This window comes from Triticum aestivum, chromosome 3B (genome assembly GCF_018294505.1).
Source record: "Triticum aestivum cultivar Chinese Spring chromosome 3B, IWGSC CS RefSeq v2.1, whole genome shotgun sequence".
Taxonomy (NCBI): domain Eukaryota; kingdom Viridiplantae; phylum Streptophyta; class Magnoliopsida; order Poales; family Poaceae; genus Triticum; species Triticum aestivum.
Window position 1 is genome coordinate 483,867,015 of NC_057801.1, and position 143,121 is coordinate 484,010,135.

General features: G+C 48.1%; 6 protein-coding genes and 1 long non-coding RNA gene across 13 annotated transcripts; 3 read left to right on the forward strand and 4 right to left on the reverse strand.

The window, feature by feature from the left end:
- Window positions 1-68,033: 68,033 nt before the first annotated feature.
- On the forward strand, window positions 68,034-73,821 carry LOC123070495 (BCL-6 corepressor-like protein 1). 5 transcript variants are annotated; one of them, XM_044493735.1, is made up of 7 exons: window positions 68,034-68,923; window positions 71,100-71,393; window positions 71,462-71,615; window positions 72,584-72,664; window positions 72,797-72,849; window positions 72,940-73,006; window positions 73,104-73,821. In XM_044493735.1, exons 1-3 carry the CDS (start codon window positions 68,080-68,082, stop codon window positions 71,542-71,544), a joined length of 1,221 nt encoding a protein of 406 aa, XP_044349670.1. In that variant the 5' UTR covers window positions 68,034-68,079; the 3' UTR covers window positions 71,545-71,615; window positions 72,584-72,664; window positions 72,797-72,849; window positions 72,940-73,006; window positions 73,104-73,821. The 5 variants fall into 5 exon arrangements, with proteins under 5 accessions (XP_044349670.1, XP_044349671.1, XP_044349667.1 ...); XM_044493734.1 differs by having other exon boundaries at window positions 68,038-68,923; window positions 71,475-71,615; window positions 73,099-73,821; XM_044493733.1 differs by having other exon boundaries at window positions 68,039-68,923; window positions 71,475-71,615.
- A 1,117-nt stretch (window positions 73,822-74,938) lies between these two features.
- Window positions 74,939-77,422, forward strand: LOC123070499 (uncharacterized). Its single transcript, XM_044493739.1, has 3 exons — window positions 74,939-75,213; window positions 76,404-76,553; window positions 76,662-77,422. Exons 1-3 carry the CDS (start codon window positions 75,145-75,147, stop codon window positions 77,259-77,261), a joined length of 819 nt encoding a protein of 272 aa, XP_044349674.1. The 5' UTR covers window positions 74,939-75,144; the 3' UTR covers window positions 77,262-77,422.
- A 917-nt stretch (window positions 77,423-78,339) lies between these two features.
- Window positions 78,340-81,796, reverse strand: LOC123070498 (flocculation protein FLO11-like). 2 transcript variants are annotated; one of them, XM_044493738.1, is made up of 4 exons: window positions 81,490-81,796; window positions 79,370-79,581; window positions 79,000-79,172; window positions 78,340-78,909 (listed from the first exon to the last, which is right to left on the reverse strand). In XM_044493738.1, exons 3-4 carry the CDS (start codon window positions 79,018-79,020, stop codon window positions 78,406-78,408), a joined length of 525 nt encoding a protein of 174 aa, XP_044349673.1. In that variant the 5' UTR covers window positions 79,021-79,172; window positions 79,370-79,581; window positions 81,490-81,796; the 3' UTR covers window positions 78,340-78,405. The 2 variants fall into 2 exon arrangements, 1 of the variants encoding a protein (XP_044349673.1); XR_006433772.1 differs by lacking the exon at window positions 81,490-81,796 and having other exon boundaries at window positions 79,370-81,297.
- Window positions 81,797-82,046: 250 nt separating this feature from the next.
- Window positions 82,047-85,681, reverse strand: LOC123070496 (probable LRR receptor-like serine/threonine-protein kinase At3g47570). The gene is made up of 2 exons (XM_044493737.1): window positions 82,772-85,681; window positions 82,047-82,674 (listed from the first exon to the last, which is right to left on the reverse strand). Exons 1-2 carry the CDS (start codon window positions 84,942-84,944, stop codon window positions 82,280-82,282), a joined length of 2,568 nt encoding a protein of 855 aa, XP_044349672.1. The 5' UTR covers window positions 84,945-85,681; the 3' UTR covers window positions 82,047-82,279.
- A 1,226-nt stretch (window positions 85,682-86,907) lies between these two features.
- LOC123067552 (receptor kinase-like protein Xa21) lies at window positions 86,908-88,761 on the reverse strand. The gene is made up of 2 exons (XM_044490299.1): window positions 87,384-88,761; window positions 86,908-87,296 (listed from the first exon to the last, which is right to left on the reverse strand). Exons 1-2 carry the CDS (start codon window positions 88,759-88,761, stop codon window positions 86,908-86,910), a joined length of 1,767 nt encoding a protein of 588 aa, XP_044346234.1.
- Window positions 88,762-88,886: 125 nt separating this feature from the next.
- Window positions 88,887-98,581, reverse strand: LOC123070500 (uncharacterized). Of its 2 annotated transcripts, none has more exons than XR_006433773.1 (2): window positions 96,278-98,581; window positions 88,887-89,249 (listed from the first exon to the last, which is right to left on the reverse strand). XR_006433773.1 is itself a non-coding variant. In XM_044493740.1 (2 exons), exons 1-2 carry the CDS (start codon window positions 97,664-97,666, stop codon window positions 89,091-89,093), a joined length of 1,548 nt encoding a protein of 515 aa, XP_044349675.1. In that variant the 5' UTR covers window positions 97,667-97,704; the 3' UTR covers window positions 88,887-89,090. The 2 variants fall into 2 exon arrangements, 1 of the variants encoding a protein (XP_044349675.1); XM_044493740.1 differs by having other exon boundaries at window positions 96,278-97,704.
- A 13,958-nt stretch (window positions 98,582-112,539) lies between these two features.
- Window positions 112,540-115,060, forward strand: LOC123070501 (uncharacterized). Its single transcript, XR_006433774.1, has 3 exons — window positions 112,540-113,042; window positions 113,151-113,247; window positions 113,351-115,060. It is a non-coding gene; the product is annotated as an uncharacterized lncRNA (long non-coding RNA).
- Window positions 115,061-143,121: the final 28,061 nt, after the last annotated feature.

The window sequence follows — 143,121 nt, forward strand, 5'->3', positions numbered from 1 at the left end:
AGACCGGTTTGGCGTAGTATTGATACTCCATAACACAGATGGTAGCTATTCAACCCAACATCCTGGTGTTCTTTGCAATGGGACCATAAGCCGGGGTTTGATGCCTCGCAAGATTTCCTGATTAGCTCGTTCTGCCTGTCCATTGGACTGGGGGTGTGCCACTGACGACACATCAAGTCGGATGTGCTCACGTTCACAGAACTCCTTCATAGCGCCCTTGGATAAATTGGTACCATTGTCAGTAATGATACTGTGTGGAAAACCAAACCGGAAAATCACCTTTTTCATGAACTGCACCGCTGTTGCTGCATCACACTTGCTGACAGGCTCCGCTTCAACCCACTTGGTAAATTTATCAACTGCCACCAAAAGGTGGGTTTTCTTATCCTTGGATCTTTTAAAAGGTCCGACCATATCCAGCCCCCAAGTTGCAAACGGCCATGTTATTGGGATCATCCTCAATTCTTGAGCCGGCACATGAGCACGCCTTGAAAATTTCTGACATCCATCACACCGTTTAACCAAGTCCTCCGCGTCAGCATGCGCTGTCAACCAGTAGAACCCGTGACGAAACGCCTTTGCTACCAGAGACTTTGAACCGGCGTGATGTCCACAATCCCCTTCATGGATTTCTCTTAATATTTCACAGCCTTCCTTAGGAGAAACACAACGTTGAAACGCCCCTGATACACTGCAATGATGCAATTCACCATTAACAATCGTCATAGACTTGGATCGCCGGACTATCTGCCTGGCTAGAATCTCATCCTCTGGTAACTCCCCCCGGTTCATGTACGTAAGATAAGGAACCGTCCAATCTGGAACAGCATGCAGTGCTGCCACCAATTGAGCCTCTGGATCAGGAATAGCCAAATCCGCTTCACCTGAGAGCTGGACTGACGGGCTGTGCAACACGTCCAGAAAGACATTAGGCGGGACCGGTTTACGCTGAGAACCCAACCGGCTTAAAGCGTCCGCCGCTTCATTCTTCCGACGGTCCACATGATCCACTTGATAACCCTTGAAACAACCCGCAATATTATCCACCTCCCGACGATATGCAGCCATGAGCGGGTCCTTAGAATCCCAAGTGCCAGACACCTGTTGAGCCACGAGGTCCGAGTCACCGAAGCACTTAACCCGGCTTAAGTTCATCTCTTTAGCCATCCGGAGACCATGGAGCAAGGCTTCGTACTCAGCTGCATTATTAGTACAAGGGAACATTAAGCGGAGAACATAACAAAACTTATCACCTCGTGGGGAAGTTAATACGACTCTAGCCCCCGAGCCTTCCAGTTGCCTGGATCCATCAAAATGAATAGTCCAATATGTGTGATCCGGCTTCTCCTCTGGTGCTTGTAACTCCGTCCAATCATTGATGAAATCAACAAGTGCTTGAGACTTCACCGCCGTCCGAGGTACATACTTCAGTCCGTGTGGCCCAAGCTCTATAGCCCACTTGGCAATCCGGCCAGTCGCCTCCCGGTTCTGTATGATGTCACCCAAGGGAGCTGAACTGACCACTGTGATGGGATGCCCTTGAAAATACTGCTTCAACTTCCGACTGGCCATGAAAACACCATAGACCAGCTTCTGCCAATGCGGATACCTTTGCTTGGATTCAATAAGCACTTCGCTGATATAATAAACCGGCCGCTGAACCGGATACTCCTTGCCTGCCTCCTTGTGTTCCACCACAATAGCCACGCTAACTGCCCGAGCATTGGCTGCTACGTATAATAATAGTGGCTCCTTGTCAACCGGAGCTGCAAGGACAGGCGGATTGGCTAACTGCCGCTTCAAGTCCTCAAATGCTTCATCAGCAGTCGGACTCCAAATGAAATGGTATGTCTTCCTCAGCATTTGGTACAAAGGAATGGCCTTTTCTCCGAGGCGGCTGATAAACCGGCTTAGTGCGGCGATTTGGCCCGCCAAGCGCTGAACATCATTGATGCACTTCGGTTTAGCCAGGGAGGTGATAGCTGTAATCTTCTCCGGATTAGCCTCAATTCCTCTATTAGACACCAGGAAACCTAGTAACTTGCCTGCCGGAACACCAAAAATACACTTGGCCGGATTAAGCATCATCTTGTAAACCCGCAAGTTGTCAAAGGTTTCCTTCAAGTCATCCACCAGCGTCTCCTTCTACCTTGATTTTACTACAATATCATCCACATAGGCGTGCACATTGCGGCCGATCTGTTTATGCAGGCAATTCTGTACACACCGTTGATAGGTGGCTTGGGCACTCTTGAGTCCGAAGGGCATAGATACATAGCAAAAGGCTCCAAAGGGAGTAATAAACGTTGTTTTCTCCTAGTCCTTAACCGCCATTTCGATCTGATGATATCTAGAGTATGCATCCAAAAAACTCAAACGCTCACAACCCGCCGTGGCATCAATGATCTGGTCAATGTGGGGGAGGGCAAAAGGATCCGCTGGACAGGCCCTGTTAAGATCTGTGTAATCCACACACATACGCCAAGTGCCATTTTTCTTAAGAACCAGCACCAGATTAGCAAGCCACTCTGGATGGAACACCTCAATGATAAAGCCAGCTGCCAAAAGCCTGGCCACTTCCTCTCCAACGGCCTTTCGCCTTTCCTCGTTGAACCGGCGGAGGAATTGCCTCACCGGTTTATACCTAGGATCCACATTAAGAGTGTGCTCAGCAAGTTCCCTCGGTACACCTGGCATGTCGGATGGTTTCCATGCGAAGATGTCCCGATTCTCACGGATGAACTCGATGAGCGCGCTTTCCTATTTGGGATCCAAATTGGCACTGACAGTGAACTGCTTGGACGAATCGCCGGGCACGAAATCAACAAGCTTGGTCTCAGCTGCCGATTTGAACTTCAGATCTGAATCATGCTCTGTAGTTGGCTTCTTCAAAGGGGTCATATCCGCTGGATCAACATTGTCCTTATAGTACTTCAACTCCTCCGTGGCACAGACCGACTCTGCATAAGCCGCATCACCTTCCTCACATTCCAAAGCGACCCTACGGCTCTCATGAACCGTTATTGTCCCTTTGTAACCCGGCATCTTGAGCTGCAAGTAGATATAACAAGGCCGCGCCATGAACTTGGCGTAAGCCGGCCGGCCAAACAAGGCATGATATGGGCTCTGGATCTTCACCACCTCAAATGTTAGTTTTTCCGACCGGGAGTCGTGCTCGTCCCCAAAAACCACGTCCAGGGCTATCTTACCAACAGGATATGCAGATTTGCCAGGCACCACACCATGGAACACCGTATTAGATGGTCTGAGATCTTTGTCTGTTAAACCCATGCGACGGAATGTCTCATAGTATAGTATGTTAATACTGCTTCCTCCATCCATGAGTACCTTGGTGAATTTATAACCCCCCACCTGAGGGTCTACCACTAATGCTAGCTGGCCCGGATTATCAAACCGGGGCGGGTGATCCTCTCTGCTCCACACGATAGGCTGTTCCGACCAGCGCAAGTAATGTGGTAAGGCCGGTTCAGCAGAATTCACCGCTCGCTTGTGGAGTTTTCGGTCGCGTTTATCCAAGCTAGTTGTGAAAACATGATATTGCCCATTGTTCAACTGTTTTTGCTGGCTCTGATAACCCGACTACTGCTGCTGCTGCTGCTGCTGGCCGTTCTGATTATTCTGGTGATTGTGACTGCCCTGATTGCGACCTGAACCGGAAGCTCCATCGTGATCCGGCCCACGAAAAACGGATCCTGAACCGCCACCTGACCCGTGATCATACCGGAAGGCATTAGAGTTTTTAAATTCCTGCATGATATAACAATCCTTCCAAAGATGGTTAGCCGGCGCCTCCTTCGTCCCGTGCTTCGGGCAAGGCTGATTCATCAAATAACTCAAGCGGCTTGCGTTAGGATTGGGAGCCGCATTACAATTTGCCGCTTTACCTCTGCGCCACTGCCCCCTGTCCTGTGCATTAGTGTTGGCCACAAAGTCCATGCTGCCATCCGCCTTGCGCTTGCCTCCGTTTCCATGACCCGCCGGTTTATACTGCTGCTGTTTGGAGTTTCTATTCTTCCTTCCCTTACCTGCTTCATCATCATCAGTCTCGGGATCCTTGGTACTGTCTGAATCAGCATACTTCACTAGAGCGGCCATGAGGGTTCCCATGTCATTACAGAACCGCTTCATGCGTCCCAATTTCAATTTTAAAGGCTCAAACCGGCAGTTGCCTTCCAGGGTTAAGATCGCAGAGTCAGCATTAATTCTGTCGGACGAGTGCAAAATTTCCGAAACGCGGCGCACCCAATGGGTCGTTGATTCTCCTTCCCCCTGGACACAAGCCGCCAGGTCTACTATGGATTTGGGTGCTTACACGTATCCTTGAAATTCTGGATAAACCGGGCCCGCAACTGGGCCCATGAGCCGACAGAATTGGGCGGTAGGCTCTTCAACCAGGTACGCGCCGTGCCTTCAAGCATCATGGTGAAGTATTTTGCACATGCGGTCTCATCCACATCTAACATCTCCATGGCCATCTCATAACTCTCTATCCACGCTTCAGGGGATAAATCAGCGGTGTAATTCGGCACCTTGCGTGGACCCTTGAAATCTTTGGGCAGGCGCACATTGCGTAAAGCGGGGATTAAACAAGGCACTCCCAAAGCGGATGCAACTCCTGGTCCGGCGAAGGTGGTAGGGCGAACCGGTGTAAGTTGATCCGCATCATCCTGCGCTTCTAACTCGGCTTCCCTCCATGCCCGAGCCCGGTCCACCACATCCTGAGCATCGCGAACACCGCCTGCCAGGCTATTGCCATGGGCTGCTTCACGGCCTCGCGCATTGCTCGATATGGCCGGTTCATCCATGCGCCTGATATAGCTCCGGCTTGGACGGGGCGTAGAGTGAATCCGATCACGGCTGTACGAGTATGCTTCCTGCTGAATTAGCGCGGTCCGGAGAAGCTCCTTAACCCGGCGCGTCTCTATCGCTTGCGGAGAGTCCCCTTCGACTGGGATAGCCTCTAATCGCGCGGCGGCCGCAACAAGGTTGTCCATAGGATTAGAATAATGACCTGGGGGCGTCTGGACCAGCGGAAAAATCGCAATGTTCTGCGGAGGAGGTTCCATCAGGCGAGGTTGGACCGTCCCCCCTGGTCCTGGTGCCTCAATCCGGTTTGTCTCCAGGTGCCGCGGCGGATTACTGTGTCCAGCTCCTGGAGTGTGAAAGAGATTCCGGGGATCAAACCCTAACGGCAGGCGTGACCTGTGCTTCCGCTTTAAGACCTCATGTGACGCGTTCTGGTCAAGCATGAGCTTATAAGCCTGGGCGTCCAAAGCGGCCCGCTCTGCGGCCATCCTGTCTTTTTCTGCGGCCAGATCCGCTTTGGCTTGCACAATCTGCTCTCTCACCTTTGCAATTTCTGTATTATGGGCCTCCTGATCCGCCGGATTGTCCTCTGCCATGAGAGCGGCTAGTGTATCAAATAGATCAGATAGAACTTGAACCGGCGGGCGCACAAGGCCTCCTGCCCCTGCTGATCCGGAGAGCATTGCTGCGGCGGTCGAAGAGTGATTCGCCGCCTGTGTGCCGGCCATGAATATTCCAACCCGGTTGACCTGGCCTGGGGGGTCCGGAATACTGTCACCATCGGAACAACCCCTAACCTGGTCGTCTTGTAACTAGTATAGTGATTCGGTCTCTCCGGTCGAGGACTCGTCGCCGGAATAGACGACGGCCTCGCTACCGTGTTCTGACTCGTCCTTACGCCCTCCTCCGTGGATGACTCCAACGAAGGCACGCTTCACGGCTGGTTTAGCCTGGGTAGATCTCGCACGCTGAGCCGTCTCGACGAGGTCGATGCAGATGTCCGGCTCAAGACCCGGCTGACCGATCTTGCCGATGAAAACGTGTATGCCACCAAAGGGGACCCGGTACCTGTACTCAATCGAATCGGCCTCGGGACCCCATCCTGCGTCGTCGATGTAGATCTTGCCACGACGACTCTTGGTCATCTGGCCCACAGCATAGCCTTCGAGTCCTTTGAGCTTGCCCTCCAAGATCGTCAAACCATCGTGCGATAGCCCCACGGTGGGCGCCAATTGTCGTGGATTTGTCACGGCAGATGTCCTAGTGAAAGGACTTAGTCGTGGAGCCATCGCCACGGGTTTACTTGAAGGGGTTAAAGCGGACACAAAGACACGAGGGTTTTATACTAGTTCGGCCCCTTCGATGAAGGTAAAGCCTACGTCTAGTTGTGATGGAATTGATATGGTCTCGATGGCTAGGGAGCAAACAAGCTTCGCCCAGGCTCGAGTTGTCGTTGTCTGTCCTGAACCGCCGCCTGGTCGTCCCCTTATATACACGGGTGACGCCCGTCGGTCCATAGAGTCCCAACCGGTTCATATTCGTATCCCGGTTGGTATCTCTCTATTCCTAACTTACAATACAAGTTATACATCAGGTCGGTTTACGGCTACAGATTCTAAACCGACTATAGGCCTTGGGCCTTCACCTGCTTATACCACTAATGAAGTTAACCCGGCCCAAGTAGGCCGGTTTACGCCTAGTGGTAATATCCCCAACACCTGCAGTATTCAAGAAGGGTCTACCAAGGATAATCGACATGTTGTCATCCTCGGGCATCTCAAGTATAATAAAGTCAGTCAAAATAGTAATATTAGCAACAACAACAACGGGCACATCCTCACAAATACCGGTAGATATGGCAGTTGATTTGTTAGCCATTTGCAAAGATATTTCAGTAGGTGTGAGTTTATTCAAATCAAGTCTTTTATATAAAGAGAAAGGCATAACACTAACACCAGCTCCTAAATCACACAAAGCAGTTTTCACATAATTCTTTTTGATAGAGCAAGGTATAGTTGGTATTCCTGGATCTCCAAGTTTTTTAGGTATTCCATCCTTAAAAGTATAATTAGCAAGCATGGTGGAGATTTTAGCTTCCGGTATTTTTCTCTTATTGGTGATGATGTCATTCATATACTCTACATAAGGAAGCATTTTCAAGATATCAGTCAAGTGAGTACGCAAAAAGACTGGCTTCAGTATTTCAGCAAAGGGTTCAAATTCTTCATCATCTTTCTTTTTAGTTGACTTATGTGGAAAGGGCATAGGTTTTTGAACCCATGGTTCTCTTTCTTTACCGTGTTTTCTAGCAATGAATTCACTTTTATCCTACCTTTTATTCTTAGGTTGTGGGTTATCAAGATCAACTGGTGGTTCTATCTCAACATCATTATATGGTTCTTTCTCATTTGGTTGACTATGCTCATGAACATCAGCATTATCTTTTTCATTATCACTAGGTGAATGTTCATTACCAGACTGAGTTTCAGCATCAGAGATAGAAACATCATTATCATTATCAGGAGGTTTTTCTATTTCAGGTTCACTAGAAGCATGCAAAGTCCTATCATTTTTCTTTCTCTTTTTAGAATAACTAGGTGCAGTGGTGTTGTTCCCTTGTGGATCTTGTTCAATTCTTTTTGGGTGTCCCTCAGGATAAAGTGGTTCCTGAGTCATTTTACCTCCTCTAGTTGCAACTCTAACAGCAAAGTCATGTATATTATTATTCATTTCATCAAGCAACTCTCTTTGAGACTTAGCAACTTGTTATAAATGGGTTTGAACCATAGACGCATGTTTTCCAACACCTCTAACATCATTTGAGATTCTAAATAACAAGCCACTCAAGCGAGCAATCATATCAGAATTGTATTTCAATTGTTTCATAACATTTGCATTGAAGTGATCTTGTTTTCTAATGTAGTTTTCAAACTCATGAAAGCATTGGCTAGGGTGCATATTGTGAGGATTATCATTAGCATTGAATTTCATTATAGAATTTTCCTATACCACCTTGGGTGGTGGTGGTGTATTAAGCCCATGCATTTCTTCAATAGGAGGTAAATTTTTAACATCCTCAGCTTTAATACATTTTTCCTTCATATATTTCTTTGCCTCTTGCATATCTACAGGACTGAGATATAATATACCCCTCTTCTTCGGAGTGGGTTTAGGCGATGATTCAGGAAGTGTCCAATCATCATAATTTTTCAATATATTATTCAATAATTCTTCAGCTTGCCCGACAATTCGTTCCCTGAAAACACAACCAACACAACTATCTAGGAAATCCCTAGAAGCATCGGTTAGTCCATTATATAAGATATCAAGTATTTCATTTTTCTTAAGAGGATGATCAGGCAAAGCCTTAAGTAACTGGCAAAGCTTCCCCCAAGCTTGTGGGAGACCCTCTCCTTTAGTTTGAACAAAGTTAAATATTTCCTGTAAAGCAACCTGTTTCTTATGAGCAGGAAAAATATTTTTCAGAGAAGTAATAAATCATATCCTGGGGACTACGCACACAACCAGGAGCAAGAGTGTTGTACCAAGATTTAGCATCACCCTTTAATGAGAACAAAAATAATTTGAGAATAAAGTAATAGCGAGTCTTCTCATCATGAGTAAAAAGGGTGGCTATTTCATTCAACTTAGTAAGATGTGCCACAACAGTTTCAGTTTCATAACCATGGAAAGGATCATATTCAAACAAAGTGATTAACTCTGGGTCGATAGAGAATTCATAACCCTTATCATCAGTAAAGATAGGTGAAATAGCAAACTTAGGATCATATCTCATTCTAGCATTCAGAGATTTTTCTTTATAATTGCATAATAATTTCTCTAGATCATCTCTATCCTTACAAGCAAGAATGTCTCTAGTTGTCTCCTCATTCATAACATAACCTTCCGGTAACTTAGGCAATTCATATCTAGGAAGGCTAGTTCTAGCAAGTGTTTCAGGAGTTTCAGTTTCAAGCTCGTCATCAGATCCAACAACATCATGTTGTATTACTCTAGCAATTTGTTCATCAAGAAAGTCACCAAGTGGCACATCATTATCATCAAGCAAGGTACTAGCATCATCATAAGCATCATTCATAGTAGAAGTAGCATCATCAATAACTTGCGACATATCAGGATTAATAGCATGTGGTGGCATTGCAAGTTACTTATAAAAGAAGGTGAATCTAAAGCAGAACTGGATGGCAGTTCCTTACATCCCCTCGTTTTAGAGGGATAAATCTTAGTATTAGCATCCTTCAGATTCTTCATAGTGATAAATTGATAATAATACCAAGTGACTCAACAAATATAGCTATGCTCCCCGGCAACGGCGCCAGAAAAAGGTCTTGATAACCCACAAGTATAGGGGATCGCAACAGTTTTCGAGGGTAGAGTATTCAAACCAAATTTATAGATTCAACACAAGGGGAGCCAAAGAATATTTGAAGGTATTAGCAGCTGAGTTGACAATTCAACCACACCTGGAGATTAATTATCTACAACAACATGATCAGTAGCAAAGTAATATGATAGTTTTGATAATAATGGCAGCAGCAATAGTAATGGTAACAGTGATACCAGTAGTTTTGTAACAAGTGTAATAGTAATGATAGCAGTAGTAACTTAGCAAGAACAATATAGGATAAATTCGTAGGCATTGGATAGGTAATTTGTTGGATGATATTCATAATGTGACAGTCATAACCTAAGGCGATATGGCACTAGCTCCAGTTCATCAATATAATGTAGGCATGTATACCATAAATAGTCATACGTGCTTATGGAAAGAACTTGCATGACATCTTTTGTCCTACCCTCCCGTGGTAGCGGGGTCCAATTGGAAACTAAGGGATATTAAGGCCTCCTTTTAATAGAGAACCGGAACAAAACATTAACACACGATGTATACATGAACTCCTCAAACTATTGTCATCACTGGGAGTGGCCCCGACTATTGTCACTCCGGGGTTGCCGGATCATAACACGTAGTAGGTGACTATAACATGCAAGATCGGATCTAGAACATGGATATAATGGTGATAACATTAACATAAACGGTTCATATCTGAAATCATGGCACCCGGGCCCAAAGTGACAAGCATTAAGCATGGCAAAGTCATAGCAACATCAATCTTAGAACATAGTGGATACTAGGGATCAAGCCCTACCAAAACTAACTTGATTACATGATGAATCTCATCCAACTCCTCACCGACCAGCAAGCCTACGAAGGAATTACTTACTCCCGGTGGGGATCATCATGGAATTGGCAATGGAGAAGGGTTGGTGATGACGAAGAACGAAGATCCCCCTCTCCGGAGCCCCAAACGGACTCGAGATTTGGCCTCCCGATAAAAATCAGGAGGTGATGGCGGCTCCATCTCGTGGATCGCGATAATTCTTTCTCCCTGATTTTTTCTCCAAATATGTGATTTTATAGTATTAGGGTTGAGGTCTGCGGGGCCACCAGGTGGGGACAACCCACCTGGGCGCGCTAGGAGGGGGAGGGCGCGCCCTGGTGGGTTGTGCCCACCCAGGTGCCCCCCTCCGGTGGATCTTGGCTCCAGAAATTCTCTTTATTGGTATAAAAATTCCTCGCAAAGTTTCATTCCATTTCGAGAACTCTTATTTCTACACAAAAACAACACCATGGTAGTTTTGCTGAAAACAACGTCAGTCCGGGGTTAGTTTCATTCAAATCATGCAAATTAGAGTCCAAAACAAGGGGAAAAGCGTTAGGAAAAGTAGATACGTTGGAGACGTATCAAGGCGCGCGAGAGGGAGTTCCAAACTTCTAATGCCATCCTTGAGCAGCGAGCCCAGGAGCGCATGGCCGCGCTCGCCGCCCCGGCGGTCGGCCTGCCCGCTGGTGAGGCAAGGCCCCGCACGCTCAAAGATACACTAGCGTTGGAGGCGATGGAGCTAAGCCTGGAGCGCGGGCGGCTGGTAGTGATGGAGCACCAAGTGGCCATTGTCGAGGATGCCCTCGCTTCTCGGGAGGCGAGGATCCAGCGAGAGGTCGACGAGAAGGTGGCGGGGGTCCGTGAGGCCCATGCCGAGGAATATCGTCGAAAGCTGGAGCTCCAGCAGGCTCACTTCTGCACGCGGCGCGACGAGCTGCAGGGGAACGCCGATGCCCTCAAGGAGAAGCTAGCTGCGATGGAGCAACGCAAGAGAGCCACTGAAGCAGCTCGGGCTACTGTTGAGGCCGAGCTGTCCTTCCTCCATCAGCAGGTTGAAGATGTTTCGTCCCTTGTAGAGAAAGCCTCGGACGAAGCGGGCTGCCGCCGAGTACTGCAGCGCGAGCGCTCCTTGATGTTCGAGGACCTCAGGCTCAGGGCCAACCAGGCCCTGAGCAACATCTATGACGAGAACGTCTCCCGTCCGCACGAAGCTGGCAACACCGGCTACCTCGGCTACTTCACCCAGGTCATGGCTCGCCTCGAAGGCAGGGCCACGCGGGCACGCAAACTCGTCGAAGAGAAGAGCCGCAACCTTCTTGGGCGTGCGTTTTCAACCACCTTCTTCGCTCCGATCCTGACTTCGATTTTGATGCCGCTATAGTCCCCGTGCCTGGCATCTTGGCGAACTGGGTGGAAGACCATGTGGACGACCTGATCGCGGACCTCTCCCTTGCTGACGATGTGGTTGCACCTAATGACCCACAAGTATAGGGGATCAATCGTAGTCCTTTTGATAAGTAAGAGTGTCAAACCCAATGAGGAGTAGAAGGAAATGACAAGTGGTTTTCAGCAAAGTATTCTCTGCAAGCACTAAAATTATAAGTAACGGGTAGTTTGATAGCAAGATAATTTGTAACAAGCAAGTAACGGTAATAGTTACAAAAGTGCGGCAAGGTAGCCCAATCCTTTTGAGGCAAATGATAGGCCAAAACGTTCTCTTATGATAAGCAAAGCATTTTTGAGGGTACATGGGAATTTCATCTAGTCACTTTCATCATGTTGGTTTGATTTGTGCTCGCTACTTTGATAATTTGATCTCTGGGTGGACTGGTGCTTAGGTGTTGTTCTTACTGGAACAAACCTCCTACTTATGATTAACCCCCTCGCAAGCATCTGCAACCACGAGAGAAGTATTAAGATAAAATCTAATCATAGCATTAAAATTTTGGATCCAAATCAGTCCCTTACGAAGTAGCGCATAAAGTAGGGTTTAAGCTTCTGTCACTCTCACAAGCCATCATCTAAAAACTACTCCACAATGCATTCCCTTAGGCCCAAACATGGTGAAGTGTCATGTAGTCGACGTTCACATGACACCACTAAGGGAATCACAACATAAATACCATCAAAATATCAAACACATATCAAGTTCACATGATTACTTGCAACAAGGTTTCTCCCGTGACCTCAAGAACAAAAGTAACTACTCACAAATGATAATCATGCTCAAGATCAGAGGGGTATTAAATAGCATAATGGATCTGAACATATAATCTTCCACAAAATAAACCATATAGTAATCAACTAAAAGATGTAATCAACACTAGTAGTCACCCACAAGCACCAATCTAAGGTTCCAGCACAAAGATTGAACACAAGAGATGAACTAGGGTTTGAGAGGAGATGGTGCTGTTGAATATGTTGATGGAGATTGCCCTCCCCAATATGGGAGAGTTGTTGGTAATGATGATGACGATGATTTCCCCCTTCGGGAGGGAAGTTCCCCCAGCGGAATCGCTCCGCCGGAGGGCAATAGTGCTCCTGCCCAAGTTCCGCCTCGAGAAGACGATGCTTCATCCCGAAAGTCCTCTCCTTATTTTTTTTCTAGGTCAAAATGACTTATATACTAGAAGAGGGGCACCGAAGGTGGGCCGAGGAGGGCACAACCCATCAGGGCGCGCCTGGGATCCCTCGCGGGCCCAGGTGGGTTGTGCCCACCTGGTGGGGCCCCTCTAGTATTTATTTGCTCCAATAATTCTTATATATTCCATAAATGTTCCTCGTGAAAGTTTCATCGCATTCGGAGATGTGCAGAATAGGTGGCCTGATGTAGCTTTTTAGGTCTAGAATTCCAACTACCGGTATTCTCCCTCTTTGTGTGAACCTTGTATATTATGAGAGAAAGGGCATTAGAATTACTCCAAAAAGCATTATTATGCATAAAAACAATATAAATAATAGTAGGAAAACATGATGCAAAATGGACGTATCAACTCCCCCAAGCTTAGACCTCACTTGTCCTCAAGCGAAAACCGGAATCGAAAAACATGTCCACATGCTTAGAGAGAGAGATGCCGATGAAAACAAAATACGGACATAGAAGCATCATGTATATTATTATAACAGCAGCAAACTTCAACATAAAACTTTATCATGAAACTTCATCATATAACTTCTCATGGATAAGTAACAAATCATCACAACATCGAAGTATAAAGCATAAACTCTATTGAAAACCAACAAACTATGTTCTCAGTCAACTTTGCAACTACAATTCATCATCTTTTCAGGAAGGGTCGCGTATCGGATCCTTTAGGCAAGTCCACATACTCAACCATCATATAGTCTTCTATGATTGCTAACACTCACCGCATACACATGAGCAAAAAGTTCCAACCGGACACATAGAGAGATAGGGGCTTATAATTTCGCTTCCCAACGTATTCACCTCAAGGGTGATGCCAACAATAAGAACACATGCCACCCATATCCAGTTGGATATATGTGCCTAAATCTTTCCTCACCACATGGTGCTTGCCAAAAGAGAAAATAAAAAGGAATAGAGAGAAATACTTTGACTCTTGCATAAAAGTAAATACATAAAAGTAAAAGATAGGCCCTTCGCAGAGGGAAGCAGAGGTTGCCATGCGCTTATTTGTTTGTATGCTCAATCTCTTAGTGCAAAAGAACGTCATGTTATATTGCCCCTTATGATAGCAACCTTTATTATGCAGTCTATCGCTTCTATTCTTTGCCATCACAAGTCCGAACAATGCTCAATTTTCTCTTACACTAAATGATTCAACACTTTTAGAAGCAATTTTTATTGCCTTATTCCATCGATGACAACTTACTTGAAGGATCTTACTCAATCCATAGGTAGGTATGGTGGACTCTCAAAACAAGATTGGGGTTTAAGGGTTTCTGGATGCACAAGCAGTATCTCTACTTAGTGCAGAATTTTTGGCTAGCAAAGATGGGGGGCAAGCACCACATGTTAAAGGATCTATGACAATATAAGTTCTATGTGAATATGAACAAACATAAATCATTACTTTATCTTCCTTGTCCAACGTCAACAATTTTGGCATATAATATTTTGATGGGGGCTCACAATCACAAAATATGTCCAAGATAGTGTATTTGCATGTGAATCTTCTCTTCCCTTATTAATTCTTTCATGAATTACATCATTGACCAATGCTATGTTTGTAAATCTCCAACAAAATTTTCTACTTATACTCTTCCTTATGTGATGTCATTACTTACCATGAGATTAGCATATGATCTTTTTCATTTATTTCCTTCCTTTTATTGAACATGAAAGTGAAGAAAGCAAAACTCAAACCAAACTTTATTATATATCTTGCACACTATTACAAGGATAGATCACTAAGCAAACACTCGAAAAGAAAGGATCGAACTAAACTTTTATTCATCTAAAGCAAAAGATAACTATGGATCGAACTAAGATAAGTAAAGGCAAAAGGTAGTGGAGGTGATATGATACCAGGGCACCTCCCCCAAGCTTGGCACAAGCCAAGGGGTGTTCCCACACCCGATACTCATGTTTCCTTTGGTGATGAAGAAGGAGGTGGTGGTGATGAAGTAGTAGCAATCTTATCCTCAGGTTTCCATGGCAAAGGCACACCATCATAAGAGGAGGAGTTAGTCTCGCGGGTCCTGCAACTGGCAGCCAAACTCATACCTTTAAACCTTCCTCATATTCAAAGACTTGGTTTTGGAGATCGTAGATCTAGCTTTGGAGAAAGTTGATTTGCTCATTGAAGGCGAAGATGATATCCTTCATGGACTTGCCATCCACCTTGAGATCACGGGTGTAGTCCGTGATCATGAGGTGATTGGAATTGAGTCCATGTTCCACCATCCCCTTGCACTGGAAGACCTCCCACTACTAGGGAAAACCTTATACAAAGAGGTATAGTAGTAGCGCAAGTTAAAACAGGGCGCTACTATTACTAGGTAGTAGCACGTTTCCATAAACCGCGCTACAAATATAGTTATAGTAGTAGCGCGTCTGGTGGAAAAAGCGCAACCACTATAATTCCCATCCTGTTGGCGACAGGCTGGGAATAGTAGTAGTGATGCCACAGAAAGCGCGCTACCACTATCGGTGTTGTAGCAGTGTGTTTCCTGCAAAGAGCACTACTGCTAAAGAAGAAAATAAAATGGAAAAGAAATAGAAAATAATTAAAATGAGAGAAGTAGAAAAAAGAGAAATGAAAAAAAGAAAACGTAAAGATAAACAAAAGAAAAAGAAAAATAAAGGAGAAAGGCATAGCCGTAGCGCGTTTCATAAGCCCGCGCTATAGCTATGTTCCTTAGATAAAAGGAAAATAAGTAACTGCTTCCAATAGCAGTAGCGCGTTTTGGTAGAAACCGCTATAGCTAACTTAGCTATAGCGTGTTTTTCCTACCAGGGCTACTGCCACTTTGACTTAACCCCGCGCGGGCTCAAAATTTTGCTACGTCCTTCCCCCAATTCCCCATCAATCTCCTCCATCGCCGCCTCTCCCTCGCCACCCCTGCTTCGTCGCCGCCACCGGAGCCATGCGCCCTCGCCGCTGTCGCCGCCACCGGAGCCGTGCGCCCTCGCCGCCACTGCTTCCCTCGTCTGGTCCTCATCGCCACTGCCTCCGTCACCGCCAACGGAGCCGCGCGCCCCTGCCTCCGTCACCGAGCACCTCCCCGCCACTGTCTCTCCCCTCTCTGTAAGCCCCACACCCCTCCTCTATCTCTGCCTGTTCTTCCTGGCATGTTAATTAGTAGTAGTAGTAGTAGATGTTAATTAGTAGTAGAGTTCATAGATAATGTTTTTAGTAGTAGTAGTATATGTTAATTAGTAGTAATGGTGGTACTAGTTAACTAGGGCAGTAGGGTTAATAGTAGATGTTTTTTAGTTAGGGTAATAATAGATGTTAAGTAGTAGATAATGTAGACGTTAATTAGTTCAGTAGGGTTTAGTTTTTGAATTGAGTTTTTAACTAGATGTTAATTAGGGCAGTAGGGTTTAGTTTAGATCAAAATTTAGTTTAGTAGTTAACTAAATATAAATTTTAGGAAAAACTTTGTATATGCTTAACTAGGGCAGTAGGGTTAGGGATGTAGTGTTTAATTACAAATGTTAGGAAAGTAAGGTTTAACTAGATGTTAACTAGGGTAGTAGGATTTAGTTTAGAGAAAAAAATCAATATAAAAATATAAATTTCTATTAGTGTTGCAAGTCTAGTAGGTTCTTAATTTTTGGTGAATTTTTTTAGAACAAAACTTTATGACATAATTTGAGTTCTAGGGTTCATAATTTGGGCAAATTTGAAGTGGTCATGATATATGAAAATTCCTCAATTGTGTTTGCTCATGTTTATCTACTGTTGTAGTTGCTCATGTAGATGTTCTTAAGTGGTCCTGTTATATGCAACATTGAAGTGGTTCGATTGTGCCCAAGTGGCCTTTTGTTGTTTCCAGGGAATGAAGCCGAGTGGCCTATGTTTTGCCGGAATCTTGATTCATTTCTGTTCCGGCAAATTTTAGGTGCTCGATTTGTCCACTTTTTAGCAAAGGTCATGCCAAAAATTTCCATGAATTTTGGCATGACTTGTGCTACAAACTAGGACATATCGAGTGCCCGGGATTTGCCACACGGGGAAGGAATCAACGTTCCTGCAAAACATAGGCCTTTTTATGTCATTATTCATTTTATTAGGTCTAGAATTAATTGACTAGATTTAATCCTAGGAAACATGGCTAGCAACGATGAAGGATAGGGTCCTGGTGATTGCGATGATGTCTACCTGGCGGCAGACGAATTTTTGAACCTTGCCGACGATCAACGGTTGTTGTTGCTGGGCCCACCTGTCACATCCGAGACCGACATTGAGACCGGCGCCGAGAATGGCGTTGAGACCCAGACCGGCACCGAGACCGGCACCGAGACTGGCGAAGATGGTATAGAATCGAAACCGAAAAGGAGATGTCGGTGCCCAAACCAGCTCATCACTACTAGACTGGTGGTCACGGAGGTGGACGGCGGCAATTTTGAGCCAAAAGAGCCTGAGGAAGCGCGATCGTGCTACGGCAACCAAATAGGCTTCATCATACGGAAAACCGGCACCATCAACAATGAGAAACTAAAGAAGATAGAAAATATGAGGCCCTCCCTCCTAACGAAACTGCACCAGGTATTCTTATTCCCGGGTCGGGATGAAAAGAAATATACTGATCCAGATAAAGACCCGACAATGAAGAAGATAAACAAACGTGCCATGAGCAAGTTTAGCGACACGTAGGCCGCCTGGGAAGTAAGGGTGAAACATCAGATCATCAACAAAAAGGAACCCTACTCTGAGATTGTAAAGGATAATCCGACAATCATGGAAGAGCAGTTTGAAATATTCAAGGCGGCTTACGATGCCGAAGCTGCCAAAGAAAAGTCAAAGTACATTAGGGGCTTCAAGAGAGGAACATGGAGTGCCACCACCTCGGAAGCCGTGGTTACGCGGGGAAGAGGTCCATATGGGCCAAGGAGGACGCAACACGCGAAAGTCTGGGCATCCCAGACCCCTTGGCGGAGTTCACCGTCCCGCAGGAGCGTGACGCCCTTAGGGCCCGGTATCATTGGGACTCAGTGAAGAAGGTTTTCGAGACGGACGCGGTCACGACGGAGTTCATCAGACTGCTGGTAATTTTAGTTTCTGATCAATTTGACTGCATGTTTAGTCAAACTTGTAAATGATCCTTGTTCCTTTTGCAGAGAGAGCAGCACAGGATTGCGGCCGAAAGCGACTCGCCGTCTGAGGCATTGGTGAGGCCCAAGTGGGACACCCCATTCAACTGGGCCTTGAACATATTGAAACGACTCCCGGTGGACACTCGACCGTCATATGGACGTGTGCACGATGTCAGAGACGACGCCACGTAGAAGAAGTACTACCGTGAGACCACGGAGGAGAGAAAGGAAAGATGGAGGTTAACTGAAGAAAACATCAACAAGAAGGTTGAGATTGCGATTGAGAATAAATCAGGTGAGACAGTCAAAGCAGTGGTAGATGCCGCAAAACGGGAGATGGCAGCTATGTGTGTTGTCTTGGTTCTGGCTATCGTCAGTTGGAACAGGAAAAATCCAAATAAAGATGCAACAGACTTCTCCGGAGCATCTCGACTAGCGTTGCACCAGCACCTGCTCTTGCACTGGCTCCCGCACCTGCTCATAGCAGCCCGTCCTCCGTCTCGGACGTGCTCGGCGGTGCTTCATCTTTGGCTGAGATCGACGCCCTCACGGTACCTGTCACACCCGCCCTCTTCAATAAATGTGTAATCTCCCATTTCTGTTGCCTTTCAGATGTCTCACGTCGCAGACATGTCTTTGTAGGCCGACGAAACCCCATGCACCATAATGTACACTATCAGGGGCCAGAAGGTGGACGCGAGGAAGGCGACGGTAGTGAAGCCAAAGGAACCTTTGTTCCACAACCGGCTGATCCCCCTGACGTCTTCAAAATTTCCGTGGCCAGTGTCAAACCGGGCCACGAGAATTTGGTTCCTCCAGTACTAGTGGGAGATGACAAAGTGACCCCGCGGCGGCTTGGCGATTGCAAGACTTGGGTCCTGTTGTGGCCAGAGAGTCCACTTCGTCTGGAGGTGGTCGGGACACCCACCACGATCACGCAGCCTCAGCAAGGTATGAACATCAACACCCCACCTACCCAATTAGCGTTGCCTGCCGTGTCGGGTGATAGCGGACGGGGTGAGGAAGAGGCTCCATTAGTCGCTGATGACGTCGCCGCCATCAAAGAAGCAATGCATGATGCCATCGACGAGAATGATGATGACAGTCTACAGTATCTCAATACTAGCACCTATGATGATGGAGGATTGATGGCTCAGCAGTATGAGTACTCAGGGTTTGAGCGTCATGAGTCGGTGCCTGAATTGCCGGAGGATGAACGTATTATAGACGACCTTCCAGTAGCAAAGAAGCATAGGAAGAGATCGAGGAAAGGCAACAAAGATGCTTCTATGATCCAGCCGCCTCAGCAGCCTCGGGTTCAAGACCGTATACCTATCCCCGGTGTGGCAAAATGGCATATCCCCGGTGAACCAATCCTACCTAAGGCATCGGTAGAGGCCATATACGGTGATCTAGGGAGACTTCATGAAAATGTCCTGCAGAGAGAAAAGCCTCATCGCCTTGGAATATCCAGAATACCCACACTACGTGGTTAACGTGCCGTGGCAAAGGTCGTATGTCGACACATTCCCCGCGGAGAAGTTCTTCCTTCGATTCGATTACATCTTCGACATGTTTCACTTGAAGAATCTGGATTTTACGTTTGTCCGCCTTTATGCCTTGTACATGAACTACATCATCGGGATTGAGCAGATAACTTATATCTGTGTCACTGACCCGTACTTCATGCACGAGGGCTTCTTGGCAGTCTGCGCAGAGCACCATGAATACGCGAGGTACTACATCGTTGATTTCATGGTCGCCAATAAGGACAAGTGTCGGTGTCAAAACCGGCAGATCTTGGGTAGGGGGTCCCGAACTGTGCGTCTGAGGATCGAAGGTAACAGGAGACAGGGGACACAATGTTTACCCAGGTTCAAGCCCTCTTAATGGAGGTAATACCCTACTTCCTACTTGATTGACTTTGATGAGTATAGGGGTTACAAGAGTTGATCTACCTTGAGATCGTAATGGCTAAACCCTAGATGTCTAGCCTGTGTGATTGTGATCGCCTCTACGGACTAAACCCTCTGGTTTATATAGACACTAGAGGGGCCTAGGGTTGTATAGAGTCGGTTTACAGAGAAAGGAAACTTCATGTATGAACGTCAAGCTTGCCATCCATGCAAAGGAGAGTCCCATCCGGACACGGGGGAAGGCATTCCATCTTGTATCTTCACGACCCATCAGTCCCGCCCATGTCACATAGCCCGGACGCCCGGGAACCCCCTAATCCAGGACTCCCTCAGTAGCCCCTGAACCAGGCTTCAATGACGATGTGTCTGGCGTGCTGATTGTCTTCGGCATTGCAAGGCAGGTTCCTCCTCCGAATACTTTCAATGCTATTGAACAAGAGAACTATATCCGGCTCCGCATAACTGTTACAACCCTGAACCATAAGGGCGGAATACTTAAACAAAATAAGGCATGTCCACTGACAGCTTTTTCAGTGAGACATCACGTCTGGCCTTATTATTATCTTAAACCATTTTGTAGCCTCCTGCTGCATGTTTCGAGGCACGGCCTACATTAACACGTCTTGTCGAAGCAGAGATCGTGTCCCCTTATTGCGGGATTTTCATCAATACGGGTTTGAGTAATCCAACCATGCTGTCTGCATGACCCCTTGGGAATAGGCGAGTTTTAAGGCTTGTGAGGGCGCTTGATATTCACTGCCTTTATAAGGGGATAAGGACCCATCTTTTTACCCCACGCCTTCTTCTTCCTCAGCCCTTCCGTCCTTGAGCTCCAGCACCCAAGTTTCAATCTTTTCCGCCCCCACCAAACACTCCAGCCATGTCTGGATCTGGCGCGCAGGGCAAGTGGATGGCTTCCTCCGTTACGGAGAGGAACGTCAAGGAACTCCGGGAAGCGGGCTACTTGGCCGCGGACATCGCGCATCGGCTTCCAGCCAAAAGCAGATCATCACTACTCAGGATCCCAATGGGAGGGTAGTGTTCATCTCCCACTTTCTCCGTGAACTAGGGTTCCCCTCCACCCTTTCGCCCGCGGCCTCATGTTCTATTACGGGCTAGATTTCCATGATCTAGCCCTGAATTCCTTCCTCAACATTTCGGTGTTATCGTTGTGTGTGAAGCGTTCCTCCACATCCCCCCCCACTTCGGCCTATGGCTCAAGGTCTTCAATGTGAAGCCAAAAGTGGTCGATGGTCAACATGCAGAATGTGGCGGCGCCATGGTGAGCAAGCTCCCCAATGTCACCTGGCCCAAGGGGGCCTTTGTGGAGACCATGAAGGGATGCTAACAGGAGTGGTTCTACATCATGGAACCTCGTGATGCCACATGGGCCGCCACTCCTAAGTTTAAATCTGGGCCTTCAATGCAGCTTGCATCATGGATTAACAAAGGCCTGGATTGGACGTCATCCGACGAGGTGATGACGCTGCAGAAGCGCATCAAGATTATGATAGAGAAGGACACCAGCCTCGCTGATGTGATCCAGGTGATGCTTTTTTGCAGGATTCTCCCCTGCCAGCGCTGGACTCTCCATATGTGGGAGTTCAATCCGGCCGGCCCTCGGACTCTGCAGCAATTCTTCGGCACGACGCATGAAGAGATCTGGAAGCTACTTTTCAAGGCCCAGAAGTCATGGTCGGAGACGACCGAAGACATCGGCCTCGACCATGCTCATCTGGTCGCTCTAGTAAGTTTTATGATTTCCGAATATAACTTCGATTTGTAAACCCAAGGGGTATGCTGAGCTCTCTATTCCTCCCTCAGGACTGAACAAATAAGGCGGAGCAGATTCAATGTCCGGCTCCATTACCTGAAGACCCAGCCATTCCCCTGCTAACAAAGATGTTGGTCCCCGCGCCATACCAGGCGCCGGAGAAGAAGGCCAAGAAGAAGGTCAAGGAGGCCAAAAGTGGCCTTCACCATAAAGGTACTTCGGACGCGGTGCCCAGAGATACCAAAGCTCTCTCCTCCCATGAGGGAGATGAAGACGAAGAGGAGGATCTCTCCTCTCAAGGAGGAGAAGAAGAAGAGGGTGGACTCCGCCGATCCAGAGGCGGAGGCGTCCAAAAGGGGGAAGATATCCCTCTCGGATGGCTCGTACTCGCATGCTGAGGCCATCCCCCAGTGGCGCCCCAGGGCGAAGCCCCTAGCCGAGTCATAAGTATTCGAAGATACTGCACACATGTCCGGCCTTTCACAAATTGTAGGATAACATATCATTTGCGTATTTTAGTCCGGCCCGTGATCTTCCCCAACAATCATCGTCTTCGGGGAACTCTTTGGCGCCGGAGATGATGGAGAGTGAGACACCTCCGCGAACCTCTCTGCCACATGCCGCGCATGACACTGAAGTGTTGTCCCAAAGGACCTCTCTGGGCCAGGGAGAGGTGCGGAAGGTCGCTGCAACAGCACCAGATGGTAATGCCTCGGCTGTCGAGAACATGGGGGACACAACCCCCATGGAAACTGATGACGGGGGCCTGGACCAGTCCGGCCCCCAGCCGAATACGACTCCGGAAACCCACAAGGCTTCGGAATCGGGCGAGCAGCCCCCTTTAAAGGAGGGGAGACCTCCGACTCCATCGATGACCTCCATCAATCCAGAGGCGCCAGACATATTAAGGGAAGCACTTCAATGTGCTTCTGTCGTGGAGGAGCACCATGCCTTGATGGGTACGATAGCTGAGAAGGTTCAGTCCGCCAAAAGAGGACTGAACGACGCTTTCACTAGCCTGTTAACAGGTTTTGAGGTATGTGATACAATGTTCTTAGCCGCTTTTCGTATTGGAAAAATATGCCTGTATATAGATAGTAGCCCCTGAGACTCTGTTCGGCTCTTTTGGAAAAAGGGGCAAGACAAAGGATCAAATACTCATCGGAGATAACACGCTTATCTATTCTTGATAAACAGGCTTCACTGTTAGCGGCTGCAACCAAGGACGCTAAAGTTTCCGAACTCCAGCGGAAACTGAAGCTGGCTAATAATGAGATCGACCGCATTAACAAATAGTTCGATGAGGCACAAGGTATGCTTTTAAAAGACCCTTGCAAGCTTGAATTGTGATGCAAACTCGGAGTCTAAGCTCATGTCCTGCTATGTGTTATGACTGTAGGCAATGCTACCGAGGTTGAGGCCCTCAACAATGCCCTTGCCGAAGCCAAGGAGGAGGCGAGGGCGAACAAAGCGGCCACAGACAAAGCGGCTGCGGAATTAATGACCGAACATGTCGCCCACCGCCAATATGAGGAGAGGGTGATTGAAGAGGAGCAAGCGCTCCAGGATGCCGCCAACAAGTGTGAGTCCTTGGAGAAGAGTAATAAGGCCCAAGTGGCCGAACTCACCAAGGCTCATCAAGAGGCGAAGGAGGCGCGGACCGAGTCCCGGGCGGCTCGCGAGGAGATCAAGCAAGCCAAACAGATAGCGGCTGGTAAGCCTTTTCTTTTACAGAGTATATTTGGAGGTCGAAGATACGCTTTGCTAAATCGACTATGGAGTGCTCCATACGCCTTTGCGGATCTCCCGAGGAGTGCTGCCGATGCCGCCCAGTATTTCTGGGCCCAAGAAGGGAACACGACGGAGAAGCTCTTCTGGTCGCAGTACTTGGCGCTAGAGCGGCCAGCGCTGCTGAACAACCAGATGATGCAGCTGGCGGAGCTGCATAGGATGTCCAGTTTGGCCATGAAGGACATCATAGTCCGGCTATGGCCAGCCGGACCTATTCCAAGCAGCTACTTCGGCCTGGTCAAGCGGCTGGGCGACGCCTTGCCCCGAGTTGAGGCTGTGAAGCGCTCGGCGTGCATAGAAGGTGCGCGAATGGCCTTTGCCAATGTCAAGATGCACTGGGCGAAGATGAAGGCCGCTGTTGTGGCAGTTGAGGGTCCGCCCGGAGGCAAGGACCACCGCAAGCCGGAGCGCTATTTTCAAGACGTCCTGCAGGCTGCCCGTTTGATAGAGGGCCAGTGCTCAAAGGACATCATGTTCGAGTGAATGTATCCGAACTACCCAGACGTTGCCTAAACCAAGGCTTTGTAATATATTTATGCTTTTATCCGAACTATATACCTCCTGTGTGGCCGTATTTTATTATTCTTGAAAGTTTGCCAGTCGTCGGCTTCAGCCCCCACGTAGATACTATGGGGGTGTTCATAATAACATGTAATCACTGTTGACCCAACGTGTTGGTCCATAAAGGAGGTGACCTACGTAACGAACCAGGCAATCAGACTATGTGGCTTTAGCACTTTCACTTAGCCATAGGAGTTTGACTGTGGGGCTAAGAACTAGCCCCTGGTGCGCATGCGGCAGTCCGAACTAGGATGCCTTAGGCGTGTGACCGAACCGAAGCCAGTACTTCGTATAATACAGAAAAAATTGCAAGATATTTGTATTAAATTGCTGAATGGCTGACCAGCCCTCGCCATACCTTGACAGTTAGTTTTTGGCTTTCTCTTCTGAGGTGTTTGACTGGATGAACCAGAAACACAATCACATTAGTTCTCCCTTTACTACCTTAGCCGAACGAAGCGGAATGTAAGGTGGTAACCACAGGAGCCGGGCAACCCAACTATTGACCAAAGACATGGTTTGGAGCTGATGCATATAATGCCATATTCGGGATGCCAAATTATACTATAAAAGTGTTCAGACTTCTATTCTTTTGAAAAAACAATATATGTGGCTAACTAGAGCCCCTGGCGATTTTAAATCGTGCTGAAGTGTATATGCCGATCTGATGCAAAGAGGGAACACCGATTAGGAAATAAGCCAATACCGAACAGGGTTGGGCGAAACTATTTTCGTTATAGTCTGATTGATACGTCAAAACGCATTTTTACAGAGGATGCAATAAGCACCGAGGTTATTTTACATGCCAAACACAAGGGAAAGTTGTATACAGGTCCTAAAAAAAGATGATCTTGAAGATCCCTTGGACACTCTACTGCACGTCTGCGCTGCTTTTCGCCTTGTTGTATGATCCTTTTAGAGGATCCATGATCGGGTATACATAGGGAGCCTGGAAAAGGGGCCCTATGTATCATCAAAAAGTGATGTGGGTCATAAAGAACCTGAAAAAATAAGAAGAAAAAGAAAAGGATACGAGGGTCCGCATAGAGTTGAGCCGTATTGTGGACCTTGCTTTTGGTGTGCCTCCATCCTTGCCCGTGGTATTTTTAGTGCGTAGTTATGTATACGCGGTATGTATGCCACTATAAAGTTCGGGTTTTGATGGAGGCTGGATTGCTAATCTAGCTCTGGATGAGCCGGACTGTCATTCTGCAGGGTAGACCGGACTCATTTCATGGTGTCCGGGGGCTTGACTTCCGATGTAGTATTCAGCTTAATGAGGCCACCATGTACTTTGGCTGCGAGGGACGCGGTATGCTCCTCAGTATGGAGGGAGCGCTCCATGTTTCCATTGACTATTATGATGTCGCGTGGTCCGGGCATCTTGAGCTTTAGATAAGCATAGTGCGGGACCGCATTGAAGCGGGCGAACATGGTTCGTCCAAGCAGTGCATGATAGCCACTACAGAAAGGGACGATGTTGAAAATCAAGTCTTCACTTCAAAAGTTATCTGGTGAGCTGAAGACTACTTCTAGCGTTATGGACCCTGTGCAGCAGGCCTATACGCCGGGTTTCACTCCTTTAAAGGTGGTTTTAGTGGGCTTGATCCTTGACGGATCAATGCCCATTTTGCGGACAGTGTCCTGATAGAGAAGGTTAAGACTGCTACCGCTGTCCATAAGGACTCGCGTGAGATGGAATCCGTCGATAATTGGATCGAGGACCAATGCTGCTGAACCTCCATGATGGATACTGGTCGGATGGTCTCTGCGATCAAAGGTGATCGGGCAAGCCGACCATGGGTTGAATTTCGGGGTGACTGGCTCTATGGCGTAAATGTCCTTGAGTGCGCGCTTGCGCTCCCGCTTGGGGATATGAGTGACATAGATCATATTCATTGTTTTTACCTCAGGGGGGGATTTCTTTTGCCGCCCTGTGTTTGATTGTCGAGGCGCATCATCATCCTCGCAAGGTGGCCCGTTACCCTTATGTTCGGTGTTTATCTTATCAGCATGTTTAAAGACCCAACAATTTCTGTTGGTATGATTGGCAGGTTTGTCTGGGGGTGCCATGGACCTGGAAAGGCCGATCTAGTATTCTGTCCAAACTGGATGGACCATCTTTTTTTCCTTTGAATGGCTTCTTCCGCTGACCGGGTTTAGAGCCACTGGATTCGGCGTTGACCGCCATGTCTTTGGTATCTTCATTGTTGCTTCGACGCTTGTGTTTATTGCGTTGTGGCCTGCCATTGCCGTCTCTGGCCTCGGAGGTGCCAGGGTCGCTAGTACTGTAGCTTCTACGAGCTAGCCAGCTATCTTCTCCCGCGCAAAAGCAGGTCATGAGTGAGGTCAGAGCTGCCATGGTCTTCGGTTTTTCTTGGCCGAGGTATCGGGCAAGCCACTCGTCCCGGACGCTGTGTTTGAAGGCCGCGAGGGCTTCGGCGTCCGGATAGTCGACGATTTGGTTCTTTTTAATTAAGAACCTGGCCCAGAGCTTCCGGACCGACTCTCCGGGTTGATGGACTATGTGACTAAGGTCATCGGCATCTAGAGGCCGGACATAGGTACCTTGGAAGTTGTCTCTAAAGGCATCTTCCAAATCTTCCCAGCTACCAATAGAATTTTCTGGGAGGCTGTTTAACCAGTGTCATGATGGTCCCTTTAGTTTTAGGGGGAGGTACTTGATGGCGTGGAGATCGTCACCGCGAGCCATGTGGATGTGGAGAAGAAAATCCTCAGTCCATACTGCGGGATCTGTCGTTCCATCATATGATTCAATGTTCATGGGTTTAAACCCTTCTGGGAACTGGTGCTCCATTACCTCATCGGGAATCATAAGGGGGGTGCAGCGCCTCTGTAACGGGCGATGTCGCGACGCAGTTTGGATGACGTCCATATGCGGTTTTTGGTCCGGGTGAGGTTATGCCTATCGCGCGGGCCCTGATGGCCATCGTCTCGCATTGTCGCACGCCCCCTTGATCCATAGATTGATCTGACATGACCTGCTCTATTGTCCAGGTCATGTTGTAAGTCGTAGGTGTAACCTGGAGCCGCTGTCTCTTTGCCTTTATGCCGAGGTGGTGCATGTTGGTTTTCGGCATGAATAGCCGCTCTGTCCCGTCTGCGCGGTGGTCGGTCAGGCTCGTCAGCAGGTTTATACTTTGGCGGTATTGGCTCAAGGGCCTCATCATCAAATTGGGGTAGCAACTTGCGCTTCGGGTAGCTCTTTGTTTGGCGTTCGAGGCCATATTCTTCGGCTGCCAGGACTTTAGTCCATCTATCATTGAGTGTATCCTATTTGGCTTGTACCTGCTACTTTTTCTTTTTTAAGCTTCTAGTTGTTGCGCTTAGCTGGCGCTTAAAGCGCTCTTGCTCAAGGGGTTCCTCGGGCACAATGAAGTCTTCGCCACCGAGGCTCACATCATCCTCGGAGATTGGTAGGTAGTTACTATCCTCCGAGTCCATGTTTCCGACCGGATCGTCGGGGTTAACCTGCCCCTCCTCCCAATCATCTTGTTCGGATGTTGGCTCGACGGGGCCTTCGGGGTCTTCGGCGTTCTCCGGAGTATCATTGTCTCCAGTGCCGGCATTGCTGTCTTTTTCGCGATGTGATTTTGAGAGGCGCCGCTGACGTCGACGCTTTGGTGGTGCCTTAGCAGGTTTGTCCTCGACCGAATCTTTCCTGCCTTCGCTGTCGTCCACTTTGGGTGTATCCACCATGTACATGTCGTATGTGGAGGTTGCCGTCCAACGACTGGTAAACGGCGGGTCCTGGCCTTGTCCATCTCCGGCATCGTCGTCCATGTTGTCGATGTCTTCGGAGGTGTAATCCAACATGTCCATTAAGTCTTCAATAGTGGCTATGAAGTCAGTGGTTGGTGGGACGTAAAATTCCTTGCTCTCAGCCCCTAGTTAGGGCTGGGCATAATTCGGAGGCAATCCTTATGTAATGGCGAGGGACCGCATCAAGTCTAGAGCCTCGTCTAAGGGCGAGGGTTGGACGGGGAAACGAGAGTCTACAGGGTTGGCCAGGGCAAAGGCCTCTTGGCCACGCTTACAGAGTGCGGGCTTCGAGAGTCCGGGGGCGAGTTCGGCCTTTCCATGATGAGGGGATCCCGGTCTAACTCCGAGCCGACCGAAGACAAAATTGCCTCCGGATCCCTGGTTGTGAGTTTCGTAGTTGGGAGTACGGCGGGCTCCAAACTCCCATGTCCGGACCCTACAGTTTGCTCCAGATCTAAGGACGGAGCGGTGATCGGGGCCACGAACTCTTCGAAGATCAAGTCTCCTTGGATATCAATGACATAATTTAGATTCCTGAAACTGATTTGATGACCAGGGGCGTAGCTGTCGATCTGTTCAAGGTGGCCAATTGAATTCGTAGAATGAAACCGCCAAACACAAAAATCTGGCCAGGGAGGAAAGTTTCCCCACAAACAACATCATTGTTGATGATTAAACGAGCATTGATCCTTCTGTCGAAGGCACAGTGGAACTCTCAATGAAAGCACCAATGTCGGTGTCAAAACCGGCAGATCTCGGGTAGGGGGTCCCGAACTGTGTGTCTGAGGATCAAAGGTAATAGGAGAAAGGGGACACAATGTGTAACGCCCCGAGCCTGATGCGCCAGGTGTCTTCCAGTTATTCGTTGTCTTTGCCATGTCATTTGCTTGTGTGTTGCATTTTGCCATGTCATCATCTGCATCTCATTTGCATTCATGTTCGCCACTTGCATCCTGTCTCTTTCTCCGTTGTCCATTTCGGAATCCGACACTCTCTCTTGCACCTGTTGCACCTTTCAGTCCTTGTTTCATGAGCGGGAGAAAAACATTCTCGGAATGGACCGAGATTTGTCGAGTGGCCTTGGTATATCATCGGTAGACCGCCTGTCAAATTTCGTTCCATTTGGAGGCCGTTTGATGCCCCAACAGTTAATCGTGCAACCGCGAAACAGCCCACTAGCCCATCTAAACCCCCTCCATGCTCTCCATCATTGGATCACGATCATGTGGGCGAAAACCGCACCTTATTTGGACTCTCCTAGCTCCCTCTACCTATAAATAAGTCCCCTCCCCCGAAATTCACGGTACAACCCTAGCATCTTCCTCCTCCGCACGCTGGACAAATCCTCCCACCATCAGACATGTCCGCCACCTATGCCTCGTCCAATCGCGCGCCGCCACCCACCGCTGCGGCCCGCGAGGCCCAAAGCGGGCCCGTGTGAGCCCGCGCACCGCCGCCGCCTGCCTCCCGCGCACACCGCCCGCTCCTCCTCATGCCACCGCCTAGCGCCGCCACTGCCGCCCACCATTGCCGCCCCGCCGCCCGGTCGCCATCGCCGGCCACCGCACCGCAACGCTGTGCCCCACGCCGCCGCGCCTACCTCGCCGCCCTCCGTCGCCCATCGTCGTCCTCCGGCCAGATCTGGCGCCGGCCGGCTGGATCCGCGCCTCCTCAACCTCGCCGGCCCTCTCCTCCAACTCCGTCTGCCGTCTCCATCATCTCTGGCGAGCCCGGCCCTGCCTCGGTTCACGTGCATGAAGAACCCTAGATCTGAGGGCATGTTTTTTTCGTCCAAGTCCCTGGATTTCTACATCATGTGCACCACTTTGACATGCCATATCTCCATGCATATAGTTCTGATTTTTGCATATGATATATCAAAATGTTCATCTCTTAGTGCTCTTCGTGCTAGTGTCATTGGCATGCATGTTACTGTCCATCTTGATGCCATTATCCTTGTTAGAAGAGTGATATATGATGTTAACCTGCTGAGATTGTTATAACTTGTTGATTTATCATTTTCGTTGCATTTGTGTGTGCATCCTATGAGCATCATGTCTACATGTTTTAGGAGCATATCCATGCCATCTTTACAGTGGTGCAGGCCTTGCATTTTTTTGAGCTCTGTGGTGACTAGGACAAGCTTGCAAAGTGTGCTACTTGATGTTGCTGATTTCAGACACTTAGTATTTCTGCCAAGTCTTTTCCTGTTACATTATGTTGCTATCTTACTTGTTGCCACAAGTAGATCCATGCATATTTTGATGAGGTTCAGTAAGTGTGTTTTGAAGATATGGTGGTGCTCTCTCCGTTCATGCCTCTGGTTGTAATTATGGAGTAGTGTAGCTTGTCATTACCATGCTCTACTTTTGCTAAATATTGTTGCTGTCAGTTTGTCAACAGGAAGTTCAGTTTTGCCATGTGCTTTGCTAGTGATCTATGCACCCTATGAACTTGGTCTTGCCATTTTGAGCTTCATAAGTGTGTCTTCTTATTGTTGGTTACCTTGTGATGCCATGAAATGCTTTGTGGTGAGCGGCATGACATTACAAAGTTGCTATCATGAATCTGTTTCTGCCATGTCATGTTTTTTACCACTTAACTGTTCATATCATTTTCCATGTTTGCTTTGATGCTACCATTAATTCCATGCATAATCTGGAGATGTCCACTTGAGATGTTTTGATGTTCATGTTACGCTCTATCATGCCGGGCCTTTTGATGCCTCATATATGTCCTATAGCACATGTTTTCATTGCCATGAGCATGCCTAAATGATGTTCCAGTTTTTTGTTAACTTCATGATGCCATGATGCGAGCTTGCTATTGATTGATCTATGCATCTTTTGGAGTTTATCCAATTACATGAATTGAAGTATGCTATGATTACTTTGTCCACACGCCTAGTCTGATAATTTTGGACTTCATATGACCTCTGTTCCAAGCTTGCAAACATGCCGTGTTGATGTTACTGTTTTGCATTCCCAGATTTTCTCTAAGTCTGAGAATCATCTTATATCATGTTGCATCTTGTCTTGATGATTGCTATTGATCTAGGACTCATATGGAGATGCTTAGTAATGATGTTTTGCCATGTTTAACCTGTACTTTAATGCCATGCTTTTGCTTGTTATGTTCTTGCAATATATCATCATTGTTTCATGCCTCCAACATGTCAACATATTATTCCTTCTCACATGTATGCCCTGTTTTTCACAATCATAATCTGTTATTAAGTTGCCTTTTGCATTGATCATATTGGTTTAATCCTGATGCCTATGAACCTGAACCTTAATGATATTTGAAACATGTAATTTGTAGTTTGAGTTTATGTCATGTTTATGCTCATATGATTCTTGTAGCATGTTGTTTCCTTGATTGCTATGTGCTTAGTTGCTGTTTTGGGCAGATTGTGTTTGAATCTTGTATTGAGTGTATGTGTTGAACCGTTGCTCCATTTTGAGCATGCTCTATATGAAACTTGCTTAGTTTTGCATGTAGTTTCATGCTACCTTGTTGCATCCATGTTTTGGAGTGTTTGTGATGTTGTTTGAATGCATTTTGTGTCAATGTCATGTTTAACTTGTTTTGCTCATATCTTCTAGGCCGTAGCTCCGAATTAAATGAACTTTATATGTAAGTTGACTAGAAAACCGAGTAGATCATCTTGGTGCACTTTAACTTGATGTTTAACTACTTCAACATTGTGTTCTAATTAGATCTGGACCAATTTCGAAAATTGCATACGAGGACTTACCGGAATTGTTATATGTTGTTTCCGGCCTCATTTAAACGTGCTTTGATGTGTTGCTCTTGTATGCATCATCTCTTGTCATGAGTAGCCTCATGTAGTCTTGTCATGCATCATACTTGGTTGAGCATCATGTCATGTTTATGTGTTGTGTGTTTACCATGTTGTTTGCTTCTTTCTGGTTGTGCTCCTTCTCGATAGTTCCTGTTTCGTTGCGATTGTGAGGATTCTTTTGTCTACATGGCTTCGTCTTCTTCATGGACTCGTTCTTCTTCCTAGCAGGATTTTAGGCAAGATGACCGTCACCTTGGATCTCACTGTTATCTTTGCTATGCTAGTTGTCTTGATGCTATCGTCATGTCGTGCTACCTACCGCTTGTTTATCAAGCCTCCCAAATTGCCATGAAAACCTCTAACCTTTTTCACCCTTCCTAGCAAACCGTTGTTTGACTATGTTACTGCTTTGCTCAGCCCCTCTTATAGCATTGCTAGTTGCAGGTGCAGTTGCAGGTTGTTCCATGTTGGGACATGGGTAACATGGATATCATGGGATATCACAATACCTCTTATTTAATTAATGCACATATATACTTGGTTAAGGGTGGAAGGATCGACCTTATGCCTGGTGTTTTGTTCCACTCTTGCCACCCTAGTTTCCGTCATACCTATGTTATGTTCCTTGATTTTGCGTCCCTAACACGATGAGGGGTATGGGACCCTCTCGACATTTCACTTTGAATAAAACTCTTCCAACAAGGCCCAACATTTGTTTTAACATTTGCCATAATAATACTTGAACCTAATAATTAATTGGCGTATGGTGTTGGTCCTCTAGTTGTCGGGGCCATGCCTGTTTCCGGTGTCGTGAAAAACCTAATAATACTTGAACCTAATAATACGCGAACCCGAGGATTTTTCTACATATAGGGCGGGGCCATGCCGATGGTGTTGGTCCCAACTAGAGCACCGTGCGGGACCGCCCCTAGGAAACTTGGGGTGTCTAGATCCTGTACGCTTCGCTCATCCGGACGTGGCCTGAGACGAGATACGCGTGGCTACTATCAAGATGTCAGCATGCCGGGAGGTCTTGTTGGATTAGTTTTACCATTGTCGAAATGTCTTCTGCACCGGGATTTCGAGTCTGATCAGTGGTTCCCGTGATGGAGGATTGTCTCCATGGATCATGAGCTTGTCATGGGCTAAGTTGGGACACCCCTACAAGGTTTAAACTTTTGAAAGCCGTGTTCGCAGTTATGTGGCAGATGGGAATTTGTTAATATCCGGTTGTAGAGGACTTGAAGTAAACTTAATTAAAATATACCAACCACGTTGTGTAACCGTGATTGTCTCTTTTCGGGGAAGTTCGAGAGGAGAACACGGTTGGGTTATGTTTGAACGTAGGTAGTTCAGGATCACTTCTTGATCATTACTAGTTGGCGACCATTTGCGTAGATTCTCGTCTTACTCTTGTACTCGTAAGTTAGCCACCATACATTGCTTAGCCGATGCTGCAACCTCGCCACTTATCCTTTCCATACCCATTAAGCTTTGCTAGTCTTGATACCCATGGTAATGGGATTGTTGAGTCCTCGTGGCTCACAGATTACTACACCAACAGTTACAGGTACAGGTAATGCGATGTTCTTGACGCGAGAGCAATGTTTATTGTTTTGGAGTTCTTGTTCCGCTTCTTCTTCGTTCGAGGGATAGGTTCCTGGTCGGCAGCCTGGGCTAGCAGGGTGAATGTCGTTTGAGCTTTTGTTTGTGATTCATCCGTAGCCAGATGTTCTCATGTATGATGTTGATGTATTCTTGCGGCATTTGTATGCCTTGTATGTATTCCCAACTATTTATGTAATAGATCGATGTAATGATATCCACCTTGCAAAAGCGTGTCAATATGCGGTTCTATCCTTGGTGGGACCTTCGAGTCCCTTTAGGATAGTGTCGCATATTGGGCGTGACATAATGTTTACCCAGGTTTGGGCCCTCTTAATGGAGGTAATATCCTACTTCCTGCTTGATTGACTTTGATGAGTATAGGGGTTACAAGAGCTGATCTACCTCGAGATCATAATGGCTAAACCCTAGATGTCTAGCATATGTGATCGTGGTCGGCTCCACGGACTAAACCCTTCGGTTTATATAGACGCCAGAGGGGCCTATGGTTGTACAGAGTTGGTTTATAGAGAAAGGAAACTTCGTATTCGAACGTCAAGCTTGCCATCCACGCAAAGGAGAGTCCCATCTTGTCGGGGGTTGGGTGCGACATATGCCAAAGGATGGCTTATCATGGTGGGGGCGAGTAGAACATCGCCGGTGCCTGGAAACGGGATGAGGCGAAGGCATGCACGCCGGCGAATCTTACCCAGCTTCAGGGCTCTCCGTGGAGATAACACCCCTACTGCTGCTTTGCGGGGTCTCCGCATGATCACTATGGCAAAGTGAGTACAAGGTTGCTCCTTGAGTTGTTTCCTAGAGGTAGGAGAAGGCAAGGCTAGCTCCCTCCCTCCTATATGATTTGGTCTAGTGCTCAAGAAGCGACCCCCCTTGCTTGGGTGCCCTAGGGGGCTTATATAGGCCCGCCCCCTAGGGATACAATGGTAATCCGGCTGGGTGCGGGTCCCAGCCGTCTGTCTCTCAGGCCGCCGTCTTCTCCGCCGACTGCTGAGGCCCGCCGACTAGTGGGCCCCGCCGACAGGCTTGGTACTGTAGCCGTGCTTCTAATGACGCTGGCTTGGTCATGGGGTCGTGGCAATAGTGCCGCCGCCTGATGGATGATCACTATTGCCATTCCCCGTCTTGTCTGGTTAATGGCGCGTGGGGCCCCTGGGGAGGGGCTGGCCGACTTCCGGGGCCGATTCCCAACGGGTCCGTCTTGTGGCGCTATTTCCGTCTTCTGTGCCCCCGCTGACGGGCGGGACCCACCATCTCCGGGTCGTACGGGTAGGTCGTTGTGGGCACAGTGCACTACCCATAGGGGCTGAGGTCAGGGCAGGCATGGCAACAGTGTCGCGTCAGATGGAGATCTCCAGTGATACGGCGCACTATAGCCATGCCGGCCCTTCGTAAGCGGGGCGGGGACGGCCACGCAGTGACCATACCCCGTCCCGTCCATCATGGCGAAGGCAGGAGGTGGTTGGAGTCGCGGGCCGACTCCCCATAGTCAGCTTCCCTAGAAGTCGTCAGCTAAGAGTCGGCTTGTCTCGAAGTCGTCCCTGGGACTCGGCCGTGAGGGGCAGTTGCCGCCGACTCTCGGGAGGAGGCTCTTTATCGTGGGGTCTTGAGGGGCGCAGTCAGCCTCGATGTCTTGAAAGGTTCAGGGGCTCGGGTTTGCCTACCCGTGGCCCATTACTCCGACAGTAGTCCCCGAAGCTGGTGAGGCGCCGAGGGTGACGCGTCGAGGAGTCTCAATAGTTTCCTCCTTCTGGTGGTGGAATCTGGACCTTGCTCGCCGTCTTTCTCTAGGCCGACTGGCTGGAGCCGGACTCGCAGAAGGCCGTCTTGCCCCTCAAAGAGTTTTGAAGGTCGCAGCGGGATCCAGGCAGCGTGCCTGATAAGCTTCCAGGAAGCCGCCCGTTGCGGATCCGTCGCATGGCGCCACGTGGTAGGGTCAGTTTGCCCACCCACGCGCGCGACGGGACAGGACCTCGGGCGGGGCCCGCCACTACCGCGCCTCGGCACGCGAACGGATCCGTTGCGGTCGGGCGGACGGTTGGGATTCCCATGTCGTAACTGCGCGCAGTTACTTCATGCGATTAATCGTGGGGGCATGGGGTCCTATGCACAGTTAATCCCACGCCCGCCCCATCGGCTTCTCAGCCCACGAGCCTATAAGTAGGCGGGAGGAGGGGGCAGCGGAGCACGCGCGCCCATTTCCCCTACTCCCCTTGCTTTCCTCTTGCTTCTTCTTCCTCTTGTTACCGCCGCGCTGAACCAAGCCACGCCCGCAGCGATGAGCTCTTCCTCCGCTGCCGCACCTCCTGCCGTGTGCTCCGGCGTGTGGGACGGTTCCGAGGTGGACGACGACCATATCGAGTTCCTCCGCAAGACGCGTCGCCTCCCCGGCATGGACCTAGTGCGAGCCCGCGCCACGCCGGAGAGGGAAGTGTCGCCGGCGCCGGAGGAGGGCGAGCGGGTCGTATTCCGCTCGCAGCTCATGTGCGGCCTAGGGCTGCCGGCGAGTGGCTTCTTCCGCTCCTTCTTGGAGTTTCACGGGCTCCAGCCGCACCACCTTACCCCGAACACGGTGGTGCTGCTGGCTGCCTTCGCCACCTTGTGCGAAGGCTTCCTCAGCGTCCTCCCCACCATCGAGCTGTGGGGGGAATTCTTTCAGTCCAAGCTCGGCACGCACGTTGCCGGCGTGCCGGCCCAATACGGCGCTTTCATCGCGATGTGGAGATCGGTGGCCGACAACCCATTTCCCACCATTCCGCTGATCAAGTCGGTGAAGATGTGGCAGTGGTCATATTTTTATGTGAAGAACGTCGCCCTAGACGGCGACTGGGTCAATCTGCCGCCTTACGAAGCCGGTGCACCGGCTGGGAGGCTTCCCAGCTGGTCCCACCGGGTCAAGACGCTGACTCCTGCCGGCGCCCCCGCCGTTGCGCGACTCCGAGTGCTGACGCAGTCGGAGGGTCTGACCGGGGCCGACTTGCTGGCCGCCTTCGTGGCGCGCCGAGTCCTCCCGTTCCAAGGCCGACCTCATCTAATCTGCCAGATGAGCGGCCACCGGGACCCGAGTCGGATGTGCTCCAAGGACATGCCCCACGCGGAGGTGGCGGACACGGTGAACTACATAGCGAACTGCAGTCTCACGGCGGATTGGCGGTTCGGCAAGGAGCCGTACTCACACGCCAACCCCCCGCCTGCTGTAAGTCATCTTTCTTCTTCTTCTGTCTTCTTTGCAGCCGAGTCTGACTTTTGATCTTTTTGGTTTTCCTCGAGTGAGAACCCTCTCATCCAGCCTTCAGCCGGCACCGCGGGCCCGGCCTGTCAGTTCGTCTCCGACCGAGCGGAGAGCGACGTCGACAACCCTGTTGGGGGCCACGGTAATGGAGGCCGATGCCGAAGGAGGAGGAGGAGGAAGAGGAGGAGGCTTCAGGCCCTCGGCCACCTTTGCCGACTGGCCTGATGACAACACCGAGGGGGAAGTCGCCCCGCGCCACCAACCAAGAGCCGGCCAGCCGAGCGCGAGTTCCTCCGCCGGCTTGGATGGTCAAGGCGGCGTGAAGAGGCGCCGGGCTAGGCCGAGCTTGCTTGGCGGCCGGTCGAAGAAGTTCAAGGGGGCGGCCACCGCGACCAAGCGGGAGGAGGTGATCGCGAAGGCCAACCACTTCCGTAAGGAAGTGAAGAAGCCGCCGCTGGTCTCCGCGTAAGTGCTTCCGCCTTTGGTTTTGTTTTCTGCTGGTGAGTCTTGTCCAAATCTTTTATATGTCTTCCTCGCTTCAGGGCTCCCCTCACCTTTGAGAGAGTCGCCTCCGCCTCCGTCATGGGGTCGGCAGAGACGTCCGCCACTACTCGGCGGATTGACCCCGCCGCCGACCTCCGGGAGGGGACGGAGCGGAACGCGCGGGAGAAGCACAACGAGGACGAAGCCGCCCGTCTGGAGAAGGCGGAGGCCGAGAAGGGGGCAGCCTCCGCCCAAAGGAAGCTGGATGAGGCCGAAGCCGCCATTGCGGCAAGGCGGCGAGCAGAGGAGGCCGCGCACCGCCAATCGGCGCTGCTTGTTGTTCCGCTGAACTCCGCGCCGCCGCCCCCGGAGTTCACGGGGCAGACTGGGGAAGCCGGCGGTGAGAACCCCGTCATGGAGAGGGAAAGCGGCGAGGCCTCCATGTCGGACACGGCCGTGCCACCACCGCCGCCTCTGCCACCGTCCGGGAGTGTGCAAGGTAAACAGCCGGCAGGCCCGCCGGTGCCGCCGACCGAGGACGAGTCCGTGGCGAGAATGCTCCTTCAAGTCGCCTCGCCAGCGCGCCACCGCCTTGAGAAGGCGACTTCGGCGCCACGCCCCCTGGAGACCGGCGCCGCCAGCTCGGCCATCCCAGACGCCGAGGCGACGAGTGCCGCGCCCGTTGGGTGGGTGCGAGGAGGCGGCACGGGCCCGCTGAACCAGGCGCTTCTGGATGTTCAAGCGAAACTGCGAGCCGAGGGCGATGCCATCCAGACCTGCACCAAGGCGCATCTGGCGTTGCGAGCAGCCGTTCGGGTATGCTTCCATTTTTAACTTTGTTTTTCCTTGTTCTTCTCTGTGGGGGCGCGCCAGCGCACCCACTGGGTGTAGTCCCCGAGTTTCGGGCCAACTGCTGAGCAGGCGGCTCGGAACTCCTTATAGCGAGTTCCAATACTTATCTTCGTCTGGAAATTCTTATCACAGGAGTATCACAACCTCCGCATCACTGCCTTCAACCGCAATATCGAGGATCTGGGTAGGCGGACTGCCGACTTGTCGGAGAGTCGGAGTGAGTCCTTCTTCTTCACGGGGGCGCGCTGGCGCACCCGCGGGCTGTAGTCCCCGAGATTCGGGACGACTGCTGAGCAGTCGGGCCGGATCTTCCCGGCGACCTTCTTTGTTGACAACTTAACGTCTTTTCCTTTTTATTCTTTAGAGGCCAACGCCACTCTTCAGCAGCAGCTGGGCGAGGCCAACACCGCCTTGCGCGCCAAGGGGGAGGAGTGCAGCAAGCTCGCTGCGGAGGGCGACCTGCTGGCTGCGCAGCTGGCGGAGCAAAGGGAGCTGCTCAAGAAGGCGCAAGACGAGGCAGAGAAGAGAGACACTGCTCTCCTGGCCGAGTTCGAAAGCGAGCGCTCCTCCTGGACCGACAAGGAGGCATAGCTGACCTCTGGCTTCCATGAGATTGAGGACATCGTCGACGGTGAGTTTCTTTGTTTTCTTTGAGCCACCGACTGTGGGTCGGGCTGACTCCTGTTTTTGACTTGCTTCTTTTTTGTCTTGGCAGACTTCTTCCCTGGCCACTCGCAAGCGGCCACTCAAGCCATCGAGGCTGATTGCGAGGTGCGGAGGGCAGATGGTGCGGAGATTGCCGCCAATGCCCCCCGGACCCTCGATGAGCAGCTTCTGAGCATCGAGGCTCGTCTGCGGCCGACCCATCGGATGTTGCGCCGGCTTCAAGGTGTCGGCGCCCAAGCGATTGCCGCCCTGTGGCCAGACATGCCGGTTCTGCGTACTGCCAGTTGGACTGCCGGCTGGCTGGAGGTCGCAGCTGGTCGTCTTGAGGCTTGGAAGGGTTCCTCGGCCCGGGCTGGAGCACGCCGGGCCTTGGAATTCGTCAAGGCGTGGTATCTAGAGCTGGACCTGGACTGGCTGGCCGCGTTCCAGTCAGAGGCCCAGGCGGAGCTGGTAGCTGTGGAAGACGCCCTCGTCGCGTGTGCTGCGGCGATCGCCGACTACGCAGACACCAGCATCTTCGTCCCTGACCGGGCTAAAGACGGCAGGGAGGCGCCGCCGGAGTGGTTCGGGATGAACCCGGATTATGACGAGGACTCGGCGGAGGTGATCGGTTCCAGCGCCGAGGAGGAAGGCGAGGCGGAGGACGGAGGTGAGACGGAGGCACCAGAAGACGGAGTGGGTGACCAGCCTCAGCTCGACCGCGCCTCCAGCAACGAGCCGCGCCCGACCGAGCCGACTGCCGCCGAAGACGATCAAGCCGAGACCGTCCAGCTGGCCGCCCCGGTGCCTGACACCGCCGTCTCTTCCGACCCTCCGAACCCGCCTGCCGCCTCCTAGGCTGCCGTCTTGCCTTCATTTTATCTACTTTAGTAGTCTTTGAAGAACTTGTTAATTCGAACAATTCCGCCCGTGGGGTGTATTTTGAACTTCTGCTTGAAGATTCAGCCAAGGGCCTATGTTATGTAAATATTTATCCGAGTTCTATCTTTCCTTGCTCATTGCTCTTTTGGCTTTTTCCTTTGCCGCCTTCCCTTAGTCGCCACCTTGCCAGTCGGACGGCCGCTCTGCGGACCACCTCTGGATCAAATGCTTGGCTACTTTGGGAAGGCAAGTGCTTGGCCATTTTTTAGAGTCTTTTAACAAGTTGGATAGAAAGCGGCAAGCCGACTACTCAGGAGTCGGTTTTGCTAAGAGAGGCTGGAAGCCAGCTTAGGCTATGCTTATGCTTTGAGTCCTTAGCCATTTTTCATGTGGGTGCCCATTCTTCCTTACTCCTGCCTACCAAACAGTCGCTCTGCGAGCTGCGGCCTCTGACAGGAGACGGCTTAGGCACCACACACTACTTGTCCGACTGCGGGAAGCACTCCATAGCGCAAGGTGGCGAGTCCCCGGGCCGACTGGTCGAGCTCGGTGCCAAGCGACATAACAAAGAGTAGCATACTCGAAGGCATAATTATTATCATATAGATAACAAAAAGGGCAGTCCCCGAGCTCGTCTCGGGGGCCCCGAAGTCTTGGTACTTTAATACAAAGGGTAGCATGATACATACTGCATCAACTGTAAAATCTTCGGAGAAGATTTGCATTCCATGGGCACTCCATCTCTTTGCCAGAGTCGTCCCTCTTGCGTGCTCGGGGCTTCTGAGCGTCGATCAGGTAGTAGAAGTCGTTGCCCAACACTTTGCTGATAATGAAGGGGCCTTCCCAAGGTGCTGACAGCTTGTGCTGACCAGTTGTTCGCTGGATCAGCCGGAGCACAAGGTCGCCCTCTTGGAAAGATCTCGGCCTGACCTTCCTGTTGTAGTATCGGCGCAGACTCTGCTGGTAGATGCTGGACCGGCTGAGTGCCAACAGCCGGCCCTCTTCCAGTAGGTCAACACCGTCTTGTCGCGCTTCTTCTGCTTCCTCCTCGGTGTACATGGTGACTCGCGGGGAGTCTAACTCTATGTCCATCGGGATGACAGCTTCAGCACCATATACGAGGAAGAAAGGTGTGAAGCTGGTTGACTTGTTTGGAGTCGTGCGCAGGCTCCAGAGGACGGCTGGCAACTCATCAAGCCAACATCCGGCCGAACGCTCCAGTGGTTCGACCAGTCGAGGCTTGATGCCAGACAGGATGAGGCCATTTGCTCGCTCTACCTGGCCGTTTGATTGCGGATGGGCAACGGACGCTAAGTCCAGTCGAATGCCCTATGTCGCGCAGAAACGGGCCAGGGCACCTTTGGCAAAATTTGTGCCATTGTCGGTGATGATGATGTGCGGTATGCCGTACCGAGTCGTGATGTCGGCGATGAAAGTCGTTGTAGTCGGACCATTCAACTTCTTGATGGGCTTTACTTCTATCCACTTGGTGAACTTGTCCACCGCGACAAGTAAATGAGTTAGGCCGCCTCGTGCTGTTTTGAATGGTCCCACCATGTCCAGGCCCCAAACCGCAAAGGGCCAGGCGATGGGGATAGTCTTGAGTGCGGAAGCCGGCTGATGTGGCTTGGAGCGGAACATCTAGCACCCTTTGCATCTTTGGACTAATTCTTTGGCCTCTTCTAGGGCAGTTGGCCAGAAGAAACCGTGTCGAAAGGCTTTGGCGACGAGTGCTCTTGAAGCCGCATGGTGCCGCACTTGCCTTGATGGATGTCTCTGAGAATTGCTTGGCCTTGCTCTAGCTCGACGCAACGCTGGTAAACACCAGTGACGCTACGCCTCACCAACTCTCTGTTGACTATGGTGTAGGTTGCAGCTCGGCGTTGTACTTGCCGAGCCAAAATTTCATCGGTTGGCAGCTCTTTGCTCACTAGGAACTTGAGGATGGGCTGGGCCCATGAGGGTGCTGCTATTTCTTCAACTGCCAGTACTGCGACTTGGACGAGGGCGGCTGGGCTGGGAGGCGGCGGGCTGGAGTCCGCGGCCGCTTGCTGGATTGATGAAGTCCCTGGGCCGACTAGTGCAGTCCCCGGGCCGAGTTCTGGAGTCTTCGGTTTGGTTGCCGTAGTCCCCGGGCCGGGTTCTGAAGTCCCCGGGCCGGCTTCGACTGCGGCATTCTTGGAGTCATTTGCAAGAATTCTCGTGCCGCCTGTTGGGGCTTTTGAGTCGGATCCGACTTCTTCGAGGGGAGCCGGCACAAAGATGGAGTCTGATTCTGGTGAAGGCTTGACAGACGGCTTGAGGAGGTGCCGAAGGGCGATGCCAGATGGTATTGCTTGGCAGGTGGAGCCGATTCGTGCCAGGGCGTCTGCTTGGTCGTTGTCATTTCTTGGTACGTGAAGGAACTCGCACCCCTCAAAATATCCGCTGAGTTGCTGTACAAGGAAGCGGTAGCTCGCCATGTTTGCATCCTTGGCGTCCCAATAGCCAGACGACTGCTGGACCACCAAGTCGGAGTCGCCATAACACAGGATCCAGCGAATGCCAAGCTCTTTGGCAAGCCGGAGCCCGTGAATGAGCGCCTCGTATTCAGCGACGTTGTTGGAGGCGGCGAAATGGATCTGCAGCGCATACCTGAGCTTGTCGCCTTTGGGGGAAGTGAGGACAACGCCGGCTCCCAAGCCGGTGCGCATCTTGGAGCCATCAAAATGCATCCGCCAATGGGTGGAGTCTGGCGTTGGCGGCAGGTACTGGGTCTCGGCCCAGTCGACGAGGAAGTCGTCCAGTGCTTGCGACTTGATGGCGATGCGGGGCTGGTAGTAGATGGTGTAGGGAGCCAGCTCAATGGCCCATTTGGCCACTCGGCCAGAAGCATCTCGGCTTCCGATGATCTCGGCTAGTGGGGTTGTGCAAACCACAGTGATTGGATGCTCCTGAAAGTAAGGCTTCAACTTATTGGCGGCAAAGTTTCCCCTCTCCCCCCCTTGGCCGCACCCCAAGTTCTGGCGCAGCCCTCCCCCTCTCCCAAGTACTCCTCCTCTCCCGCGGTGCTTGGCGAAGCCCTGCAGGATTGCCACGCTCCTCCACCACCACCACGCTGTCGTGCTGCTGCTGGACGGAGTCTTCCCCAACCTCTCCCTCTCTCCTTGCTGGATCAAGGCATGGGAGACGTCACCGGGCTGCACGTGTATTGAACGCAGAGGTGCCGTCTGTTCGGCACTAGGAACTCTGGTGATTTGGATCACGACGAGTAGGACTCCTTCAACCCCGTTCTCTTGAACGCTTCCGCTTAGCGATCTACAAGGGTATGTAGATGCACTCTCCTTCCCCTCGTTGCTGGTTTCTCCATAGATAGATCTTGGTGATACGTAGGAAATTTTTGAATTTCTGCTACGTTCCCCAACAGTGGCATCATGAGCTAGGTCTATTGCGTAGATTCTTTGCATGAGTAGAACACAAAGTAGTTGTGGGCGTTGATTTTGTTCAATATGCTTACCGTTACTAGTCCAATCTTGATTCGGCGGCATTGTGGGATGAAGCGGCCCGGACCGACCTTACACGTACACTTACGTGAGACAGGTTCCACCGACTGACATGCACTTGTTGCATAAGGTGGCTAGCGGGTGCCAGTCTCTTCCACTTTAGTCGGATCGGATTCGATGAAAAGGGTCCTTATGAAGGGTAAATAGTAATTGGCATATCACGTTGTGGTTTTTGCGTAGGTAAGAAACGTTCTTGCTAGAAACCCATAGCAGCCACGTAAAACATGCAAACAACAATTAGAGGACGTCTAACTTGTTTTTGCAGGGTGTCGGGGATATACCCTGCGGTGTAACCCAGCCGGAAGTATAACCCGGACGGGCTTGGCGACTCACTAATGACCTACCCTGGCTGGACGACACACTAAGTGACCCGCCCGATCCTGGCGACTTATGGGTGACCTGGCAAGCGGATCAGAGGAGCGACAAGACCCAGGGGCCCAGGAGGCTCAAGGCCTAGAAGGCCGACTTACGTTATGGTAGGCCGACTTAAGAGGAAAGGCGTGAGGAATATCTTCCTTACAAGGAATCAAGACCCGGACTTGTATTCGGCTTGTAGTAGAAGATAGACTAGTCCTAGTCCTACTAGGACTCCACATGTAACCCGCCCCTCTAACTTATATAAGGAAGGGCAGGGCTCCCCAAAGAGGAAGAAGCAACAAGAAACAATATCTAGGGCTAGACACAAGGAGGAGAGCCGGCTTACGGCGAATCCCTGATGATGATAATGAGATCTAGCCTCAAACAGCATGTAGGGTTGTTACCGGATGATGTTTCCTGGGGCCCGAAGCTGTCTAAATCTTTGTGTTGTGTGTTGCGTCTCTCGTCCCGATCAACCCCTCTCAAGCTACCACATAGATGCGTTGGCCTCGCGACTAAGTCCTGACACTAAGGACATCTACCGTGACAATTCCACGATAGTTGGCGCCCACCGTGGGGCTCGCGCACGGTGGTGTTGAGTTCTTGAAGGGATCTTTTTTAGGGTTCGAGGGGCTCATAATTTTTCGGATGAAGACGAGCCGTTTTGGAAGGATCTGCATAGCGTTGAATTCGTCCGTCCAAATTTACAATCTGTGAGATCAAAAGGTTCAAGGAAATCAGGGTTGCGATCTGTTTGCTGCTGTAAGTCTCCAAGATTGATAGGATCGTATCCGTCGCAATCAAAGTCATTGAGGATTTTTCGCTACCAAAGTCAATAGCCAAGTCTGATTGCTACTATGTCAACATCAGCTGTCACTAAAGGGTCAAGAGCCGAAGCTGACGAACAAAACGTGTGATCCGTCCGTCCTGTAAAAAAGGGGGTTAAAACAACTATGACCACAACTCAGACTTGAGATTCGTCTTCAATTCTGCGCCTGAGCCGCCTTCGTCAAGTCGTCGGTCGCCTCCGGTCGTGCCACCGAGCCGCCCGGATCCGTGTTTTCCCTCCGATCCAAGCCGTCCACCCACGCCTGTATGAGCTACCCCTGCGCGACCTGCTTCTGCGGTTTCTTCTCGCCTCTGCTCCCGCACCGTCAACCACTTGCAACCACGGCTGAGATCCACGCGTGGATCATCCAAAATCAACATGACCCGGAGGAAGAGTCCGACCCGCCTGGCCTCACTCTGCCTTTGCCTTTGTGGTCTCGCTCCGCTGCAGTGGCTCTGTCTCCACCAACTCGTCGAGCGCCTGCTCCTCTACTCCCATGAAAACCGCAGTTGGCAGATCAAGTCCCGTGTAAGCTAGCGCGTTGCCTCAATCTCAAGTGCTAATTCTGTCCATCGACTCAGGTGCTAGTACGTACTCAAGTCAAATCCAAAAGTACTTCCAAAAGTACTCCAGTAGCACGTGATGAAGGCATTTTATTTGAGTACTACTCCGATAACTACTACAAACGCTGATTGACTATAGGTCAACCATCAGTCAACAATGGAAAAAGCAACAACCAGGAGGAAGACGTAGATGCGGACACGGATTTGCTTCCGCCACTGTTGCCTTCCACGAATAGCCTTTGTTCGCATACCTCAAAGCACTGTTTGAGCACCGCGTCAAGTTTGCCTGCGCCTCCAGGTCGCCGCGATGACTGGGCGACTTATAGCGGGCTTCGCCTCGACCGCAATCGACCACACCCAAACTCACCACACTCTGCCTCCATGTGAGACTTCTTGGTTTGTACAGCCGACACACAATGAGCCGCCGTCTGCCCCCGGATTGACTCATGTCTGTTTCAAGCTGTACAAGTCGACGCCTTCGCCGTCTCAAACACGTTGCCGCTGCAGTTCCTGAGCCGCCGCCATGGTGATGCCTCCGTTTCTCTGTTGTGTTGACCCGCCATGAGTTGCTGGTCTGCCTGAGCCATTTTTTGTTGCTTTGAATGGATCATCGGTCATCCGAACAAATCAGGTGACATCCATCTAAGTTTATTTTATTAGCGTATATTGTTCTTTGTCAAAGGATAATTACTTTGATATGTACCTTTTTTGTGTACAGGATAATTGTTCGCTACAAAAAGTGATTTATACGGCGGGTACGGAGTGTACGCTAGCAATATTCTGCACCGACGCTCGCCCGTATTATGCTGCTGAATGTATATGTGAGCAAATCGCCGCCCCCCGCTTCATCAACACACGGGACTGACTCGTCGTCTGTGCCCGCGGCCGGCTCACCCGTGTCCGAGACGTTTTTTCAACACCGCTGCCAACTCACCCGTCCGCACCGGCTTACAACGTGGATGATAACTTGCTCGTCCGCACCGGCTTACAAATGCCATGGCCGGTTTATCTGTTTGTTCCCGCGGCCGATTCACCCGTGAGGGATTTTGGTTTCACCTAGGGATCATCAATTTCATGGCGGATTATTTTTGTCCTAAACAAATCAGGTGATATCCATCCAAGTTTGTTTTGTTATCACATGTTGTTTTTGTCAAAGAACAAGTTTATCTTTGCCTTGGTCTGCAACATTGTTTATGCAGGGCAATTATTTATGACAAAAAGTGATATTATACCGCGGAGGTGGAGACACGCCAACATCTTTTGGCACAGGTGGTCGTCGTTACTCAACGGACTCCCGCACCGGCTTACAACGTTGTGGCCGTCTCTCGCGACCGCGCCGGCTTACAACACTATGGCCGTCTCTCGCGACCGCGCCGGCTTACAACGCAGTGGCCGTCTCTTATGACCACGCCGGCTTACAATAAGGAGGACAACTTACCCGCCCGCACCGGTTTACAGCACCACGGTTGATTCATCTATCTGAGCCGCCTTTGATGTTGTGGTCATTTTTACGGTCCATCTCTTGCGGCCTGGTCTACATCAACACACCGGGCCGCATTTTTCTGGATGAGCTGTTTATTGAGTATGAGCAAGTCACTACTTGGGAAGCCCGGTTTCTCTTCCAACAAATTGGAAGCAAATTATCATATATTATCAACCGCCGTCTGCACTGGATGGCTCAATGGATGCACAAGTCGCCGGCACTATGGTTTGGTTAACTTCAAACAACCAGTTGGAAGGAACCATTGGCCGAGTTGCTGACACGGCTCATACGGGATCATTTATAACCCGCCGCAGTCACCTCAACCTTCTGTGGATAATCACTAGCCTAGCATATCAGGTGAAATCCATCCAATATATTTTATATTACATATTATTTTCTTCAAAAGAGCAATTACTTTGGTTTGCAAGTTGTCCCATGCAGGATTCAAACCAGACTATATCACGGTTAATTATGGAGAATCTCAAGCCAACTCCTCAAGTCGTCTTGAGACTCGGGGGCTACAATGATATGACTCGGCAAAATTAGCCGGTTTCAATAAATTCAAGATCATTGAAGGGAAAATAACCTGGCCCCGAAGATTACTGCTAGATCGATGAAAATTTAAAAGCCGTCAAAAGATTTCTGGCTCAAAATAAGGACTCTGGTTTAAAATCCGGCTCAAGAGACATCTTTTTCCCACAAAGCACTGAAGCTCTCAAATCCGGTTCAAAATCCGGCTCAAGGTAAATTTGTCCCTCACAAATTTTTGAAGCTTTCAAATCCGGTTTAAAGTTCCGGTTCAAAAAGAATTAATCTCTCGCAAGGTTCGAGTTCTCAGACAAAGTAAAGGTTGCCAAAAAGAACTTGCTGCCATGATGCGCGGTTCAAACATGGGTATCCTGCTTTACGACTTATCTTATTATGATCACTTGGGGGCTTCCTGCTCATTGAGCATAGCTGTTAGTACCCTCCTGATCGGTGTGATGCCAAATTTATGGTCACTTGGAGGCTTCCTGTTCAAATATAGGTCGTATTCGAACCAAAGAGAACATAGCTGTCGATACCCTTTTGATTAGCAAACTGTTGAACCTACTTGGGGGCTTCTTGATCTTATCCAAATCATAGCTCAACCCCTTTGGGAATCGACGTGGATCATATTCGAATCAGCGTCGTTAAACAACTCTTATGGTCACTTGGGGGCTTCCTGTTCAAACATAGGTCGTATTCGAACCAAAGAAAACATAGCTGTCGATACCCACTTAATCGGCATCGCCAAGCCACTGGGGGCTATATGATCGTATTTGAATCTTAGCTTAACCCCTTTGGAACAGTTTACTGATCGTATCCGAATCAGAAGCCTCAAAAAGTTTTATTCTATCTCTGGTAAAGTTTATTGTAGCCACAATTACTTAACTCGAGACCTTTTGAGGATTATATCTCAAATGTATATAAGTGTTTTATGATTAACCGGCTTGACTTTTGACTATAAGTCGCCAGCTTATGACAACCATCATTTATATGGAAGCATTGGCTTCTAAGGATTGGGTTATCACTCTTATTACACAGGTCATATAACCCGGTAGTACAAATTCAATATTACAATGGTCATTTGGGGGTTTTCCTGTTCAAACATAGGTCATATTTGAACCAAAGAGAACATAGCTGTCGATACCCACTTTGATCGGCATAGCCAACACCACTGGGGGCTATATGATCGTATTCGAATCTTAGCTTAACCCCTTCGGGACGGTTTACTGATCGTATTCGAATCAGAAGCCTCAAAATTTTTATCTGTTTTTATACAATCGCAAGTTTTTGAGTTGTCACAAATATCATATGTGCCGGCTCTTACAGAGTCAACTTCACTGTCCGGGTCACATAAACCGGCGATATCATTCAAAGGATCATAGGGATCTTGTAATCTACTTGTGTGCAGGATAAGACTACATTTTGGGTGGTTACCTGCCTTGGCTCTTGATGTTAAGTCGCCAGGGCATATGTTGTTTAAACTCTATGCAGGATTTGCAGAATTATGACTTATATAAATGCTTCATCCCAAGCTCATCATTGAAATTGGTGTCTCAAAAGGGTTATCAATTATTGATTTTCTCAAGGGCTATAGGCCACCGGGTTACAAAAAATCCGGCTTACAATGAATGCACATTAAGTCGTCATCGGCCAAGAGCCGCCATGTATTTAAACTCCGGATTTACTTGTCAACCGATGAGGTATTTAAATCTTTAATAGCCAAAACTGGTTGGATTTTCATGATGATATTGAATGATTGAGGTTTTCATACCGGATTATATTGTTCAAGTCTTAAATAGCCAACATGGCTAGATTTCTATTGTGATTATCAATAACCAGTGTTATGATTGAGGTTTTCAAAGTCGCTTCAGCACAATGGCTATTATTTTATCAATGGATATAATTTATTCTACAATGAAAGGAATAGTCCCGAGTCGCTGCAGGCTTATGACCCGGCACTTGAGGGCTACATTATTCAAATTGAGATTACATCGAATATACAAGTCCCATGTCCCTGCCAGCATGCACCATGGCACTTGGGGACTAATGCAAAGTCAATTTTTGCTCAACTTATTGAAGACCCGACTCATCACATTTTAAATGAGCCAGCCCTTGGGGGCTACCAATTGCTCCTGTCAACAATTCAAGGTACACAAATTTTCATCTATTATTGAAGAGATCCACTGCTCAGTTGGTAAAGCACAAAGCTCTCAACCTTGTGGATGTGGGTTCACGCCCCATGATGGGGTTTACATTATATGATGTTCTTTTCAAAGAAGTATATATAAAGTACCAGCTCAATATTATCTTACTGAGCCGGCCCTTGGGGGCTACACGTTGCTGTTCAAATCTACATGATCATATTTATAAAGTCCCTGCTCATTATTGCATAATGACCCGGCCCTTGGAGGCTATACTGGTTGAAGTTTTTATGAGCATAAGGCAATTACAAGTCCCAGGTTGCTGCAAGCATGACAACCCGAAACTTGGGGCTACCTATGTGGAATATTCAGTTTATGACTAATGATTGAGATGAACAAACTGGATTTCTTCTTTGGTTGCAACACTTATATTGGAGCAAGTCTTAAGCTATCACTATGTTCTCCTCTTAAGACTTGGGGGCTACAGGTATTATGCATATTTAAAGAGGAACATCTTCAAATTATCAGTTTGGAGCAAATCAGGAAGATCAATTAAATGACCCGGTGTCCACAACAATTACGACTCGACATCATCAGTCTTTATAAACCCGGAGTTTTTGGGTAATGATAAACCGGCAAGTTTTATATCTTCAAGTCGGTTGAATATCAGATGAGTATTTGAAGACCAAAATTATTTAACCCGGCGCCTTGGAAGCCGACTCAAGTGGATTATTCTTCACAATATTTTTCTGTGAGAAACCAACATCATCAAATTGATTGTGAAGCTGGTCTATTGACCCGGATTTTCTAGAAGAAGGAAATGACAAGGACTTAAGGATGTTCAGGTGCCGATTTACAAGAATTCTTAACCCGGAGCACAACCTGTCAAATTGGTTCTTGTGTTTATTTTGCAGCATAAGTTTACCACGGATAAATCCAAGCTAAACTTGGGGGCTAATGTCGGGGATATACCTCGCGGTGTAACCCGGCCGGAAGTATAACCCGGCCGGACTTGGCGACTCACTAATGACCTGCCCTGGCTGGACGATACACTAAGTGACCCGCCCGATCCTGGCGACTTATGGGTGACCTGGCAAGCGGATCAGAGGAGCGACAAGACCCGGGGGCCCAGGAGGCTCAAGGCCCAGAAGGCCGGCTTACGTTATGGTAGGCCGGCTTAAGAGGAAAGGCGTGAGGAATATCTCCCTTACAAGGAATCAAGACCCGGACTTGTATCCGGCTTGTAGTAGAAGATAGGCTAGTCCTACTAGGACTCCACATGTAACCCGCCCCTCTAACTTATATAAGGAGGGGCAGGGCTCCCCAAAGAGGGACAAGCAACAAGAAACAATATCTAGGGCTAGATAGAAGGAGGAGAGCCGGCTTACGGCGACTCCCTCATGATCATAATGAGACCTAGCCACTAACAGCATGTAGGGTTATTACCGGATGATGTTTCCCGGGGCCCGAAGCTGTCTAAATCTTTGTCTTGCGTGTTGCGTCTCTCCTCCCGATCAACCCCTCTCAAGCTACCACATAGATGTGTTGGCCTTGCGACTAAGTCCTGACACTAAGTACATCTGCCGTGACAATTCCACGACACAGGGTATGCTATGTGATGTGATATGGCCAAGAAGAATGTGATGAATGATATGTGATGTATGAGATTGATCATGTTCTTGTAATAGGAATCACGACTTGCATGTTGATGAGTATGACAACCGGCAGGAGCCATAGGAGTTGTCTTAATTTATTGTATGACCTGCGTGTCATCAAACAACGCCATTTAATTACTTTACTTTATTGCTAATCGGTAGCCATAGTAGTAGAAGTAATAGTTGGCGAGACAACTTCATGAAGACACGATGATGGAGATCATGATGATGGAGATCATGGTGTCATGCCGGTGACGATGATGATCATGGAGCCCCGAAGATGGAGATCAAAAGGAGCAAAATGATATTGGCCATGTCATGTCATGTTTTGATTGCATGTGATGTTTATCATGTTTATGCATCTTATTTGCTTAGAACGATGGTAGTAAATAAGATGATCCCTCATTAAAATTTCAAGAAAGTGTTCCCCCTAACTGTGCACCATTGCGAAAGTTCATTGTTTCGAAGCACCACGTGATGATCGGGTGTGATAGATTCTAACATTCACATAGAACGGGTGTAAGCCAGATTTACACACGTGAAACACTTAGGTTGACTTGACGAGCCTAGCATGTACAGACATGGCCTCGGAACACAAGAGACCGAAAGGTCGAGCATGAGTCGTATGGTAGATACGATCAACATGAAGATGTTCACCGATGATGACTAGTCCGTCTCACGTGATGATCGGACACGGCCTAGTTGACTCGGATCATGTAATCACTTAGATGACTAGAGGGATGTCTATCTGAGTGGGAGTTCATAAGATGAACTTAATTATCTTGAACATAGTCAAAAGATTCTTGCAAATTATGTCGTAGCTCGCGCTTTAGTTCTACTGTTTTAGATATGTTCCTAGAGAAAATTTAGTTGAAAGTTGATAGTAGCAATTATGCGGACTGGGTCCGTAAACTGAGGATTGTCCTCGTTGCTTCGTAGAAGGCTTATGTCCTTAATGCACCGCTCGGTGTGCTGAACCTCGAACGTCGTCTGTGGATGTTGTGAACATTTGACATACACGTTTTGATAACTATGTGATAGTTCAGTTAAACGGTTTAGAGTTGAGGCATCAAAGACGATTTCGAAACGCCACGGAACATGTGAGATGTTTCGAGGGCTGAAATTGGGATTTCGGGCTCGTGCCCACGTCAAGAGGTATGAGACCTCCGACGATTTTCTTAGCCTGCAAACTAAGGGAGAAAAGCTCAATCGTTGAGCTTGTGCTCAGATTGTCTGAGTACAACAATCACTTGAATCGAGTGGGAGTTAATCTTCCAGATGAGATAGTGATGTTTCTCCAAAGTCATTGCCACCAAGCTACTAGAGCTTCGTGATGAACTATAACATATCAGGGATAAATATGATGATCCTTGAAGTATTCACGATGTTTGACACCGCGAAAGTAGAAGTCAAGTAGGAGCATCAATTGTTGATGGTTAGTAAAACCACTAGTTTCAAGAAGGGCAAGAGTAAGAAGGGATACTTCATGAAACGGAAAAACAGTTGCTGCTCTAGTGAAAACCCAAGGTTGAACCCAAACCCGAGACTAAGTGCTTCTATAATGAGAGGAACGGACACTAAAGCAGAACCACCCTAGATACTTGGTAGATAAGAAGGCAGGCAAGGTCGACGGAAGTATATTGGATATACATTATGTTAATGTGTACTTTACTAGTACTCCTAGTAGCACCAGGGTATTAGATACCGGTTCGGTTGCTAAGTGTTAGTAACTCGAAATAAAAGCTACGGAATAAATGGAGACTAGCTAAAGGTGAGCTGATGATATGTGTTGGAAGTGTTTCCAAGGTTGATATGATCAAGCATCGCACGCTCCCTCTACCGTCGAGATTGGTGTTAAACCAAAATAATTGTTATTTGGTGTTTGCGTTGAGCATAGACATGATTGGATTATGTCTATCGCAATACGGTTATTCATTTAAGGAGAATAATGGTTACTCTGTTTATTTGAATAATACCTTCAATGGTCTTGCGCCTAAAATGAATGGTTTATCGAATCTCGATCGTAGTGATACACACGTTCATGCCAAAAGATATAAGATAGTAATGATAGTACCACCTACTTGTGGCACTGCCATGTAAGTCATAAAACGCATGAAGAAGCTCCATGTTGATGGATCTTTGGACTCACTCATTTTTGAAAAGTTTGAGACATGCGAACCATGTCTATTGGTGTATATGCATGAAGAAACTCCATGCAAATGGACCGTTTGGACTCACTTGATTTTGAATCACTTGAGACATGCAAATCATACCACATGGGCAAGATGACTGAAAGCCTCGTTTTCAGTAAAATGGAACAAGAAAGCAACTTGTTGGAAGTAATACATTTTGATGTGTGCAGTCCAATGAGTGCTGAGGCACGCAGTGGATATCGTTGTGTTCTTACTTCACGGATGATTTGAGTAGATACTGAGTATATTTACTTGATGAAACACAAGTCTGAATTATTGAGTGGTTCAAGTAATTTCAGAGTGAAGTTGAAGGTCATCGTGACAAGAGGATAAAATGTCTATGATATGATCATACAGATGAGTATCTGAGTTACGAGCTTTGGCACGCAATTAAGACACTGTGGAAATTGTTTCACAATTAATACCACCTGGAACACCATAGTGTGATGGTGTGTCCGAACATCATAGTTGCACCCTATTGGATATGGTGCGTACCATGATGTCTCTTATCGAATTACCACTATAGTTCATGGGTTAGGCATTAGAAACAACCGCACTCACTTTAATAGGGCACCACGTAATTCTGTTGAGACGACACCGTTTGAACTATGGTTTGGAGAAACCTAAGTTGTCGTTTCTTGAAAGTTTGGGGTTGCGACGCTTATGTGAAAAAGTTTCATCGTGATAAGCTCGAACCCAAAATCGGATAAATACATCTTCATAGGATACCCAAAATGGTTGGGTATACCTCCTATCTCAGATCCGGAAGCAAGAGTAATTGTTTCTAGAAACGGGTCCTTTCTCGAGGAAAAGTTTCTCTCGAAAGAATTGAGTGGGAGGATGGTGGAGACTTGATGAGGTTATTGAACCATCACTTCAACTAGTGTGTAGCAGGGAACAGGAAGTTGTTCCTGTGGCACCTGCACCAATTGAAGTAGAAGCTTATGATAGTGATCATGAAACTTTGGATCAAGTCACTACCGAACCTCGTAGGTCGACAAGGACGCGTACTACTTCAGAGTGGTACGCAATCCTGTCTTAGAGGTCATGTTGCTAGACAACAATGAACCTACGAGCTATGGAGAAGCAATGGTGGGCCCGAATTCCGACGAATGGCTCGAGGCCATAAAATCCGAGAGAGGATCCATGACTTTGGAAGAAATACTTGATGGTCGTAAGGCCATTGGGTACAGATGGATTTTAAAAGGAAGACAAACAATGATGGTAAGTATCACCATTAAGAAAGCTCGACTTGTCGTTAAAACATTTTCCGACAAGTTCAAGGAGTTGACTACGATGAGACTTTCTCACTCGTAGCGATGCTAAGAGTCTGTTGGAATTGAATTAGCAATTACTGCATGATTTATGAAATCTTGCAGATAGAATGTCAAAACATTGTTTCCTCGATGATATCCTTGAGGAAAGGTTGTATGTGATACAACCAGAAGGTTTTGTCAATCCTGAAAGACGCTAATGAGTATGCAAAGCTCCAGAAATCCTTCTAAGGACTGGAGTAAGCATCTCGGAGTTGGAATGTACGCTTTGATGAGATGATCAAAGATTTTGGGTTTATACAAAGTTTATGAGAAACTTGTATTTCCAAAGAAGTGAGTGGGAGCGCTATAGAATTTCTGATGAGTATATGTTGTTGACATATTGTTGATCGGAAATGATGTAGAATTTCTGGAAAGCATATAGGGTTATTTGAAAAGTGGTTTTCAATGGAAAATCTGGATTAAGCTACTTGAACATTGAGCATCAAGATCTATGAGGATAGATAAAAAATGCTCAATGGTACTTTCAAATGAGCACATACCTTGACATGATCTTGAAGGTGTTCAAGATGGATCAGTCAAAGAAGGAGTTCTTGCCTGAGTTGTAAGGTATGAAGTTAAGAGTTAAAGCTCGACCACGGCAGAAGAGAGAGAAAGGACGAAGGTCGTCCCCTATGCTTCAGATGTAGGCTCTATAGTATGCTATGCTTTGTACCGCACCGGAAGTGTGCCTTGCCATGAGTCAGTCAAGGGGTACAAGAATGATCCAGGAATGGATCATTGGACAGCGGTCAAAAAATGTCCTTGGAGTAAATAAGGACATGTTTCTCGATTATGGAGGTGATAAAGAGTTCGGTGTAAAGGGTTATGTCGATGAAAGCTTTAACACCTATCCGAGTGACTCTGAGTAGCAAACCGGATACGTATAGTGGAGTAACCATTTGGAATAGCTCCAAGTGGAGCGTGGAAGCAGTATTTACAGTATGACCTAGAGATTTGCGAAGTACATACGGATCTGAATGTTGCAGACCTGTTGACTAAAACCTCTCTCACAAGCAAAACATGATTAAACCCCAGAACTCATTGAGACTTAATCACATGGTGATGTGAACTAGTTTAGACACTAGTAAACTCTTTGGATGTTGGTCACATGGCGATGTGACCTATCAGTGTTAATCACATGGCGATGTGAACTAGATTATTGACTCTAGTGCAAGTGGGAGACTGTTGGAAATATGCCCTAGAGGCAATAATAAATTGGTTATTATTATTATATTTCCTTGTTCATGATAATCATTTATTATCCATGCTATAATTGTATTGATAGGAAACTCAGATACATGTGTGGGTACATAGACAACACCATGTCCCTAGTAAGCCTCTAGTTGACTAGCTCATTGATCAACAGATGGTTACGTTTCCTGACCATGGACATTGGATGTCGTTGATAACGGGATCACATCATTAGGAGAATGATGTGATGGACAAGACCCAATTCTAAGCCTAGCACAAAGATCGTGTAGTTCGTATGCTAAAGCTTTTCTAATGTCAGGTATCGTTTCCTTAGACCATGAGATTGTAAAACTCCTGGATACTGTAGGAATGCTTTGGGTGTACCAAACGTCACAACGTAACTAGGTGGCTATAAAGGTGCACTACAGGTATCTCCGAAAGTGTCTGATGGGTTGGCACGAATCGAGACTGGGATTTGTCACTCCGATTGACGGAGAGGTATCTCTGGGCCCACTCGGTAGGACATCATCATAATGTGCACAATGTGACCAAGGGTTTTATCACGGGATGATGTGTACGGAACGAGTAAAGAGACTTGCCGGTAACGAGATTGAACAAGGTATCGGCATACCGACGATCAAATCTCGGGCAAGTACAATACCGCTGGACAAAGGGAATTGTATACGGGATTGATTGAGTCCTTGACATCGTGGTTCATCCGATGAGATCATCGTGGAACATGTGGGAGCCAACATGGGTATCCAGATCCCTCTGTTGGTTATTGACCGAAGAACGTCTCGGTCATGTCTGCATGGTTCCCGAACCCGTAGGGTCTATACACTTAAGGTTCGATGACGCTAGGGTTATAAAGGAAGTTTGTATGTGGTTACCGAATGTTGTTCGGAGTCCCGGATGAGATACCGGACGTCACGAGGAGTTCCGAAATGGTCCGGAGGTAAAGATTTATATATGGGAAGTCCTGTTTTGGTCACCGGAAAAGTTCCGGGTTTTATCGTTAACGTACCGGGACCACCGGGAGGGTCCCGAGGGTCCACCAAGTGGGGCCACTGGCCCCGGAGGGCTGCATGGGCCAAGTGTGGGAGGGGACCAGCCCCAGGTGGGCTGGTGCGCCCCCCCCCCCACAAGGGCCCAAGGCGCCTAGGGTTTGGGGGAGGGGCGCACCCACCTAACTTGGGGGGCAAGTTTCCCCTCTCCCCCCCCCCCCTTGGCCGCACCCCAAGTTCTGGCACAGCCCTCCCCCTCTCCCAAGTACTCCTCCTCTCCCGCGGTGCTTGGCGAAGCCCTGCAGGATTGCCACGCTCCTCCACCACCACCACGCCATCGTGCTGCTGCTGGACGGAGTCTTCCCCAACCTCTCCCTCTCTCCTTGCTGGATCAAGGCATGGGAGACGTCACCGGGCTGCACGTGTGTTGAACGCGGAGGTGCCGTCCGTTCGGCACTAGGAACTCCGGTGATTTGGATCACGACGAGTACGACTCCTTCAACCCCGTTCTCTTGAACGTCCGCTTAGCGATCTACAAGGGTATGTAGACGCACTCTCCTTCCCCTCGTTGCTGGTTTCTCCATAGATAGATCTTGGTGATACGTAGGAAACTTTTGAATTTCTGCTACGTTCCCCAACAAATATTGCTTTCAACATTAATGGGCGTACCTGAGATATAGTGTTTTATTCTTTGCCCATTAACAACCTTTGGGTTAGTACCTTCGATATTATTTATTTTGATGAAACGAGAGTTGTACAAAAGAACATTTTCTCCAACTTTGAACTCATGCTTTTGGATTATTTTGTCATGCCATCTTTTAACTTTTTCTTTAAATACAGATGAGGCTCCGACCAGCACCGCCGCCGGATGTAGATCTTGGACCCGGCTGCGCGGCAGCGGCCACGCCCCCTGGACCTGAGGAACCAGTAGAATCTCCGGCGGACCGCATCAGTGATCTCCCAGACGACATCCTTGGGGAGATCATCTCCCTTATCCCCACCAAGGATGGCTACCGCACACAAGTCCTCGCATCTCGGTGGCGCACTCAGTGGCGTGTCGCGCCTCTTAATCTTGATTGTCGTGAGCTATCTATCGATGATGATTCTGAACTCCCCGGAGCCATCATCTCCTCCCACCAGGGCTCCATTCAACGCATCTAGCATGCTACCTGCTGGACATACCCTGCATGGTATTTGCCTGGCTAACATCCCGTCAATTCGATAAACTCCAGCAGCTTGAGTTCTACCATGACTATGTATGTAACATACCACGAACCGGTGTATGTGTGCCCTCACCACCGATGTCCATCTCATGGTTTTCCTCCTCTCTCCACACCGCCACCTTCGCCCGGTGCCATCTAGCAGACAATCTGGTACAAATGCTTTGACTCCCACTGCTAAAAAAACTTGCGCTCGTGGTGGTTGATCTGTCGGAGGCCGCACCGCACAACATCATCCACTCCAGCTGCCCTGCCCTGGAGCGCTTGCTGTTTGTTTTTGGAATAGAAATTCATATCCATTGTCTCAAAATAAAGTCACTCCACCTTGTAAGCATGGGAATTTGTTTTTTTGGATATGATCTCATCATCAAAGATGCCCCTTCACTTCAAAGGTTGCTCCTTGATTCTATTATAGTACCTTCGCAAATAATTGTAGTTTGTGCGCTTAAACTGGAGACCTTGGGTGCAATTCGTGATCCTTTTAGATGGTTTAAGATGGTGTTTGGCTCCACACCTATTGAGGTACTGTATATTATTCACGTAAATTTTTGCAATCTGCTTTTTTCATTTGTGCGCATAAGTTAAGTATCATCTTGGAGTATACTTTTGGTACTAATATTAAGTTCTATGCTCAATGAAGAGCTTGTCCATCCTATCAGTGGTGGTGGATTCTGTCAACACCTTACATACTAGTATGTGGTGTTTTGATCTGAACACGATTATTGGCTTGCTGCAATGCTTTTCATGTCTGGAGAATTTGTATATAAAGGTGATGATTCACGCACATTGAAAGCCCATATATAATGTACTATAATTAATCGTTCAGCTATCACTCTTTCAACATAATCAATTTTAGACATTAAGTGTTTTCAATCTTCATCTCTATTTAGGCGCCAACACATGGAGAAAAAAGTATAACCAATCGATGGTTCAAGAAGCATCAGGATTTTTTCGGATCTCATGACATTCGTTTGAAGATAGTAACGCTGGAAGGATATGCATCCAACAATGCAAACACTAGCTTTGTCACGTTCTTCATGTTGAATGCGAGGGCACTATTGTCCGTGAGGATTAAGTTTTTCAACAAGAAATTTCTTATGGCTGCAAGTGTTGAACAACATAAAAAGAAGTTTCAGGTGGACCTAAGGGCTCCTGATCGTGCTCGGCTTCTATTTACAACAGATTGTCATCATGGACCAGTAGAATTTCTGGCCCGGGATCTTAATTTTATGGATTAGACCGATCCATTTGATTGTGATTGCCGAAAACTTTGGTTGAGTTAGATGTCCTTGTCCTGTTCAATCTGTATTTTGTCTAAATCTGATGAGCAATTAATCTTCGTGCTTTTGTACTATTTGTAAGCTGGGGTTAGATATTGTTGCCCTTTTCAACTCGGCTTTGACCCATATTTTCTTTCATACTAGGCCAATGGCTTGCCATTTCTTTAATTAAGACATAAATATTATAGGGTTTTTATCAGTTTTGCCATCGGCTGTATAACGCTACTCAGTTTTGCCACTAAACTTTTTGAGTACTCAAAAATGCCACTGTTATATTAGATCAAGCTCAAAAAGACCATTTTTCACCGTTACCGTTTGGTCAACACACGTTGACTGGAGGTGGATGACAGAAATACCCCTATCACCGTTTGTGAACACCCTCTCTCTCTGTTGACTTGTGGGACCATTTGTAAGGGGTGCATGAAAAGAGAATAAAAATGACGCCGTGGGGTTTCGAACCCAAGACCACAACCTCCAGTAAGGCGCTAGCTAACCAACTGAGCTAAGGAGATGTTTTGATGTAGAGGGAGATATAACCCTTATATGTTCATATGGAATAATATTCCATCACAACAACGTCTCGTATATTTTCTTGTTGCTAGCTAGTTGGACTTGGGTTTGAAAGTCAGTATCAACAACACATGTGCATGAGCGGCTGGCCGGCTGGAAGAATATGGCTGGTACTAGTAGACATAAACAAATGAGGCAGACCGTCACGCCCAATTTTTTTTGACGGTCACACACTAATTGACAGAAACAACACATATGACAGCAGGATCACATGGTATTCTAAATTTCTCTGAAAAAATCAGCATGGTGGCTGCCCATTTTTCTGAAAACGACACAAACACAAAGTGGTTCACGGACATAAATAAGGTTCAAAATATCAACTTGTTAGTTTTTCAGCACACACAAATCAGGTTCACAAACATAAATAAGGTTCAATAACATCCACTTGTTGGTCGAAATATAAAGGTCCAAATTCTCAAACATGCATAAGGTTGAAAAGAAGGATGTCCAGGTTCACAAGCATAAGGTCACGATCACACAAACTTCACATATGTAGATTCTTTTTGCTTCTTGTGTTTTTAGCAGGACTGTCTGGTGGTTCCGCATTTGCAACTCGAATATGCATGGGTGACGAAACAAATCCACCTGTATGTCCTTCGATTATGGTACAAACTTCATTTTACATACCCTTCCTTTTCCTAGTGTTCTTCTCTGTTTTCTTCACAGTTGTTTTCTTCACACTTTTCTTTGAGCTGTACAAAAGTTAGTCATGTTGCAAAAAAGAATGAAAATAGATGTTGAAAATACATATAGAAAAGCACATGTTCTTTTCGTGTTACCTAGCAGAACTTGCAACCATTGACAGTTCAAGGATTGCGACCATTGATAGTTTAGGGTCACCTTCTCCTGCCACAAAAGGGGCTTCCCTGGCTTGGAGGTCAGCCTCATCTTCTCCAAATGCTAGGTCAACTGGATTTGTGCACAATCTGGCAATGTGCCCGAAGCCTCCGCATCGCTTGCACTTCCTTTTCCTAGCGCCCATGCCAGCACCTTCAGCACTAGATCTAATTCTAGTCTTCCTTGGTCGGCCTTTTGGCCTCCTCAACACTGGAGCATGTAGTTTGAAGCCAGGGTCAACAATGTCCCATTGTTGCTTGCCTACCATTGCAGGTATGTTGTCCGCATAGGAAGCCTTAAATTTTGCAACGGAGTAGAACTCATGTACATATGGTTCAATTTCTGATACCAGACCTCGTAGTGAAGTAATAAAATTCAGGGCATGGATACATGGCAAACCCTTGACCTGCCATTGCCTGCAGCTACATGTTTTCTTTGCAATGTCAACAGGGTACCTCCATTCCCTATTCTCTTTGTCCACTGCAGTAATTTCTGCCTCAACATCACCGCGTCTAATTACCATCATCTTCAGCCCTGAGAATAACACAAAACATTAATCATTGAATTTAGTTGTTATGAAATTAATCAATTGAAAGAATACAAGATATTTACCTTTGGATTTGGCATGCAGTGTCTTTATCACACTTGGTATTATGAGATGGCTAAGCCATTTTTATAATGTTATCCTCATCCACATATCAAACTTCTCCATTATCATCTGCCTGATCTTGTCCAACATGTCAACAATAAGAAAAGCCTTAACTTTCCTGACTTTGCTATTAAATGACTCCGCGAGGTTGTTATTGATGTAGTCAAACTTGCAGATTTCATTGAACTTGCTTCTATACCATATCTTTGTGTGGTGTTCAGCCATATATTTTTGGACACTCTTCTTAGCAAGGATCTGTTTCATATGCCAATTGTGCTTTCTAGAGCTGAAAGTTAAGCTTGCAGCCCAAAGATTATCATCATAGATCTTGCCCTTGATTTTTTTTCAAAAATTTACAGCAAGATGCCTCATACACTCCCTATGCTCCACTCCAGGCCACACTTGTTCTACTGCTGTCTCCAAACCTTTGCAAGCATTGGTGTGTATGACTAGTCCTTCAGGATGCCCAATAATCCCACGCAGATTTTGAAGAAACCAAGCCCAACTTTCAGATGATTCTGTCTCTAGCACCCCATATGCAATCGGGTAAAGCCAATTACGGCCATCAATGGCACAAGCATATGCTAGTTGCCCTTTGAATCTCCCATTCAGTGCAGTTGAGTCTACGCCCAAGTATGGTCGACATCCATTTAAAAAGCCTTGCCAACATGCCTTGAATGAAACAAACACCCTCCTAAAGCATTCCTTCTCCCTCACTTTTCCTTTGATTGTGTACTGCACAGTCTCTTTGTCTATTTCCACTACACTACCAGGAGAACACTTCTCCACCTCAGCCTTGAAACTATAGAGACGGTGGAAGCTATCTTCCCATTTTCCACTAATCATATCCATTGCTTTGTCCTTACCACGAGATACACGCATGTATGGCACCGTGAAGTGGTACTTCTCATGGATCTTCTCTTGAAGAGCAGTAGGGCCAATATTCGGGTTCTTTCTCACCCAATCCAGCACAACATTAGCAACCCACCTACTCTTTGCCGGCTTGAACTTCTCACTTCTCAGCTTAGTTGGGCATGTATGAGAGAAAGGACACACCTTGATCTGTAGGAATCAACACAATCAGTTAGTATGTTGCTAGTATGTTAAACTTGCCACATTTGTATAGTTACTAGTTCCATAAAATAAAGGGTACAATAAACAAATCAATTAGATGTTAACAAGTTATACCTGAAATATTGTGCTATTCCTCATATAAGAGCCATGAATTCTCCACTTACACCTCTTATATGCACAACTTGCTCTCAGCCTCTTAGAATCACTCTTTTCGACCGTATAGTCAAATTCACGTTTAATTGCAAAAGAAGAAAGTGCATTCTTGCAGTCCAACAAAGAGGGGAATACCGAACCTTCTGCAAATAATGGATTCTCCTTGTCATATACTACAACAGGTCTGTCCTCCTCCTCCTCCTCTTCCTCTTCATCAACTAAACCCATGTCTCTATTCTCTTCTTCCTCTTCGGTGTCAGTGGATTCATGTGCTGGAGGATTATCTTCCTCTTCCATATATGTCGAATCATCTTCTTTGGTAGACTTCTTGACTAAGTCTGGATACTACCGCTCATCATCATTATCCGAGAGAACATCATCATCGGGTATAGCATCATCGATTATGTCTCTATTAGCATCATCAACACTAGTAGACTGCTTGACTCCCTGTATGTTGACTGTATCAACATCAACTGCCTAACTCCCTGTATGTTGACTCTCACTGTAACAAGTTTGGGATTTTTGAAGAACCTCAATTTGCATAGATATTTTCTTTGAATCTTGATGTTTTCCAAACATCAAAGCTGCATCATCATCACATACAACAGCAACCCATTTATTCCGCTCCCTCTCATAGTACTTCAACTCAACGTAATCACGCCACCCCCATGGATAGCTATCACACAGCTTGTGCAGCAATGTTTTGTGTGTGATACTAGGTTCTACGAATAGAGGAAAATCAAAGCCGCCAACATATCGCTTGACACCATTGTTACTCTCACGGCTTGTTTCCATCCTAACTGTCAGCATAAAAGCAGTATCTGCATCCATCCTGACCATCAGGAACACAAGTACCAAATTGCATGCGATTATCAGTAAGGCAAAGCCAGCTACTACAAATTCTACGTACAAATTTCGACCTCTTCAAGTTATATTCAACCACACACGCACACTGAGAATTAGTACACTCACAATTCAGGAATTTCAGAGCCTATGTCATGTTGGGGCATCCTGTGGCCGATGCAATCCTCCAATTTGGTCCTGCTATCCGTCGCCATTGTCGTGGAACAACTGCACTTCAAGACTAGGAGGAGCTGCAGAGTAAGGCGGGTGAAGCGCCGGAGCTGCCTGCCTCCGGTGGCAGTGCCCGGCGGGATGAAGAGCCGAAGCTGCGAGGGGTGGCGCCAGTCAGCGGGAGGCGCCGCAGTTGCGGCGAGTGGGGGCGCACCGGAGCTGGGCGGGCAGCCCGGCGACCGGCGGTGCCAGGTGAGGAGTTTGGCAGGCGGCGACGGTGGCTGGGGATGTTGGTTCCGGCTGGGAAAACTGCTACGAACAGATCGGGTAAAGGATTAGATAAGGGTTCTGTTTAGTTAGGTTTGGACAATGTATATAATACGTATATCTCCTTTCACAACAAAGCGTTTCCCTAGGTCAGTTGGTCAGCTCGCGCGGTGTATTGGCTTTGGTCTATGGTCTTGGGTTCGAACCCCCGCCGTCCCAACTTTTTATTCTCTTTTTCTCATACGTCCCTTACAAATGGGATAGGGGTAGTTTCGTCATCCACCTCCAGTCAACGTGTGTTGACCAAACGGTAACGGTGAAAAATGGTCTTTTTGAGCTTGATCTAATATAACAGTGGCATTTTTTAGTAGTCAAAAAGTTTAGTGGCAAAACTGAGCAGCGTTATACAACCGATGGCAAAATTGATAAAAAACCCAATATTATAAGCATTCACAACATAGGGAAAGAACATCATTCTCGCGGGATCCTTGAGATCTTTGTTCATTACAGAACCGCAAGTTCTTAGCACCTACCAGCACCCACAAACTTATTTTCAGCTAGCACTCCAAATGGGCTGTAATTCTTAATGAGAAAAGCTGCATGGTAGTGATAGTTTTGGATTTGTCATTTGGGACCCACGAGGAAAAAGCCTATCCACGGCGGTGCCGACTCAACAGTAAACATTGAGAAACCTGGTTTTAAAATTACTGTAAATCCAAAACTCGCCTCAAAATCATGAAACTTGGCATGGTGTTATGACATGGCACCAACATGCTGTGGTAAAAATTAGTCCAATTTGGAACAAGTTTTGGTACAAACTTCTTACAAACCGGAACTTCTCTCAAAAAGGCTCATGGTTCCAAGAGGAAACTTGTCACCTATCTATGTGAAACAACATACGTTGTCTCTTCCCGCCTTGATTTATTTAACAGAGGCAACATGCAACTATAGGAGCATCGTCCTAAAAATAAGAAATTATTCATGGTTTGTTTTGCCTTTTTATACATTATTTGAGTTTTCTAGGCATTTTGGAACATACTTTGGTGTGTGCAAAGGTCATGTGTGTACTAACCACCTATGTAATTGAATGTTCAGTCTGTTTATGGAATCAAGTCCTTATAAGTTATAAGTACATATGTTGTTGTTCTGTGTGCAATGACATCGCACACGGATCATACTAGGGAACCCGTCGGCGATGATTTCATCAATCGCTGACAATTGTATACCACCAAGCGTTTGCCCACAACACACACGGCTTATTAGTAGCAATCGCCTGTATTATTATCAGTCTTCGCACACAATTCTGATTACAGACATATTTGCCGCGTATCACACACATCTTGTTAAATTGAACCGTTTCTATTCTCTTGGCTCAAAGCAAACAGTTCATCCAAGTGAACCGTATGTCGTATATCGCACACACCTTGATATGGCTGACTGTTTCTTTTGTGTTGCCTAATCACAAACAGTTCATCCGAGTGAACTGTATGCTATATATCGCACACGCCTTCATTTGGCTGCCTGTTTCTGTTGTTCCGCCTCATTGCAAACAGTTCATTGAACTCAATCGTATGCCTAACATCGCACAAGCAACTAAAATCTGAATCATGTTTGATGTATCCGCCATTGCAAAAGTTTTGCACCTTTTTTGACGGTTTTTTACATTACCGTTTGTGATTAATGCATCGCACACAGTTTCATCAAAGGGTCTCTGATCGTAGTGTCCATTAGCAGCATCCTGCAGTAGTGAACAACCCTAGAGTTCGTACTAAAATAACACCATATGATATGCATCAACCAACTCTAATGTCTCCTAGATACTCCAATGTCACCACAAGTATCCGTGAGATGATTATACGATGCGCATCAAACAACTTCAGATTCATAATATTCAATCCAACACAAAGAACTTCAAAGAATGCCCCAAGATTTCTACCAGAGAAGGTAGGATGAAAAATGCATTAACCCCTATGCACAGATTACCCTAATGTCACCTCAGCAATCCGCGAGTTGAATGCCAAAACATACATACATTAAGTGAATCAATATAATACCCCAATGTCACCACGGGTATTCATATACAGGACATTCATCAAGTGTTCTCAAATCCATAAAAGTATTCAATCCGACAATAGTGAAACCTCAAAGGTAAAAACTCAATTCATCACAACAAGATAGAGAGGGGGAAAACACCATATGATCCAACAATATTAACAAAGCTCGCGGTACATCAAGATCGTGCCAAATCAAGAACACGAGAGAGAGAGAGAGAGAGAGACCAAACACATAACTACTTATACATACCCCTAGCCTCGAGGGTGAACTACTCCCTTCTCATCACGGCGACCGCTGGCATGACAAAGATGGCTTCCGGTGATGATTTCCCCCTCCGGCAGGGTGCGGGAACAGGGCTTCAGATGGTATTTTGAAGGTATAGAGGCGTTCTGCGATGGAGTCCAAGTTCTAGGGTTATTTCTGGTAGTTTCTCTATTTATATGATTTTTGGCGCCGGTTTCATGCGAAGATGGGCCACAGGGTGCACACTATCCACCAGCCCAAGGCCACCCCCTGGGCGCGCCGTGGTGGGTAGTGGAGCCCTTGTGCTCTTCTGTCCCTCCCACGAAACTTCAGGGGTCCCTTTTGTTTCAAAAAAAATCGTCAAAAAGTTTCAGCCCATTCTGAGAACTTTCATTTGTGCACAAAAAACACCACCACGGTAGTTCTGCTGAAAACAACGTCAATCCGGGCTAGTTCCATTCAAATCAGACCAAAACCATATATAATTATTGTGAACATGGCATGCATACTTCATAAATTATAGATACGTTGGAGACGTATCAGTGTCTCATCAGCTATACCTTCGGGATCCCGCATCTCGGATATCATCCGTACAAGTCCATCTCCACCTCGGTCAACACACTCGCCAAGCTCTCCACCAACACGGTACTGCTCTTCCACGACACGTCACTCTATCGCAGCTTGGCCGGCGCCCTTCAGTACCTTACATTGACATGCCCGACCTCTTCTACGCCGCGCAATGGTGTTGCATGTTCACGCACACGCTGCACGATTGTCAGTTTTAACTCGTGAAGCGAATCCTCGGGTACGTGCGCTGCATGATGCATCTCGGCCATCGGATTCATCACGCCACCACCACCGAGCTCGTCGCATACTCTAACACCGACTAGGTCGGCTGCCTCGACACATGTATGTCTAAAGAGACAAAACATCGTCTCCCCGGTCTAGTGTCGAGGCGTAGTACCAAGCGGTTGCCAATGCCACAGAGTCAACGTGGCCATGCCAGCTCCTCAGCTAACTCCATCAATCTCTAGCGCGCACCACAATAGTCTACTACGACAACATCATCTCTATGTACATGCCAAGCAACCTGATGCAACATCAACGCATGATGCATACTAGATCAATCTTCACTTTGTGCGAGAGCATGCCACGCTTGGTGAAATACGCGTTCTTCATGTGCCACGAGCTTGCAGTCCACTGCTATTTTGACCAAAGGCTTACTGACAGGCATCCTCAAATTCTGGTCCAGTCTCAATGTCAGCGAACCCAAAGTTTCGAACAACTCATGCACTATGTGCACATGTACAACTTGCATGATAGGCATTATCGACTAGTGTCGTTGTACTATCTCCCTATCCCCCTCTCTCGTGCAATTGTATATATAAGCACACAATGCCAGTTGATACAATCAGGAGAGAGTTTACACCACCTAACTCTCTTAGCCCTCTGTGAAGCTTTCCATGAAGCTTAGATAGGCCACTTGCACATTTTCAAAGTCTACTCTCCCGCATTTCCATTCTAACTTTTTTTTAGAAAATTTTCAATCTTAACTATGATAGTCAACTTAACCAACAATGGTGTTAAAAAAACTTAACCAACAACGTGCTTTTAAGATATCTCACCACTTATGTCGAACGGTAACCAACAACGTGTTGAAATGAACCCCGTTAAAAAACATGTTGAAGCAAACAACTATATAGAATCTTCCCCGCGAAAAGAAATAATAGAAATTCCTAAACATTAGAATCTAAAAAGAACTCAAAATCAAATGGGAAACATTACAAATCAACCGACAGATTACGTCGCTTGCGTTGACCGCTTCCCTTTGCTGCCACATGTCCCCTAGTACAATGCACCCCCCAGTTTCTAGAAATATCCGGGCGACCCCGTCCCCTTCCTCTGGTGTTTCACCATTCACCCTTGTTCTCTCAACCCACTTTTTTTGATCTGGATGAAGCCCAAATACTAAGATCTATGTCGGCTGCTGCAAGGTGCATGCATGAATGGTGTTTGGAAGGCGCTGATGATGCGGGCTAGGGCTCCGCTCGCCACCTTGTGCTTGGCAAATCCATGCCCGTTGTTGCAAGGTGCCGTTGATGCGGGCCAGGGCACCGCTCGCCACCACATGCTAGGCAGATCCATGCCCGTTGCTGCAAGGTGCCGTTGATGCGGGCCAACCCCTTTCTCCTTTCCTCCTCCTCTCTCCTTACCCCCCCCCCCTCTCCCCACAAACGAGCTCCCAACCCAGCTCTCATGTCCCTCTTTCCTTGGGTGCTTTTCTGCAACAAGACCCCGGTGTAAAAAAATTCTACAAAAAGATGTACAAAAATTTTATAAAAACATTCTGCAACAAGAGCTTATTTTTTTTGCAACAAGAGCAAATCCTGTATCAAAACTTTTCTGCAACTAGACCTATGCTGCAAAAAAAAAAAATGCAACAAGACTTGTTTTGCAATAGTGAAGGCATCCCTCATCCGTAGATCCGACGGCTCGCGATTTTGCCAATCCTTTAAAAAGTTCAGCCGGCTAGCACGCCTCAAATCAAAGAGACTTGGTTTTATATATTTGATCCAATGTATACATCGTGAGAAGGCACGGAAAGGAGATTAGATCTGATACGGGCTCCAAATTAAATTTGGCAGGACATTGCCTAAGCCATCGAGGAAGAAATTTAACCAGCCGGCACGGAACTCATCACACCCGATGTTCTACACGTACACACAGCAAGCCGGCCCCGACCGACCCCGACCCAGTTCGTTCCGCCCGGTCGCCGCACCACCCGCCCCCTCAAACACCGGCGGTGGTCATGCCGCCTCCGCCTCCTCCGCAACCCCCGCCCCCACCTCCTCCGCCGCCGCCGTCTTCGCCCCCTCCTCTCAGCGCCCACCGCCTCCCTCTCCCGCCCGCGCCGTCCTCTCCCACCTCGCTCCTCCTCGCGCCGGCCCCCTCCCCGTCCCGCGCCTTCGCGCTCCTCTTCCCGGACGCCTCCGCGCGCCTCTTCGCCTCCCTCCCCGCCCCCGCCCCCGCCTCCGCCGCGTCGCCCGCCCCAGCTCCCACCCCCGTGCCCTCCCCGCTCGCCGCCGCCGCCTGCTTCGCGCTCCTGCTCCCCTCCTCCCACCTCCTCTTCCTCTCGGCGCACCCGGCCCCCTCCTCCCCCGCGGTCCACCTCCGCGCCTACTCCCTCGCCTCTGCTCGCTTCGCCCCCGCCCCGCTCTCCTTCAAGCGCCACGTCTCGCCCTCCGGCCTGCCCCTCCACGGCCTTCCGTTCGGCCTCGGCGTCCGCCTCGCGGGTGGGGTCAACGCCGTGGCGCTTCTCTCCCTGGCCGCCGGCCAGATCTGGGTGCTTGCACCGAGGATGGCCGCGGACGGGAGGACGCTTGAGCTGCACAAGTGCGCGGTCATCCAGCTCGAGCCAACGCGGCCGGTGTATGCCATGGAGGTCGCCATGGGTAGGCTGCTGCTCGGCGAGGCTGGCGGCGTGCGCGTGTTCCCACTGAGGAGTTTGATGAAGGGTGGGACGGAGAAGGAGGGTGCCGCGGCATTAGCAAAGAAGGGCTTGCGCAAGAAGAACGGGATTCTGAATGGACTGATTGTGCCGGTTGGGCGTGGTAGTGGCGCCCGAGGTGGTCAAGGAGATGCTGCTTCCGACTGTGAGTATTTCCGGCTTCTGTGAAGCTTTGATTCCGTTTTATAACCAGACAATCAAAGAAGTAGCACTAAAAACTACAACTAGGCGTCATTTCATTTATGCTTGCAATGGTAAAGTAATTAGGTTATCAGCTAGGTCTCATGCTCAAAGGTGTGTCTTTGCTATGTATCTTTATACTGGAGTGTTCACCTCGGATATTCAAGATAATGTAATTGTGCCAGAGGAAATGATGAAACACGAAATGTCTGATCAATTCACATTGTATTTCTTTTTCATTCCAAACAAGGAATATTTGGTTACTTGCATTAGTTTAATTGCGTGGCCCTCTAGTTGTCCCACCCTCCACTTACTGTTTGCTGGGTCAGTAAATGGTCTTCTTATTTATATTATATATAACAGTAAAGGAGCAATAGCCGGAAGCGTTTCCCCCCCTCTTATAAGCAAACTATTTACATTTCTATGTTATGCCTGTTCTTATGTTATCTCGGACCCATTTTCTCCAAACTGGTGCCATTTTCTTATAAGAAACATATTTGAATTGACTAAGAGCATCTCCAACAGGTGCGCAACCACGCGGCGCGCTAAAACATTTTTACAGCGCGGAAATAGCGGTTTTTGCGCTCGGCAGGGCGCTGGCTCCAGCGGCCGCGGCAAAATATGGCGCGCGCGAGCAGCTCCAGCGGGCACGCTAACTTACAGCGCGCGCGAGCAGCTCCAGCGGGCACGCTAACTTACAGCGCGCGCGAGCAGCCGGCGCTTGCAAATAAGATTTTACATGTCCATTTTGACAGTATGATGATGTTTGAAACATTAAACAAATTTGCAAAATAAAGACATAACATAGTTCAATTGCACGGCACATCAGCAATCATGCCACATCATCATCCAACCAAGTTCAAAATCACCCAACCAAGTTCATCAAAGTGCTCCTTCATCTGGATCCAATATGCATCTCTACTTTGGCCCCCTCCAACGTTGGCATCCATAGACACTTGCAACCATGTATTGCATAGCAAGATGTCCTCCTCCATGGTGTAGTTGCCCGCTCTTCCTTTCGGTGCATCGACGATACCCTCACCATCCTCGTCCACCTCAAACTCATGGGCGATGCCAGCAGCCGAGGTCGTCCGTGGCGCCATGAAAAGGCCGCGCGCGAGACCGGTGCTTGGAGGAGGGCCGGTGGCGGCGAAGCCGAAGCTCAACCCCGCGCTAGGGTTTGCGGCGGCGGCGGCGGAGGGGTCGCAGGTGTAGGGAGGGGTTGGGGGGATGTCGGCGCGGCCTTCCATCGGCCGAATTTCACCGGCGGCGGCGCGGGGCGGTGCGAAGGCGGGGCGGCCGGAGAGGGTGGCGACAGTGGGTCGCGGGCGCTCGAGTGTCCAGCGCGCGGGAGCGGGCGCACGCTGCCGTTTTGCTCCGCGCGCTGAACCAACTATAGCGCACGCGTTTTTTGCGCGTCCGCTGGAGCGCCCGGAACAGCTGCGCGCGTGCAAAAAAGGCGATTTTTACAGCGCGGTGCTAAAATCGCGCGCCTGTTTGAGATGCTCTAATTTGTTCAAAATTCGATAGAGGTAAACAACATTTGGTACCTCATGATAATTAGTTACGTGGATGGGCACCAGACAAACTTTTATTGTGTTCATAGTCATAGGTATCAGCAGGTGCTCACATACATTGTGTGCCATATTTACTAGTACTGTGCTGATGTGAATGACAGATAAATAGATTATGAGTACTTGAGTAGCTTTCGTCGGGTCTTAGGGGCAGGTCCGTGCAGACATGATGATCAATCCTGACCTGTACTAGTACCAACATCTCCTGTATTAAATTGATTTATTTCTTGAGACAAATTTATAGGTAGGATTTCTAGTAGAAAAGATTAATACTAAAGTTCTCTCATACCACTAGCTTCTTGAAGGACCCCTTTTCTAGAGCATGTACTGTCTGGGAATGATCACTAGGACGTGTGTCAACTATATAGCATTCTTAGATAATTACACAGCAATTCATATCTGGTTTCTTTCAGACACGCAACTTACAAGCAATACTCGTAATTGGTACTGCTACTAGAGTTAGTTGTATTCATACAGTCTTAAACAAGGTCTATGACTCTCCGCTTGTACTGCTTGCAGCTGCATTTTCACAAAATCAGTTAATATGTTTCCAATTTATTCTTTCAGGTAAGCTTACAACCTTGCGGGTAAAACAGAGTTCAGGGAGCTATTCCTCTTTCTTTTTGGCATTTAATCAAGAGGATCATAACTCTCAAGGTGGTGTAAAATTGATAAAATCAGTTAAAGCTGTCTCGATCCAACCTTCTTCCAAGGACAAGTTTCTGGTACTTGATTCAGCTGGAGTGATACATGCCTTCAGTCTTCGAAATGCTGAATTGGAACTGGAAGCTGCGAAAACATGTTTTTTGGATTGTGCCATGAAAGTCCAATTGTTTGCTGTTTTCCCAAGTAGCTCTACGAGTGAGTTTTTGTACTGGCTTTGTTCTTTTTACATTGTGGTAGTTTACTTAATTAATAAATGTGTTCAGAGTATTTGTGCAGAGACGCAGATTCTTTGGGTTTCAGATGGTGGACATTCCATACAAATATTGTCAGCATTGCCGGCATTTGATGTTAAGTCTCCTAAAAGTGAAGGTGATGATAGTGATGGGGAAAGAGCGTTAGCAACCATTAAGCTCTCAGGTTTGTAGCATTGGCTTAGTTCTTTTGTTCTCGTTTTTTTTAATTCTTAATTTAGTCATCTTTTAGAAGTGCATAGTTATTCGGTGTGGATTTTTGGGACATGGGTCTATGCGCACTCGATTCAGCCAAAAAAAAAGATACAAAAAGTTGGAACTTCTTTGTGTCAAACACAGTCTAGCACTCTAGCATAATACTCACGTTTAAAGTTTCGGAACATAATGAGTTATGTCGTATTCTGAGCGAAAAAAACAAAATTGCAGCTACAAAAACCGCAAACAGTACTCCCTCCGTTCCATATTTGTTGTCGCTGATTTAGTACAACTTTTTACTAAATCAGCGACAACTAATATGGAATGGAGGGAGTAGCTTTTATATAGTATTGATTCTGTTGTATTTTGCTCAGAATACGTCACAACTCATTTGTCCCGAAGCTTTAAATGTGAGTATTATGCTAGACCATGTTTGTTGCCAAATTTTTTCAAAAATATTTGTCTAATTTTACTTTTTTTCCCAATCCGGATCCACACGCGCCCAGGATCACCGTTGTATTTTTGGCAGTTATTCTGTTATTGTCAATTTATGAGAATTTTGAAATCTATCGCCTACTGAAGTATGGAAGTAATATTATGAGGTTGCGCTGACTGTTTTTTTTAATTGTAATTGGTTTTGCTGTTGCTCAACATCATAAGGTCATGCCGGACCTTTGATTACTGAGCTAGCATCATGTATCAGTTGACACACTTGTTTACATCGTTGCGTGTTTAACCTCGGAAGTTTATTCATAGTACTTCAAAGACACAGTAATTGTTCAGAAGAGTAGCATTACCTATTATTCACTTTTTATATTGGCCAGTTTTCTTCCACAGACAAAGGAAGTGAGTTCATTTGGTTTAGGTGTTCTATGTAGTGCTTTCAGCAGATAGATCATAACCCTCTTTTCCAGGGGATTAACTTCTGTTGTCCTGCAGCTACTGAAGCCATCTTCACTAGTGAAAAGGTTCAAGACATTGTACCTATCTCAAAGGATTCCGTGCTTATCCTTGGCCAAGGTATGAGATAGTGATGTATCTTGAAGCTCAACATTCTGGATTGCGATAAATCTGTTAATATATCGGTTTTGTTTCAGTTCTTCCTTCTCTTATTTTCAATTTTTCTGAACGTCATAAATGTTGTTTTTTCAGGCAACATGTTTTTATATGGAACTGCTTGAATTTGGCTTGTTATCATATCCGTGGTAAACCTATCGAAAGAACTTTCTGTCTTCTCCATTTTTCACATTCATTGGTTTGGTCTACACCCACAATTTTTTTTCTTTTGATATCAGGTGGAGACACAGCTGTTGTTTAGATCATGAATGTGCAGCTTTGGATGGGTTTTTGACCAATGATAGGGTGGGTTGGGTTCGATGATTAATAGATGCCTCTATTTGTCACTTCGAAAGCCACTCGTGTGTTGCTCTCTAATGCTCCCCCCTTTTTTCTAGTGCAGTGTTTGCTGATCTTGAAGACGTACTTGTTCACCTGTTTTTGGAAGTCATGAGCACCATTAGTATTTTAATTTCAGTAAGCAGAGTAAAACTCATGACTTGGATGACAACCAGCAAGAGTTGAAAGGTGCAGGCCATTCTATGCTGTCTCGACTGTCTGAAAGCAACATTGCAAAACTCCGAGCCATCTTTCAGCACAGCTCGCTGATACTTCTGAGCAGGTGATGCCACATTATGCAATGCATGGATTACAACAACTTGGCTGTTGTCTATTCACATTTCTGCATGCCGGGACAAGGGCATTTCTGGTTGCTATGGCTGCAAGAAGGGGAGGCTGCATGCTGCAGCCCTGTGCCCAGGCTCCGCTGTGGTGGATCACCGCCAAGTGTGGTTGGTTATGAGACTGCTCCCTGGCGGTGGACTAGGAAGTTGATCCTACTGCAGCAGGGAGACTGGGCTGTGGAGCTGCGTGTGGTGTGTGCTTTCTTGTAGTAGTTGCCAGGCTGTGGGTGCCTCAGAAACCAATAATGCAGCACTATTTCTGTAAGGTCAGGCCTAAACTGGAACGATAGGTAAGGTCGTCCATTTAATTATGATGTGAGCTTTGCTACAGCCTGCTAGTTTGTGGTTGTTGATGAATAGTATCGAGAGCCAGTTATTTGTTTCCTTTCTTTTTTTTTTGTTCGTTCACAAATATAAGATGTTCTGGATGTTCCAGTATGGACTAAATATGTACTGAAATGAGTTAACAAAGACACTAGAACGTGTCTATATACATCTGGTGCGCAAAAAAGTTACTGTAAACATCTTATACTCCCTCTGTTCACTATTATAAGATGTTCACCATGCTGATGCTCCATTTCACTCGTGGGCGGCCGATATCTGGTTTAGTGGTCTGGTCATCGAGCTGCAGTGTTCTGTAAAATGGGGTCTAAATTTCTGGGGCATGAAATTGATCTTCATAGTATCATACCCCTTGCTCCATAGTGCGTATATTAAAACATTACAAACTTTGACAATGTTTATAGACAAAAATATATACATTTAAAATAACCAATGCATATCATTGGATACATCATCATTTATATTTCCATATTTTATATGTTTGAAATTGTATAGGTAAATGGTTTTCTCTTTAAACTTGGTCAAAGTTTGGTTAGTTTGACTTTAAGAAAAATCTATACACACTATGTTATTGAACGGATAGAGTATATGCAAGTGATTGCTTTATTTATGGACGCTCGTAACTGGCAAACGTTCGGCAGAGAGGGTAGCACACGCGAACGTTTTAGGTGACACTTTTAGTTTTGAGTGGGTGGTAGTTTCTTCTGACCGAAGCTGGGTAACATTACCGTTATTTATTTATTTCCTCCCTGTTACCGGACCAATTGGTGCTGTGATTTCAAATCGATATGGTAGGACATGTGTTGCTTTACCTATATCTATATCAATATAAAAAGACCCAAAGAAGTAGATTCAATTTATTTCGGCCATCAAACTAAGTCAATCCAACGACCTAGAATGCTTTAATGTCGAGCGTTCAACGTGTTTAACATGTAATTAATATCATATCAAATATTGCACTAATCACAGAATTAACACACAAATAATAACATACCTAATATCCGTGTGCAATTAATATATTGTCTAAATATTAATGTGCAACACGTGTAATTAATATATTACCTAAATATTAATGTGCGTTGCACGTGCGCATTTACTAGTACCCTTAAAAAGACAAGTGTTGCTTTATTTTTTCTTTCTCAACGTGTATTTTGTCTATTCTGGTGACAAGTGACTCCCGCCCCTTCCCCGTGCAGGACGATGCCTCCTTTTCCTTCCTCAAATGTTTCATCCAGCCGCCTACCAGCTCTCGACGCGACATTCTCCGGCCCCGCTTCAATCTCCCCCTCGCTTCTCATCCTGATATTTCATTCCCTTGTACCCCCCGGCTCATCTCATAGGGGGTACGTGGTTGCCGCCTTTGGGCTCCTCCAACAAAGATCATCCCCTGCTTGCTTGTGCACACGCTATCCGTGTCCCATGCACCCACACGCAAGGTGTTTGATGGAATGCTTAGGAGGACATGAACTATGGATTCTTAATGATCAGGTATGCTTTGAAATAATTTGGGCTGGTGCCTGGTGGGAGGGACATGATCAAGTTAAAATGCTTCTTTTTGCGAGGGAAAGTTAAAATGCTTTAGTTTCTTATTACTGCCTTGTTTGGCTTAGAGCAGGTGCATATTCATGAGCACCTCAAACATAGTCTTGGGAAAATTGCTGTCTGACGTGTAGTCTTTATATAGCATTCTGAAAGCATGTTTGAAGGAATATCTACTACTTGGTATAGCACTTAAAGCCCTCAGTTCTATGAAAGTAGTTGGATGCTCTTCACCTGCTTGCTACTGAGAAATTCTATGGAGTTCTCTATGTGACAAGAGAACTAGTCTAAGAAAATGGATCAGAGAGACCTGAAACACTTGAGAACGCCGGACAGACTAGAATACAAGCCGAGAATAAGTTGTTAGACTAGCCACAATTCCATCTCTATGACGAGTAAATAGCATAAAACTATTAGTTTACAGGCTTTGGTTTCAAAAAACTACCACTTTTTAATTTTTCTCAGAAAGCTACCAAACGCGCGGTCCGCTGTTTCAAAAAACTCAAACCCTCGGTGACTAGCGATTTAACCGTTTTTCTGACGGATCGGGCCCATCTGTCAGCCCACGTGGCCACGCGCGCTCATGGCGTGGCTGTTAATGGCCGTTAGCCGACCGGCCCGGTCGGAACTGGGGTAAATATACCCGCTCGGTCGGTCGGGCGCACCCGCAGCTCGCTCACTCTCTCGTGCTCGCTCACTCCCCTTCCCCTGCTCTTAGTCCCCTGCACCAGTACGAGGTCGCCGCCGCTCGCCGTCTTCGAGGCCGGTGGCCGTCGACCTCCTTGCCGCAATGCCTTCCTGGAATGACGAGGAAACCAGCTCGGAGGAGGAGTGCGAGGCTGTCAGCATGGACATGGGACTTATGGTAAGTTCTTTGCCACCTAGGGTTAGGGTTAGGTGCTAGTAGCCCTAGGCTACAACCATGGATGTTGCTGAGTGTAGTGTTGTTGTTGTGTGTGTGATACTGTCTCTGTATAGTGTAGGATTGAGGTAACCTAGGGTTCGTACTCTCTCTGTACAGTGTTAGGGTTCATGCTGATTTGGGGATTTTTTAGTGATTAGGTTTAATGAACAGTGCAAGTTGATTCTGGTATTGAGTGCAGATTGAAACCAGTGTTTGTTGGTTATTATGGTTGTAGGAGGAACCAGACACCACTGTGGAGCCCCTTTTCTGTGGCCAACTTGAGCTTGCTCATCCCAAGTGCATTCTGCACCAACTGAGGCCTATTAAGCGTGTTGCTTTTGAAGGGCCTGTAACAGGAAGGCGTTTCTATGGCTGCCCAGTCCAGGTTAGATACCAATCAAGTTTTTTGCTATGGATGTTCAGTTATGTTATTAATAGTTAGAAAATAAGGTACTAGTCCATTTGTAATAACTTATCACATTTACAAATGCAGGAAAATGGTGTGAATTGTGGTGTTGTAGAGTGGGTTGATGGGCCTTGGCCAACTGTTCTTCAGAGATGTTTGTGCAAGCTATGGGAGATGTTCCATGAGCAGAACATTGGAAGGGTACAGGACAAGGAGAAGTTTGAGAAGGAGTTGGCCAGGCTTAAGAGTGAACATGATAGGGAGTTGGCCAAGCTTAGGAATGAAAATGACAAGCTTTGCATTGAGTACACCAAGCTTGTTGATGATGTATCCAAGATGTTTGATTGGCAGGATGGTAGGGTGGACCAGAAACAAGTGCAGGAGGAAGAACTTGAGAAGAAGAAGAAGGAGCTAGAGGAGAAAGCTATGTTGGAGGTGCAGATGGAAAAGCTCAAACTTGCAAAAGAGAAAAGGTGCATTTTGCAGAGCCAAGCTGATATCATCAAGAACACCAGGAAGGCTATGAAGGATGTTCAAGTTGACAGAGATGTTCTTAAGAAGGAGAAGGACAAGCTTGAGCTTGTTGTTGCTGAGCTGCTGAAAGATGGCTATGGCAGCAAGGAGAAGTTAGAGCAAATCAAGGCCATCCTTGAGTCTCGAACTTGCTGTGATATGTTGGTGAAGTAAGTACATCCAAAGCCCTTTATATAAGGAAGTGGCTTGGCATGACTGCAAGTGATTATGGGTGTACATTTTGGGGGAATGTGAAGTTTAACCTAGTGTAAGAACCTTATTTCCTATGTTGTTAAGTTGTAATGGATCACCTATGGTATTAAGTGTTGTAATGGATCTCCTATGCTATTAAGTAGTGGAAATGGATCTCTTATGCTACTAAGTTGTGGAAATGGATCTTGTATGCTGTTAAGTGTTCAACTTGATCTTATATCTTTTATATGTTATTTGCTAGCCTACATATATTATTTCTGTGGGTAATTGGGCTTAGTGGCCCACTAGTCTCTGACCAAATGCAACCCTAGGCCTACTAAACCCAACCCCATCCATCTCTCAATATAAACCCCTCCCCACCCCCACCCTTTCCCAGTGACTCCACCAGCCGCCACCCAAAAGAAACCCTACAGATGGATCCTGACATGGGAGATGTCACAGAGGAAGAGGGGGAGGCTGTGGAGGTTAGGACAGCAGCAGCAACACATAGGAGGAGGAGGAGGCGCAGGCAGAGGGCACTAGAGGCGGCCCAGGATGAGCAGCAAGAGGAGTTCAACCGCCGACTCTCCAACAAGGTACTGGAGAAGTGCAATGAAGAAGAACTAGAGCTGGTTTTCACTGGCGGCAGGGGAAGGTCATTCATGGAGATCATTAGGTGGGCAAGGATGAGGGCAGTCATGGCTCCTCATCCAGCAACTAGGGCCAAGTGGGTCCGTTTCTTTGAGCGCTATGACTGATATGTCAATCTATCTATCTATCTTGCTATCTATCTTTCTATCTGTAAGTCAATTTCAGAGAGAGTTTTGGTAGTATTTGTGAGATTTGGATGTAATCTATGAGACTATCTTTCTATCTATGTAACATTTGGATGTTTCTGAATAAATGTACTTGGTCAGCACCATCAATTTATCAAGTGTTGAATCCACATATAGATAAAAGTTGCAGATGAATTGAAGTTGCAGACAAGTGCAGAATCCACATACAGTACCATATTACAAACCAAATCAAACAGTGCAGTATCAAGTACTTAGTGAGGCAATGTTATTACAAACCAAATCAAACAGTGCACTTGTAGCAGATTGTCTAGGAGTGCACTTGGCTTCAGCTAGTTACCACTTGCATAAAAGTAATCTTTCAGCCTCCCAGATGGCTTCCTGACCCTCTTTGACCCCTCCTGCACAGCACTTGTAGAAGATTGTCTAGGAGCAATGAAAGATCCATTGCCAGCTCTATTGGCAACAGCTGACCTGGTGTTCTTTGCTGGAGAAGACCTTGATGACCTGGTGTTCTTTGCTGGAGAAGACCTTGATGACCTGGTGTTCTTTGCTGGAGAAGACCTTGATCCATTGCCAGAAATAGTTGTGTTCTTCTTCTTGGGAGGTGGTACTAGTGTTGCAGAAGAGGTGTTGGTCCTGCTCTTCTTGAGAGGTGGTGGTGCTGATGTTGTAGCTAGTGTTGCCCTCTTCCTTGATCTACAAGCTGTCTGTGTTGACTCATTTGTTGTTGGAGGAGGATTTGGTGCAGGTGCAGAGGCAGCAGGTACCCTTGGTGGCCTTTGTGTAGTTGCAACCATTGAAGAACCAGCCTCAGAGTAGTTTGCTTTATTTTCCTACACAACAATATTAGTTAGAACTATTTTTTTACAAATGAAATGAATGTAACAATGCAATGAATGTAACAATGGAATGAATGGACATACCTGGTGCTTGTTCAGCCTCATCTGGAACTTAGGTTTCAAAGGGACACCACAATTGTTGATCCTGTGCCCTTGCTTCTAAACTTTCCTTTTTCAAATTCTCCATGCCTAAATCATGTCCATGTTTGGTAAAGGAATAGGCAGCCTGGTCTAAATGTTTCTTAAGTTCCTCTCCTCTGAAACCAGCAGATTGGAAATTGGCATAAATATGTCTAAGACAAAATCTTTGTGGAGAGTTAGGGAATACATCATCTATTGCATTCAACAATCCCCGTTCAATATAGTGTAATCTTAAGTGTTACTCATCTACTGAATAACATTTTACTCATGGTAAATGTAAAGGCAAATGTAAAGACTAGGTTCAGAACAATACCTTCTGCCTGTCAGACATAATTGTGTATTTGCCAAACTTATTGCCAGTTCCAATGACTGTTCTCAACTGTGTGAGAAACCATGCCCATCTGTCTGTCTCTTCCTTATCAACAACACCAAAAGCTATTGGGAAGATGTTATTGTTGCCATCCCTCCCTGTAGCTGCCAATATCTGCTGACCAGTGCTTAGCTTGATGAAGCAACCATCCAGACCTGCTAACATGATAACATGAGTGCCTAAGTACATCAATGTTTAAAAAAACATATAAATTTTTGAATACTTACCTATAAATGGCATGCATCCATTCAGAAAACCCTCCTTGCATGCAAACAAGTAGTAAAACATATAGTGAAACCTTGGGGTAGGAGCTGGGTTAAGTGGGTTCTCATGTGTTGTTACTATGCACCTACTGCCAGGGTTAGTATCTAGCACGCACTGCAGGTAGTCCCTTATTCTGTGATACTGGAGTTTGTGATCTCCTTGCACAACCTCAACTGCTTGCTTCCTTGCCCTATATGCCAAGCTTTTAGGCACATGCACACCAAACTTCTTCTTTGTGTATGAGATAATTATGTCAACACCAGCTCCAGGGTTGGATCTGACTGTATCCTCACAAACCTTAGCAACCCAACTGACTATCACCTTTGTTTTCTCCCCACTTGCTCCACAAGTGTGATCTAGGTTCATCTTCTTGATACTGAAAGTTGCCTCACGAGCTATCTTGGAGGCAACTATGTAAAACTCACAACCATGTTTTCTATCAGAGCACCAAGAAATAACCCTAGTTGGTTCATTTCTGTGATACTCAAAATTCCTAAGAGTCCTCACATGAAAATTTCTAAGTGCTTCTCTGAACTCAACTACATTTTCAAAGCACAAATGCATTGAAAACTGCTCATGTGCATCAGGCCTTTTTGGATCATACGATCTCCTCTCCTTCTTCTGCTTCTTCCTACTCTTCCTTCCAGATGGCAGCCTTGGTGCATCCTCTTCATCACTTATGCCTAAGTCACCTGGAAAACAGTACTCATCAGCTTCAGGGACATAATCTTCAAAGTTGATGTGCTCAGGCTCACTGTGAGACTTGCTAGTTGGGCCAGGTTTTCTAACCGGCTTAAGCTTTTTGGCTGCTTTTGTAGTTACAGCAGCATGATCCTCTACTTCTTCATCTTCAGAAACAATTGGTTCTTCCTCCCAAAACTCAGAAGGTTCTAAGTTAGCTGCACAAAAGTGCTCTGCAGTATCAGTGCCAGCCTCATCTTCACCCCTACACCAAGCTTTGTAAGAAATCTTCTCCCCTCTGTAATCACCCCTAAAGAACTCAAAATCTGAAGATGATTTGTCATCTTCAACTTCATCTTCTTCCTCTGGTACATCTTCTTCTTCTTCATCTGCTTCTTCTTCTGCATCTTCTTCTTCCATGACTGTTTTCCCCTTGTTCAAATTGTTGCTTTGCTGTGTGTTCATGTAGGGCTCATCAGGGGTTAAAGCTGGCAAACTAGCACTAGAGGCAGGGTACAAAACACCTTCTTGTGAAACTCTGTAAACAACAGGTTCACCAACATGATCAATGGGGATCTGTTCCTCATCTGCTGGGCTTGGATCAGTAGCTTTTCTGACACTGATGTTCAGTACCTTCTTATCAACAAATAAGTCAAGCATTGACTCTAATGCCTCCTCACTATCCAGGGCCTCCACACCCTCCAGCCCCTTTCCCTCTTTCTTTACATAAGTCAGAAATGCATCCATGCCATAGCCATCCAACTCAACCAATGATAATATGGTCAGATAACTGATATCTGAGGAAACTGAATACTTTTTCTCCATATTATCTATTCCTTGAAAATGTAGCCTCAAGTCCCAAATCTCTTCATCTAAGTTGTATGATTAAATTGACAAACAACAATTTTTTAAGTCACTGAACATTACTGAACTTTCTTCTAATTACAGTAAATGCACTAACCAAATGAACTAACGAAATACACTTTCTTATACACTGACTTAACCAATAAAATATAGTAGCATGCCAAGAACAAACAATTACTAACCCTAGTTCTAATTTGAACTAAAGCACCCAAAAATTTTAACTAAAGGACCCAGAAACATTGACCAGTGCTTACCTCACTCCACCAAAGGACGACGCCCAATGGTGGCCGCCTGTTGGATCAGCGTGGATGCGCTTCGCCACAGCCCTAGCCGCGCGGACTTCCGGATCTGAGCTCGCCGGATCCACATGAGCCGCGGGCGGTGATGGCTGCTGCGACCGCTGCGTCGGGAAGCTCGAGCTGCCTAGCCATTTGTCCACCTCTGAGTGTCCACCACCCTCCTGGCCGGTGCCGCCTTGGCTCAATACCTCGCCGCCGACGACATTTGGCTGCGCGGCCGCCATCGCCCACCTAGGTCACTGCGGGGGAGAGGAGGGGGAGAGGGGGGGAGTGAGAGAGTGTGTGGCCTGACCGACTACTTTGGTTCCGACCGGACCGAACGGGTTAACGGCCGTTAACGGCCGCGCCGTGAGCGCGCGTGGCCATGTGGGCTGACAGATGGGCCCGATCCGTCAGAAAAACGGTTAAATCGCTAGTCACCGAGGGTTTGGGTTTTTTGAAACAGCGGACCGCGCGTTTGGTAGCTTTCTGAGAAAAATTAAAAAGTGGTAGTTTTTTGGAACCAAAGCCTGTAAACTAGTAGTTTTATGCTATTTACTCTCTCTATGACACATGGTACATTATCTCCTTGTACTTAGCTCAAGAAGTATATTACTGACCATCTGTTACCAACACCAAGTTATATGCAACTCACGCATAATTACAGTTCTATTTCTACTACATATCTGGTATATTATCCTTATTGCCGTTAACTCAAGAAGTATATGATCTTCTGTTCTAGGAGATATGATAGCAGAAGGTGGTTTCATTCGCCCTCTAGCCGCAAGCAGTAATCTACCTTTACCTTGTTCAGCTTCACTACCACCTTGTCCATGGCGGTTCTTTCATCAGGCATCGTTGATGAGCACTGTAAACTCAACTCTATTACAGATGCAAGGCATGTGTTGAGAATGATAGACTGCTCTCTCGACGCGCTTTCATCGCCAGCATGGCAATCACTCTTGATTCCTTGTGATAGAACTTTGTTGTCGACAACATCTATAAGCCTGGTTGGAAATGCTTCAGTAACCCATTGCCGCAAGCTGAGCTCCTCACCGAACAGCGGGCCAGTGGGTCTTTTCCCCGTGAAGACCTCCAGCATCATGATCCCATAGCTGAACACATCGCTCATGCGTGATGCTTTACCAGTTGATCCATACGCTGTTCATTACGCACATGAAAACATAACGGAAAATAAAGAAAAAAATTCTTCATTTGTAAACGTTTGGTTTGTTGAAAAGATAGGTAAGTTCAATACCTGGTGCCATGTAGCCAATTGTTCCGGGCATGTTTGTCAACGCAATGGAGTTATCATCACCCAACAACAACTTGGCAATGCCAAAGTCAGCGATGTGCGCAGTCATGTCTGCGTCCAGCAATACATTGCTAGGCTTCAGATCACAATGAAGAACAACCTCGGTGTGCTGGTGGTGGAGGTACTCCATCGCCATCGCTACATCTAGCATAATTTCTAACCTCTTGAGGAACCCCAAACCCTGAGGGCTGTTGCTTGAGTGCAGCCAACTATCCAAACTCCCATTTGGCATGTACTGGAGCACCAGGGCCTTGAATTCAAAGTTGGAGCAAGTGCTAAGTATTTTCACTAGGTTCCGGTGACGGGCCATGCGCAGAGCACGACACTCTGCATCAAAACTCACAGAGGCTCCTTCATGTTGCATGCTGAGCACCTTTACTGCAACAATTGATTCGTCATCCAGTTGTCCCTTGAAGACTTTGCCAAAGTTCCCAGATCCAAGCAGATTGTCCTCACTGAAGTTTTCTGTAGCACGAACAAGCTCGTGGAATGATATTAACCGGTAGTTGATTATGTTGGACTCCGAGGGAACTGATGTCCTTTTGCACTTTTTGATCTTTGTTCTGATTAATATGCACAAGCAGGTAGCCAAAATTGCAACTCCCCCGGCTACAGGAAGTATAATTTTTATCAACGATTCCGGTGATTTATGATGGCTCTGGCAGGGTGAAATGCCTAGACGTGAGGGGCCCCAAAGAGCATCGTTTCCTCTCAAAGACTGGAGTGTGATGTTTGAGAAAATTCCTCTATCCGGTATCGGACCATCTGGTTTATTGAAAGAGAGGTTCAGGCTAGTGAGGAAGGTCAGATTGGCCAGTGACTTTGGTATGGTACCCCGAAGGGAATTGTATGATAGGTCCATGGTCTCTATGCTGACTAGCTCTCCAAATGAGCTTGGGATTTGTTCCTCGAATGAATTGTTTGACAGGTTCAGATAGGTGAGCATCTGGAGCCTGCCCAAGGAATCCGGTAAGCCACCGGTCATAAGATTGCTTGAAAGATCCATTTGAGCAATTTGTTTTACTTGGCTAACATCTCTCGGCAGTGGACCAGTCAGCATGTTGTATGCCAGATTAAGACTGATGAGCTTTGAGAGGCGCCAGAGACTGAAGGGTATGGTCGAAGACAGTGAGTTAAGAGAAGATGTCATGTACTGCAGCTCACTTAGATTACCCATAGTGCTCGGTATCGAGCCAGACAACTGGTTTTTATCAAGATACAATCGTACTAGGCGTGTTAATCTGGAAATTTCTTCTGGGATGGCGCCGGTCAAGGTGTTGTTGGCAAGGTTGAGTTCTTGGAGATTGTTCAGTGTAGTGATGGATACAGGGATGGTCCCGCTCAGTTGGTTTCCGTCGAGATCAATTGTGGTAAGGCTGCTAAGATTTGCAATTGTATCTGGAATGTTCCCCGTTAAGCTGTTAGAACTTGCTATGAAGTACTGGAGTTGTGAAGTAAGGTTTCCCAAATAGTCAGGTATGCTTCCTGCAAACGAATTGGACGATATGCCAAGGGTACTCAGGTTCTTGCAGTTGGAGAGTGCATGTAAAAAGTTTAGCTTCCGGCTAAGCTTGTTTCCATCCACATACAAGCCCGTAAGACTACGAACATTCCCAAACGTGGTTGGAACTGATCCAGTGAAGGCATTGAGTGTCAGATCAAGAGTTTTTATGCTTGATATATTGCCTATGGATTCAGGAATTTTACCTGTTAGGAGGTTTGTCGAAAAGCTCAAGTAATTGAGGTTTCTCAAATAGCCTATTTGAGGTGGAATTTCTCCTTCCAGCTGGTTGACACTAAGATCAAGCATGACAAGGTCTGTGTGGTTGCTTAGCTCAACCGGGATCTTACCGACGAGGTTATTTGCCGACAGTAGAATAGTAGAAAGCCGAGGCATTGTTGCCAACCACGCCGGTACAGGACCAGTGAAGTTATTAATGGAGATAGAAAGAAGCTCAAGTTTGTTGGATCTGGCCAGTGCCGGCTGGATTGGGCCAGTGAAATGATTCCAAGAAAGACCTAGTTTTTGTAGCATGGGGAGGTTAAAGCTCTTGTTGCCAGGGAGGGAGCCGAAAAGATTGTTGTTCCCCAAACCGAAGATTCGGAGCATGGACATGTTAAAGATGGCAGCAGGGACAGTGCCAGTAAGAAGGTTGAGTTCGAGGACAAGGATTTCAAGCTTCCTCAAATGCCCAATGGCCTCAGGTATGCTTCCAGCGAGCCTGTTCCTGCCAAACCATATGACGCTCAAATTGGGCGTGTTGTTGAAGAGGCCTAGAGGTGGTGCCACTCAGGTCGTTGCTGTTGAGGTTTATGTACCGGAGGTTGCGCAGCGCGCGCAACTGTGTGGGAATGGCCCCGGAGAGTGAATTGTAGCCGATGTGTAGGTACTGGAGCTCGGTGAGGTTGCCGAGCGCCGAGGGGATGGTACCTGACAGGCGGTTCTCGCCGAGGTCGAGGTGTCTGAGCCGCTTGAGCCGGCCAAGCTCGGCAGGGATCACGCCGGCCAGCCCTGTGCGGCTGAGGTTGAGGTGGGAGATGAAGGAGAGGTTGCCAAGCTCCGGCGGTGTGGCGCCGCCGAGTGGCACGCCGGGGAGCGACAGCGCGGCCACACGCCGACCGCGGGCGTCGCACGAGACGCCGAGCCAGGCACAGAAGGGCGTGCGTGCCGTCCAGCTGCGGCGCAGGACGCCGCGCGGGTCACGCACGCTGGTCCTGAAGGCTAGCAGCGCCGAGAGGTCGTCGTCGGTGGCGTTTGCTGGCTGATCGAGCGCGCCCGTGCCGGGTAGCAGCAGCGAGAAAGCCACCGTGGTCAGTACTAGGACAAGAAGAGCCATGGCGGTAGCGTGATGCGCGTGGTTCTGTCTTCCGTGTCTCCAGGCCAGGAATACATGCGTGCATTGAGAACTTGAAGAAGTGAGTGGTGTGCTGGGCATTTAGTGCAGTCGCCTTCTGAGTAGTTGATTATCGGTGCAGGGAACATGAACAACTCTACATACTGTGCTGGGGTGGAATGGCAGCCCATGCTCCGTTTACTTGGTCCAGAAATCAGATGCTACGGTTCACATCTCTGCAGGCGTTCTCAGCATTTCGGCATATGGTCCTCTACACTCCAGCCAGCCTGCGATGTGTCATGGCATGGCCATGGCCAGAGAAATGGAAATCCCGGCTTTGGCATCCTCTGATCTTCCAGCATCAGCGTGGTTAGCACAAGAGCCATGGTGGACTAGCGGCAGCGTGGAGCTTCTTGTGCTTGGTTCTGTCATCGAACGGGCAGTACTGCACTGCTATTTGAGATGCATGCATCTGAGGCTTTAGATAGAGACTTTTGAGCGCCGCTTGAAAGCCATTTTCCTTGTGATGAGTTGATTGTCCAAGCAGGGAACATCAGCTGTACCGTGCTGGAGTGGAATGGCAGCCCATGATCCCTGCTCGTTCATGAATCAGATGCACTTCACATCCTCAAACGTCCTCATCGTTTGACTTATACTCAACTCCAGCCTAGCCAACCAGCAGTGAACGGCATGACCGGAGAAATGGAATTCCCTCCTGGTTTGGCGTGCTCAGACCTTCCGTGCGCACGCGTCATGGAGAAATTCCAACTTAGCATGCACGACTGAATCTGATGTGGCCACACGGAAAAAAGTCTCTGGGTGCAGACCCGGTACGCGATGTTGCCGTTGACGGTGACAGAAGTACAACTTGCTGTCTTTGTGAACCCTCCATCAGTCGGTGCGGCGAGACTGCACGGCGCCTTAACACACTGGTTAGGACTCCTCGTGCCGCAGAGTTAGCTTCTGTAACTCTCACACTTGTATTGCCTGGCCTCGATGGGCTTATATACTGTGTTACAACAGAGGTACAGAGAGGGAGAGAGGGTACAGCGGCAATACAAGTGTGGAAGTTACAGAACCCAACTTGCAGCTGCTCCGATAGAAACACTGGGAAGAATTACAGAGAGCAACTATAGAATTACAGTCTTTACAAAGAGCTACCCGAGCCAGCTAATGCCAGGATTTGTGTTGTTGCTCCGTTTACTGGTGCTTTTTCTTCTGAGGAGTGAGGCAGGGTGCTCTGCTTTATTTCCTTACTTGAGAGCAGTAATTTGACTTGATCTTGTTCAATCTGACAACCACATCATCCATTGGCATTCTCTCATCAGGTGCAGTTCTTGAGCAAACTAAGCCCAACTCGATGATGGACACCAGGAAAGTATTCAAGATGGCAGAGGAGTCCTCGGAGGGATTGCTTATCTTATCAATACCGTGCTTTGGTTCATCTTGCAGCAGGCCACGGTCGGTGACACTTGAGAGTTCATATTGGAATGATTGGTTAACCCACTGCCTTAAGCTCAGCTCACCAGTAAACATTGGATCAGTTGGTTTTTTCCTCGTGAAGACTTCAAGGAGAACAATCCCAAAGCTGTAAACGTCACTCTTCCGTGATGCTTTCCCCGTTGATCCAAACTCTGTTCCATGCCAAAAGAAAACCAGTGAGCTTTTATAATAGATCAAAACAATCGGAAATATCTTATCAGACTTACAAGGGAAATTACCTGGTGCCATGTATCCTACAGTGCCGGGCATGCTCGTTAACACGATAGAGTTGTCGTCTCCAACCAGCAGCTTGGAAATCCCAAAATCGGCAACATGTGCAGTCATGTCCATGTCAAGCAAAATGTTGCTCGGCTTTAAATCGAAATGCAGGACAACTTTGAAGTGCCGGTGATGCAGATACTCCATTGCCATTGCAACATCCAGCATGATTCCAAGCCTCTGCAGGAAACTGATGTTCCTCCGTTCGCTTGAATGCAGCCAATCATCTAAGCTGCCATTAGGCATATATTCGAGAACCAATGCTTTGAAGTCAAGATTAGAGCAAGTGCTGATTATCCTGACCAGGTTCCGGTGCCGGGCCATTCGTAGTGCACGGCACTCCGTGTCCGTGTCAAAGCTCTTTGAAGCTACTTCGTCTTGCATATTGAGGACCTTTATCGCAATGACAGACTCATCATCTAGCTGGCCTTTGAAGACTTTACCAAAGCCTCCAGCCCCTAGGAGGTTATCAGCACTGAAGTTGCTTGTTGCACGGACAAGTTCATGGTATGAGATCAACTGGTAGTTCGTCAAGTCTGTGTTTGAGGGCAGTGACATCTTTCCTTGCTTATTCATCTTTCTTCTAACCAACATGTACATGCAAGCTGATAAAATAGATAATGTCACTACTGCAGGTACTATCACTTTCAGCAGTAGTTGTTTTGACCTTGAGTGTGTGTTGTTCTGGCATGGCGCTATTCCTTTCCTTGGAAGGCCGCAGAGTGCACTGTTTCCCATCAATGATTCGAGGGTGATGTTGGAGAACACACCTCCTCCTGGTATCTGACCATCTAGCCTGTTGAAAGAGAGGTTCAAGTTGGCAAGGTAAGTCAGATTGGCCAATGACGTCGGAATGACACCAGAAAGCGCATTGGAGGAAAAGTCCAACTCCTCAATACTTGGTAACTTTCCAATTGAGTCTGGTATTGATCCTTCTAATAAGTTCCTCGACAGATTCAGATTGATCATCATCTGCAGTGCGCCGAATGAAGTTGGGATATCACCTGATAGCTGGTTGCTCGACAGGTCCATCTCGGTAATTGCAGTCAGTTCCCCTACATCTTCCGGTAGGGAACCACTGAAAGAGTTCTGCGACAAATCAAGCTCAATTAGTTTCTGATGGCGCCATAGGCTTGTTGGTATGGTTGAAGACAATGAGTTGCGGGATAGTGTCATGATCTGTATCTGTCTTAGGTTACTGATGCTGCTTGGAATGGGACCAACGAGTCTATTGCTGTCAAGATGCAACTTAGCCAGGCTTGTTAATCCAGTGATTTCTGCTGGGATGGTGCCAGACAAGCTATTGTTGGCAAGGTTGAGTTCTTGGAGATTGCTCATTGCAGTGATTGGTGTTGGGATTGTCCCATTCAACTGGTTTCCACTGAGTGACAGAGTCATTAAGTTGGTAAGATTGGCAAATGTACCTGGGATGCTTCCTGTGATCCTGTTTTTTTTTTTCGAAAAGGGGGGATACCCCGGCCTCTGCATCAGCATGATGCATACGGCCCTCTTATTAAACAAAATAGAGTAGTATCAACAAGGTTCCAAAGGTCCTGAAAAATGAAAAAAGAAAGCAACACAAGCTCACACAGAGCCCGGATAAGCTAGATACATCAAGCTAGCCACATCAAAGAGCCACAACCGGCGGGGCAAACTAGATAGGAATACTAAATGCCTATCCTATTACATGACCGCCATCCAAACCGGTTGAAGATATCCCGAGCTACCATCTCCCAACGGACAGACCCAGTAACCAAATGCTCCCTGGCCTCCGTCTGGGTGAGTAGCGACCATGAACGAATCAGAGCCGTAGTCCGGAATAAAACCTGCAAAAAATGTATATATGATGTTCTGTTAAAGACCAAATCTTTCTGCAGTTCCAGATGGTCCACAGCAAAGCACAAACCCCCACCCGAATATGTCTCCCTAAGTTGGGCTCAATCCCATTAAGCCATGTCCCAAACAAAGTACTAACAGAATTCGGTGGTTTGATGTTAAAAGCAATGTGGACCGTCTGCCATAGAACCTTTGCAAGCGGGCAATCAAAAAAGAGGTGTTTAATAGACTCATCCCGATCACAGAAACTACACCTAGTAGATCCTGTCCAATTGCGCTTCTTCAAGTTATCCTTAGTTAAAATTACTTGTTTATGAACAAACCACATAAACACTTTTATTTTCAAAGGAACTTTGACATCCCAAACATGTTTGGACGTGGGAATGGAGCTGAAATTAATAACATCAATATACATTGATTTGACCGTGAAGCCTCCAGACTTAGTCAACTTCCAGCGCAATTCATCAGGTTGTTGAGACAGCTGGATATCCATCAGCCTTCTAACTAGATGGAGCCATTGTTCCCAACGATTGCCCGCTAGCACTCGTCTAAACTGAATATTAAGGGGGATAGATTGGAAAACCGAAGCAATGACCACCTCCTTTCGTTGAACAATACGATACAAGGAGGGATATTGGATGGCCAGTGGTGCGTCACCAAGCCAAGTATCCTCCCAGAAACGCGTGCTCGAGCCGTTTCCTACAACAAACTTTGTCCTATTAACGAAAGCCTGCTTGACCTTCATGAGCCCCTTCCAGAAAGGCGAGTCAGTCGGCCTTACAGATACTTGCGACAAAGTTTTTGACTGGAGGTACTTGCCGCGAAGGATCTGTGCCCACACAGCATCCGTCTCCGACGAGAGCTTCCACAGCCACTTGCTAAGAAGGCATTTATTCTTAATTTCTAGATTCTCAATACCTAGACCCCCTTGGTCCTTCGGTCTACAAATAATGTCCCACTTAGCCAAGTCTGTATTTTCTTTTCAGCTCATCACCCTGCCAGAAGAACCGCGATCTATAGAAATCTAGTCTCTTCCTGACTCCAACTGGTATCTCAAAGAACGAAAGAAGAAACATCGGCAAACTTGTGAGCACCGAATTAATAAGTATTAACCGGCCTCCATAAGATAAGAGCTTGCCCTTCCAGCAGCTCAGTTTCTTCTCAAATCGGTCTTCAATGCACTTCCATTCTCTGTTCGTTAGCCTACGATGGTGGATAGGAATCCCTAAGTATGAGAAAGGTAACTGTCCCAACTCACACCCAAACAATTGTTTGTAGGCCTCCTGCTCATCTTTGGCCCTACCAAAGCAGAACAACTCACTCTTATGAAAGTTGATCTTCAACCCGGTCAATTGTTCGAATAGGCATAACACCAGCTTCATATTCCTAGCCTTACTCACGTCATGCTCCATAAAGATGATCGTATCATCAGCGTATTGTAGGATAGAAATGCCTCCATCAACCAGATGAGGCACCAATCCACCTACTTGACCATTTTCCTTAGCCCGTCCTATCAGAATTGCCAACATATCTACCACAATGTTAAACAAGATAGGGGACATTGGGTCTCCTTGTCGTAGGCCTTTATGAGTCTGAAAGTAATGACCTATATCATCATTAACTTTAATTCCCACACTACCCTTTTGCGTAAATGATTGGACCTGCCTTCGCCAGGCTTCATCAAACCCTTTCATACGCAAAGATTGTTGGAGAAATGGCCACTTTATCTTATCATACGCTTTCTCGAAATCCACTTTAAAAATCACTCCATCCAATTTTTTGGAGTGGATTTCATGGAGCGTTTCATGCAAAACTACCACTCCTTCAAGAATGTTTCTGTCTGGCATGAACGCGGTTTGGGATTGATGCACCACAGAATGCGCGATCTGTGTGAGCCTGTTTGTCCCGACCTTGGTGAAAATTTTGAAACTAACATTGAGGAGACAGATCGGCCTGAATTGCTCAATTCGTACCGCATCCGTCTTCTTAGGTAGTAATGTGATAGTCCCAAAATTCAGGTGGAATAATTGAAGCTGTCCAGAGAATAGATCATGAAACATAGGTAGTAAATCCCCCTTAATAATGTGCCAGCACTTCTTATAAAACTCAGCCGGGAAACCATCCGGACCAGGAGCCTTATTATTTTTCATTTGAGAAATTGCCTCAAGAACCTCCTTCTCCGAGAACGGGGCAAGCAGAATGTCATTGTCAGCAGCCGAAAGCTGAGGTATATCCTCAGTCATGGACTCATCAAGTGACACCGTATTCTCCTTCGGTGGACCAAACAGCTGCTTATAATACTCAGTGATATAAGTTTTTAGGTTATCCTGACCTAAAATTGTACCATCGTCCTGCTCGAGCTGAAAGATTCGCTTCTTTCTGTGCTTGCCATTAGCAATTAAATGAAAGAACTGAGTATTTGCGTCCCCCTGGACCACTCTACGAACCTTAGCGCGTAAAGCCCACTTCAATTCTTCTTCACGTAGTAGTTCTTTCAATCGCTTTTCCGCCTCATTTTTAACCTGAAGCTCTGCGGGGACTAACACATTAGACTCGGCTTTTACGTCCAAGTCATGTATAAGAGAAAGGAGTCTATCCTTTTCAATCTTATACGCACCACTAAGATGCTTAGCCCAACCCCTCAAGAAGCTCCGTAAATTCCTAATCTTATTCTGCCAACGCTCAATGGGTGTTTTACCGCGAACCTCATTAGCCCATTCCCTAGCAATCAAGTCAAAGAACCCCTCACGTTCGAACCATGACGTCTCAAATGAGAAGGTGTTCTTATTTCCCACGTGGTTCGGCTCCCCTGAGTCCACGAACAATGGGGTATGATCAGATATGCCCCTCGAAAGGGCTTGCACCGTGACCAACGGGAATTTTTGTTCCCACTCCACGCTTGCAAGAACCCGATCAAGTTTTTCGTAAGTTGGGTTTGGCATAGCGTTGGCCCAAGTAAACTTTCGACCCGAGAGTTCTATCTCTCTCAGATCCAAACTTTCAATAATGGTGTTGAACATGAAGGACCATCTACCATCAAAGTTGTCATTGTTTTTCTCCTCCCGCCTCCGGATGATATTGAAATCTCCTCCGACTAAAATCGGTAGTTGTTCTGACCCACAAATTCGAACTAGGTCAGCTAGAAACTCCGCTTTAAACTCAGGCTGCGCGGCCCCATATACCGCCACCAAAGCCCAGTTAAAGCCATCAATCTTAGACCTAACTCGAAACTTTACGGCGAAGTCGCCCATCACAACACTACGGACTTCCAGTGAATCGCATCTCACACCTAGTAAGATGCCCCCCGATCTTCCTCGCGGAGGTAAGCAGTGCCAATCGAAATCTATACCACCAACTAGTGAGGAGAGAAACTGAGGTGCAAAGTTATCTCTACCCGTCTCCGATAGAGCAACAAAATCTAGCTTCTGCTCAATAGAAGTCTCAGCCAGGAATCTTCTTTTAGCCAAGTCCTTAAGACCTCTGCTGTTCCAAAAAATTCCTCTCATAGTTCATCATGGAATTTTTTGGTGGTTCGAATCCTAGCACTCCTACGGACTGCGGAATCGGGATAGATCTTCCGTTTCCACTTACGTTTAGGTTTATTAAGCTCAAGACCCCTTTCCTCATGACCGGGTTCTGGAATATTGCTAGCGTCATTCTGAAGGGGCACATCCTCTTCGTCAGCCTCCTGGTTAGTGGGTGCGAGATCCTCACACAGGCTATCAAGCACTCTAACTCCTAACGCATTTATCTCATCATCATTCATAGGTTTAACTGCCGCAAGATTACGAATAGTCTCTAAAGCCCGTTTCGCTTCCAGGTCTAAAATATCATTCACCGATTTAGTAATTTCACTATCTGTAGCACCTAGTGAAACTCCTAATTGGTTTGCCTTATTTATAATGTCCTCATTAGAAAAATGCAATAAAGAATTAGACAACTCAACGGACATACCCGATGAACAAGCAGCCTCCTGAAGCTTGGCCGCCCTCATAGCGCACTGCTGCTGCATGTCATCAACCTCCGGGACGTCGAGGATGCGAGCACTCATCCGTCTGCCCCCGGAAGTAGGGTACGGGATCCCGCCAAACGCGATCACCTCCTCCCTAGTATAACCTGGCACCGAAACTCCAGTTGGTGCCGAGGTCACTAGCGGAGGCATCTGCGGGCTCCCGATCCCGCCGGACGAGTGCCCTACCGCAGGCAATGGGGAGGAGAGAACGACCGGGGCCACCTGCCCGCCGTCTCCTCCCACCTCAACCTGCGGCGCGGACGAAGTATCCCTCGGAGGGGTGGTCCGCCTGACCACCCGGGCAGAGGGAGGAGACCAGGCCACCTGCCCTGGCGTCCCCCCTCCCACAGCAGCGACAGTGGTAGCCACCTCCGTCACGGAGGTCGTCAAGGCCGCCTGCCTCGAGGACCCTCCAGCCGCTGGAACTGTCCCCCTGGGAGTCAAGGCCCCCGGCGAAACCTGGAACGTCCGCGGGACGGGGGGAGAATGGACTATAAGTCCCGAACCCTCACCCCCACAACCCCTCGGCCCCGTGCTCGCTGACACCAAGGTCACTCCCGCAGCAGTCAGCAGTCCAGTAGGGCTATCACTGTGCCCGCAGTCTGCACCAACCTCCCTCTCAACCTCCAGTGAAGGAAGCGTGTGCTCAAGAGCATCGTCCGACTCCACCCTGTCACTCCAAAGCCTGGGAGGTGCCGAAGCTGGCTCGAAAGAACCGAACCGCAAAGTAGCCATGGGCACTGCCGGTGAGTCAGTGGGCTCAGCCTCCGGTCCAGTCCCGGCCGACTGAGGGTGCGATCCGTTGGATCCCTCTCGCATGGTCTCATCTGACGGGGCCCCCTTAGTCCCAGTACCTCCCTCACGATCGTGCATATCAACATCATTACCGTTAACTGCATCATCAAACAAGTCGGTGTCCTCAAACTCAATCTCTAGCGGGAAGACCTCACCCTTATATGTCCAGTTGACCTTATCGGGCACATACTCAATATCCAAAATGCTCACAAGAATCCGGGCAATCCCATTGGCACGAGTGAAAACCATGTCCACTTTTTCAGTTTTTCCAACGAGGATACCCAAACTAGCCACAACACGAGCGTCCTGCAGAGGCTTTGATGGAGCCCCCAAAAACCTCAGCCATACCTGTGTAAGCGGTTTTCCTTTAGGCTCAACCTGTTTCCACTCGTTAAACTCCAGAATACACGTAGTACCGGGAACTTTACACAAGCCAAAACTTAACAATTTCTGCAGGTCCTCGACAGACGGGAAGTCCACCTTAAAAACTCTGTCCTCAATGGGTACTAACTCCCAAACAAAATCACCGGGAGCTAACTCCTGCAACCTCCTCACAATCTGTGCCTCAGTCACCGCTCCCTGTGTCGCTCTGACAATCCCAGTAGTCGTAGTCTGGTTATCCTCCGGGACCTCTCTCGCCTCCGGGGACTCAAAAAACATGAGCTCAGCACAGTAGACTCCATAGATGTGTAGAGTCGGAGGCACGTCCGCAACATCGGGCACTCACCCGACTCATGGGCAAGTTTGCCACAAGACTCACACAATTGGGCCACACACTCAGCAATGAAGTGGCCCTTGTCCCCACATCGATAGCAAATCATCCTCTCCTTCTTACGGGCATACTTGGACGCCCTCTCTGCATCAGACCTGTCGGTGGCCTCATCCACCGTCCCAGCCTCAGAAACATCAACATTGGCCAACTCCTTCACCACCTCCATCGCCTGTGGAGGTAGCTCTGAGGAAAGCTGAGTCTCAACCGTAGCATCAGTATGAATAGTCCCCCGAGGTTGCTGGCGGCGAAATCTCCCGCGACCCCAGCCTCGACCACCTCGGTTTCCACGAAAACCTCCTCTCTGACGATTGTCCGGGCCGGAGGCTCCCTCAACAAATCCGCCAGCCGGCCCGAGAAAGGGTCTCTCGGCCGTCCCGTCACTCTGCCAAGCGTAACCACGCCCTCCTCCCGTTGACGAGGAGCCTCGGTGTTGTCCCTCGCCGTAAGCATCACAACCGTCGTCTCCCCACTGGCCTCGGGGAGGAGCATTAGGCTGAGTGGACCTGTTCTGCACCGCCCTGGCAACATAAAGCGGTGGTGGTTTTCCTATGGTGGCCGGCTCAGCTCGAACCTGCCGCTGACCATCGCCGCGGCCAGCAGCCCCAACACCAGCAGCACCCAGTACAGGAGGCCTCGGTCCCCCGCGGCCCGCAGCCTGGGCAAGGGGCGGCGTTTGTCTCCCGATCCCCCGGCCGGCCGTAGTCACCGCGGGCGCCGAGACCGGAGCCACCAGCCTCGTGCCATTCTTCCCAGGAACCGGCTGCTGTAGGGCTGGCCTCGGCGGCTGCGCGCTCCCAGTGGGCACACCTCGTCCCGCGGCACTGGCGGCGCCGCCTCCTCCCGCCGGCTGCCTTTGCCCGATCTGCGACTGACCCCCCCGTCCGGCGTTCGCTGCTGGTGGAGGAGGCACCCCACCCCGACCTGCAGCGCCAGGCAAGGGGCGTTTCGCCGGCGGAGGAGCTTCACCTCTTCCTGCCATGGCCGTCCCGGGCAAGATGCGCGTCGCACGTCTATCCCCGCAGGACGGGAAGCCCTTCGTGCCCTTTTTGCGAACCCTACCCGGCGGCAGGCGAACCAAAGACAGGAGGCGATCGACGTTCGTGCATGCATCATCAACGGGCCGAAACGACAGGACGGGATCCTCCTGGGCCGCATACCCATTGGAGGCGCCACTGTCAAGGCCGGTCGCTACACCCCCATGATGGGCCTCATGCCCATGCATGGTCTGAGGACCGGCCCACACCAAACCAGCCCCCTCAGAGCCGATCAGCGAATTCAAACGCAAGGATCTGGCCGCCCTGATCCCGTCCGCCGCCTATGGTCGCCGGCGGCGTCGGTGCTGGATCTGGCCGCCCTCCTTTCTTCTTTTTCTTCCGAGTAACCACGATCCAATCCTCTTGCGGAAAAAAATCGGACAAAGTTATAGGTTGAACGCGTACCTTAGGCAGAGGCCCTTTCCATGGTCGGATCGCCGTCGCCGCCGTTCTCCGGTGAACAATCCGGCGTACCACCTCGAGCCGGTCGGTGGAACGCAGGCCTAGCCGCGCCGGATCCTCTCCGGGCACGATCTCATCCACCAACGCAGCGACATCTTCCTCCGAGAATCCTGGTTTGAACGCCTCGCAGATCACGTCGGATGGTGTTGGCGAGTAGTCCGGCACCGGAACATCGTCGTCCTCATCATCTTCCGAGTCCGCTAGCGCCCAGAAACGCCCTCCTACGCGCGCCTCAATGGGATCCGGCGACTCCCGCCGGCGGCCGGCGACGGTCGCCACGGGAGGGTCGCGAGTCGCCCCGCTAGTCGCTCCCCTCATCGCCCGGCAGGAAAGAAGCGGCTTCGAGGGCTTTGGATCCTCCGTGAGATCGATCAAGTCAATGTGATCAAGAATCTCCGGTTCCTCCTGCACACGCGAATGAACGGTAACATCAAAAACATCAATGAGCAACCGCGTACCTTCGTTAATCTCCTCATCAGCTTTGAGGTACTCCCCTCCGAGGATGTCACTATCCAGATCGCGCACCACCGTCCACCTCGATGGGTAATACGAGTAGAGAACTCCCTCCGATCTACGGCCGCCATCCCGGACATCTTGGAAGAAAATTTTCCATTTGGCCGGATGGAGAAACCCCCCGATCTCCGCCGCAGTCTGCGGATCCGGCGATCTGCCGGCCTCTGGTGACCTCCCCGACAGCAGCGACTCCTCCCGAGCAGGCCGCGGCGGCGCCGATCGCCCCGCCGGCGGCGGATCAGGAGGGGGCGGTAGGCTCGCAGCCCCGTCGCCCATCAAAGAATGACACTGATCATACTCCATATTCTTGCTGCGCATGTGAGTTACTTGGAAGGTGATCCTGTTGTTATCTGCTATAAAAGTCTCGAGGACTGTGCTAAGGTTTCCAATGTAGGCTGGCAGACTCCCTGTGAATGTGTTGTTTGCCATGCTGATTGTATTCAGGCTCCTGCAATTTGAGAATGCAGACAGGAAGTCGAGGTTCCCACTGAGCTGGTTCCCATCAAGCCAGATGCGACGAAGGTTCAGCAAGTTCCCAAATGAAATTGGCACGGATCCAGTCAAACCATTTCCATAGAAATCTATGGTTGTGAGGTTAGAAAGATTGCCTATGGAATCAGGAATGGGACCTGTTATTCGGTTGTTGGCAAAGCTCATAAACCTGAGGTTTGTCAGCCGTCCAAATTCTGGTGGGATTCCCCCCTCAAGTTTGTTCTGGCTAAGGTCCAAACCGAGAAGCTCAGTGTGGTTGCTCAGTTCCACAGGGATCTTTCCAGTGAGGCCATTTGTCGACAAGTAAATTCTTGTGAGGTTTGGCATTGTCGCCAACCATGATGGCACAGGACCGGTGAAATTATTCACGGCGAGCGAGAGCGTGTCAAGGTTCCGACACGCCGAAAGACCTGGCGGGATAGGTCCCTCAAAGTCTCAAACTGGTTTTCATTGAGGGACAACACTTCCAACATGGGGAGGTAGAAGCTGTCGTTTCCAGGGATTGGGCCTGAGAGATTGTTCCTTGTGATGGCTATGACTTGCAGCCGGGACATGTTGAAGATAGCAGGAGGCATGGGGCCTGAGAGAAGATTGCCTTCCAGGACCAGCCACTCGAGCTTCGGCAACGAGCCGATGCTGTCAGGAATCGCTCCCGTCAGCCGGTTGCCAAGGGTGGAGGGGATGGCACCTGACAAATTGTTGTGCGAGAGGACGATATTTTGGAGCCGGGGCAGGCCGCCAAGCTCGCTGGGCACGGGGCCGGCGAGGCTAGCGTTGCTGAGGACGAGGCTGGAGAGGAAGGAGAGGTTGCCAAGCTGCGGGGCGATGCTGCCGTGGAGCGGCACGCCGTCGAACTCTAGGCCGGTGACGCGCTGCCCGCGGCGGTCGCATGAGACTCCGACCCAGGAGCAAGGGGACGCGGCGGCGGTCCAGTTGCCGGTGAGGATGCCGAGAGAGTCCTCGACCTGTGCTTTGAAGGCGAGCAGCGCGGCCAGGTCGGTGGCGTTGGATGACGCCGGCTGTGCCGCGCCACATGGCATCAGCGAGACGAGGAGCACCGCCATGCAGAGGGAGAGACGAGCGGCCATGGATGTGGAGACGTGAAGGTTGGTGAGGGAATATGGGGCGTGGTGCGCTGGTTTTGGACGTGCCATCGATCAGTGGGCTCAAGTGGCTGATAACTGAAACTGAAAAGGAGGAGGAGCCGTCCCTCCAACTTGCTCCCATTATTTGAGGAGTGGAACAGGGTAATGCTGCCGCAGTAGTCAGCATGTTCACATGCATCTGACTACACACGGCTGCTTCTTGGAAACAAGAACTTCCTTCCAAGAAACACACCTTAGGTTTTCAGAAAAAATCTAGAGCTCCTTCCTTCATCAGATACCTGAATCAGATTCGGACTTGGGTGGCACTGATGCAATTCAAAAATTGAGGTTGATCAGCTGATTAGCAGAATAGAAATGATTCTGGTTTTACTTAATCGTAGGTGGAGCCGATCCTGGTCGGCGGAGGCGCACCATCATGGCAGTTTCCTAATGGTCGTTAGGCTCTAGACTACACACATTGACACATTACTGACGCTGGTCGGATCCATTATACAAGTGCAAGTTGATGATAGTATACTTCTTCTGGCTTCCTGGACTCTCTCTCTCCCTCTCCCTCTCTCTGGTTGCCTTCAGAGTAAAATACTCCCAAGTGCGCGTCACTCGCATCTTTATCGTCGTAGCACCGTATCTGAGTGAGTGAGCTGTGCAACTTTCTTCTTCTGAATATGGCGAGAAGCTGTTATTGTAGTGCTTGTGTTGTGTTGGACCGACCTGGCATGAGACTATTCCATGGCCCGTGGGTACTTCAATAATTTGAATTTTGGGCTGTTCTTATATGAGATAATTGAAAAATAAACAACTGACGGAAGTGAGTGTTGGGAAGTTCGGTAAGATTTTGGGCTCGAGTATTACTGATAAGTGATAACTGGTAGCTGATGCATACAACTTTACTACTACTACTTTTTTTTCGCGAATACGCAAAAACTCTGCATATTATTGCATTGATAGGTAGAGTGAAATTACATTGGGTTGGGGTTGGCGGGGGGGGGGGGGGGGGGGGGGGTTGCCCAACAAACTAACGAGTACACAGAGATGGAGCAGGAGCATGGCCAGCCCTGCAACGCCAGCACGAGCCCACAATCATGCCTCGCCACGTATCATACACACAGCGTGACCTACATCCGGAGAGGCGCCATCAAATAGGCAACCGTTGCGGTGCCACCAAATGTGCGAGGCGGTAAGAATGGCGAGAGAGGCAAGGCCACGCCGCAAACAACTCGTAGTGCTGGATAAGGCTGAAGATAGCCGGCCGATGAACTCCTCGTCAGGGTTGGGGATGGATGCAGTGGACCGGCACCACGAGAGCACCTCATGCCAGATTTGGCGGGAGAGGGAACATCCAACCAGGAGATGTTGCATGGTCTCTGGTTCTTGATCATAGAGTTGGCAAAAAGGCTCGTGGGGGAGGTCATGTCTCGCTAGGCGATTGACGGTCCAGCAACAACCAAGCAGCGCTAGCCAGATGAAGAACTTGATGCGAAGCGGCGCCTAGGAGCGCCAGGTGAGGGAGTCCTGGATTTGGGGGTCCTCAAGTGTCCGGCCCAGGAGTATAGGCCGGGTTGGATGGGCCGTACAAGAGCAAGCTAAAGATTATTCTCCGTGTCCGGATGGGACTTCTCAATATGTAGGCGGCAAGATTAGAGTCCGGAAGCTTCCTTCCCTGATGAACCGACCTTGTACAAACCCTAGGCCCCTCCGGTGTGTATATAAACTGGAGGTGTTAGTCCATAGAGGGAACCTCTCTACCGTCATTGGAATACTCATAGGCTAGACATCTAGGATTTAGCCATTACGATCTCGAGGTAGATCAACTCTTGTAATCTTCATACTTGTCGAATATAATCAAGCAGGAGTAGGGTTTTACCTCCCTTAAGAGGGCCCGAACCTGGGTAAACACCGTGTCCCCTGGTCTCCTGTTACCATTGATCCTTAGACACACAACTTGGCCCCCCCTACCCGAGATATGCTGGTTTTGACACTGACATTGGTCCTTTCATTAAGAGCTCTGTCGCGCTGTCTGCAAAAAGCGATCTATGGCTCGCCTAGTCATCAACAACAATATCACTTCCCGAGGGTGCCTAGCTTCAGGGCAGACTCTCCGGTTCGGCGGCTTCACCATAAGGGCCCGCGCGGCCGTCAAGCCCGCAACTCCCCCCATGGCCGCCGGACACCGTCCCGCATTCACCATAAGGGCCCGCGCGGCCGTCAAGCCCGCAACTCCCCCCATGGCCGCCGGACACCGTCCCGCATAGGCTCTAAGTACTCCGAGAAGTTGGATCCGACGGATGTTTCATCTTTAAACGAACTGCTGGACCGCATTGCCGCCCTGGGGGTCTCAACGGACTATGATCGGATTGGGCTCAAGCCCGACCAGAGGGAAATTAATCACCCGTTGATCACCCACTTAGTAGCGGTCATTGAGGAACCGTCCAAAGACACTTCCGTCCCCATATTGAAAACCAAGTATGTTCGGGTCTCCGAACCCCCTGAGCCGAATACTTCCCCATCGGATGGGACCTTACGCCCTCCGGCCTCCGGTTCAAGCATAGGATTACCGGAGCCCTTGTACCTAACCGGACCAAACCGGTTGCCTCGGAAGCCATTCTAGCTCCGAAATAGATGCGGGACAGGATCCAAAATTTAATCCACCCACCGACCACAATCTATTCTCCAAGCAACTCAGGACCTCCAGATATGCGGCAGCATGCTCAGGAAACGGCCCACCACTTTTGGGCCAGATTCCTGCTTGTTAAAAACAGGATCGAAGACTGCTCGGACGACGATGTAGTTTCAGTTTTCTTTCGTAACTGCACCGACGAGGGAATTTTAAACGCCCTCGACTGTCGCCACATACAGAGTTTCACAGAATTGTCACAAGTAACACAAAAGTATTGTGCGATGGAAAGCACATGGAGGGCTCAGAAACTCAGCTGGAGTCCGCTGCCTCGAAGCAGTGTGCGGCCCGGGCCAAACGGATACATCCCGGCGGTCACCCGACCACCAATCTATGGGTAGGAAAAATAAACCCTTCACGGGACACATGTCCGTTCTTGACGAACTGCTGGACAAGCCCTGCCCAATTCATGCCACTCCGCGCACAGTCCCAACCCATAGCCTTCGAGCATGCTGGGTACTCCGACAAGTTGCAAAAAGTGGAAAGGCCATCCTTACCACAACTCTAGAGAAATACTCTCCGGAGAGGGACAACTTCAACGTCCTAACAGTCTTGGAGACCTTCTCTTCGAACAACCAGCGCAAACGGGCGCTACACAACCTCGCCGAAGTCCACCAAGTTACCGCACTGAGCCCATGGAACGACACGGCAATAACCTTTACGGCCGAAGACGAACCAAAGGCTCGGTCAGTCCGAGCACCCGCCGCCTTAGTACTAAACCCCATCGTTGATGGTTTTCGGCTCACTAAAGTGCTCATGGACGGCGGCAGTGGACTTAACCTCATCTATGAGGACACGCTCGACAAAATGCAGATGGATAGATCACGCATTGAGCAAAGCAATACCACATTTCGAGGTATTATCCCCAGTCGAGAAGCACACTGCTCGGGAAAAATTAAACTAGATGTGGTGTTCAGCACGCCTGAGAACTATAGATCCGAAGAGTTTCTCTTTCACGTGGTCCCCTTTAACAGTGGGTATCACGCCATCCTCGGCCGGGACGCTTTCTCATGCTTTCAAGCTATACCCCATTACGGGTATATGAAACTCAAAATGCCCAGACCGAATGGAATTATCACAATTTCGAGCGACTCGGACAAAGCCCTTCGTGCCGAAAACAAAATTGCGTCCTTGGCCCTCGAGGTACTATCCGAAGCCCTAGCGGCGGAGGAATTAACCACCCTACGGTCCACGGTGGATAGGGACGATGTGATCCTCGATAAGAGATCCAAATCCACCTCTTTCAAACCAGCCGAGGAAATAGTCAAATTCCAAGTGCATCCGACGGACCCTAACAAAACAACATATATCGGAGCACAACTGGATCCGGTAGTGGACGCCGCCCTCCGCACATTCCTGCGAGAGAATTGGGACATATTTGCCTGGCACCCTTCAGATATGCCCGACATCCCATGAAGACTGGCTGAACACAGTCTTAATATAATCAAGGGATTCAAACCCGGGAAGCAAACACTACGTCGATTCTCCGAACCCAAACGTCAAGCCATGGGAGAAGAGCTAGCCAAATTGTTAGAGGCGGGATTTATTAGGGAAATTAAACATCCGGATTGGTTAACAAACTTGGTTATGGTATCAAAGAAGGACAAATCCTGGCGCCTGTGTGTCAATTTCAAGGACCTCAACAAGGCTTGCCCTAAGGACCCCTTCCCATTGCCTCGCATCAACCAAATTATTGACGCAATAGTAGGGAACGACTCTCTGTGCTTCCTCGACGCCTATTCCAGATACCATCAGATTAAGATGAAGGAACCGGACCAGGCTGCAACCGCGTTCATTACCCCTTACGGTCCCTTCTGCTTTAACACTATGCCCTTTGGACTCAAAAACGCTGGGGCTAGCTACCAGCGTATGATTCAAACTTGCCTGAAAAAACAAATAGGCAAAACGGTCGAATCATATGTGGACGACGTGGTCATCAAGACAAAACACGTCGAGACACTAGTGGACTCCGCCTCACCTTCGACAACCTCTGAACATACGACTTAATCCGGAAAAATGTGTCTTTGGAGTTTCGTCCGGAAAATTGCTCGGGTTTATTGTTTCCCATAGAGGAATTGAAGCAAACCCAGCTAAAATCCGAGTGTTGTCACAATTGGCCATACCAACAGACCTAAGCAAGTCCAGAAACTAGCTGGGTGCGTCGCGGCCTTAAGTCGCTTTATCTCCAAATTGGGAGAGAAAGCGCTACCGCTCTACAAGCTCCTAAGGCACACAGACAACTTCAAATGGACGGACGCCGCCACAACCGGACTGGATGAGATCAAAACCCTTCTTGCAAGCAACCCAATCCTAGTGGCACCAGGTGTTGGAGAGCCCATGCTATTATATATTTTGGCAACTAACCAAGTGGTTAGTGTTGTGCTCCTCGTTGAACGAGGGGAAGAGGGACATAAATTTCCCACCCAAAAACCATTCTATTATGTATCAGAGGTCCTCACACCTTGCAAATCCCGATACCCCCACTACCAGAAGATAGCCTACACAGTCTTCATGGAATCCCGTAAACTACGACACTACTTTCAAGAGTGTTTGATCACAGTGGCATCTGAAGTACCACTCAATGACATTATCAATAACAGGGACGCCACCGGCCGCATAGCCAAATGGGCCATCGAGCTTTTACCGAATCATATACAAGCCGCACCGGGCTATTAAATCCCACGTATTGGCCGACTTTATTGTTGAATGGATAGAAGCCAAACTCCCTAAAGAGTATACTCATACTCCAATTGGACCATATATTTCAAAGGCTCTAAAATGCTGGCCGGACTGGGGGCTGGCATCATCCTAACATCCCCTACTGGGGACACAGTCCACTATGTATTACAAATTATGTATACGAACTCCAACAATGCAGTCGAATATGAAGCGCTTCTACATGGTCTTCGCATGGCTGTCTCCATGGGTATATTGTTGGGGAACGTAGCAGAAATTCAAAATTTTCTACGCATCACCAAGATCAATCTATGGAGATTCTAGCAACAAGAGAGAGGGGAGTGTATCTTCATACCCTTGAAGATTGCGACGCGGAAGCGTTACAAGAACGTGGTTGGAGGAGTCGTACACGCAGTGATTTAGATCGCAGTCGGTTCCAATCTAAGCACCGAACAACGGCGCCTCCGCATTCAACACACGTGTAGCCCGGTGATGTCTCCTGCGCCTTGATCCAGCAAGGAGGAGGGAGAGGTTGGGGAAGACAACTCCAGCAGCAGCACGACAGCATGGTGGTGGTGGTGCTGCGTGGTTTCCAGCAGGGCTCCGCCAAGCACCACGAAGGACGAGGATCTGGAGAGGTAGGGCTGCGCCGAGAGAGAGAGACTCGTGTCCTTGGCAGCCCAAAACCCCCACTATATATAGGAGGAGGGGAGGTGGCTGCGCCCCCATCTAGGGTTCCCACCCTAGGGGGTGCGGCAGCCCTAGATGGGACTGGAGGGGGCGGCCAGGAGGGGGAGAGAGGGGGGCGCGCCCTAGGGTGGGCCTTTAGGCCCATCTGCGCCTAGGGTTTCCCCTCTCCCCTCCTAGCTGCGCCTTGGGCCTTGGTGGGAGGCGCACCAGCCCACTCAGGGGCTGGTTCCTTCCCACTCTTGGCTCATGCAAGCCTCCGGGGCTGGTGGCCCCTCCCAGTGGACCCCCGGAACCCTTTCGATGGTCCCGGTACATTACCGGTGACGCCCGAAATACTTTCGGTGGCCAAAACCTCACTTCCTATATATTATTCTCTACCTCCGGACCATTCCGGAACTCCTCATGACGTCCAGGATCTTATCCGGGACTCCAAACAACATTCGGTAACCACATACAAACTTCCCTTAAGTGTGTAGACCCTACGGGTTCGGGAATCATGCAGACATGACCGAGACAGCTCTGCGGCCAATAACCAACAGCAGGATCTGGATACCCATGTTGACTCCCACATGTTCCACGATGATCTCATCGGATGAACCACCGATGTCGGGGATTCAAGCAATCCCGTATGTAATTCCCTTTGTCAATCGGTACGTTACTTGCCCGAGATTCGATCATCGGTATCCCAATACCTTGTTCAATCACATTACCAGCAAGTCACTTTACTCGTTCCGTAATGCATGATCCCGTGACTAACTACTTAGTCACATTGAGCTCATTATGATGATGCATCACCGAGTGGGCCCAGAGATACCTCTCCGTCATACGGAGTGACAAATCCCAGTCTCGATTCGTGCCAACCCAACAGACACTTTTGGAGATACCTGTAGTGCATCTTTATAGTCACCTAGTTACGTTGTGACGTTTGGTACATCCAAAGAATTCCTACGGTATCCGGGAGTTACACAATCTCATGGTCTAAGGAAATGATACTTGACATTAGAAAAGCTTTAGCAAACGAACTACACGATCTTGTGCTATGCTTAGGATTGGGTCTTGTCCATCACATCATTCTCCTAATGATGTGATTCCATTATCAATGACATCTAATGTCCATGGTCAGGAAACCATAACCATCTATTGATCATCGAGCTAGTCAACTAGAGCCTCACTAGGGACATGTTGTGGTGTATGTATTCACACATGTATTACGGTTTCCAGTTAATACAATTATAGCATGAACAATAGAAAATTATCATGAACAAGGAAATACAATAATAAACATTTTATTATTGCATCTAGGGCATATTTCCAACAGTCTCCCACTTGCACTAGAGTTAATAATCTAGTTCACATCAATATGTGATTGTAATGAATCCAACACCCATGGGGTTTGATCATATCTCGCTTGTGAGAGAGGTCATTAGTAAACGGGTCTGAACCTTTCAGATCCGTGTGTGCTTTACAAATCTCTATGTCATCTTGTAGATGCAGCTACCACACGCTATTTGGAGCTATTCCAACTAACTGTTCTACTATATGAATCCGGTTTACTACTCAGAGTCATCCAGATTAGTGTCAAAGTTTGCATCGACATAACCCTTTACGACAAACTCTTTTACCACCTCCATAATTGAGAAAAATTCCTTAGTCCACTAAGGAAATTTTTGACCATTGTCTAGTGATCCATTCCTGGATCACTCTTGTACCCCTTGACTGACTCATGGCAAGGCACACTTCAGGTGCGGTACACAACACAACATACTATAGAGCATAGGGGACGAGCTTTGTCCTTTCTCTCTCCTCTGTCGTGGTCAGGTCTTGAGTCTTACTCAATACTCACACCTTATAACACAGCCAAGAACTCCTTCTTCGCCAATCTATTTTGAACTCTTTCAAAATCTTGTCACGATACATATTCATTTGAAATTACTATTAAGCATTTTTATCTATCCTTATAGATCTTCATGCTCAATGTTCAAGTAGCTTAATCCAGGTTTTCCATTGAAAAACACTTTTCAAACAACCCTATATGCTTTCCAGAAATTCTACATCATTTCTGATCAACAATATGTTAACAACATATACTCATCAGAAATTCTATAGTGCTCCCACTCACTTCTTTGGAAATACAAGTTTCTCATAAACTTTGTATAAACCCAAAATCTTTGATCATCTCATCAAAGCATATAATCCAACTCCGAGATGCTTACTCCAGTCCTTAGAAGGATTGCTGGAGCTTTGCATACTTGTTATCATATTTTAGGATTGACAAAACCTTCTAGTTGTATCACATACAACCTTTCCTCAAGAAAATCGTCGAGCAACAATGTTTTGACATCCTATCTGCAAGATTTCATAAATAATGCAGTATCTGCTAGTATAATTCCAACAGACTCTTAGCATCGCTACGAGAAAGTCTCATCATAGTCAACTCCTTGAACTTGTCGGAAAACGCCTTAGCGACAAGTCGAGCTTTCTTAATGGTGACACATACCATCATTATCTGTTTTCCTTTTAAAATCCATCTGTACCCAACAGCCTTACGACCATCAAGTAGTTCTACCAAAGTCTATACTTTGGTTTCATAAATGGATCCTCTCTCGGATTTCATGGCCTCGAGCCATTCATCGGAATTCGGGCCCACCATCGCTTCTCCATAGCTCGTAGGTTCATTATTTTCTAGCAACATGACCTCCAAGACAGGATTATGTACCACTCTGAAGTAGTACGTGTCCTTGTCGACCTACGAGGTTTGGTAGTGACTTGATCCGAAGTTTCATGATCACTATCATAAGCTTCCACTTCAATTGGTGTAGGCGCCACAGGAACAACTTCATGTGCCCTGCTACACACTAGTTGAAGTGACGGTTCAATAACCTCATCAAGTCTCTACCATCCTCCCACTCAATTCTTTCGAGAGAAACTTTTTCTCGAGAAAGGACCCGTTTCTAGAAACAATCGCCTTTGCTTCCGGATCTGAAATAGGAGGCATACCCAACTATTTTGGGTGTCGTACGAAGATGCATTTATCCGCTTTGGGTTCGAGCTTATTAGGCCAAAACTTCTCCACATAAGCGACGCAACCCCAAACTTTTAAGAAATGGCAGCTTAGGTTTCTCTAAACCATAGTTCATACGGTGTCATCTCAACGGAATTACGTGGTGCCCTATTTAAAGTGAATGCGGTTGTCTCTAATGCCTAACCCATAAACGATAGTGGTAATTCGATAAGAGACATCATGGCATGCACCATATCTAATAGGGTGCAGCTATGATGTTCGGACACACCATCACACTATGGTGTTCTAGGCGGTATTAGTTGTGAAACAATTTCCACAATGTCTTAATTCTCGCAACTCAGATATTCATCTCTATGATCATATCATAAACATTTTATCCTCTTGTCACGACGATCTTCAACTTCACTCTGAAGTTAATTAAACTTTCAATAATTCAGACTTGTGTTTCATCAAGTAAATATACTTAGCATCTACTCAAATCATCTGTGAAGTAAGAACATAACGATATCCACTGCGTGCCTCAGCACTCATTGGACTGCACACATCAAAATGTATTACTTCCAACAAGTTGCTTTCTTGTTCCATCTTACTGAAAATGAGGCTTTTCAGTCATCTTGTCCGTGTGGTATGATTTGCATGTCTCAAGTGATTCAAAATCAAGTGAGTCCAAATGATCCATCTGCATGGAGTTTCTTCATGCGTGCATACCAATAGACATGGTTCGCATGGCTCAAACTTTTCAAAAAATGAGTGAGTCCAAAGATCCATCAACATGGAGCTTCTTCATGCGTTTTATACCAATATGACTCAAATGGTAATGCCACAAGTAGGTGGTACTATCATTACTATTACTATCTTATATCTTTTGGCATGAACATGTGTATCACTACAATCGAGATTCAATAAACCATTCATTTTAGGTGAAATACCATTGATGGTATTATTCAAATAAACAGAGTAACCATTATTCTCCTTAAATGAATAACTGTATTGCGATAAACATAATCCAATCATGTCTGTGCTCAACGCAAACACCAAATAACAATTATTTAGGTTTAATGCCAATCCCGATGGTAGAGGGAGCGTGCGATGTTTGATAACATCAACCTTGGAAATACTTCCAACACATATCGTCACGTCACCTTTGGCTAGTCTTCGTTTATTCCGTAGCCTTTTATTTCGAGTTACTAACACTTAGCAACCGAACCGGTATCTATTACCCTGGTGCTACTAGGAGTATTAGTAAAGTACACATTAATATAATGTATATCCAATATACTTCTGTCGACCTTGCCAGCCTTCTCATCTACCAAGTATCTAGGGTAGTTCTGCTTCAGTGACCGTTCCCCTCATTATAGAAGCACTTAGTCTCGGGGTTGGGTTCAACCTTGGGTTTCTTCACTAGAGCAGCAACTGATTTGCCGTTTCATGAAGTATCCCTTCTTGCCCTTGCCCTTCTTGAAACTAGTGGTTTCACTAACCATCAACAATTGATGCTCCTTCTTGATTTTTACTTTCGCGGTCTCAAACATCGCGAATAGCTCAAGGATCATCATATCTATCCTTGATATGTTATAGTTCATTACGAAGCTCTAGTAGCTTGGTGGCAGTGACTTTGGAGAAACATCACTATCTCATCTGGAAGATTAACTCCCGCTCGATTCAAGTGATTGTAGTACTCAGACAATCTGAGCACATGCTCAATGATTGAGCTTTTCTCCCTTAGTTTGCAGGCTAAGAAACTCGTCAGAGGTCTCATACCTCTTGACATGGGCACGAGCCTGAAATCCCAATTTTAGCCCTTGGAACATCTCATATGTTTAGCGGCGTTTCTAAAAACGTCTTCGACGCCCCAATTCTAAACCGTTTAACATTATTGAACTATCACGTAGGCATCAAAACGTGTATGCCAGATGTTTACAACATCCACAGACGACGTTCAAGGTTTAGCACACCAAGCGGTGCATTAAGGACATAATCCTTGTGCGTAGCAATGAGGACAATCTTCAGTTTACGGACCCAGTCCGCATAATTGCTACTATCGACTGTCAACTAAAATTTCTCTAGGAACATATCTTAAACAGTAGAACTAAAGCGCAAGCTACGACATAATTTGCAAAGACCTTTTGACTATGTTCATGATAATTTAGTTCATCTAATCAAATTATTTAATGAACTCCCACTTAGATAGACATCCCTCTAGTCATCTAAGTGATACATGATCCGAGTCAACTAGGCCGTGTCCAATCATCACGTGAGACATACTAGTCATCATCGGTGAACATCTCCATGTTGATCGTATCTACTATACGACTCATGTTCGACCTTTCGGTCTCTTGTGTTCCGAGGCCATGTCTGTACATACTAGGCTCGTCAAGACAACCTAAGTGTTGCGCGTGTGTAAATCTGGCTTACACCCGTTGTATGCCAACGTTAGAATCTATCACACCCGATCATCACGTGGTGCTTCGAAATAATGAACTTTCGCAACGGTGCACAGTTAGGGGGAACACTTTCTTGAAATTTTAATGAGGGATCTTCTTATTTATGCTACCGTCGTTCTAAGCAAATAAGATGTAAACATGACAAACATCACATGCAAATCATAAAGTGACATGATATGGCCATTATCATTTTGCGCCTTTGATCATCATCTTCGAGGCGCGGCATGATCACCTTCATCAACGACATGACACCATGATCTCCATCATCATGATCTCCATCATCGTGTCTTCATGAAGTTGTCTCGCCAACTATTACTTCTACTACTATGGCTAACGGTTAGCAATAAAGTAAAGTAATTACATGGTGTTATCGTTGACACGCATGTCATACAATAAATTAAGACAACTCCTATGGCTCCTGCCAGTTGTCATACTCATCGGCATGCAAGTCGTGATTCCTATTACAAGAACATGATCAGTCTCATACATCACATATATCATTCATCACATCCTTTTGGCCATATCACATCACACAACATATGCTGCAAAAAACAAGTTAGACGTCCTCTAATTGTTGTTGCAAGTTTTTATGTGGCTGCTATAGATTTCTAGCAAGAACGTTTCTTACCTACGCCAAAACCACAACGTGATATGCCAATTGCTATTTACCCTTCATAAGGACCCGTTTCATCGAATCCGATCCAACTAAAGTGGGGGAGACAGACACCCGCTAGCGACCTTATGCAACTAGTGCATGTCAGTCGATGGAACCTGTCTCACATAAGCATACGTGTAAGGTCGGTCCGGGCCGCTTCATCCCACGATGCCGCCGAATCAAGATAAGACTAGTAATGACAAGTAAATTGACAAAATCGATGCCCACAACAACTTTTGTTCTACTCATGCATAGAAACTACGCATAGACCTAGCTCATGATGCCACTGTTGGGGAACGGAGCAGAAATTCACAATTTTCTACGAATCACCAAGATCAATCTATGGAGATTCTAGCAACAAGAGAGAGGGGAGTGTATCTTCATACCCTTGAAGATCGCGATGTAGAAGCGTTACAAGAACGCGGTTGGAGGAGTTGTACCCGCAGCGATTCAGATCGCAGTCGATTCCGATCTAAGCACCGAACAACGACGCCTCCGCATTCAACACACGTGCAGCCCGGTGACGTCTCCTGCGCCTTGATCCAGCAAGGAGGAGGGAGAGGTTGGGGAAGAAAACTCCAACAGCAGCACGACGACGTGGTGGTGGTGGAGCTGCGTGGTTTCCAGCAGGGCTTCGCCAAGCACTACGAAGGACGAGGATGTGGAGAGGTAGGGCTGCGCCGAGAGAGAGAGAGAGACTCGTGTCCTTGGCAGCCCCCAAACCCCCACTATATATAGGAGGAGGGGAGGTGGCTGCGCCCCCATCTAGGGTTCCCACCCTAGGGGGTGCGGCAGCCCTGGATGGGACTGGAGGGGGCGGCCAGGAGGGGGAGAGAGGGGGGTGCGCCCTAGGGTGGGCCTTTAGGCCCATCTGCGCCTAGGGTTTCCCCTCTCCCCTCCTAGCTGCACCTTGGGCCTTGGTGGGAGGCGCACCAGCCCACTTAGGGGCCGGGTCCTTCCCACTCTTGGCCCATGCAAGCCTCCGGGGCTGGTTGCCCCTCCCGGTGGACCCCGGAACCCTTTCGGTGGTCCCGGTACATTACCGGTGACGCTCGAAATACTTCCGGTGGCCAAAACCTCACTTCCTATATATTATTCTTTACCTCCGGACCATTCCGTAACTCCTCGTGACGTCCGGGATCTTATCCGGGACTCCGAACAACATTCGGTAACCACATACAAACTTCCCTTATAACCCTAGTGTCATCGAACCTTAAGTGTGTAGACCCTACGGGTTCGGGAATCATGCATGACCGAGACAGCTCTCCGGCCAATAGCCAACACCGGGATCTGGATACCCATGTTGACTCCCACATGTTCCACGATGATCTCATTGGATGAACCACGATGTCGGGGATTCAAGCAATCCCGTACAATGCCCTTTGTCAATCGATACGTTACTTGCCCGAGATTTGATCGTCGGTATCCCAATACCTCGTTCAATCTCGTTACCGGCAAGTCACTTTACTCGTTGCGTAATGCATGATCCCGTGACTAACTACTTAGTCTTATTGAGCTCATTATGATGATGCATCACCGAGTGGGCCCAAAGATACCTCTTCGTCATATGGAGTGACAAATCCCAGTCTCGATTCGTGCCAACCCAACAGACACTTTCGGAGATACCTGTAGTGCACCTTTATAGTCACCTAGTTACGTTGTGACGTTTGGTACACCCAAAGAATTTCTACGGTATCCGGGAGTTACACAATCTCATGGTCTAAGGAAATGATACTTGACATTAGAAAAGCTTTAGCAAATGAACTACACGATCTTGTGCTATGCTTAGGATTGGGTCTTGTCCATCACATCATCTACTATATCTAAATAGGAGCACCCCACTACCTTATTTTGCTGCCCTCACAGTTAGCCACGTCACCACAAATACTTGCATCCATTTGATTAACCACGGATGGCCAGATCTGCAGTTCTTGCGTTGAACCTCCCGCAGTCTATCCCCTTTGCGTTAGTTCCACTTCCACATTGCTCCACCTCCCTTGGCTCCTCACCTCCAAGAACGCGCGCAGCACCAAATGCAGCCGCCTATTCCCCTTCCACTTTCACTTTAATTCCCAACCAATCTGGCCTTCGCTACTCTATCTTCTTGGTTCGCATCTCCAAATCTGACACCAGTGGGAGATGCGGCCTCCCACGCTCGCAAGCGACGCCAAATCGGCGGCTGCCCGTCCATGAGTACTCGCCTCCCTCCGGTGGGAATCAGTGCCCAGCTGGCCTGATGTTGTTGCTGATGTGCTCTTCCTGTAGTTCAACGCGGCGTGCCTCGTCGGCAGGCCGACAGCGCCGGTTGCCGAACTCTAGCCCTTGGGCGGAGAGGTAGGGGTCTCCGACGTTCGTCTCCCAGGAACGCTGTGGTGGAAGGATGTTGTTCGGCACCACTGACCATGCCCTCAGAGGCGCAGCGGTGGGGATCAGGAGGTACGCCTTCAATCCAGGCTCTTTCTCCCTCACCTTTTTTATTTGATTCCTACCTCTTTTTTTTCATTTTACGAGTGCGTGTTTGTTTATGTGTAAAAATTCAAGCAGTAGGCTTCTATATATATTTGAGATGAGGCTATGGAGCAGATTGTCAAGTATATCAACCAGAGATACAAGAATACATCTGTGTATGTTTCTGACAATGGTGAGAGGCGAGGACATCAATCGATCATAAGTTTAGAATGTATGATCCTCTGTGCAGAGTGCAGACCGTATAACTGTGACCATGAATCATTTTTTTTCATCAGTTTACTTGCAAAACGGTGAAGCAGTATGGAGGACTTGATCGTTGACACCAGAAGAAATCAGTACCTGCAGGGCAGCAGGTGTATCTTACATCTATCTCTTCAGCAGTCACCAGTCAGGTACGTGTAATGGAACTATGTATGTGCATTCTATTAATTTTGCATCTGACGGAGAAACACATCGATCATATTCTTAATTCATGCGTGTTATGCCGTTCTGACATACTTCACCCATGACACTTTTTTTTACATATAAACTAAACCAGAAAAAGATTCTGCAAATAGTGTGTTTCTCTCATGCTCATTCTGTTAGCCTACATACCTCTTTAGAGAGCACAAGCTCCCATATCTGAATTTTATTTTCGACATTGAGTTATCATAAGCGTATTCTGTTAGTCTACTTACTAATTTAGAGAGCATGGGAATATGATCCTGATGGCTTCTATTTGTTACAGTTGAAAAATATGATACGATACGTAGATAGCTTATATTCAGATTTGTTCAGATCTCACCTGTCACAAGTGTCGGACAATTTTCTTCTGATGGCAAGGATGTAGGACTATTTGGTGGTCCTTGCTGCATAATATTGTTGCCGCTCCCATTAATAAACAAGTATAGGACGAGACAAAATTTTCAGCGGGTGGCTCAAACGGGGTGGTCCATGCATACAACAGTCTTACCCTGCCCTCCCGAATTCTTCATTTCCTTAGCTTCTACATTCAACCAACTGAACTTACCATTTTTTATGGTATAAGCATGGATGAGTTGATTGGCTCCGTTCACTTTATTTCTCCTACTTATAGGAGCGTCAGTGGTTTTAATCGTGCTGCCATTGCCTGGCACTTGGTGAGAGACCTATGTGATATTAGAGCACTTTCATGTAACCTCTTTTGAGGTACCTCTATTCAGGTACAGTTTCTAAAAGAATAGATAAGTTGCATCACTGAGAGGTAAAGGTTTTGCTTTTTTGGCAACAATCGACATATTTGGACAAAGTCCATGTGTAATAGTGTTACTTTACTGGGGTTTTGTCGTACATTTATTTGATCCGTTTGATTGGTGATATATCAGTATCTCATTTGGTTGGTACTGCATATTTGAACAATGGACACATTATCGCAGTTTCATCTGGTAGTATTTTCACATTGCACATAAACCATACACTTGCAATTTGAGTTCACAAGTTTTACTTGATTGCTCATTTTAATCAAAGCACTATTAATCTCTACTTTGGCAACACCCCACCATTAACTTCCTTTATATTTAGCTTAGTGATGGTAAGAATTATTTTTGTATTTAGCTGAATACAAGGTGCAGACAACTTTGTCAGGAAAAAAAGATCGAAAAGGGTAATAACAATAATTATTTTTTCCAACAGAGCCAAGCAACCTATTAGTAAGTCCATTGCTTTCTTAACTCTAGCAAGTCAATTTAGCTGTCTTTTGTTTGCGGAAATTCCATTTAAGTGTCAGTATTTATTTTAATATTATTTGAATTTATATAAATTGTATGAAACTATGCATGTGTTATTTTTGTTAGGTTGCACATGTGTACGCATCAATAGGTCCTTATAAAATGTTCCGCAGCAACGCGCGGGGTATCATCTAGTTCTCCTAATGATGTGATCCCGTTATCAATGACATCTAATGTCCATGGTCAGGAAACCATAACCATCTATTGATCATCGAGCTAGTCAACTAGAGGCTCACTATGGACATGTTGTGGTGTATGTATTCACACATGTATTACGATTTCCAGTTAATACAATTATAGCATGAACAATAGACAATTATCATGAACAAGGAAATACAATAATAAACATTTTATTATGGCCTCTAGGGCATATTTCCAACATATACAATGCCTGGAGGTGCGCGGTGACTCCAACCTCGCATTTTCCCAGGTCAACGGAGAGTTCGACGCAAAGGACCTGAAAATGGCGGCATATCAAAACGCCATATTAAAAATATCAGCCCGGTTCGAAGGGCTGGAATTTCATCACGTCGCTCGAGAGAGTAATCAGGCAGCCGACATCCTCACTCGTATGGGCGCTAAGAGCGACCCTGTGCCGCCTAACACCTTTGTGGAAATGCTCTTTAAGCCATCCGTAGTGTGGCAGGGTGAAAGCGGAGAAGGCAATATGGACCTGATCACACCCCCAGCGGCCGAACACAACGCAGACACCGCCCGGGGTTCGGATATCGAGATAACACCCTTTGCTCATGAGATCATGGCGGTTATCGCTCCTTGGACCTAACCATTCCTGGCCTACCTTAATAGTCAGGAGCTCCTCGACGATCAAAACGAAGCTTGATGCATAGTTCGACGCTCTAAAGTCTTTAAAGTACATGAACGTGAACTGTATAAAAGAAGTACTACCGGACTCCTTCAAAGTTGTATCTCCGAAGAAGAGGGAAGGCAGCTCTTGGCAGAAATACATGCTGGCCTCGGCGGCCATCATGCCGCAACTCGAGCCCTCGTAAGCAAGGCGTTTCGGACAGGGTTTTTCTGGCCCACGGCTCGAGCAGACGCTCAAGCCCTTGTCCAACGTTGCGTGGGCTATTAGCTTTTTGCCAATCAAAGCCACATGCACCCCACCGCATTAAGAACACTCCCCGTTACTTGGCCCTTTGCGGTCTGGAGGCTTGACATGGTTGGACCCCTTAAAGGGGGAAGCCACAAAAAGAAATACTTGCTGTTAATGGTTGATAAATTCACTAAATGAATAGAGGCCAAACCAATAAAAACAGTTGAAGCCAGATCAGTGATTGACTTTATATCCGACGTAGTCCATCGTTATGGTGTCCCGCACAGTATCATCACTGATAATGGCTCTAACTTCATAGCTGATGAGGTAAAAACTTGGTGCACTAAGTTGGGCATTAAACTCGACTACACATCTGTATACCACCCTTAAACAAACGGCCAAGTTGAAAGGGCCAATGGTCTGATTATGAGTGGTATTAAGCCCAGACTAGTGCGCTCTTTATGAGAATCCGACAAGCACTTGGTTGAGGAACTCAATTCCGTATTGCCCTGCGATATTATTCATGACTCACCTAGAGTGCGCATGTACAAAGAGAGAGAAGCCGAACTAGATCGGCAGGATGACCTAAACGGACTCGAAGAGGAGCGTGATGTTGCTAAAGCTCGTTCTGCATTGTATCAACAATAGGCCAGGCGTTACCAAAGCAGAGAAGTGCGGGCTAAGACATACAATCTCGGAGAACTTGTTCTACGCCTCCCGGAGAAGAAAAAGGATAAGCTCAAGCCCAAATGGGAGGGCCCCTTTGTCATAGATGAAGTCCTTACTGGAGGAGCCTGTCACCTTCGCAATGTAGAGGATAATCGCCTTGAGTCGAACCCATGGAACGATGCCTGGCTCCGAAGATTTTTCGCATAGTTCGGCCTCCTTGGGTTTCATCTTAAACTAGGTTTTTTCCTATTTTCTCTCCCATTTTAATTTTTTCCCTTTTTTCTTCTCAAATGTATGTTCGGATCGACCGCATTGTTTGGGGTACACATCTTTAAATTGTTGGGGAACGTAGTAATAATTCAAAATTTTCCTACGTGTCACCAAGATCAATCTAGGAGATGCTAGCAACAATAGAGAGGGAGTGCATCTTCATACCCTTTAAGATCGCTAAGCGGAAGCGTTACAAGAACACAGTTGATGGAGTCGTACTCGCGGCGATTCAAATCGCGGAAGATCCGATCTAGCGCCGAAGGGATGGCGCCTCCGCGTTCAACACACGTACAGCCCGGGGACGTCTCCTCCTTCTTGATCTAGCAAGGGGAGAGGAGAAGTTCAGGGAGAGCTCCGGCAGCACGACGGCGTGGTGGTGGAGCTTGCGGTTTTCCTGCAGGGCTTCGCCAAGCACTACGGAGGAGGAGGAGGTGTTGGAGGAGGGAGGGGCTGCGCCAGGGGAAGGGTGTGGCAGCCCTCCCACCCCCACTATTTATAGGGGAAGGAGAGAGGGGGCTGGCCCCCCTAGATCCATCTAGATGGGAGGGGCGGCAGCCAGGAGGGGGAACCTTGCCCCCCCCCCCCCCCCAAGCAAGGTGGAGGCGCCCCCTGTCGGTGTCAAAACCGGCGGATCTCGGGTAGGGTGTCCTGATCTGTGCATCTTAGGCTGATGGTAACCGGAAGCAAGGCACACAATGTTTACCCAGGTTCGGGCCCTCTCGATGGAGGTAAACCCTACTTTCTGCTTGATTAATATTGAAGATATGAGTAGTACAAGAGTAGATCTACCACGAGATCGTAGAGGCTAAACCCTCAGAGCTAGACTATGATGGTATGATTGTAATTGTGATCGGCCTTCTAAGGACCATCCTCTCTGGTTTATATAGACACCAGAGAGGGCTAGGGTTTACATGGAGTCACTTACAAGGAAGGAAATACAATATCCGGATCGCCAAGCTTGTCTTCCACGCAAAGGAGAGTCCCATCTAGACACGGGCCGAAGTCTTGAGTCTTGTATCTTCACGCTTTGATAGTCCGGACGACGTATATAGTCCGGCTGTCCGGATACCCCCTAATCTAGGACTCCCTCAGTAGCCCCTGAACCAGGCTTCAATGACGATGAGTCCGACGCGCAGTCTTGTCTTCGGCATTGCAAGGCGGGTTCCTTCTCCGAATACCCCAAGATTATTATCGAACACGTAGACCGTGTCCAGATCTGCAAAATGATCTTCACATACCACCATAGAGAGAATGATACTTCAGCTGACAACTTTTTAGACGACGTGACATGCCATTACAGCCAGGTCATTATTCGAACCGTTTTTTCACAACCAGCCACAGTGCGCATTGCGAGGCGGTTTCCTTGACACGTCTTGTCGAAGCAGAGATCATGTCCCCTTATCACGGGATTCTCATCAATACGGGTATGGGTAATCCCCCGTGCCATCAATCGTGGCGCTTGGGAAGTAAGCGATTCTCAACAGGCTAGTGGGGAGGCACACCGCTTTCGTCGCCTCTATAAAGGGATAAGAGTTTCCCATTTTTACCCACGCCTTCTTCCTCCTCTGCCCACTCTTGCCTCTTCGAGCTCCAGCGCCCTAGTCCAAGTCTTCTCTGCACAACTAAACATGTCCGGAGCAGGAGGCAAATGGGTGGCTTCCACCGTGAAGGAGAAGAACATCGCAAGTCTTCGGGCGGCCGGATACTTGGCCGCAGACATAGCGCACCGGCTACTAGACGGCGGGCAGGTCATTCCAACTCCAGGACCCCATGAGAGGGTCGTGTTCCTTGCCCACTTCATCTGTGGACTGGGGTTTCCACTCCACCCCTTCGTCCACGGGCTCATGTTCTACTACGGGCTAGATTTCCATGATCTAGCCCCGAACTTCGTCCTCAACATCTTGGCGTTCATCGTCGTATGCGAGGCTTTCCTCCGCATCAAGCCTCATTTCGGCTTGTGGCTGCAAACCTTCTGCGTGAAGCCAAAGATCGTGAGTGGCCAGCAAGCGGAGTGTGGAGGAGCCATGGTGGGCAAAATGCCTAACGTCACCTGGTTTGACGACTCCTTTGCGGAAACCGTGAAGGGGTGGCAATCGGGGTGGTTCTACATCACCGAGCCGCGCGACGCCAACTGGGTGGCGACCCCCGAGTTCCGATTTGGAACCCCTATGCGGCTCACCTCCTGGGAACAGAAGGGACTATTATGGGGCGAATCTACAGAGCTGACGGGACTCATCAACTGCATCAAGGGCATGAAGGACAAGAACATCAAGCTTGTCAACGTGTTCCAAGTCATGCTCGTCCACCGGATTCTGCCGTGCCAAAGGCAGGCATTCAATCTGTGGGAGTTCGTCCCGGCCGAACACCAGACGCTTCAGAGGCTCTACAACATGAAGCACAAAAACGCATGGAAGGCGTTGATCAAGGCCTCTGAAGTACCTCCTCCCATATCCAAGGACCGTGGGCTCCACGCCGCACAGCGTCCTATTCAGGTGAGTTCTCATGCCGCCACCGGATTCGGTTTTTCCCAATACATTCATGGGGGAGCCTTAAGTAATTGTGTATATTTGTGCAGGATTATGTGGTGACAGCGGAGCGGATTGACTGTCCGGCTCCGCTGCAGAAAGCCCAGCTGATGATCTTCTGACGAAGATGCTGGTCCCGGCGCCCTATAAGGGGCCGGAGAAGAAGGCCGATAAGAAGGCCCCGGGGACCCGAAAGGGTCTCCGGCGTAAGGTTGCGCAAGCCTCGTCCGAAGATGACGAGGCGCACTCCTCCCCCGAAGGGGAAGAAGAAGAAGAAGAAGAGGAGGCCGCCCCATCCGGAAAGGATGGGGGGCCGAAGACGGCGGACCAGGGGACCAGGAGAGGCCCCCGGCGCAAGGCCTTCATACCCTTATCGTTCGATGACGACGAGGCAGATTCCTCCCGCGGAAGCGGGGGAAAACAAGAAGAAACTCCTCCTCCCCGTACTGGGGGGGGGAGAAAAAGAGGAAGGCTGCCCCGGAAGGGGAGACTGGGACGTCCAAGAAGGGAAAGGTGTCCCTTCCGGACTACTCCGCCACCGCTGCCGATAGCGAGGAGGGGTGGCTGCCCAGGAAGAAGCCCCTAGTGCGATCGTAAGTATCCGCACTCCATCGTAATTTTGCTTCATAGTTTTGTTATAACGCCGAACTTGTATGCAGTCCGGCCAGGGCCCATCCCAAGGTATCGTCTTCGGACGGGTCCTTGAGTGAGTCAGCAATGAACTCACTCCCGACGACCACTTCTCCTCGGCCTGCGGATGACACGGAGGTGTTGTCCCAAAGGCCCCCAGAGATGGGGGAGGTGGCCCTGGAGGCACCTCAAGGCGGCGTTCCAGACGTCGGACTCGCGGGGTTCAAGATCCCCGCGGATCGTGTTGGTGAGAGCCGCGGTAAGCTGGACTCTCAACCGAACACTGTCCCGGAGCCTTCAGTGGTTCCGGATTCAGGCGGGCAGCCCCTCGTTAGGGAGGGAGGGCCGTCTGTATCGAGGACTTCCGTTGCGCCCGAGGCGCCGGACTGTCTGCTGGAAGCGCTTCGTGGCGCTTCCATAGATGAAGAGCACCGTACTCTCATGAGTGCGGTGATTCAGAAGGTTTCGTCCGCCAAGAGCGAACTAACCGAAGCCTGCACCAGCCTCCTAACAGGCTTTGAGGTAAGTAGTAAAAATGTATGAAATTATCACCCGATAGGTAGTAGCCCCTGATACTCTATTTGGTGTTCGGAAGGGAAAAGCCAAACGGAGGGTCAATTATAATCCACAGGAGTCTAACAATAAGTTTGAATGTGAATAAACAGGATGTGCTGCTGGCCGTTGCTGTCCGTACGGCCGAAATCGCCGGCCTAAAGTAGGACTTGGAGCGGGCACAGGGAGAGCTCGGCCTCACGAGGAGGCAGCTCGAGGAGAGCAAAGGTGAAAGATTCCCCTCTCTCATATAGTAAAGTACAAATAAAATTGGTTATTCTAACGACGAGGCGTTGTGATTTGGTAACAGAGGCCACCACCGAAGTGGTGTCTCTTAAGAAAGCGCTGTCCGAGGCTGAACACAAGGTGGCCTTGGAACGCGAGGAGCGCAAAAAGCAAGAAGCCCGAGTGGGCGAAGTACAAGAAGAGCTCCAGGAGCTCGGCAAAAAATTTGAGTCCGTGGAGCATGGGCTTAAAACAAAAGAGGCTGAGCTTGCGAAGGCCCTTATAAGTATAAAAGACGCCAAGGCCGAAGCCGAGAGGGCACAGTAGGAAATCCAGGAGGCCAAAAAGATAGCGGCGGGTAAGAAATTCTTTATGCAAAGCAAACATGTGGAGGAGGCGTTTCTTTTACTTACACGAGTCCGGAGCTCTCCAGGGGCATTCGCAGATCTTCCACGCAGCGTATCAGACGCCACGGAGTTCTACCGTGCTCAGGAGGGGAGCTCAACGGAGAAGTTGTTCTGGTTCCAGTATGCTGGGGCCGAACATCCAACGTCTCTGAGTGACCAACTGAAGCAGTTGGTCGAACTCCACAGGGCGGCCGAAGTGTCTATGAAAGATTTCATAGTCCAGATGTGGCCTGGTGAGCCCCTGCCCACCAGCTACTTCGGCCTGATCAAGCAGATGGTGAATGCCTATCCGCGACTGGAAGTCATAAAAAACGATCCGTTTGCATTGAGGGTGCCCGCCGGGCCCTTGCCCGTGTGAAGGTGGATTGGGGCAAGCTGGATGCGGAGAAGCTGGTGAAGGACGGGCCGCCAGAGGGCAAGCCGCATCGCGTTCCTGAGAAGTATTATGATGGCGTGATGAAGGGTGCTCGCCTCGTGGCCGATGAATGTACCAAGGACATAATTTTTGAATGAATTCACTTATGTCATGTTTGTAATTTAAAGACGAAGTTACTTGCGCTATGTAGCACTTTTGTTATTTAAAATATTACCTTATGTGCGGCTGTTTATCAAATTCTAAAAGTAGGCCAGTCGTCGGCTTCCACCCCCATGTAACTAGTACTGGGGTGTTCGTGGATAACCCGGACACTCTTTATCCAAATATTTGGTCCCTTAAGGAGGTGTCCAGCGCAACGAACAAGGCAATCGGACTATGCTGCTTTATAACCTTCACTTAGCCATAGAAGTCTACAATTTTAAATGTCAGCGAAGCCCCTAGAATCCGGAAGACCGAATTGGGGTGCTATACACGCCTAGATCGGACGAAGCCGATTTATCGCCTAAAGCGGAAAAATCTTTAAGGATTTTAAGACCTCTTGAACAGTGACCAGCTCTCGCCACATCATGCCGGTTAGTTTTCGGCTTTATCTACTGATGTGCTCATCCGGAAGAACCAGGGCACAATTGCATAAGTTCTCCCTGCGCTACCTTAGCCGATATAACGGAACGTAAGGCACCAAAATAAGGGAGCCGTGCTATCCCAACTGTAGACCCAAGACATGATTCGGAGCTGATGCATATAATGCTATAAGTTCGAGGTGCCGCATTGTGACGCCCGGATAATTAAGCTACAGTGACCCTCCACTTATGATGCCACGCCACCTAGATTACTGTTGCTAACCTCGCGTTAGTTCGAAACCGATTCGAATTCAAATTCAAAATCAATGAAACAATAAAAGTTTTCAAATATTAAAACTAAAATGTTCAGAGTGATCCAACTAATGCATAGGTAATTATGATGGAGAAACCACAATTTTATAAAAATGTTTAAATACCCTTAGATGAATAAAACAGTAGCAAAAACCAATATTTAAATGCTTTTATAATTAACAAAATACTAAACTAAATTGTTTGGTGTAAAACCTTTTGTTGTAGTGGGTTTTAATGTATTACTAAATTAGGGATCATTTTAATATTAGATAAAAACTGAATGAAAGAGAAACTAGAAATAAAACAGAAAAGAAAAATAAATAAAGAGTAAAAAAAAGAAAACAAAACAAAAGAAAACCCATGGGCTCCCCAAGGGCCTTGGCCCACTGGCCCAGCTGGACGGCCGGCCCAAACCGGCCCAGGCCGCCCCCCTCACTCCCTTATCCCCCCACCTACCAGAACCCACCGACACCCCACTCCCCCCCCACGAAAATATCCCCCCTCTACCCCGATTGGATCGGGATCGAGGGGGAACCGCTCACCGCCGCCGCCCGATGCCGTCTCGCCGCGACGCCGCACCGCCATCGCCGTCGCCGTTCACCGGAGCTCCTTCGCCTCAACTTCCCCTACTCCTCCCCGACCCTAACGTCGCCGACGCCGTCGACGCACGCCGTTGCACCTCGTCATCACGTCGCCGTCGTCTTCGACCTCCTCCCCGAGCACGCTGCCTTGTCCCCTACGAACCCCTGTGAGCTCCACCACACGTCCCCTCCATTCATCTCTGCTCATGTGGTCGTGCCACTCGTCGCCGTAGCCCGTGCTCGCCTAGCGCCCCCCCGCGCTTGCTGCAGCTGTTGCAGCCCCGCGCGCCTCCACGCGCTGACCGACCCCGTCCTCACCTCTTCCTCCCCACGCTGCGCCTGAACGGCGCTCCGGCGCGCGCCTGGCTCTGCCCCGGCCTCGCCTTCCCTCTCCGTGCGCCGCTCCGGCCATCCCTGCCTCCTATGCACACGGCTCGCGGCCACCCCGCCGGCCATCGCGGCCATCTGCGCCCGCCTCGACGAGCCGCCTCCTGTTCCGGTTCCACACCTCCGCCGCTTCTGTTGGACGGCGCCGTGGGAGCCGGCGGCCGCGCCGATGGCCTCGCCCGATCCCCAACGCCTGGGCTCGCCCCAGTCGGGTGCGCCTCTGTCGGCCACGCCTGCTGCGCCCACTCGGGCGCGCGCCCGCACACCCGTAACCGCTAAGGTCCCTATGGGCCTATGGCAAACGGGGCCCACGTCCAGAACGAAAATAATAATAATAAAAAATAGATAAGTAAATAATTAAAATATTAATTAATTAATTAATTAATTAAAGAATTAATTAACTTAATTAATCCGGATAGGTTAACCTAATCACTAAGTTTAGTTAATTAATCTCTTAGGTTAGTTAACAGTCAATGACAGCTGGGACCCACACGTCAGTTTGACCCAGTCAATGTCCCATTGACTGCTGACGTCATGCTGACATCATGATGATGCCAGCATGCACTATTCTGGATAATGTTGAATTAAAATAATTAAATAAATTCTAAAAATGATTAAATCTTTTAAAGTTAATATAAAATAAACCGTAGCTCGGATGGAAAAACTTTGTACATGAAAGTTGCTCAGATCGACGAGACGAATCTAGATACGCAGCCCGTTAGTCCGCCACACATCCCTAACATACCGAACTCGCAACTTTCCCCCTTCGGCTCCTCTGCCCGAAAACGCGAAACACCGGGGATACTTTCCCGGATGTTTCCCCCCTTCACCGGCATCACCTCATACCGCGTTAGGGCACGCCTAGCATCACGTTTTTATTTGTCATGCATCGTCATGCATCTGTTTGCATTGTATTCATTGTTTCTTCCCCCTCTTCTTCCGCTAGACACCGAGACCGACGCCGCTGCTACCCAGTACGACTACGGAGTTGACGACCCCTCTCTCTTGCCAGAGCAACCAGGCAAGCCCCCCCCCCTTGATCATCAGATATTGCCTAATTCTTCTCTATACTGCTTGCATTAGAGTAGTGTAGCATGTTACTACTTTCCGTTAATCCTATTCTGATGCATAGCCTGACATTGTTGCTACATCTGTTGATACCTTACCTGCAATCCTAAATACTTAGTATAGGATGCTAGTTTATCATCATTGGCCATACATTCTTGTCAGTCTGCCTTGCTATACATACATACGTACTATACAGATGGTGACTAAAGTTGGGTCAGCTCGATGGGTACCCGCAAGTGATTCTGATGAGGGGGCTGAAAGGACAGGTGGCTCCATCCCGGTAGAGGTGGGCCTGGGTTCCCGACGGCCCCCGACTGTTACTTTGTAGTGGAGCGACAGGGCAGGTTGAGACCACCTAGGAGATAGGTGGGCCTGGCCCTATTCGGTGTTCGCGGATACTTAACACGTTGAACGAGATCTTGGTATTTGATCTGAGTCTGGCTACTGGCCTATACGCACTAACCAACTACGCGGGAATAGTTATGTGGTGCACCCCTACAGGGAAGTTAATCTATTCGAATAGCCGTGATCTTCGGTAACAGGACGACTTGGAGTTGTACCTTGACCTGATGACAACTAGAACCGGATACTTAATAAAACACACCCTTCCAAGTGCCAGATACAACCCGGTGATCGCTTTTCCACAAGGCGACGAGGGGAGGATTGCCGGGTAGGATTATGCTATGCGATGCTACTTGGAGGACTTCAATCTACTCTCTTCTACATGCTGCAAGATGGAGGCTGCCAGAAGCGCAGTCTTCGATAGGATTAGCTATCCCCCTCTTATTCTGGCATTCTGCAGTTCAGTCCACTCATATTGCCTCCTTACACATATACCCATGCATATGTAGTGTAGCTCCTTGCTTGCGAGTACTTTGGATGAGTACTCACGGTTGCTTTTCTCCCTCTTTTCCCCTTTTCCCTTCTACCTGGTTGTCGCAACCAGATGCTGGAGCCCTGGAGCCAGACGCCACCGTCGACGACGACTCCTACTACACAGGAGATGCCTACTACTACGTGCAGGTTGCTGACGATGACCATGAGTAGTTTAGGAGGATCCCAGGCAGGAGGCCTGCGCCTCTTTCGATCTGTATCCCAATTTGTGCTAGCCTTCTTAAGGCAAACTTGTTTAACTTATGTCTGTACTCAGATATTGTTGCTTCCGCTGACTCGTCTATGATCGAGCACTTGTATTCGAGCCCTCGAGGCCCCTGGCTTGTATTATGATGCTTGTATGACTTATTTATGTTTTAGAGTTGTGTTGTGATATCGTCCCGTGAGTCCCTGACCTTGATCGTAGGAATCCCCCTTCCACACTCCTTGGCCGAAGTCGAGTCTAGTCACTACAAAACTTTTACTAACATGGCTGTGTGCCTTACGGGCCCACGTCGCCATTGGGTGGTATTAGGATCTTTTACTCCTCGAACTTTACTCTGGGACTCTGATCTCTCCTCTATTCGGGTTAAATTACTTTACTAACGCCGACTCTAGGTTCTCGTAACTACTTCCTCCCGGAGAGCCCTCACTCCAGATGATTGCTTAGTGCACCAGAAGATGTCGAAGTTACTCTACAATGTTCTCTCAAGTCTTTGTGCCATCGCATTTGCGATTTCCTTCCACCGTCAACCCCTATGAAAACTGCATACACTTGCCATTCATACTATCATTCCCCAGTTGGTCTTGTTATTACAAGATACCCCGAAATACTCGTCATTGTTTCGATAATCCCTTGAGCTTACTGCCTTGTTGTTCTTTGTCACCTGAATACCCTTGCAAATAATTACTCGCACTTATCGAGTATTCATCCATCCCCAGTTGTTCATATGTTTCATATGATACTTTGAAATTCTACCCGATCATTCGAGAATCCTCTTTAAAAACTATTGCTCTACATATACTTGTCTGCTTGCGTTATAGTTGCTTGCCATAGGTCTAGCAACATTCACTAGTCTCCTTTGACACCGTCATTTTGATCCTATTGATTCAACATGAGTGCGAATGCACGCAATCATCGGTCAATTCTTTTGAAATTATCTTTCCAGCTGAGATGTCATTTTGAACATGATTTGTTTATCGACCAATCAAATTGTCGTCGATTGTACCCCTAAGTCTATTCAGCTTACCCTTCCTTAATCATAGCGTTTGCTTCTGATCCCTTGAATCAGAAATCATCATTCTTTACTTTGAGCCTTGAATTAGTCGGTTGCTTCTATAATCCAATGCCTTCGCATTGTTTCTTCCTCTGCTTGTGTACCGATACTCACATTAGCTCCACTATGGACCATTGGATCCTTTGTTGTAATATCATCCGACAGTGTCCTTCGTATACAAAAACCTCGAGAAGATTTTTCCCTGATACATAATGCATTCGGTAAATTGTATCCTCTCCTTTTGTCACCCATGCTCTACTATCGAGCTTGTGTTAATTACTATTGAAGTTTGTGGTATATGTTCCTAAGATGCCCTGATGGGTTGAACCTACACGTTCCCTAATCCGTGTGAACCCGAAAGATTTCACGGGTCATACTTATCTGGTATTGCACCAGGTAAAACTTTCAAGAACTAATGTCGTTTTTGAAATATGAGAGGTGAATGGAAGGTTATGCATTGACGAAGTGGGAGTCGACCTTGAACCTTTGTGTTCATGCCCATGGACACGATGTAGATCCTATCATGGAAGCTTCTTGCAATAATAACTATTTCCTTGAAAATATCATCTGGATCTGTGAATTGATCCTTTGCAATCGTGGTGTCGACCATAATTTCTTCCTTTGATTTCATTTCCCAGACAAGTAAAAGTGCTTGTCTTCTATAGATCAATACACCCCACTTCAACCTTTAATTTGATATGCCTTCGAGTATTATCTCCCTTGTATCTCGAGGATATCATGCCATTGCACTACATCTTATGAATTTGTGCCAGAGTAATACCTTTTCCTATCATAGTCACTCCATGAGTTTTGGGTTGTCGTCAACCAAGAACACCGAATAGTGAATCGAGTCCGCACTGCGATTCGACAACTCTTAGTAATCTTCATTGCTTACGAGTTTAATACCCCATCATGTCATTCCTAGCCTTATCGGCTACATCATTATCGTGCTAAAGTTAACTGTGCTATCTGGTTCTTCCCGGAGCACAAATTTCGACGGTGAGCTAATCTTACGTCGATCTTCCTCATCATATCATTTTTCCTTGAACATTGATTTCGAGTTTGTGTCGTACCCATGGTTCCAATAACCTTTTGCTTCATCATTCCTTCAACTTGATGTCATCGCTGATCGATTACATCCTCATGAGATCTCTCGACAAATGTGTCGTGATCACCATCAGCATTCTGAGCTCTTCCAAGATATCTATCGAATTCTTGATGAGAAATACCATCCTTGCCCTTGATGAATTGTGTTGTCATCGACCACTTTATTGCCTTCCCTCAAACACAAACTTGTTCGTGTTCTATGTTATACCTTGAGATTCTTGCTATCCAGTATTTGTTCTCCTTTACCTTGGAGTATTACCATCTTTTATGTCAAGAATGCTGTGAGAATTTCACCACCTCTTAAGAATTCTTGGTATAGTAATACTTCTTGTCATCTCCGCTCATTCCTGGGTCCCCGTGTTGATTTTAACCGGAATACCAACACGTGAACCGTGCTGCTTGGATTCTGTACTTCTAGCAACCATATTGCTTTGAAGTTAATGGTCGATAGTTTCACTCTAAGTCTATTGCTTATTGAATCATCATTCAAACATTGATCGTGCTTCCAGATTTCCGGGTGCCCCCTTCTATCATTGTTAAATTGTGTATGTTTTCCTCGAGCATACATCATTATATCATTTGATCTGACAAATGTTATCTCCTTGTTCACATAAGTGTGGAAATCCATCTTTTGGGAATCTCAATGAATTGTCGCTGAGTTCATCAGCCACCTCCTAACCCTCTCCTTGATTTAATGATGAACTCTTGTTTCGAAACTTGCTTCCATGGTACATTTCCCGAGAATCTTACGATGTCTTCTCATCAATCGGTGTCGCGCCTTTTTCTTCTCAGGCATCCTGAGTCTGAGGTATCCTGACCCCAATCAGATCTGAATCTCGGTCAGATATGATGGTTGGAATATATTTCCAAGAAGTTAAACATTGGTCTTTATATGTGACCCGGTAAGATGATCTCATGCCCAACACCCCTGGCCATAGGACCTATTGTTATAGTTTCTTTTTTTTGCAAGGTTATCCATTATTCCATGAGGAAATTGTAAGGCTTATTCTATAAGTTGTTCCTGATGAATCCTTTGTATATCCAAGTCCAACCTTTGCTTGAAGACCATGTCAGTGCTACCTCGAAGCATGACTATGATACCCCGCTCATCAACAAGAACATTGGAGGCGCGATGCTAAATGTTTCTTGGTCAGATATCCAAACACCGTGGTATGGGTAACATCTGGATTAATCATTGCCTCTTTATCTGAATGGTTGGGTACTTGCTCTCCTACCCTGTATGCCATGTTCTGCTTGTATATGGGAAGGATATACTCCTAATAATTGTGTGTAATCACAATTTTCCTTTCCATTGTTCTGTTTAATCTGATAATGTCACGTCCTTAGTTCTGGCCTGACCTATGCTAGCTTCTATGTGAGCATCATGTTTAAATTCAAATGAAACTTGAATTGAGGACTGTTGAAACCTCAGAAATCTAATTAAAAGAAGGGCAAGCACCCTTTAAATTGCATTCTGTGAATCCAAAATGCCCTAAAAATAGTTTTGTGAATTTTGGCAAGAGTTATATATCAAACCAAAATTTTGGAACATTTTTAAGGAATTATTTGGTCTTTGAATTTAAATCAATAATCTATTTGAATTTGGGGATATATTCATAATATATAATGAATATATTTTCAAATGCTTTGAAATGTTTTATGTACCTTTGGAATAGTCCAGAGAGGTAACATAAAATATTTTAGAATGTTTTGGCATTGTTAGAAATTATTTTGAATTTGAGAACAGTGGCAAAATAAAATAAAAAGGGTAACAGAACAGAAAAATTAAAAAGAACAATACTCACCTGGTCCACTTACCTGGTGGCCCAACAGGACCGGCCCAGCGTGGCCCAGCCCACCTCTTCCTGTCGTCTTCCTCCCCTCGCCCTGAAGCAGCTCGGTGGCGAGCGCTGGCGACGCCGAGGCCTCCTTCCTGCCTGCCTCACGCCCTCGAGGCCCTTCCAGCGCCACGGGGACAGCCACGCGCCCCCCCAGGCCTCTCACTCTCTCCCATTGCTTCCCCCCTCCTCTGTTTCTCTCACGCACAGCCACCCGAACACGCTGTCGCCGCCGTTCGCCATAGCCGCAGCCACCAGCCCTCCCTCGCCCGGCCGCTAGGTCCAGAAGCTCCGCCGCTGACCTCTACACCGCCCCGCCAAGCCACACGAGCGGACGCGCCCTGCAGTGACGCCGACGCCATCGTCTTCAACCTTCGGCTCCGAGATCGCCGGAGATGCTCCGACGCCGTCCGGCCTCCCCTGAGCACGCTGAGCTACTCATCGACCTCGCCGTGAGCTCCTCTGCCGAACCCCTCTCTTCCCGTGCTCTATTTCCCTCCGTAGCCGCCGTTTCCACCGCACCCGAAAGCTCCTCGCCGCCGGCGATGACGCAGACGAGGCCAGAGCCACCGTAGCTAACTGCCGAGCACGACAACGTGCTCCACACCTCACCAGGAGCCTAACACACACACCAGCTCCCCCTCCCGTGCACTTCAACGCCAAACCCGCAGGTGCCCGAACTCCGGCCGCCGCTGCGAGCTCGTTTCCGGCGAGCTCGGTCCACCCCGGCTGCTGCCACTAGTCGTGTTGGATGCGCGCGAGTCCCAGCACCACGTAGAGCCCCTCCGCCGCTCTTTTGGCCACCGGAGGAGGAAACCCGCACCTCTCCGCTGTCTCTGGCCCTGCCGGCGACGAGCCCCGGGTCAACTCCGGCGAGTTTGACCCGGGTTTGACTGTTTTGACCGGTGAGGTTTGACCCCTCTCTTTCACTGACATGCGGGCCCCGGTCCCTGTTATTTAGCTAAGTGTTAAAATTAACTTAAGTTAATCCCATAGTCACTGACGTGTGGGTCCAGGGACTAATTAGCCTAGATTAACTTTTAGTTAGTACTAATTAACCCTGTTAGCTGACTGAGACACTGACGTATGGGTCCCACAGGTCAGGTTTGACCTGGCCGACCCAGTTGACTTGCTGACGTCACACCTACATCATGCTGATGCAATAAGTCATTTTCTGGATTTAATTTAATTCAGGAAAATCCAGAAAATTGCCTAAACTTCTAAAATTCATAGTAATTCAACTATAGCTTAGAATGAAATAAATTATATATGAAAAATGATCAGAAAAATCCAATCTATCCATATGTACCATTTTCATGCATGTTTGAACAACTTAAATCTTCTGTATACAACAATTTGAATAAATGGCATTTGAAATGCCTTATGTGGAGTTTGAATTTGAACCTAGGGTTCAAACCAACTTCATTTAACTTGCTGCTAGTTGCATTAGCCCAACACACTCATTTTGCCATGTCATAGCATGCATCATATTGTGCATTGCATTGATCGTGTTTCTTTTCTGTTTGTCGGTGTTGTTCCCCCTCGATAGATGTTGTACCGACGTTGTGATCGTTGACACTGATGAAGACTCAATGCTATCTTCAGAAGTGCCAGGCAAGCAAAACCCCCTTGTTCATTCCGATACAATCCCACTCTCTCGCTCCTGCTCTCTTTTACTGCATTAGGACAACAACGATTCAACTATTACTTGCTGCGGTAGCTGAACCCCTTTATCCTTTGCATGACCTGTCATTGCCACAGTAAATAGATGAAACCCACTAGCATGAGTAGGAGTTGTTTGAGCCCTGTTGTGCCGACTCATTCATGCTTGTTTGTCATGCCTGCTACTGCCTAGAGTTGAGTCGGGTCTGATTCACCGGGAATGAATCAGAGGTGTGTGAACATGTTCTACGGTGTGTGAGCTAAGCGTGTGAACACGATTTGGTAAAGGTAGCGGTGAGAGGCCATGTAGGAGTACATGGTGGGTTGTCTCATTGCAGCCGTCCTCAGGAACTGAGTTCTGTGTTTGTGATCCATGATTCAGCTACTACCACGCATTGGGCCCGAAACCAATGGACCCTCTCGGCTTTTTAATAACCCTTGTCCTCTGTCCAGGAGTTGCAAGTAGTTTCTGGTGTTTGTAGTATGCTGGAGGCCGTGGGCAGCGCTAACCGGAGGGGTGGGCTGTGATGTGGTAGGCACGTGGCACGATGTACCGGGCGCCCGTTTGGTGTCTCGGGAATCCTATTCACATCGTTTGGGGCTATGAGCGAAACCCCGGCCGGATCTCCTCATGGATGGAACCCGAATAGGCGATAAACCTGGACTAGAGACTTGAGTGTTTAGGTAGGCCGTGGCCGACACCCACGTTGGGCTTCCGCTTGAAGGTTGCCGAGTACATGTCGTGTAAACGGCGATAAGTGGTGAGAGCGTTTGTGAAGAAGTACACCCCTGCAGGGTTAACATTATCTATTCGAATAGCCGTGTCCGCGGTAAAGGACTTCTGGGTTGCCTGTACAGTTCATAGACAAGTGAAAGTGGATACTCTAAAATGCGCAAGATAAGTGTGAGTGCTATGGTTGGCGTTCTCGTAGGGAGACGGGAGCGGATCCATAGTGGTGTATTGATATGGTGAATATGTGGACTCGTGTGCGCCACCTCAAAAGAGTTACTTGCATTCGTAGTTCAGGATAGCCACCGAGTCAAAGCTGGCTTGCTGCAGTTAAACCCCACCATCCTCTTTGTTGATAATGATGCATATGTAGTTAGTTCTGATGTAAGTCTTGCTGGGTACATTTGTACTCACGTTTGCCTATTTTATGTTTTTGCAGAGAGACGTCAGTCTCGCTAGTAGTTCCGCGTGGTCTTCGACGTTTAGCTTGTTACCTCAGCTACGATCTTGTGCCCTCGGCAGGATCTGGTAGATAGTCAGGCTTCTAAGCCTTTTTCATTTGTAGATGTCTGTACTCAGACATGTTAGCTTCCACTTGTGCTTTGACTTGTATTCTCTGAATGTTGGGTCGTGAGACCCATATTTGTAATATCTCGCTCCTTGGAGCCTAATGAATAAATACTTGAGTCGTAAAGTCATGTTGTGATGCCATGTTGTATTTGCACATATCGAGCATATTGTGTGTATGTTATTGAAATGCTTGGTATGTGTGGGATCTGACTATCTAGTTGTTTATTCTTAGTAGCCTCTCTTATCGGGAAATGTCTCCTAGTGTCTCCACTGAGCCTTGGTAGCTTGCTACTGCTCCGGAACACTTAGGCTGGCCGGCATGTGTCCTTCTTCGTTCCTGTGTCTGTCCCTTCGGGGAAATGTCACGCAATGGATACCGGAGTCCTGTTAGCCCGCTATAGCCCGGTTTACCGGAGTCCTACTAGCCCAGTGCTATAGCCCGGTGAAGCCCAATTCCATGTCATCAGCAAGTGAATCCGGGCTGTAGCACTGGGCTAGCAGGACTTCGATAAACCGGGCTGTAGCGGGCTAACAGGACTCCGGTATCCATTGCGTGACATTTCCCCGAAGGGACAGACACAAGAACGAAGAAGGACACATGCCGGCCAGCCTAAGTGTTCCGGAGCAGTAGCAAGCTACCAAGGCTCAGTGGAGACACTAGGAGACATTTCGCGGTAAGAGAGGCTACTAAGAATAAACAACTAGATAGTCAGATCCCACACATACCAAGCATTTCAATAACATACACACAATATGCTCGATATGTGCAAATACAACATGGCATCACAACATGACTCTATGACTCAAGTATTTATTCATTAGGCTCCGAGGAGCGAGATATTTCAAACATGGATCTCACGACCGAACATTCAGAGCATACAAGTCAAAGCACAAGCAGAAGCTAACATGTCTGAGTACAGACATCTACAAATGAAAAAGGCTTAGAAGCCTGACTATCTACCAGATCCTGCCGAGGGCACAAGATCGTAGATGAGGTAACAAGCTAAACGTCGAAGACCACGCGGAACTACTGGCGAGACTGACGTCTCTTTGCAAAAACATAAAATAGGCAAACGTGAGTACAAATGTACCCAGCAAGACTTACATCAGAACTAACTACATATGCATCATTATCAACAAAGAGGATGGTGGGGTTTAACTGCAGCAAGCCAGCTTTGACTCGGTGGCTATCCTGAACTACGAATGCAAGTAACTCTTTGAGGTGGCGCACACGAGTCCACATATTCACCATATCAATACACCACTATGGATCCGCTCCCGTCTCCGTACGAGAACGCCAACCATAGCACTCACGCTTATCTTGCGCATTTTAGAGTATCCACTTTCACTTGTCTATGAACTGTACAGGCAACCCAGAAGTCCTTTACCGCGGACACGGCTATTCGAGTAGATAATGTTAACCCTGCAGGGGTGTACTTCTTCACACACGCTCTCACCACTTACCGCCGTTTACACGACATGTACTCGACAACCTTCAAGCGGAAGCCCAACGTGGGTGTCGGCCACGGCCTACCTAAACACTCAAGTCTCTAGTACAGGTTTATCGCCTATTCGGGTTCCATCCATGAGGAGATCCGGCCGGGGTTTCGCTCATAGCCCCAAACGATGTGAACAGGGTTCCCGAGACACCAAACGGGCGCCCGGTACACCGTGCCACGTGCCTACCGCATCACAGCCCACCCCTCCGGTCAGCGCTGCCCACGGCCTCCAGCATACTACAAACACCAGAAACTACTTGCAACTCCTGGATAGAGGACTAGGGTGAATAAGAAGTCGAGAGGGTCCATTGGTTTCGGGCCCAATGCATGGTAGTAGCTGATTCTTAAATCACACATACAGATCTTAGTGCTTAAGGACGGCTTCAATGAAACAACCCACCATGTACTCCTACATGGCCTCTCATCGATACCTTTACCAAATCGTGTTCAACACACCACTCTCATACTGACACAATCATTTCACTCTAGCCCATCACCCAGATGAACCAGACCTGACACAACTCTAAGCATAGCAGGCATAGCAAGGTAGGAACATCACACACACATGGCTCAATCAACTCCTACACATGCTAGTGGGTTTCATCTAGTTACTGTGGCAATGACAGGTCATGCAGAGGAAAATGGGTTCAACTACCGCAGCACACAACAGTTTGAAACGCGTTGTCTTAATGCAGTAAAAGAGAGCAGGAGCAAGAACATGGGATTGTATTGATATGATCAAACGGTTGGTTGCTTGCCTGATGGGTCGGTGCACTGATATTGCTCTTCGTTGGGGTAATCACGGTACTCCTCGGGGGCAGGACCTGCCGCAGAGAACACCGATACACAACCATCACCAAACAATGTGCAACAATATGATGCATGCATGAAACATGGCAATATGAGTGTGTTGGGCTAATGCAACTAAGACCAGATGGGTTTGAACCATTTTGAACCAAAGATTCAATTTTCAAACTCACATATGTTCCTTTAAGGTGCTTTAACTTGTTCTTCCATAAACAGCAGGTTAGATTGTTTAAACATGCATGAAACCAGTACAGATGGATAGGTTGGATTTTTCTGATCATTTTTCATATATAACACTTTGCATTTGGAGCTATGGTTGATTTACTATGAATTTTTGAAGTTTAGAACATTTTCTGAAATTTATAAATCATTCTAGATTTATTTTAATTCCAGAAAAGGATTACTGCGTCAGCATGATGTCATGCTGACCTTAGCAAGTCAACAGGCCGGTCCAGGTCAAACTGACCAGTGGGTCCCGCATGTCAGTAGTTAATTATTATAACTAAATTTAGTTTAAACTAATCTGAGGTAATTAGTAGAGGGGCCCCACTTGTCATAGGCTCAGGAGGGTCAAACTGGGCCCACCCTGGTCAAGGTCAAAGTCAAACACGCCGGCGTCTGGCCGCCGGCGAGGCCGAACGCGGCGGCGGAAGTGATTTTGTGCATTCCGGCGACCAAAAGGGCGGCGGAGGGCATCTACGCGTAGCTGAGACCGAGCCGCGGCTATTGGTGGTGGTGGTTGAGCTCGGGGTAGCCGGAGACGTCGCTGGCGATGACTTTGGCGGTCGCCGGAGTCGGTTGAAGATGGATCCGACGCTACGGGGCACGGCGAGGCCCGTGGTGAGGTGCGTTGGGCCCCTGGGGACGCGGTGAGTGTGTTAGACAAGGTGGGGTGGCCGGTGGTTAGCCGGAGACACGTCGGCGACGAGCTCCGCGGCGGCGCGTGCGGTGAGCTATGTGTGCTCGTGGTGGTGCACGAGAGCAAGAAAGGAAAGGGGGAGGAGGTAGCCAGGCTCACAGCGGTCTTGAGGGAGCAGACGGCGCGGTCGGGGGCGAGCTGATGTGGCGGCGACGGCGAAGGGGATCTCTGGCGATGGAGGTTCGGTCGAGGTCAGTGTGGTGGCTTCGGGGCACGCGAGCGCTCGGGGCTCGGCTAGCTCGAAGGAGTAGAGGGTGGCGAAGCTCCTGGACATGGTGGCGCAACGCGAGGTTGACGGAGAGCGCGACTACGGCGAGGGTGCGGCGGCGGTGGCGTCGGCCATGGCATGGGAGAGCGTGGGAGAGGAGCTGGGGCTGAGTGAGAGTGTCTAGGGGGTTCGGGGCACGACGTGGAGCTCATCCAAGGTCACAGGGGGGCGAGAGGGGGAAGTAGGGCGATGGGCAGCTGCGTGGCGCAAGCTGCGGCCGCCGTCGAGCACCTACGTGCCTGCCTGGCCAAGCCAAACAGCTCGCTGGAGCGGTGGCTGGGCTGGGCCGGCAGGTGGGCCTCTGGGTGGCGCCAGGTAAGTCTTTCCCCTTTTTTTCCGTTTCTTTTTTTATTCTGTAAGTTTGTTGAATTTCTAAAAATACCTAGGCAACTCCAAAATTCACCAAACTGCACCTGGTCCTTAGTTGGAATATTTCCAGCAAGGAACATTTTAGTTTGGGTTTATTTGAGCATTAAAATATTTTTATAAATTTTAAATGCCCAAATTCAAATACTTATGATTTAATTCAAAGACCTTAGGATGACCTAGAAAGTTGTGCATCACTTTTGGCAGAGGTTCTGAACCAAGACAAAAATGATGGACATTTTAGAAGGCCATTTCAGGTTCATTGAAAATGTTTTTAGTAAACCCTAGTTGGTTTCAGAGGGGGCTGGGGGTTCTGTCATCCCCATTTCAGGTTTCACGTTTTCCTTTCCATTCTTTTGTTTAACCTTTCCTGTAATCTGACTTAACTGAGCAGAGATAATTCCCTCCATCGGTAAGCACCTTGTTGTACCACTCTGTCTGTAAGACCATGTTACTATTGTTGATGACATCCCGGTAACCACCGATGGACAAGAACTTTGCCTATTGGTCCGCCTCGTTCAACGAGCAGGAAATGGTTCTCTTCGTCCCTCGCCCTTGGTATTGCTGTTGTTGCCGACATAACTGACAGGGTACCCTCTGACATACCTTGCTTGCATGATCACGCATGACGTCTTTGCCCTCCCTACTTTTAACCCACATGGTGGGCCCATAACCCACAGTTCCACTGGATCGAAACCTGACTCTCCTGTACACCCCTGTTCCCAAGGTTGTTCCTCGCGCGTGGCCTCGCATGTAATTCACGAGCCACCTTCAGGTCTGATATCGGACACAATACTTATTCCCGTTGCTTTGACACTTTCACGCCCTATAACAGGCATCGAACGATTGCCTGCCCGCTCAAAACTTCCTAGGATACCTCCTTACTTTGCTCTCAATATTTTCTTAAATTTTGATTCGAGAGTTACTTTCCACCACCTTCCTCGATGTTGTCGACCCGATAGTCAACCTTGCCAAGGCCCGTTCTCCCAGAAAGCCCACCCTTTATTCTTTCGTAAGTACGATGGAGTTCCTGAAGAAAGGACGCCGACTTCATCATGATGACCTGAAGCAGAGAAATGAAGACATCAATGTATTGGACCGGCCTCTTCGAGAAGAGCAAGCCAGCATGAGAAAACTCGCTAGATTTGTTACCAAACCTTCCCCCGTTTCACTACCTCTTAAATCTCGGGATGAGATTTCTTGTAGTGGAGGAGAATTGTGACGCCCGGATAATTAAGCTACAGTGACCCTCCACTTATGATGCCACGCCACCTAGATTACTGTTGCTAACCTCGCTTTAGTTCGAAACCGATACGAACATTCAAAATCAATGAAACAATAAAAGTTTTCAAATATTAAAACTAAAATGTTCAGAGTGATCCAACTAATGCATAGGTAATTATGGTGGAGAAACCACAATTTTATAAAAATGTTTAAATACCCTTAGGTGAATAAAACAGTAGCAAAAACCAATATTTAAATGCTTTTATAATTAACAAAATACTAAACTAAATTGTTTGGGGTAAAACCTTTTGTTGTAGTGGGTTTTAATGTATTACTAAATTAGGGATCATTTTAATATTAGATAAAAACTGAATGAAAGAGAAACTAGAAATAAAACAGAAAAGAAAAATAAATAAAGAGTAAAAAAAAGAAAACAAAACAAAAGAAAACCCACGGGCTCCCCAAGGGCCTTGGCCCACTGGCCCAGCTGGACGGCCGGCCCAAACTGGCCCAGGCCCTCCTCACTCCCTTATCCCCCCACCTACCAGAACCCACCGACACCCCACTCCCCCCCACGAAAATATCCCCCTCTCCCCTGATTGGATCGGGATCGAGGGGGAACCGCTCACCGCCGCCGCTCGATGCCGTCTCGCCGCGACGCCGCATCGCCGTCGCCGTTCACCGGAGGAGCCTTGCCGGAGCTCCTTCGCCTCGACTTCCCCTACTCCTCCCCGACCCTAACGTCGCCGACGCCATCGACGCACGCCGTTGCGCCTCGTCATCATGTCGCCGTCGTCTTCGACCTCCTCCCCGAGCACGCTGCCTTGTCCCCTATGAACCCCTGTGAGCTCCACCGCACGTCCCCTCCATTCATCTCTGCTCATGTGGTCATGCCACTCGTCGCCGTAGCCCGTGCTCGCCTCGCGCCCCCCGCGCTTGCTGCAGCTGTTGCAGCCCCGCGCGCCTCCACGCGCTGACCGACCCCGTCCTCACCTCTTCCTCCCCGCGCGGCGCCTGAACAGCGCCCTGGCGCGCGCCTGGCTCTGCCCCGGCCTCGCCTTCCCTCTCCATGCGCCGCTCTGGCCATCCCTGCCTCCTATGCACACGGCTCGCGGCCACCCCGCCGGCCATCTGCGCCTGCCTCGACGTGCCGCCTCCTGTTCCGGTTCCACACCTCCGCCGCTTCTGCTGGACGGCGCCGTGGGAACCGGCGGCCGCGCCGATGGCCTCGCCCGATCCCCAGCGCCTGGGCTCGCCCCAGTCGGGTGCGCCTCTGTCGGCCACGCCCGCTACGCCCACTCGGGCGTGCGCCCGCACACCCGTAACCGCTAAGGTCCCTATGGGCCTATGGCAAACGGGGCCCACGTCCAGAACAAAAATAATAATAATAAAAATAGATAAGTAAATAATTAAAATATTAATTAATTAATTAATTAAAGAATTAATTAACTTAATTAATCCTGATAGGTTAACCTAATCACTAAGTTTAGTTAATTAATCTGTTAGTTTAGTTAACAGTCATTGACAGCTGGGACCCACACGTCAGTTTGACCCAGTCAATGTCCTGTTGACTGCTGACGTCATGCTGACATCATGACGACGTCAGCATGCACTATTCTCGATAATGTTGAATTAAAATAATTAAATAAATTCTAAAAATGATTAAATCTTTTAAAGTTAATATAAAATAAACCGTAGCTCGGATGGAAAAACTTTGTACATGAAAGTTGCTCAGATCAATGAGACAAATCCGGATACGCAGCCCGTTCGTCCGCCACACATCCCTAACATACCGAACTCGCAATTTTCCCCCACCGGCTCCTCTGCCCGAAAACGCGAAACACCGGGGATACTTTCCCGGATGTTTCCCCCCTTCACCGGCATCACCTCATACCGCGTTAGGGAACGCCTAGCATCACGTTTTGCTTTGTCATGCATCGTCATGCATCTGTTTGCATTGTATTCATTGTTTCTTCCCCCTCTTCTTCCGCTAGACACCGAGACCGACGCCGCTGCTACCCAGTACGACTACGGAGTTGACGACCCCTTTCTCTTGCCAGAGCAACCAGGCAAGCCCCCCCTTGATCACCAGATATCGCCTAATTCTCCTCTATACTGCTTGCATTACAGTAGTGTAGCATGTTACTGCTTTCCGTTAATCCTATTCTGATGCATAGCCTGACATTGTTGCTACATCTGTTGATACCTTACCTGCAATCCTAAATACTTAGTATAGGATGCTAGTTTATCATCATTGGCCCTACATTCTTGTCAGTCTGCCTTGCTATACTATTGGGTCGCGATCACTCGGGAGGTGATCACGGGTATATACTATACATACATACATACTATACAGATGGTGACTAAAGTCGGGTCAGCTCGATGAGTACCCGCAAGTGATTCTGATGAGGGGGCTGAAAGGACAGGTGGCTCCATCCCGGTAGAGGTGGGCCTGGGTTCCCGACGGCCCCCGACTGTTACTTTGTGGCGGAGCGACAGGGCAGGTTGAGACCACCTAGGAGACAGGTGGGCCTGGCCCTGTTCTGCGTTCGCGGATACTTAACACGTTTAACGAGATCTTGGTATTTGATCTGAGTCTGGCTACTGTCCTATACGCACTAACCAACTACGCGGGAACAGTTATGTGGTGCACCCCCTACAGGGAAGTTAATCTATTCGAATAGCCGTGATCTTCGGTAACAGGACGACTTGGAGTTGTACCTTGACCTTATGATAACTAGAACCGGATACTTAATAAAACACACCCTTCCAAGTGCCAGATACAACCCGGTGATCGCTTTTCCACAGGGCGATGAGGGGAGGATCGCTCGGTAGGATTATGCTATGTGATGCTACTTGGAGGACTTCAATCTACTCTCTTCTACATGCTGCAAGATGGAGGCTGCCAGAAGCGTAGTCTTCGATAGGACTAGCTATCCCCCTCTTATTCTGGCATTCTGCAGTTCAGTCCACTCATATTGCCTCCTTACATATATACCCATGCATATGTAGTGTAGCTCCTTGCTTGCGAGTACTTTGGATGAGTACTGACGGTTGCTTTTCTCCCTCTTTTCCCCTTTTCCCTTCTACCTGGTTGTCGCAACCAGATGCTGGAGCCCTGGAGCCAGACGCCACCGTCGACGACGACTCCTACTACACATGAGATGCCTACTACTACGTGCAGGCTGCTGACGACGACCATGAGTAGTTTAGGAGGATCCCAGGCAGGAGGCATGCGCCTCTTTCGATCTGTATCCCAGTTTGTGCTAGCCTTCTTAAGGCAAAATTGTTTAACTTATGTCTGTACTCAGATATTGTTGCTTCCCCTAACTCGTCTATGATCGAGCACTTGTATTCGAGCCCTCGAGGCCCCTGGCTTGTATTATGATGCTTGTGTGACTTATTTATGTTTTAGAGTTGTGTTGTGATATCTTCCCGTGAGTCCTTGACCTTGATCGTACACATTTGCGTGCATGATTAGTGTACGATTGAATCAGGGGCGTCACACACACTGTTGAAAGCGTTCGGACTTGTCGTGCCGTATTACGGGGCGCCATAAGAAGCCCCTGGCAAACTCAACGTACCAAAGTGTATGGATGCAATATTAAAAGACATTTGTAAGAAAAATGCTCAAATAAGAATAATAAGCTGACCCTATATATGATCTCCCATTGATGAATAATACGTTTAGGTGTATGTTTACAATGAATGCATTAAGAGGAGATAAATAGGATTATTTGACATACCCTATCGAGAGGCAGGCTACGTACAGATAGATAAAGCAGGTATACCGATTGCAAATAGATTCCACCTGGGTATTTCCTTCCATGCGCAAAGCCTGTTGCCTCCTTGGTTTGCTCTCCTATGTAAGTTCGACAATACGACTCTTCTGGAGAAGCTGTACTAAAGCCATGTCCTTAAAGGTAAAAGAAAAGGTTACGAAGCAATACCGTAGACTGAGCCACTGCTACGCCTCCGCCTGTGCCCATGGTATTATGAGTGCGTAATTGTGTACGCGTGGCACAAATGCTGCTTTGATGGGATTTGAGCGGAGGCCGGACTGCTAATCGTGATCTTGGCGTGCCTGCTGATCCCGCTGCGGGGTGTTCCGCCCTCGCTTGACGGAGCTTGAGATTGTCGTCGTCGGACTGGTGGTTTGCCGGAGGAGGCCGCATTGTACTTCTGCTGCAAGGGCTACAGTGTGCTCTTCTGTACGGAGAGAGCGGTCCATATTTCCGTTGACTGTTATGACCCCGCGCGGGCCTGACATCTTGAGCTTGAGGTATGCATAGTGTGGTACCGCATTGAATCTAGCGAATGCGGTTCGTCCGAGCAGTGCGTGGTAACCACTGCGGAAAGGGACGATATTGAAGATGAGCTCTTCGCTTCGGAAGTTATCCGGAGATCCGAAGACCACTTCCAATTTTATAGAGCCCGTACAACAGGCCTCTACTCCAGGAATTACACCTTTAAAGGTGGTTTTGGTGGTCTTAATCCTTGAAGGATCGATGCCCATTTTGCGCACTGTATCCTGGTAAAGCAGGTTCAGGCTGCTGCCTCCGTCCATAAGGACTCTTGTGAGGTGAAATTCGTCTATGATTGGGTCTAGGACCAATGCGGCCGAGCCGCCGTGACGGATGCTAGTAGGATGATCCCTACGATCAAAGGTGATCGGACAAGATGACCATAGGTTGAATTTGGGGACGACTGGCTCCATCGCATAGACGTCCCGTAGTACTCGCTTCCATTCCCGCTTGGGGATGTGGGTGGCGTAGATCATGTTGATCGTTTTCACTTGGGGGGGGGGGAATTTCTTCTGTCCCCCCATGTTCGGACGCCGGGGCTCCTCGTCATCGTCGCTGTGCAGCCCCTTGTCCTTGTTTTCAGCATTTATTTTGCCGGCCTGTTTAAATACCCAGTAGTCTCTATTAGTGTGGTTGGCTGACTTGTCCGGGGTGCCATGAATTTGGCACGAGCGCTCCAGTATACGGTCTAGACTGGACGGTCCCTGATTGTTTCTCTTGAATGGCTTCTTCTGCTGACCGGATTTGGATCCGCTGAATCCGGCATTGACCGCCGTGTCCTCGGTGTTGTCGCCGTTGTTCCGTCGCTTGTGTCTGTTGCGCCGTAGCTTGCCGTTATTGTCACGGACATCTGACGTGCCAGAATGCGGTGTAGTGCTGCTACGAGCCAACCAACTGTCCTCGCCCCGCAAAAGCGGGTCATTAGTGTCGTGAGAGCTGCCATAGACTTGGGTTTCTCTTGGCCGAGGTGTCGGGCGAGACACTCGTCATGGATATTATGCTTGAAGCCGCCAGGGCTTCGGCGTCCGGACAGTCAACTATTTGGTTCTTTTTAGTTAGGAACCGAGTCCAGAATTTCCTGGCTGATTCTCAGGGCTGTTGAGTAATGTGGCTCAAGTCATCGGCATCCGGAGGTCGCACATAAGTGCCTTGGAAGTTGTCGAGAAATGCGTCTTCCAGGTTTTCCCAACTGCCAATGGAATTTGCGGGCAGGCTGTTTAGCTAATGCCGGGCGGATCCTT

Bases quoted from the DNA above. Each gene is read 5' to 3' on its own strand.
- LOC123070496 (XM_044493737.1), bottom strand. From the start codon at position 84,944: ATGTCCATGCTCCGAATCTTCGGTTTGGGGAACAACAATCTTTTCGGC. The intron at 82,675-82,771 runs GTATTGAACTTA...CGTAATGAACAG, and splicing joins AATTGGCTACATGGCACCAG to CGTATGGATCAACTGGTAAA.
- LOC123070498 (XM_044493738.1), bottom strand. From the start codon at position 79,020: ATGAGGCTGAACAAGCACCAG. The intron at 78,910-78,999 runs GTATGTCCATTC...ATTGTTGTGTAG, and splicing joins TGAGGCTGAACAAGCACCAG to GAAAATAAAGCAAACTACTC.
- LOC123070500 (XM_044493740.1), bottom strand. From the start codon at position 97,666: ATGCCAAACCTCACAAGAATTTACTTGTCGACAAATGGCCTCACTGGA. The intron at 89,250-96,277 runs GTACGCGTTCAA...CATTTTTTGCAG, and splicing joins GGAAAGGGCCTCTGCCTAAG to GTTTTATTCCGGACTACGGC.
- LOC123070499 (XM_044493739.1), top strand. From the start codon at position 75,145: ATGCACCCACACGCAAGGTGTTTGATGGAATGCTTAGGAGGACATGAA. The intron at 75,214-76,403 runs GTATGCTTTGAA...TTATGGTTGTAG, and splicing joins TATGGATTCTTAATGATCAG to GAGGAACCAGACACCACTGT. The intron at 76,554-76,661 runs GTTAGATACCAA...TTACAAATGCAG, and splicing joins TCTATGGCTGCCCAGTCCAG to GAAAATGGTGTGAATTGTGG.
- LOC123070495 (XM_044493732.1), top strand. From the start codon at position 68,080: ATGCCGCCTCCGCCTCCTCCGCAACCCCCGCCCCCACCTCCTCCGCCG. The intron at 71,394-71,474 runs GTGAGTTTTTGT...GTATTTGTGCAG, and splicing joins TTTCCCAAGTAGCTCTACGA to AGACGCAGATTCTTTGGGTT. The intron at 71,616-72,583 runs GTTTGTAGCATT...GTTGTCCTGCAG, and splicing joins AGCAACCATTAAGCTCTCAG to CTACTGAAGCCATCTTCACT.
- LOC123067552 (XM_044490299.1), bottom strand. From the start codon at position 88,761: ATGAGCAATCTCCAAGAACTCAACCTTGCCAACAATAGCTTGTCTGGC. The intron at 87,297-87,383 runs GTAATTTCCCTT...GGCATGGAACAG, and splicing joins TGTAGGATACATGGCACCAG to AGTTTGGATCAACGGGGAAA.